The 144,179-nt window shown below is 37.8% G+C and overlaps 1 protein-coding gene and 2 long non-coding RNA genes across 3 annotated transcripts in view; all 3 read left to right on the top strand.

The window, feature by feature from the left end:
• Nucleotides 1-22,765: 22,765 nt before the first annotated feature.
• On the top strand, nucleotides 22,766-107,794 carry fz3 (frizzled 3). Its single transcript, XM_067781925.1, has 2 exons — nucleotides 22,766-23,837; nucleotides 104,422-107,794. Exons 1-2 carry the CDS (start codon nucleotides 23,568-23,570, stop codon nucleotides 105,928-105,930), a joined length of 1,779 nt encoding a protein of 592 aa, XP_067638026.1. The 5' UTR covers nucleotides 22,766-23,567; the 3' UTR covers nucleotides 105,931-107,794.
• A 16,995-nt stretch (nucleotides 107,795-124,789) lies between these two features.
• On the top strand, nucleotides 124,790-125,610 carry LOC137247959 (uncharacterized). Its single transcript, XR_010951961.1, has 3 exons — nucleotides 124,790-124,895; nucleotides 124,951-125,163; nucleotides 125,225-125,610. It is a non-coding gene; the product is annotated as an uncharacterized lncRNA (long non-coding RNA).
• Nucleotides 125,611-144,166: 18,556 nt separating this feature from the next.
• Nucleotides 144,167-144,179, top strand: part of LOC137247958 (uncharacterized) — a 781-nt gene continuing 768 nt past the window's right edge. The window contains exon 1 of the long non-coding RNA XR_010951960.1: nucleotides 144,167-144,179. This exon is cut by the window's right edge and continues 93 nt beyond it. This is a non-coding gene — a long non-coding RNA (uncharacterized lncRNA).

Raw genomic sequence — 144,179 nt, 5'->3', positions numbered from 1 at the left:
AACAAATGCTAGAATTCTATACCAAATATGAAAAAAGGGATGAAACAGGGTAATTGGTAAATGGTCTGCAAGGCGAAATCAAAAGCCCTTAGAATCTTGGCAGGTACAGTTTCTTAGTATTACATATATAAATAAATTAGCGGTACCCGACAGATGATGTTCTGGGTCACCCTGGTCCACATTTTGATCAATATCTCGAAAACGCCTTCACATATACAACTAAGAGCCACTCCCTTTTAAAACCCTCATTAGTAGCTTTAATTTGATACCCATATCGTACAAATACGTTACAGTCACCCCTTGTCCACCTTTATGGCGATATCTCGAAAAGGCGTCCACCTATAGAACTAAGGTCCACTCCCTTTTAAAATACTCATTAACACCTTTCATTTGATACCCGTATCGTACAACCATATTCTAGAGTCACACCTGGTCCACCTTTATGGCGATATCTCGAAAACGAGTCCACCTACAGAACGAAGGGCCACTCCCTTTTAAAATACTCATTAACACCTTTCATTTGATACCCGTATCGTACAAACACATTCTAGAGTCACCCCTGGTCTACCTTTATGACGATATCTCGAAATGGCGTTCACCTATAGAACTAAGGCCTACTCCCTTTTAAAATACTCCTTAACACCTTTCATTTGATACCCGTATCGTACAACCAAATTCTAGAGTCACCCCTGGTCCACCTTTATGACGATATCTCGAAAAGGCGTCCACCTATAGAACTAAAGCCCACTCCCTTTTAAAATACTCATTAACACCTTTCATTCGATACCCGTATCGTACAACCACATTCTAGAGTCACCCCTGGTCCACCTTTATGACGATATCTCGAAAAGGTGTCCACCTATACAACTAAGGCCCACTCCCTTTTAAAATACTCATTAACACCTTTCATTTGATACCCGTATCGTACAACCACATTCTAGAGTCACCCCTGGTCCACCTTTATGGCGATATCTCGAAAAGGCGTCCACCTATAGAACTAAAGCCCACTCCCTTTTAAAATATTCATTAACGCCTTTCATTTGATACCCGTATCGTACAACCACATTCTAGAGGCACCCCTGGTCCACGTTTATGACGATATCTCGAAAAGGCGTCCACCTATAGAACTAAGGTCCACTCCCTTTTAAAATACTCATTAACACCTTTCATTTCATACCCGTATCGTACAACCACATTCTAGTCACCCCTAGTCCACCTTTATGGCGATATCTCGAAAAGGCGTCCACCTATAGAACTAAGGCCCACTCCCTTTTAAAATACTCATTATAACACCTTTCATTTGATACCCATATCGTACAAACGCATTCTAGAGTCACCCCTGGTCCACCTTTATGGCGATAAGACGTCCATCTATAGAACTAAGGATCACTCCCTTTTAAAATACTCACCACCTTTCATTTGATACCCATGTCATACAAACACATTCCAGGGTTACCATAGGTTCATTTTCCTACATAGCGATTTTCCTTTATTTTGTCTCCAAAACTCTCAGCTGAGTATGTAATGTTCGGTTACATCCGAACTTAGCCTTCCTTACTTGTTTATTATAAGATGTTATTTAGTTTCACTTGGCTGTTGTCTGTAATCAAATCTTGCAAGTTAAATTTGATACACTTCCCGGTGTCCGATTGAGCTGAAATTTTGCATGCATGTGTAGGTTAGATTGAACTGGCCGGTCCATAAGGACCTCACATAGACTGATCTGTAGTGTTACCAGAAGTTTGTTTTAACGACCAAACTGAAAACCCTATCAAAAACCAGGACTTATGTTGTAAAATAACTCCGTCCTCTTGGCAAATACTAGAAGCTTCCTAGGACTAAAGCCACTTGCTGCTTCTATATCTGACAGCTGTATCACTCCTAATAGCTGGAGTCTTAGCCCGGCAAGTGCAGGGCACGAGCACAGAACGTCCTCGATCGTTTCCTCATCCAACTCGCACTTCCTACGTCTGCTTTCACTGCCCAAGCCCAATTTAAAGGCATGTGACGCCAGAAGGCAGTGTCCGTTCAGAATACCCGTCATGAGTCTATAGTCCTCTCTTTTTAATGATAGAAGCAACTTTGTTAGTCTAAGGTTGTAAGACCTACACATAATCTTCGACACTTTACAGCCCCGCGCTTGAACCCACGCCTTTCCCGCTTGGTCGATCATGTGCACCTCTCGCCTTCGCTTAATCTCGCCCACTCTAATTGGGACGTATACGGAGCAAACTTCAAGGGTTCCGCCCTATTTAGCTAGTTCGTCCGCTTTTTTATTCCCATCTATTCCCATATGCCCTGGGACCCAATATATATGTATGCCTCTCCCCGTCCCAATCCTCCCCAGAGACTGCTTACACTCTAACACTCATTGAGATGCTGTGCTATGTGAGATTATTGCCTTAATTGCTGCTTGACTGTCAATATAAAAGTTAACACGGTTGCAGCTTAAGCTATTCTCTTCCAGGGTTTCTACTGCTTTGGTTACGGCTAATATTTCCGCTTGGAAAACGCTACAGTAATCCGGCAGCCTGTAGGATCTGCTTATTTCCGGATCAGCACAGTATACCGCAGACCCTACTCCTTCCACTACTTTGGAACCATCTGTGTACACATGTATCGCCTCGTCCGCCATTTGCGCACCCTTGCGCCAACCGTCCACCTCTATTGTGGCCTTAAGATCTCCCTCGAAGCGCAGATAGGGAATCAGGTAGTCTGTTCGTCTTGTGATTGATGACGCTATACTACTATGGCCATATGGTCGGCGCTCAAGCTGCCCCGAGGCACCGAGCCTAGTTGCGGTTGTTAATGCTATGTTCTTTGCTACCAGGTCTACAGGTGCAGCCGTTGGGGTTGTTTTCAGGGCTCCCGTAATGCTAAGCATCGATGGTCTACACACCTCCTCAAATTTTTTGAGGTATGTTGTTTTTTGTGTGGCTTTCTACCAAACAAGAACTCCAAGAACTCCATGCACGCATGTATAACTCCGATGACATTGCAATATTACTTTGCGAGAATTCGTAAAATTAATCGATAACAGAGTTATCGGTAAAGATTTGTGCTCACAAGCAATAAAAGCCTAAGTCTCAGACAAACCCGGCCTAGCTACAGTGGTACCTATCCGTGGAGTCTGAGACTTAGGCGATTGTTGCTTGTAACCATTGATATTTATATTGCATAATTGCATATTAACGAACTGCGAGAATCACGGACACGAACCGCTGTAGCAATTCCATGCTATTACTACGCGGGTATGGGATTCACCATGCCATTTTATATGAGAAAATTTTCTTACCACGTGGTGAATCTCACGCTTACTTCCATGTTCTTTGTTTAGAGGATGGTGAATAACCTACAGCGGCTCAAGAACGCAGGTAACTTCGCTTTGTTTGTGCAACGAACGTAGAAGTTAAGCTGTTACCGCTAAATGTTGCATGCTTTTCTGCGGACTTGATTTTGCAGAGATCTGCAATCAGTAGTTGTAAACTGGACGCGACATAGGCAAAGTCACAATAAAATATGATTTTAAGTTACTTAACACAGTTTACACAATTTTATATGTGCTCTCTGTCAAAAATGCTTCAACTAACTTAGCCACATTTTATTTCGATTATGAATATGCCCCAATATATTCGGATCATGCTATAAAAAATGGTGTACTCATACTCAGTTAGGGTTATTTAAACGTAGCGATTCGTATCAGTAATTTGGTTGAGAAGCTTTTTCATCCCGACACCGCGTTAGCGTTGAACGCGAAAGATCTGACAACCGAAGATGCTGACATCCGTAGTGAAGCCACTTTTGGCAAAGACATACGATATTTTTTCTAGAAAATCTGTATCATATGTATGCATGTATGTATTTAACGTTTTATTGTTGCAAGAAGACGTGAACATATGTATGCACATTCATTCATTTGAATGAGTTGAACAAAGAATGGGGCGCATTCCAAAAGCACAACTGCTGGCAAAGTTGATTAGTGATAACTTCTTGGAACGTACAGTTGCAACTTTAAGACAAATTAGTGAGCATAAAAATTGTCCGCTCCATTCACTCAACGTTTTTATCGATTGGTTGTTGACAGTTGGCTCAACGTATTGTTTCAAAAGCACAGTTTCGTTCACTCAGCTGATAAGTGATTAGCTGAGCTAGCAGTTGCGCTTTGAAATTCACCCATCGAAGCAAACTTTTGCCTCGTATTTCAATTAAAATTTTATACGAAAGCAGACCAAACACGAGAATAGTTCGTGAGAGACCGTTGTCGCTTATATCCATATGCATCATAGCTTATACTTACACATCAATTTTTGTATGTAAACGAATAGATCAGGGTAGCTGCGCTTGGTTGCTTTATACGTACTCATTCTCAAATTGCTGCGGATATATCAGAGTATCAAAAAAGTTACCTGATACCGATCTCTGCCACAGAGAAAATTTATTGGTTATGAATGTGGATTTTTTCTGATTTATTATTAGTATTTATGACCCAATGCCAAGGTCAACACGTTCCGAGGGCTGAATGATATGAGGGTGTATAAACCTTTCATATCGCTAACGTTGCGCACCTCAGGGTACTAGGGCGAACCCTGTTGTACTGAAGCCCGTATCCACCTACAATGGACCTCTTGGGGGGATGGACCACTTTTGTCATATACTCATGGGAACAAAATGAACAAAATAAAATTATTGAAAAAAAAAATTTTTTTAAAATACGCTTTTATTATTGGTTAATAAAATTAACTGAAAATTAAAAAATAGAATAAAAAAAAACATTTTTAAAAATAAGCTTTTATTATTGGTTGATAAAATTAACTAAAAAGTAAAAAATAAATTGACTGTAAAGAATAATAACACTTTATAAGTTCACTGTAACCTTTAACGATAATTAGTCTTCTTCGTATGCGACAAAAAAAAAAATCCATATTGTACATAATTATATATTTTTATCATTAAAACTTTACACCTAAATTACTAAATCTTACAGTTTATATCACAGCCCTAATTGTTCTATTAAAAGCGTGTTACATTGTGATAACAAGAAAAGGAGCTACTAAATGTTCTTAATTATACCATCAAAATTTAACACGCTTTTATTAGAACAATTAGCACTGTGATATAAACTGTAAGAGTTAAAAATTTTGGTGTAAAGTTTTAATGTTAAAAATATATAATTATGTACAATATGGATTTTTTTTTGTCGCAGACGAAGAAGCCTAATTATCGTTAAAGGTTACTATGAACTTATAAAGTATTATATTGTTTTATAGTCAATTTATTTTTTACTTTTTAGTTCATTTTATCAACCAATAATAAAAGCTTATTTATAAAAAAGTTTTTATACTCAGTTGAGCAGAGCTCACAGAGTATATTAAGTTTGATTGGATAGCGGTTGGTTGTACATATATAAAGGAATCGAGATAGATATAGACTTCCATATATCAAAATAATCAGGATCGAAAAAAAATTTGATTGAGCCATGTCCGTCCGTCCGTCCGCCCGCCCGTTAACACGATAACTTGAGTAAATTTTGAGGTATCTTGATGAAATTTGGTATGTAGGTTCCTGAGCACTCATCTCAGATCGCTATTTAAAATGAACGATATCGGACTATAACCACGCCCACTTTTTCGATATCGAAAATTTCGAAAAACCGAAAAAGTGCGATAATTCATGACAAAAGACCGATAAAGCAACGAAACTTGGTAGATGAGTTGAACTTATGACGCAAAATAGAAAATTAGTAAAATTTTTGACAATGGGCGTGGCACCGCCCACTTTTAAAAGAAGGTAATTTAAAACTTTTGCAAGCTGTAATTTGGCAGTCGTTGAACATATCATGATGAAATTTGGCAGGAACGTTACTCTTATTACTATATGTACGCTTAATAAAAATTAGCAAAATCGGAGAAGGACCACGCCCACTTTTAAAAAAAATTTTTTTTTAAAGTAAAATTTTAACATAAAGTTTAATATCTTTTCAGTATATAAGTAAATTATGTCAAGATTCAACTCCAGTAATGATATGGTCCAACAAAATATAAAAATAAAAGAAAATTTAAAAATGGGCGTGGCTCCGCCCTTTTTCATTTAATTTGTCTAGGATACTTTTAACGCCATAAGTCGAACAAAAATTAACCAATCCTTTTGAAATTTGGTAGGGGCATAGATTTTATGGCGTTAACTGTTTTCTGTGAAAATGGACGATATCGGTTGATGCCACGCCCAGTTTTTATACACGGTCGTCCGTCTGTCCTTCCGCATGGCCGCTAACACTATAACTTGAGCAAAAATCGATATATCTTTACTAAACTCAGTTCACGTACTTATCTGAACCCACTTTATCTTGGTATGGAAAATGAATGAAATCCGACTATGACCACGCCCACTTTTTCGATATCGAAAATTGCGAAAAATGAAAAAAATGCCATAATTCTATACCAAATACGAAAAAAGGGATGAAACATGGTAAGGTAATTGGATTGTTTTATTGACGCGAAATATAACTTTAGAAAAAACTTTATAAAATGGTTGTGACACCTACCATATTAAGTAGAAGAAAATGAAAAAGTTCTGCAGGGCGAAATAAAAAACCCTTAAAATCTTGGCAGGTATTACATATATAAATAAATTAGCGGTATCCAACAGATGATGTTCTGGGTCACCCTGGTCCACATTACCACAACTACCACCACTCCCTTTTAAAACTCTCATTAATACCTTTAATTTGATACCCATATCGTACAAACTCATTCTAAAGTCACCCCTGGTCCCCCTTATTGCGATATTTCGAAAAGGCGAACACCTATAGACGAAGGCCCACTCCCTTTTAAAAATACTCATTAACACCTTTCATTTGATACCCATATCGTACAAACAAAGTCTAGAGTCACCCCTGGTCCAGAAAGGCCCACTCCCTCTTAAAATACTCATTAACTCCTTTCGTTTGATACCCATATTGCACAAACGAATTCTAGAGTCACCCCTGGCCCACCTTTATGGCGATATCTCGAAACGGCGTCCACCTATGGAACTAAGGATTACTCCCTTTTAAAATACTCATTAACACCTTTCATTTGATACCCATATCGTACAAACGCATTCTAGGGTCACACCTGGTCCATCTTTATGGCGATATCTCGAGAAGGCGTCCACCTATAGAACTAAGGCCCACTCCCTCTTAAAATACTCATTAACTCCTTTCGTTTGATACCCATATTGCACAAACGAATTCTAGAATCACCCCTGGTCCACCTTTATGGCGATATCTCGAAAAGGGGTCCACCTATTGAACTAAGCCCCACGCCCTTTTAAAATAATCATTAACACCTTTCATTTGATACCCATATCATACAAACAAATTCTAAAGTCACCCCTGGTCCACCTTTATGGCGATATCTCGAAAAGGCGAACACCTATAAAACGAAGGCCCACTCCCTTTTAAAAATACTCATTAACACCTTTCATTTGATACCCATATCGTACAAACAAAGTCTAGAGTCACCCCTGGTCCACCTTTATTGCGATACCTCGAAAATGCGTCCACCTATAGAACTAAGGCCCACTCCCTCTTAAAATACTCATTAACTCCTTTCGTTTGATACCCATATTGCACAAACGAATTCTAGAGTCACCCCTGGCCCACCTTTATGGCGATATCTCGAAACGGCGTCCACCTATAGAACTAAGGCCCACTCCCTTTTAAAATACTCATTAACACCTTTCGTTTGATGCCCATATTGTGCAAACAAATTCTAGGGTCACCCCTGGTCCCCCTGCGTCCACCTATGGAACTAAGGATTACTCCCTTTTAAAATGCACATTAACACCTTTCATTTGATACCCATATCGTACAAACGCATTCTAGAGTCACCCCTGGTCCATCTTTACGGCGATATCTCGAAAAGGCGTCCATCTATAGAACTTAGGTCCATGCCCTTTTAAAATACTCATTAATACCTTTCATTTGATACCCATATCGTACAAACGCATTCTAGAGTCAACCCTGATCCACCTTTATGGCTATATCCCTAAATGGCGTCCACCTATAGAACTATGGCCCACTCCCTCATAAAATACTCTTTAATGCCTTTCATTTGATACACATGTCATACAAGCACATTCCAGGGTTTCCCTCGGTTCATTTTCCTACATGGTTATTTTCCCTTATGTTGTCACCATAGCTCTCAACTGAGTATGCAATGTTCGATTACACCCGAACTTAACCTTCCTTACTTGTTTTTCTTTAATTTTATTTACTTTGTCGTTATCCACCAATCATACAAATTTATTCAGTTTATTCTTTCTTATGTCATAATATTTATTTTATTTTAGTTCAGGTAAATATTCTGCCAGCTTTTCCAACTTTGTCCAGGGAGTTTTCTGGTCGGCTGACTTCAAAGGCGATTATTAATCGCTGTACTAGAGTTTAAGACTTTTAAAAACCTTTGAGGACTTTAAGTATTGGTTATAACTTGTTCACGAAAGTCAAAGAACGTTGAATTATATTTCAATTAGAATAGAGATAGGCACATACAGTACTGTGCATAACATATGCAACAGCATGATTGCAAAACTAATGAAGTAGTTTACTCTAGTATTTTACTCTTTTCTTCTGCTACAAAAATAAATTAGGCACAGCAGGTTTTTAACCGAAGTTTTCCGCATTCCAACCGAGAGCTTTTCGGACACGGCCAACTCCATGTCTCCCGCTGCTGGCTTTCAGGACATAACAATATTGAATGAACGGAAATGGGTAAAAACGAAGCCGAAAGCTCCGTAAGACTACCACTGGGTTTTATGAAGGTCGACCGGGTTAATTGTGGGCTCTCAAAGTACATACGGCCAAGTTTGGTTAAGAAAAGAACAAGCTTCCTCCTTAAATCAAACATTGTACTATTGCAACGATGCTTCGAAATTGGCGTATTGTTGGTATACTTCCTTTGTAGAAGTTGTCAGAATGGGGAGGTGTCGAATCATCACTTCCTTTGCTGATAAGGAGTACTGAAAACAAGGCGATTCAGATTTCACGGTAGGAAATGGGGTTCTTTTGTGTCTTCTTAGGCTCATTAGCGAAATTAAATGGTTTGTCGAAGACTAACTAGGAAGAATTTGGTTGGCGAATGTTCGCGCACCAGCCACTCACCGAGAGTATTCACAATAGACAAAATGTCTCCAAGTAAAAGTGTGGAAAACTTCCGCCCAGCTGAAACCAGGTATAAAACTTGAATAAAATGACATTTAATAAACTCATTAGTAAACTTAGAGGTTAGTTCAAGGAAGAAGCGACTGTCGTGCCAATTAAGAAATAGTTTAAAAATTTCCTTAGACCTAGGATCCGATCTCTCAGGGAGAAAATTTCATCTAGTATCGTTATGAATATGAATGTATGCATATAAGGTTCTGGCAACCCCATATTTTTTACATAAGGAAGCAATCATGCGCAATATAGATCTCCTACTATTCCGCCCGTCAAATCAAGTTGTGCCCAAATTAGTCAGGCTAATACCTGGAAGTGCTAGTACTCGAACGTACGTTATGCATATTAAGCAAAGAAGGCTTCGAGATGTATTTTAGTGGCAACAATAACAGCTACAGTAATAATCTGAACTTAGACATTTCATAAGAAATCAAACGGATAATAACTCTTGCCAACAAGTGCTACTTTGGACTGAGTAGGTAACTGAAAAAGTAAAGGTCTCTCACGACGAACAAAATTCACGCTCTACAAGTCACTCATCATACTTGTCGTGATGTATGGCTTGGAATCATGGCCGTTGTCGAGCGAAGATGAGATGGCTCTTGGAGCGTTCGAGAGAAAAGTTCTCTGGAAGATTTATGATCCTGTCCGTGATGCCGGCGGCGAGTATCGAAAAAAGGTAAAATGATGAGCTGTATATGCTTTACGCAGATATGACGATAGTGAAGCGAATAAAAACCCATTAGGTTTCCCTGGCTAGGTAATGTTATGCGAATGGACGAAGACGCTCCGGCCAAGAAAGTATTTCAAACTACACTGCAGTTTGGAAGCCGAGGAATGGTGGAGAAAGACTTGAACTCCCTTGGTGCTCTCAATTGGCGTCAGCTATCGCGAAACAGGGATAGCTGACATGACTTGGCAAGAAACGGCTGAAATCGCTTAGGCGGTTAGGTGCAAATTAATGATGGTGATGATGAAATCTTTTATTACCGATCTAATTGCCATAAGTTGTAAAGGTCTATGCAGGTAAACATTTGGTTACAAAAATTCTCGCTATACTGTACATATGATAACATTTTTATACTCAGTTGAGCAGAGCTCACAGAGTATATTTACTTTGATTGGATAACGGTTGGTTGTACAGGTATAAAGGAATCGAGATAGATATAGACTTCCATATATCAAAATCATCAGTATCGAAAAAAAATTTGATTGAGCCATGTCCGTCCGTCCGTCCGTCCGTCTGCCCGTTAACACGATAACTTGAGTAAATTTTGAGATATCTTGATGAAATTTGGTATGTAGATTCCTGGGCACTCATCTCAGATCGCTATTTAAAATGAACGATATCGGACTATAACCACGCCCATTTTTTCGATATCGAAAATTTCGAAAAACCGAAAAAATGCGATAATTCATTGCCAAAGGCTGATAAAGCAATGAAACTTGGTAGATGGGTTGACGTTATGACGCAGAATAGAAAATTAGTAAGATTTTGGACAATGGGCGTGGCACCGCCCACTTTCATTTAGTTTGTCTAGAATACTTTTAATGCCATAAGTCGAACAAAAATTTACCAATTCTTCTTAAATTTGGTAGGGGCATAGATTCTATGACGGTAATTGTTTTCTGTGAAAATGGGCGAAATCGGTGGAAGCCACGCCCAGTTTTTATACACAGCCCACCGTCTGGCCTTCCGCTCGGCCGTTAACACAATAACTTGAGCACAAACCGATATATCTTTACTAAACTTAGTCCACGTACTTATCTGCACTCACTTTATCTTGGTATAAAAAATGGCCGAAATCCGACCATAACCACGCCAACTTTATCGATATCGAAAATTACGAAAAATGAAAAAAATGCCATAATTCTATACCAAATACGAAAAAAGGGATGAAACATGGTAATTGGATTGGTTTATTGACGCAAAATATAACTTTGGAAAAAACTTTGTAAAATGGGTGTGACACCTACCATATTAAGTAGAAGAAAATGAAAAAGTTCTACAAGGCGAAATCAACAGCGTTTGGAATCTTGGCAGGAATACTGTTAGTGGTATTGCATATACAAATAAATTAGCAGTACCCGACAGATCATTTTCTGGATCACCTGGTCCACATTTTGGTCGATATCGCGAAAACGCCTTCACATATACATCTAAGGGCCACTCGCTTTTAAAACCCTCATTAATACCCTTAATTTGATATCCATATCGTACAAACACATTCTAGAGTCACCCCTGGCCCACCCTAATGGCGATATCTCGAAAAGGCGTCCACCTATAGACCTAATGCCCACTCCCTCTTAAAATGCTCAGTAACACCTTTAGCGGTCACTGTGGTGTGATGGTAGCGTGCTCCGCCTATCACACCGTATGCCCTGGGTTCAACTCCCGGGCAAAGCAACATCAAAATTTTAGAAATAAGATTTTTCAATTAGAAGAAAATTTTTCTAAGCGGGGTCGCCCTCGGCAGTGTCTGGCAAGCGCTCCGATTGTATTTCTGCCATGAAAAGCTCTCAGTGAAAACTCATCTGCCTTGCAGATGCCGTTCGGAGTCGGCATAAAACATGTAAGTCCCGTCCGGCCAATTTGTAGGGAAAAATCAAGAGGAGCACGACGCAAATTGGAAGAGAAGCTCGGCCTTAGATCTCTTCGGAGGTTATCGCGCCTTACATTTATTTTTTTTATAACACCTTTCGTTATTTACCCATATCGTACAAACATTCTAGAGTCACCCTTGGTCCACCTTTATGGCGATATCTCGAAAAGGCGTCCACCTATAGGACTAAGGATTACTCCCTTTTAAAATACTCATTACCACCTTTCATTTGATACCCATATCGTACAAACACATTCTAGAGTCACCCCTGCCCACCCTAATGGCGATATCTCAAAAAGGCGTCCACCTATAGACCTAATGCCAACTCCCTCTTAAAATGCTCAGTAACACCTTTCGTTTGATACCCATATCGTACAAACATTCTAGAGTCACCCTTGGTCCACCTTTATGGCGATATCTCGAAAGGCGTCCACCTATAGAACTAAGGATTACTCCCTTTTAAAATACTCATTACCACCTTTCATTTGATACCCATATCGTACAAACACATTCTAGAGTCACCCCGGCCCACCCTAATGGCGATATCTCGAAAAGGCGTCCACCTATAGACCTAATGCCAACTCCCTCCTAAAATGCTCAGTAACACCTTTCGTTTGATACCCATATCGTACAAACATTCTAGAGTCACCCCTGGCCCACCCTAATGGCGATATCTCGAAAAGGCGTTCACCTATAGACCGAATGCCCACTCCCTCGTAAAATGCTCAGTAACACCTTTCGTTTGATACCAATATCGTACAAACATTCTAGAGTCACCCCCGGCCCACCTTAATGGCGATATCTCGAAAAGGTGTCCACCTATAGACCTAATGCCCACTCTCTCTTAAAATGCTCAGTAACACCTTTCGTTTGATACCCATATCGTACAAACATTCTAGAGTCACCCTTGGTCCACCTTTATGGCGATATCTCGAAAGGCGTCCACCTATAGAACTAAGGATTACTCCCTTTTAAAATACTCATTACCACCTTTCATTTGATACCCATATCGTACAAACACATTCTAGAGTCACCCTGGCCCACCCTAATGGCGATATCTCGAAAAGGCGTCCACCTATAGACCTAATGCCCACTCCCTCTTAAAATGCTCAGTAACACCTTTCGTTTGATACCCATATCGTACAAACATTCTAGAGTCACCCTTGGTCCACCTTTATGGCGATATCTCGAAAAGGCGTCCACCTATAGGACTAAGGATTACTCCCTTTTAAAATACTCATTACCACCTTTCATTTGATACCCATATCGTACAAACACATTCTAGAGTCACCCCTGCCCACCCTAATGGCGATATCTCGAAAAGGCGTCCACCTATAGACCTAATGCCCACTCCCTCTTAAAATGCTCAGTAATACCTTTCGTTTGATACCCATATCGTACAAACATTCTAGAGTCACCCCTGGCCCACCCTAATGGCGATATCTCGAAAAGGCGTCCACCTATAAACCTAATGCCCACTCCCTCTTAAAATGCTCAGTAACACCTTTCGTTTCATACCCATATCGTACAAACATTCTAGAGTCACCCCTGGCCCACCTTTATGGCGATATATCGAAAAGGCTTCCACCTATAGAACTAAGGATTACTGCCTTTTAAAATACTCATTACCACCTTTCATTTGATACCCATATCGTACAAACACATTCTAGAGTCACCCCTGGTCCACCCTAATGGCGATATTTCGAAAAGGCGTCCACCTATAGACCTAATGCCCACTTGCTCTTAAAATGCTCAGTAACACCTTTCATTTGATTCCCATATCGTACAAACACATTCTAGAGTCACCCCTGGTCCACCTTTATGGCGACATCTCGAAACGGCGACCACCTATGGAATTAAGGATCACTCCCTTTGAAAATACTCATTAACACCTTTCGTTTGATACCCATATCGTACAAACATTCTAGAGTCACCCCTGGCCCACCCTAATGGCGGCATCTCGAAAAGGCGTCCACCTATAGACCTAATGCCCACTTGCTCTTAAAATGCTCAGTAACACCTTTTATTTGATTCCCATATCGTACAAACACATTCTAGAGTCACCCCTGGTCCACCTTTATGGCGACATCTCGAAACGGCGTCCACCTATGGAACTAAGGATCACTCCCTTTGAAAATACTTATTAACACCTTTCATTTGATACCCATATCGTACAAACATATTCTAGAGTCACCCCTGGTCCACCTTTATGTCGATTTCTCGAAAAGGCGTTCACCTATAGAACTAAAGCCATTCCCTTTTAATATACTCATTACCACCTTTCATTTGATACCCATATCGTACAAACACATTCTAGAGTCACCCCTGGCCCACCTTAATGGCGATATCTCGAAAAGGCGTCCATCGATAGACCTAAGGCTCGCTCCCTCTTAAAATGCTCAGTAACACCTTTCATTTGATACCCATATCGTACAAACAAATTCTAGAGTCAGCCCTGGTCCACTTTTATGGCGATATCCCTAAATGGCGTCCATCCATAGAACTATGGCCTACTCTCTCTTAAAATACTCTTTAATACCTTCCATTTGATACACATGTCATACAACCACATTCCAGGGTTACCCTAGGTTCATTTTCCTACATGGTGATTTTCCTTATTTTGTCTCCATAGCTCTCAACTGAGTATGTAATGTTCGGTTACACCCGAACTTAGCCTTCCTTACTTGTTTTCCCTTTTTATTGATAGCATATAATGAGACGTTCATCGCCTGGATTGTGTCTTAGTTCCTGGCGTGGGCTTCGTTGTAGCCTTCCGATGTTTTTGGCTTGTAAAGAGTTAATAAAAAGACGGCTAAATTGTACTTAGTTCGTACGTATTAATAATAAAATGCACTGGGGCATGGATGGATCCATGTGAAATGCAGGCTTAAGCAAAATTTCATGCGATCCGTGTGTGGTCGGTCGCTTTTTTAAATTCGATCGTGCGTAGGTGCTCGTTACAGAATTATGCACAGATTTCAAAATAATGCAAGCAATCATTAAAAAAATTAAACGTGAAAAATAAACATCATTACATCACGTGCACACCTTGGTCATTGTATCTTCTCACCACATCAGCATATCTCATTGACGTTTTTTGTCCACATTCATCATCAGTCGGCGCTTCTGTCATCCGCCTTCCTTAACTCAACTCACGTATGTACGAGTATGCACCCCTTTCATACTCTGTTCACCTCTTCTCATATCCTCCTGCCCTTCTTGATCGCGTCGCCAGTGCCAGCTGGCCTAAGTTGTGGTAAATTACAAAATTCGTTGCACATTTGCAACGCGGGTCTACATCGCTATCAACGCCCCTTAAGCCAAGCTGATTGTGCGCCGATAAGAATCTACCCATTTCATTTGCAAAGCAAAACTTTTGAAATTCATATTCATAATGTATGTTTGATGTTTGTGCGCACTGTGTACCATGCTAACACACCTACAAAGCCATTGTGCTTATTTTCCCAGCCCCGTGCGTCAGTCTGACCGCTGCCAATGCATTTCTGTTGTGTTGGTGCGAACATTGTGCAAAAATTAAAAAATTAAGCTTTGAGCAATGCGGCAATTCATTTTCGATTTGCAATTTGTTGCCATTGCAACAAAAACGTCGGAGTAATAGTTGTACAACAAAGTGTTGTTGTTAATGCAATTGCGTTTATTTTTTGCTTTATTGCTGAGCGTAAAATCTTATCTCCCCGCCGGAAATCAAAGCGGACTTCAAAGTGTGCCGCAACCATTGCCAATGCGGCTAATTCGCTGACTGAATGACGACGTTGTTCGTTTTGATTTTATACCCAGTTGTAATAGTGAAGAGTGAGTACCGAAGAAGATTTAATGATGAGCTGTACGAGCTATACGCAGACATCAACATAGTCCAGCGAATTAAAACGCAGCGGCTGCGCTGGCTAGGCCATGTTATGCGAATTAAAGATGATGCTCCGGCCAAGAAAGTGTTTCTATCGGAACCCGCCTATGGAAGCAGAGGTAGAGGGCGACCCCCATTCCGTTGGAAGGACCAGGTGGAAAACGATTTAAACTCCCTTGGTGTGACCAATTGGCGCCGGTTGGCGGAGCGAAGGAGCGACCGGCGCGCCTTGTTGAACGGCCATAACCGTTTAGACGGTTAAGCGCCAATTAAGTAAGTAAGTAAGTAAGTAATAGTGATAACATTTTTTCCCCAACAGTACATTGCAATGGCGTGGAGCAATCAAAATTATCATCATCAAAAACTAAGTCAGTCATGTCAGTCATAGAATAAAACAGAATAAGGTTTCAGAATTACATTGCGACCTTTGGTTTATGACACCCTCTTTTCTTCACAACACTTCACCCAATCCTAGATCATTAAGAAACTCGAGAATTATCATATTATGTCATGACGGTGGTGCTGTATTAGGGTTTTATGAACAAAGTAAAAGGGTCGCCGTGGCCGTTTTTGAGACAGTCGAGCTTGTACGTGCCCTGCTTTGCTATGTGTAGTGTGGTCAGCCCTAGTAGCACCTCCGTCCATTGGTTAGTAACATTCTCACGGCAAAACGATTTGCCCTCGATGATCAGACCACACCTATTAAGCCTAGCTTGAGCCCCTACTATCACATGTTACATCCATCTCAGTGGAAGGAAGGACTCAGTTTCCACCATCGCAACTGCACCTCATTATCTTTTTTTTGGCTCTAGTTTTTTCGCTATCGATAGGTTTTCCCCGAACATTTTTCGAAATATTTTACGTCGTTTGCAACACCGAATATTATTGCATCTAAGGCTATAAGCTCCATACCGTCAATCCGGTTTAGTAATTCAAACTGCTTTGTTTATAGTGTACGGACTATAACCTTTCGATCATAGTAAAGGGTCATGTTTAAGCTTCATGTTGTTCCATATAGACTTATTAAGTTTTAGCGGTTTAAAAATGGCCAATAGGTCTGGTATCTGTAGACGCGGATAGGCTTCAAGCAAAAGATAGTATATCTTGAACAAATTTGTTGGTCCATTTACTAAAGTGGTGGGGCTGAATTTTTGCCACTTTGAAATTGTATAGAACCGCGACCTTCCCAATACAGCAACTATGTCTTCAGCATTCCAGTTGTTCGCTGATGAGCCTCCATCTGCGATGACGCCTCTGCTTCCTGTGCCTGCAGCTTCTTCCAGTTGTGCAGAGATCTGCGATCATACCTGTAATGAAATTTGTGCCGAAATTTCGAATATACATACCTCTTGTGCTTCAATCTTCGATGGTATACGTGACACCTGCGATTCCAGTGGGGATGTCATTGTCGACGCTTGTGCAGATATTGCAGCCAATATCATGTTCAAGTCTGCGTTCGTCACTATCTGCGGTGCTTCGTTTTTATTCTCAGTGTGCTTCGTTGTACAGGTATAATGGAATAGAGATAGATATAGACTTCGATATTTATCCGTATCGAAAAAAAATTTGATAAAAGCCATGCCCGTCCGTCTGTCCGCGCGATAACACGATAACTTGAGAAAATATTGAGATATCTTTACCAAATTCGGTAACACTATTACTTACTTAATTGGCGCTTAACCGTCTAAACGGTTATGGCCGTCCAACAAGGCGCACCAGTCGCTCCTTCGCTCCGCCAACCGGCGCCAATTGGTCACACCAAGGGAGTTTAATTCGTTTTCCACCTGGTCCTTCTAACGGCTGGGGCCGCCCTCTACCTCTGCTTCCATAGGCGGGTTCCGATAGAAACATTTTCTTGGCCGGAGCATCATCTTTCATTCGCATAACATGGTCTAGCCAGCGCAGCCGCTGCGTTTTAATTCGCTGGACTATGTTGAAATCTGCGTATAGCTCATACAGCTCATCATTAAATCTTCTTCGGTACTCGCCATCGCCAACGTATAGAGGTCCATAAATCTTTCGAAGAACTTTTCTCTCGAACACTCCCAAAGCCGCTTCATCTGCTGTTGTCATGGTCCATGCTTCTGCCCCATATAGAAGGACGGGTACGATAAGTGACTTTTAGAGTATGATTTTCGTTCGCCGAGAGAGGACTTTTCTTTTCAATTGCCTACCTAGTCCAAAGTAGCATATATTGGCAAGATTGATTCTTCGCCGGATTTCAGTGCTGATGTTGTTGCTAGTGTTGATGTTGGTTCCCAAATAAACGAAGTCTTTTACTATTCCGAAATTATGGCTGCCAACAGTACCGTGGTTGCCAAGGCGCGTATGCGCTAACTCTTTGCTCGATGACAGCAGGTACTTCGTTGTGTCCTCATTTACCATCAAACCCATCTTTACCGCTTCTTTTTCCAGTTTGGAGTAAGCCGAACTAACAGCGCGGGTGTTTAGGCCGATGATATCAATGTCATCAGCATATGCCAGTAATTGCACGCTTTTATAGAATATTGTTCCAGTGCGGTTGAGTTCTGCAGCTAGTATAATTTTTTTTAATTAATACACCAAATTTCAGGCAAATCGAATAGGAAGTACATATATATATATAGGTATGTGGGTATTATTAATTCATGTCTTTATTTCGGCTTCGCATGCTTATTTATCAGTTTTGCCAGGTTGATGCGACTAAATCGAATATGACATGGAAATTACTTTAAAGCTCTCTGCAACAGCTTTCATTTGATATCCATATTACACACACATTGTAGGGTGTCCGCGACCACGTTTTGGCCTATATCTCAAGACCCTAGTCACCCAGCCATATAAAAATTACTTTGTACTAAAGCACACATCAACAGCTTTCATTTGCTATCCATATTACACACACTTTCTAGGGGTATCCGGGTTTTGGCCTATATCTCGAGACCCTAGTCACCAATAGGGATGAAAACTACCTTGTACTAAAACACTCATCAACAGCTTTCATTTGATATCCATAATGTATAAACACATTCTAGGGGTGCCCGGGTCCACGTTTTGGCCTATATCTCGAGACCCTAGTTACCAATAGGTATGAAAACTACCCTGTACTAAAGCACTCATCAACAGCTTTCATTTGATATCCATATTGTATAAACACATTCTAGGGGTGCCCGGGTCCACGTTTTGGCCCCTATCTCGAGACCCTAGTTACCAATAGGTATGAAAACTACCCTGTACTAAAGCACTCATCAACAGCTTTCATTTGATATCCATATTGCATAAACACATTCTGGGGGTGCCCGGGTCCACGTTTTGGCCTATATCTCGAGAGCCTAGTTACCAATAGGTGTGAAAACTACCCTGCACTAAAGCACTCATAAACAGCATCCATTTGATACCCATATTGTACAAACACATCCCAGGAGTACCCAGGTCCACGTTTTGATCTCAAGCCCCTAGCCAGAACGGGATAAAAGGTATCCTATGTCCGTTCCCTGGTTCTAAGCTACCTCTCCACCAACTTTCAGCCAAATTGCTTCATCCGTTCTTGAGTTATGCGTAGTGTAACTAACACGACTTTATAGATTACTCTTCTGACACCTGATTCTGTAACGAATCTTAAGAAATTCTTGATTACACCGCACCTTCTGTTATCGTTCGATTCGCTGATTTGTCTTTTAAATAACTTAATCTGACACGATTGTTGACAAAATGTTCTTTATTTACAATAATATGTACATTTGAAAATTTTAAACGCCACGAATGGGACCAATGGGGTATACAAAATTCGATTTCAGCCGCACATATACTTCAATATGTGTAACTTCTCTGGTGATTTTGTTGTTGGTTGCTGGTTGTTGCTGTTGCTTTTATTGCTGGCAATATGGTGGGTTGATGTCTTTTAGTACCTATTGCCTTAGCTGTCGCTGCTACTGCTGGTGGTGGGAACAACAATGTTATGGCATATTCATAAATTGCGAGTTTTTTGATGCAATGTTTTATGGCCAGACGCACCGCACCGCTTGAATTTTTCCAAGCGTTTTTTTTAACTTTGCCTTTATGTGTCATGACTTGAAATTTGCAGGTGTGAATGAATGTTTTTTTTAGCTACTGTCTTTTAACAAGTTTGTGTTGCTATTGTTATGCGCCATACAAATGCACATATTTATGTAGGTATGTAAATTCACTTAGTTTTGTAGGCACGCAATTTTAAATAATAATTAATATTTATATTCAGACCAATTCTAAATATTCTCGCGGAATTTTGTTCTCGCGGATTTTTTTATTTCCGCGAAAAAATTCCTCCAATTCTTTTCTTCTAGGGAGAAGAATAATTGGGGAATAGGAATTTCGAATTTTCGAAGTCAGCTGTTTTGTGAATTGAAATTTCGTTGCGCATTTCTTATTTCGTTTAAAAAATTGAATTGAATTGAATTTGTTTGAAACTAAGAAATAAAATATAAACAATGCACAGTATTGCATTTCATGTGTTATTCACTGAAATGAGTAATGAATTTGTGCCACAGCAACATCAACAGAGGAGCATAAGAAGAAGAAGACAGCGGGATAACACAAATCCGCTGGGGATGCATGCTTTCATTCAGCAAATCAATTTTCTGGCGGCAAAGTCGAGTTGAGTTCACCTTTCGCCTTTTGCCGAAATCTATTTAAGCCTTCTTAAAAATGCTTGCGCAATTTCTGGATGGCTGCATCAAATATACCAAGAGCTCTTATGTTGCTTATGATATACTTTTCTACTTAAAATAAAGAATATTGTTGTTGTTGTTGTATTAACAGTGAGAATATTGTGGTAGAATATACATACATATTTTAGCACAATTTGTACAAATAAGTGTTCTTTCTTAAAAGAATCAATTTCCTTTAACTTTTTGATGCATTCCCTTTAATTTAACAAGTGAAAAAACTCCTATGAAATGGCAAAGAAATCTCCCTCTCCCTCACATTCATAATACCTACTTTTCTCCCATAACCGGTTTCCGCTTTTTCGCACATTGTTCAGAATAGGAGGAAAAGGAGATGTGAAAAAACTCACAAGGAATTTTTATTTAGAATACGAGGAATGGGAGAAGGGCAAAAACTCGTACGGAATTTTTGTTTAGAATTGGGCTGATTGTATATTAATGAGTTGGGTAATATATTCAAATGTGTTGAAGATAGATATACGTTTAGATATTTTTTTAAAATAAAATTAGAGAATGATTCTTTACGTCCTTGTAAATGCAAAGAAGCATTGGTAAAATATCGCTCACGCCGGAACATAGTTCCATACTGGGTTCCCCGTTATAGAGGGATGGCAGGTAACGAAAATCCAATGTGTTTGCCAAGGAGAGCTCAACACTCGTTGAAACGACGATAGTCATCCCAATCCGTTTGGGAGAAATCAAAAGGACACAGGAGTTCCATGATCCATGAAGCAGGAAAGACGTGGACAAAAGCGCGCGGCTGCAAAATTTCTAAGATCAAGTGCAAAGCCTACGATATTAGACTCGTAAAGTGGCTCTTATCTCTGAAGAGAGACGGCGTAAGGCTAACTATGGTCATACTAACTGGACACTGCCTTCTGGCGTCACATGCTTATAAGTCAGGCCTCGTCAGTAGCTGCAGGTGTAGGAAGTGCGAGCTGTAGGAAGAAACGGTTGCGCACGTTCTGTGTTCGTTTCTGGTGCTCGCCAGGTCAAGGCTCCAGCTATTAGTGGCGGTACAGTTGCCATATCTCGAGGTAGCAATTAAGTTAGGTTCTGGACAACTTCTAGTATTTGACAAGAGGACGAAGTTTTTCTATAACATAAGTCCTGGCAACCGCTTGGGTTTCTTCAGTTTGGTCGTCAAACAAATTCTGGTAACACTATAGACACATTCAGTCTATGTGAGGTCTTTATTGACCGGCCAATTCAATCTAACCGAACCTAGTAGTTATAGGTGGATATGTAGGTAAGTACCCAGCAGTCAAACTTCCTAGTTTTGAACTACTTCACAACTTTTATAAATCCTTAGATGGCCAACTGTTGTTATACTAAGCTGAGCACAGCTCTCAGAGTATATTAATTATGTTCGCATAACGGTACCCCGTAACGACATAAACTAATCGAGATAGATATAGACTTCTATATATCAAAACGATCTGGGCGAAAAAAGAAATACATTTAGCCATGTCCGTCCGTCCGTCTGTCCGTAAACACGATAACTGAAGTAAATTTCGAGGTATCTTAATGAAATTTTGTATGTAAGTTACTGGGCACTCATCTCAGGTCGCTATTTAAAATGAAAGAAATCGGACTAACCACGCCCACTTTTTCGATATCGAAAATTTCGAAAACCGAAAACTGCGATATTTCATTACCAAAGACGGATAAAGCGATGAAACTTGGTAGGTGGATTCACCTTATGATGCAGAATAGAAAATTAGTAAAATTTTGGGCAATGGGCGTGGCACCGCCGACTTTCAAAAGAAGGTAATTTAAAAGTTTTGCAAGATGTAATTTGGCAGCTGAGTATGTAATGTTCGGTTACACCCGAACTTAGCCTTCCTTACTTGTTTTATTTAATTGTTTTCAGTATTTTCCAAGTTATTTTTCGGGGAAAAAGAGCGATTTTCATAAAAAAACGTATAGCTTGTATGGTGCCTACCAAATATTTACTTTTGGCAAATGTATGTATTTTAATTTTTTGATACGGTTTAGTAAAAATATTTCCACATACATATGTATATATAAATACAAATATGTACATACATACATATGTAAATGTATACAAACAGTTGCCCTATCAATCCAAATTTTAGCCTTTGAAGTTTGCACTTAAAGACCATCGAACATATTAAACACAACAAATATAGAAAACCCGAATGATACGAACTCCACTGAGATCGACAAAAACAACTTTGTCGGGTAAATAAACAAAACCGGCATAGGAAAAAGATAAATTAAAGTATGGAAGATGAAAGAATATATGCCGCAAAACAACAATGCGCACAAGTTGTAACCAGTTAGATGTCTTATGCAACATGTTCGAATGCGAATTGGCTTGAAGCTAGCTAGCCCTGTGAACTGAGCTATATTAACAGCTGCCTTGTGAAAATTGAAAGAATTCTCCAAACGAATTTTGAACGAAAAGAACGGTTTTATGTAGAAGAGAGCTCACGGTAATAAAGTCATGCTAAGATAGTAAAATAAAATATTTTAAGTATGTGAAAAAATCGTAGCATAGATACGAAACGAAAAGTGGTGCATATGAATGTCAGTGTGTTTGTACATTACATTAAAGTGCGTGTGTGAGATTTCTTACACATTTTTCGGAAAAAAAACCAAAGAAAAATAACGCATAATTGGACTGCCAATGACTGTGTGCCTGTGTTCGTGTGTGTGGACTCACAAAAACTCGTTGGCTACCTGAAGAACGGCTTGTTGGCTTGGTTACTCCGGCGGCTGTCTTCTTTGTATGATTATTTTTTCTGAGTTTTTGTGTTGTGCTTCGCTTGAGGGAATTCCATGGTCTTTGATGTTGTTTTCATGTGGCCCGGCAACAAAAAAGGCAATATTGCCAGCCAGTGCCCCATAAAATCGTGTGTGGATATTTGTTGAGGCAGTGAATGTGTAGAAAGAAGCAATAAAAAAAGACATAAAAAGCCGAAAGCAGCCGCAAAAAAAAAAAAAACAATAAGTAGGTATGAAAGCAGAAAAAAAATTTATAAAAATAAAAAGTGTTTAGCTACACCAAATGCAATAAATTATTGTGAAAATACTAATTTAAATTGTTCATATTTGAAAAAAAAAATAAATAAATTTTTTTTAAGTAATACACGGTTTGAGAGCAAAATATAAAAACGCTCTTCAGTGCTACCTATGCAGAAAAAAAAAATTACAAAAAACAAAAAACACAGCTTATTATACAAAAGTGTCACAAAATGTACTTCGAACTCGATATCAGGCCGCTACTAATCGTCAGCATTATCTCGCAATTAGTTGCTGTAGTGCTCACTGCGAGTTCCGGAGCTGCAACAAATCAAATTGTATCCAGCAGCGTTGGCAGTGTCGGTAGCAGTAACGCACCGAACAACAACAATGGACTGCAATGTCAACGGATCACAGTGCCAGCATGCCAGGGATTAGGCTATAACATGACAGCTATGCCGAATTCGGCTGGTCATACTAATCAATTGGAAGCTGAACTGCGGGTAGGTAACAACAATAAGAACGCAAAACAATGAAAACCAAAAAAGAAATGTGTTAGAAATAGCTATCATGGTATTTCACTCGACTTTTAGGCATTTATACTTATGTGGGATTAGTACCAAATTAAATCTCGTCCTCTACTTCCACAAAGAGGTAGTGAAGACTTTCACGATTTCCGGAGTATTGTGGAGTTTTTTTTTTTTTTTGAATATTTTATGCTTTAATACTAAAGGAATACAACATACGTACTCATATATTACCTTTTTTAAACTTTCTAGTTTAGGAGACTTGACATTTACGTAAATATATATGAGCGATATTTTCAGCGACCAATTTCTTAAATCGATTACGACGTCATTGTCCTTTAAATTTTGCATAAAAGTACGTAGGTAAATCGAAACTATGTAGGTGATGTTACATAAATATATAAACAATTGTGAGATCAAGAGCGAGAAAGCCTGCTATAAAAGTTTGGCCTAGGACATAAAACAACACTGGATGTCGCCACCATCTGGAAGACGACGTCGATTCGGTGACAGGCGTGCCCTAAACTGCTAAAGAGAGTCTGCAGTGTCATTAGCTTGGACTATTTTGAATATTTGGGTACTGGTGTGGTTAACGCAGTGAACTGAGTTTAGAAACTGTGAATCGTTGTTGTTGTTGTAGCAGTGCTTTGCCCTCTAATAGGTGCTATCACTCACAAATTGTCATCAATATCGTTCCGGGGATTCCGAGGAAACATGCTGTTTTAGTAAGGTTGGACCAAAGAGATAAGATAGTTAGAGTTAGAGGCGTTGGAATTGAAAAGATGCTTGATGTCTTGTGGTGACACGTATAACATACTTACATTGGGTATGTCGGTGTTGACTATGGATCAGTAAAATTTCAACCTATTACAGTATCCAGATCGAAGATGAGCTAGAGTCAGACGCGTCCTGGAGGGGGTTGCTTTCCTCCACTTAGAGTGCGGTTTTTGGCTGGATAGTCCGAGAGACGGGTGTCTCTGAGGGCCTTTTCATGCTTCTTTTTTCATACGGCCGCCTACATGAGTGCTGAGTTTCTTCATAGTGCTTACGAAGGTGATTTCTAGAGTTCCTGGCAGACGGGCTTCTTCAATCCGATGTCTGTGGGATGCCCAGATTTCTGGATATTCAACAGCATTTCATTTGTCTCCTTTTTGTAGTGTATTCTCGCCTCAAAGTGTAGATTGTATTGTGGAGGAGACATAAAACATCTCGTGTCAGTTATGCGCATGGTGTTTTCATAGGTCTGCAGTTTCCTCCAGTGTGTTTATTTTAGGCTTCGCCACAATATTGGGGACGCGTAGCATACAACCGGCCGGCCAATTCCTTTATAAGTGGTTATGAACGTTTCTTTGTCATTGCCTCAACTGCTGCCGGCAAGTGACTTGACTGTTTCGTTACGGCTCTGAACTTTAGGTACGATTGCGGATGCATGCTCGCCAAAAGGTAGGTCCTGTTCGAACGTCACATCCAGTATTTTGAGTGTGGGACAGTCGGTAGCGTAAAGCCTGGGAAGATCACGGAGATAGTTGATTTTTACTCTACATCATCGTCGCACTCAATTAGACAAAGTTGACTATGAGCAAAGTATTTGGAAGACTATGAACCTTAGCTAGAATTATATACAACTCGGGAGTACTTTACTTCGAGTGCGATGGCGAACTACCTTCGTAGAACTGCAAAGACTGATGTCATAACCCACGTTCTGGTGCAGATTTTCTAGAAAGGCGAGTTCCCAGGAAGCGTTGTCTTGCGCCAATTAGTGCCGGGCAGTTGCATATGCGATGAGCCTCCGCTTCCTTCGGCCACAATGCAATTTCCCTAGCTGTACATATGCCCTGGACCGATGTGAACTGTACACGGTTCTGTTGGGCCATCTCTTGAAGAGATCGGGGACAGTTTACTGTTAGTTCAGGCGACTCTGTATAATATATCGCACACTAACTACAAAAGAGTCACAACTTAAAATTGTTCAAAATCGGTTTTTTCCATAAACCAATTCACAGTACACATCTAACTGCCCCTTAAATTTCGTTGTCATTATTTTCTTCTTCAACTGGAAAATTACCGTTATGCTAGTTTTGGTGTTGATTGCATCGCTTGCGCTCTATCAACTAAAGAGTACTATTTTTAGTTGTCAATGTGCTTAAGAACAAGTGAACAGTTTTTTTACTCATAAAGTGTATTATTTTAATTTCTGACTATCTTGTTGCAAAAAACTTTTAACTTTGTTGTGTATTAATTAAAACTAGTATCGCCTGTGGTCGAAATTCGACCAACGTGTATTTTTTTCAACTCAGTCTATGCATCAAGTGTTGGAAATATAGCAAACTGGTCTAACTTACTTAACTTTTTCCTTAAAATTTTGAATTTGATCTAATACCTTGTACTTTTTGATTGTATTTTTTTGAACTTTCTACAAACTTTTCGCGTGTAATTATAACGTTTTGGTATGGAGTTCCTTAAACAAAAATATAAAAATTATGTAAAATCAAATGAAATTGACATAGAATTATGGTGAAATTACTTGAAATTGAATTGAAAAATAGGTTTTTCCACACCACCCGGAAGTTACCCGTTGGCGCGCTACCGAAGTTAGTTTTGGGAGCTCGGTTCCCCAGTAGGCCTATATAACCCATATACATATATCGACCGCACTTCAATTGTGTCATAATTAAAAAAAAACGAACTTTTAGTTAAAAACGAAGAAATTTGCTAAAGGAGTTTAGCCTATTTCACGCCACCCGTTTAATTTTGTATAAATACATATATAATATGTAAGTGTGACACAAAACAAAAATTTCGAGTAGAATAGCGGATACCTTCATAAAAAATAAAATTAAAATAAAAAAAAATTATGTAATGGGAAAGAAAGCAGAGTTTACTAAAAAATGTTTAATTAAAGAAAAAATTAAAGTACTTAAATTGCGAAAAAATTAAGTGAAGTGAACAAACAGTTCCATATAAAAACACAATAAGTGCACTTAGACTTTTTCCGGGGTTTAATGTGATCATTGTGGAAATATGAAGATTCTAATGTTCGGATATTTAATGTTGGGATTCCCATTGAGATCTCTGTACGTAATTAATTTGTATTAAATTTGTAAACACTCCATTTCATGAATATATATGACCATATCTACGATAAAATATCGTCTGTGAACAATACAATACTAAGATATAACAAAGCAGAATAAATTAGAAAGAAAAGAAAAACAAACAAAAACATTAAAGTTATTCACGCAAATATATTTACTAAAATAAAATTGATTTCATAACTTTAAGCGACATAAAAAAATCAGGGTAATGGGATCTAAGCATCCGATTAATGGATATATAATCCAACAAAGTTAGCCTAATAATAAATATAGTGGGTAATATACTGACTATGCACGCTATGATGCCGGTTGCCGGTTTGACCTAAAATCAAAAACGTTTTTGGGACGTTTTTTTTTGTTTCGTTTAATATACAACGTGAAATTTTCCGATTCAGTCAAGTTGCATTTAAATAATAACAAACCAATTTGAAATAAGAGAATATATAATAAAATAAAATAAGAACTAAAATAAATTAGCATAAAAGGCAATATAAAAAATGTAATGTTATATTTTTGTAACTTTTTTTTTTGTTCAGTATACGACGTACTTTATCTCAAATAAGGATTAAATCTGCAAATGCAAAAACATTTTCGTGCAAATTTGCCATTAATTGTTATAAATAAATTAGTTACTTTCAACAAAAGTTAACTCATTAATTGCGATTTTATTTTTTTTTTTTTTTGAAAACAACTAAAATAAAAAACAAAGAATCTGTTAAATAAAGACTTATGTATTTACGTTTAAGTGAAATTTGCCACAAAAAATGGGCCGATCAAAAATTAATTATATTTAAGATTTTTTGGTACGCTAAAAATAATTTGGAACAATTTTTTAGGATTTTGGTAGAGACTATTATAGGTAAGCGGCAACAATGGGAAACCATATTTGAATGTAGGTGAAACATTTGTGCTTTCGAATTTAGAGAGTATACATAAAATTTGAAATTCACATTAGAAAACTTAGATAATTGTGCCCAAAGACGGCGCGCTTGTGTATAAAGGTTTAGGTCTTTGAAATTCGCATTAGAACACTTAGATACTTGTTCCCAAAGATGGCGCGCTTGTGCACGAAAATGACTTACGATATTTGTATGAATTGTTCGAATTTACAAAAAACTTTTTCTATTAATTATAAACAAATAGAGTAATATTTGTTACCAAAAATAGGTCTATGCACTGCGGCTGATCAAAACGAATCGATTCATATAACTTTTATATGATTTTACGTATGCTAAGTATGCGAAACAGCCTGTCAATTGATTGTATGGAAATTTTGTTAGCGTATTAATATGTAGATTGTGTCTTTTTATACGTAAAGAGTGAGTAAAGTTGATTGTATTATTGTGAAATGTGCCTTTTTTGATGAAATAATTCTGAATGTACGAGTAGTAAGTTTTCTTAGAAATAGTCATAATTCAAAATTGCTATATATTTTGTCCGTAAAGAAATAATTACAATAAAATTTCGTAAATTCATTTTATAATGAAGGTATCCTTCTTTGTAAAACTGGATTTCAGTATAACATTACAGACGTTTTCACATAAACCGTTTTTCTTCTCTCCTGAATATTTACATTTTTTCAAGTTGTGACTCTTTTGTAGTTAGTGTGCGATATATTACATGCGTCTATGACATTGCGGCTGGTATGTAGGAAGCTTTATATTTCTCCAATCGATCTAAGCATTTCGGCAGGACTTAAAGAATGTTGTCAGACCAATAAATAGAAAATAAAGAAGCAGATATTGCCCCTCATATAAACTTGATGTCCATTTAAAGTAACTCATTTAATGGTTTTGCTTCTTTTATGATGTAAATTTCATTTTCCACTTATCTATGCCGTAATGAGTTACTGTGTAAATGCGCTGGTTTGGTTGGCTTTCATTAGAATTTTCGTTCTCTGAAGCATTTAAAATATGTCTAATTTGCACTTTAATGCTTACAGCCAATTATTTTTTTTTTTTGTAAACTACATCCCCATTTAATTTCTCTTAGCATAAAATTGCTATTGTCTGCACAATTTTTATTCAACGCATAACTTACATAACTCAATCTTGATTGCAATTTAAAACCAGTTCATTTACACATTAATAACGACCACTATGAATATATAGCTTAGTTATATGGAGCTTGGCGCATATGATAACCGCGGAACGCTTTGATGGTTTGTGTTGAGATGCGTTACTTTGAGTTCAACACGAGTGTCTTGAAAAAAAAGTATAAAATACAACAACAAATACCAGCATAGTGATTACTCTTATATTGTGGAAAGATCAGACACTTTAGATAAGCGCGCACACAAGCGCTTGAATGACAGCTCAAGTAGTGAATGACAGATCGCCCGCCTGCTCGTCCAAGCGAGCGTTCGTTTTTTGTATATGTGAATGTGTGGAATGCAAACTAAACGTCAGGACTATATAAAAAAGAAAGATAAAACATGGCTTTAAATTTGATGTTATTTTAAACAAATAAAAATTCAATTTTGTCCGATTTACCTTTTTACACTTTTCTGCCTTTTTGTTATAGACGGCACTTTGAGTATTATATACAAAAATAATTTTTTGAGTACATATAGACAATTTTTGTCTTTGATCTCTGTAGGAAAAGCATAACCGTCTCCAACAGTAACCATGTGACATTTTAAACCTTGTTATTAGAGTGAGACTGAAACAATCGTTTATATATTTTATAAGGAACACCCTAATGTATATATGTATAGTTCTTCTCAATGAGCAATACAGGTAATTAAAAAATTACAAAAAAGTTAAATATTGTGCTAAATTATCCACTTAAAAAATGTTAAAAATGCAAATGCCAAACACGTATTTAAACGGGCATGCCGCATACAAATGTGCTGAGTATTACTCAGATTTGAGAGCTTGAGAAAATGATCTAAGAGAGCAAGAATCGTCATACATAAGCAAATGTGTAATTTTCTTTGCTGATATTTAAAGTGTTCACCAATATAAACGCAAATATTCAACTTAGAGTGTTTATTTGTTTTGTTGGTAACAACAATTTTGTATTGGTAGTTAATTAAAAAAAATAAATAAAATTAAAAAAAAAAAACAAAATAACGTGAAATAAAGTAAAATAAAATAAAATAAGATAAAACAAAATAAAATAAAAAATACAAATTAAAATAAAGTAAAAAAAAATAAAAGAAACTAAAATAGAATAAAAAAACAAATAAAACGAAATAAAATAAAATAAGATAAAAAATATAAAAGAAAATAAAATAAAAAATATAACGAATAAAATAATCTAAAATAAAATCAAATATCAATTAAAATGAAGTGAAATAAAATAAAACAAAATTAAATAAAATAAAATGAAAGGAAATAAATAAGTTGAAATAAAATAAACTAATATAAAATAAAATTAAGTAAAGGAAAAGAGAGAACATGAAACGATAGGAAAGGTAAGGAAAATAAAGGAAAATAAAGGACAAGAAACGAAAGGAAAGTAAAGTAAAGGAAGGTATAGGGACGCCGGTAGGAGTTGAACCAAACCGAACAGCCGAACTTTATAAATGAAATAAAATAAAACAAAATTAAATAAAATAAAATGAAATAAAATAAAATATAATAAGTTGAAATAAACTAAGCTAATATAAAATAAAATTAAGTAAAGGAAAGGAGAGAACATGAAATGATAGGAAAGGTAAGGAAATTAAAGGAAAATAAAGGACAAGAAACGAAAGGAAAGTAAAGTAAAGGAAGGTATAGGGACGCCGGTAGGAGTTGAACCAAACCGAACCAGCCGAACTTTAGTTCATATAAAAAAGCTGGTCCAACCAACCTTATGGAAATCAATAACCGATGCCAATAAACACCATTAAGTAAAAATATGGCTTGACTATAGCAACTTTGACAGGGCCTGGAAGCTAACATTTCATCGTGTGCTTTCAATTCGTAGTTTGTCGCTTGTGTTGCAGCAGATTCTTTCTTGTGTTTTATCATCGCTGACGGCATGGCTTCCAACACCGACTCTTTCAAATCGTCAAACCCTACAAAAACACCATTGAACTGCAGGCACAATTTGTATGGTTCTGAGTAAAGTTGTAAAAAGTGTACATGCCTATAAACTTTTTACAGTTATGTACATGCAATGAACAATTCTTTATTGTAATGTTATCTCGGTTTTACTTTTTCATTCAGTTTCTGTTGTAGCAATTACAACTGTTTGTTCAACTTGTTGCTGTCAAATTAAAAAACAATTTCATTAAGTGGCGTATACACCCACAGTTACTCAATTGTAGATAACATATTGTAACGAATTTTCTGCAAATCCTCTTATTTGCAATCCTCTGCTAAGTTGGAATCACTAAACTGTTGAATAAATAACTCCAATATTGAATAATAGAAAAATGGCCTTTATTAAAGTACTTCACAATAACACTTATACTTTGCTACTCGCTGGCTTAATAACCAAACTGATTGATAACTCAAATGAAACTCTACTATTGGCCGCCAAATCTCGTGCTTAATCAAACTGATTGATAGCTCAACTCAAACTGAATTGCAGCGCCTCTACATCTGCTGCCTTTTATACCTTTGGTTCCTCGTTCGCATTTTTCCAGAATCTACTAGCATTGTCCATGAGCTCTCAAACTTCTCAGCTATAACTAAAATTGCACAATTTTATACATCTTTTAGGCGCTTCCAGAATCTAATAGTCCAGTAGCTCTCAAACTTCTCAGATATATGCATGTGTTTGCGCATTGACTCTCCGCTGCTCGTATTCGTACATGGTACATATGTGTAGACGCAATTATTTATTCGTTTATGTAGATACATTTGAATTATTGATGTGAATGTTTGTAGTTTACAGTCTCTCGCGCGCACATAGGCGTATAAGTAAATGCATCTGTGTGTGACATCTCTTGGCTGCCTTATATATGTGTATACATGATTTGATTATTGACGTAAATATCGCTTAGCATGGCCTTAGTGATGCTATAGCTTAGTGATGCTAATATCCGTGACACTGCCCTCCACCTAAGTCTGATCGTCCCGATCAGACAAATCTCTCGATCTAAACGCTGCTAATCTCTCCAAATGAACCACTTTCATTTTGGTTCGTGGTTTACCGATGGTTTGTATGCGGTACACTACATCGTTGATCCGTTTTACAACTTTGTATGGGCCTTCCCAATTACACTGCAATTTCGGGGACAAACCTTTTTTACGTTGTGGGTTGTATAACAGCACCAAATCTCCTTCCTGAAAACCTTCTGAATTAATTGCTTTATCATATCTGGCTTTCATCTTGTCACTCATAATCTTTGTTCGTTGCCTTATCAGATCATGTATTTCTCTTAGCTCTTCTTCCAAATCACTAGTGGATTTCCTGACATTTCTCTCCGCATTGGCATCTATCCCAAACTTCAAATCAGCTGGCAGTCTAAGGTCATTGCCAAAAATTACTTTTGCAGGGGTTTGGCCCGTTGTCTCATGCACTGCTTATCGGTAAGCCATCAAGAATAATGGTATGCGGGTATCCCATTCTTTATGGTACTTGTCTACTACTTTCCTTAAGTGCTCCTCCAATGTTCTATTGAATCGTTCTACCATACCATCGGATTGAGGATGCAATGCAGTTGTCCGTGTTTTTCGAATGCCCAATGACTTACACATTTCCTGGAACAGCTGATTCGAAATTCCTGCCTTGGTCAGAATGTAACTCCATTGGTACACCATACCTTGCAACCCATTCGTTTTTAACCACTTCTGCTACTGTTTCTGCTTCTTGGTTTGGGATTGGGTATACCTCTGGCCATTTACTGAAATAATCCATAACCACCAGTACGTATTTGTTTCCGCGGTTGCTAGTAGGAAATGGACCTGCGACATCCATGGCGATCCTTTCAAATGGCGCACCTGAGTTATATTGCTTCATCTGGCCATGACTTCGTGTTCTGGGCCCTTTCGCTCTGCTGCAAACCTCGCAGTTCGCAATCCACTCAGTGACAGACTGACGGCAACCAACCCAATAGAATCTCTGTTTAATATTATCGAGCGTCTTCGTGATTCCAAGATGACCTCCGCTTGGACCATTATGCAGCTCGCTGAGCACGTCAGGAATCCTCTTTCTGGGAACAACTATCAGTTTATTCTTGTATTTACCATCCTCACTCTCCCATACTCGATGAAGGCAAACGGATATTAATTCTAAACTGTACCACTGTGCCCAATATGACTTCGCAATGGAACTCTCTGCTGACATCTCTTCTCTGTTTGGTCTTTCATTTCGTTCGAGCCCTTGCATAACACGTGACAGATCTGCATCTTCTAGCTGGCACTTTCTTAGCTGTTCCTTGTCCCATTCATCTGTACATGTTATATTCATTAGCCGGACATCTATAATGTCTTCTTTAGCCTCGGCTTTTGAACAGTGCTTGCATTCCAAACTACATGGTCTTCGTGACATTGCATCAGCATTTCCATGGGTACTACCTTTTCGATGCTCAATGGAAAAGTCGTAGCTTTGTAGTCGCTCGATACACCGTGCCAATTGTCCTTCCGGATTATGGAACTGCAGAAGCCATTTCAACGCTGCGTGATCTGTCCTGGCACGGAATCGTTGGCCGTAGAGGTATTTGTGAAAATGTTTAATGCACTCTACCAATGCCAACAGCTCTCTCCGTGTAACGCAATAGTTCATCTCTGGTTTTCCAATTGAACGGCTGTAATATGCAACTACCTTCTCTTGTCCATCGACCAGTTGTGATAAAACGCCTCCTATAGCATATCCGCTCGCATCTGTATCTAGAATAAACGTTGCTCCTGGAATCGGGTATGCCAACATTGGGGCAGTGCACAACCGCTCTTTCAATGTTTGGAAAGCTACTTCTTGCTCCTTCTTCCATTCAAAAGCTTTATTTTTCCTTGTTAGCTCGTGGAGACTATGGGCTAAGCTGGCAAAATTTGGTACAAATCGGCGGTAATATGTGCACAGCCCAAGGAAACTTCTCAATTCATGCAGATTCTGTGGTCTTGGCCAATCCTTTACTGCCTCTATCTTTTCATTTGCTGTACAGACACCTTCTGTCGTTACCTTGTGGCCCAAATAATTTACTTCCTTTTTAAACAGCGTACACTTTTTGGGACTTAACTTCAGACCAGCGCCAGCTATTCTCTGGAAAACTTCCTCCAAGTTTTTAAGATGTTCATCAAAACTCTTGCCCAATACGATGATGTCGTCCAGGTACACCAAGCATGTTTTCCAATGTAGTCCTTCCAGTACCTGGTCCATGAGTCTCTCAAAAGTAGCTGGTGCATTACAAAGTCCAAAAGGCATCACTGTAAGTTGCCAAAGACCATCACCGACACTGAAGGCTGTTTTATCTTTATCTTCCTCCTTCACCTCAACTTGCCAGTAGCCGCTTTTCAAGTCCAGTGTGGAAAACCATTTCGTACCAGATAGCGAGTCCAGAGTGTCGTGAATTCTTGGCAACGGGTAGCTATCCTTTTCCGTAACGTCATTAAACTTTCGGTAGTCCACGCAAAACCTCATTTTTCCATCCTTCTTCTTTACAAGTACTACCGGTGAGCTCCATTGACTAGCTGATGGTTCGATGACGCCGCTGTCACTCATTTCTTGTATGATTTGACTCACAACTTCCCGCTTCGCCAGTGGAACACTACGTGGAGCTTGACGGATCGGCCTCGCATCTCCAGTGTCAATTTGATGTTTCACAACGTTGGTGCGGCCTGGTTTAGAATCATCCTGGTCAAATATGTTCGCGTACTTTAGGAGCAGTTGTTTTGCCTTACTCTGAGATGCTTCCTCTAGCCCCTGCATCCATGCCGTGATGTCATTTGAAAGATCAATATTACTAGCTGAAACGTGTTCCTGGAGCTGTTCACAGTTAATAACTACTTCAGCCTCTTGGCATCTTCCCAAAATAGCTCCTTTAGTCAGTTTGAGTGGTGACTTGAACTCATTGAGTACTCTTACCGGAATACGTCCATCTTGTTTTGTCATAGCCAGGGTTTTTCCTACAAGTATGTTTAGTGCTGATTTGTTTACTGCTTCGACAACCCACAATTTGTTTGTCCCACAATCTCCATCAACCTTTGCCCAGATGACTGCTTCGGATTTTGGTGGTATTTGCTGACTCTCTTCCACCAGCACTCGTTTACTGCTGTAGCCTCTCTCGTAGCCGAAATTAAGTGGTACATCCATGTTTTTATATCGCATCGTCTTGCTTTGCATGTCGATCTTGATGCCCTGGTCGATTAAGAAGTCCACTCCAATTATGATTTCATCAACAATTTCTGCCACTATAAAATTGTGTACTACCGTGACGTTCCCAATTTCGACTTCACATTCTACTTCTCCAATTACCTGAGTGTCCTCTCCCGTGGCTGTACGTAATCTTGCTCCAAGCAATGATCTTTTTGTTGACTAAATCCGCCCGAATGATGGAATGAGATGCACCCGTATCTACAGTCAGTAACCGTTCCTTTCCGTCCACATGTCCTCCAACAGTAAGATTGCTCGATCTTCTTCCAATCTGCGAGATAGAGATTATGGGGCATTCAATTGCGGGAGCCAGCTGTCGCCCCTTGCGGCTGACTCGATTTAGTTTAACGATTGAGTGGTCTTGGATATTTGCTCATCACCTTCTGCTCTGCGTTTACGACCACCCACATTGTTGGAGCTATTGGGACCGCTGCTGCAATGTCGTGCAATATGACCTGGGTTGCCGCAGTTGAAACATTTAATAACTCCGGCATTTTTCTGTTGTGATCCCTTCAGTGCTTCCAAAATAGTGTCTACCTAATCTGGTCTTTCCACTTCTACACGATGAGCTTTGTATGCTGGTTTACTCAATAGTGAGGCCGTTTCCTGAGTCAATGCATGGGATACCGTTTCAGAAGATGTTTGCTTTGGGTTCGCGTATGTGGCTCGCTTCGTTTCGACGTCCCGTATGCCATTTATAAAGCTCTGAATCTTCACTCTTTCCGTGTATTCCACGGGTGCATCCGCATTTGCAAGATGAGCCAATCTTTCAATGTCCGAAGCAAACTCCTGCAAAGTCTCGTTAGCTTTTTGGTAGCGGTTTTGCAATTCTATTTGAAATATCTGTTTCCTGTGTTCGCTTTCGTATCGCCGTTCTACAGCAGCCATCAATGCGTCATAACTGTTCCGTTCGTACTCTCGAATAGTCTGTAAGATTTCGGCAGCTGGTCCTTTCAATGCTACGAAGAGTGCGGCAACTTTATCTTCCACATTCCAGTTGTTCACTCCTGCGGTCTTCTCAAACTGTAGCTTAAAGACCTGGAAAGGAACAGAACCGTCAAAGGATGGTGTTTTTACCTTTGGATTACTCGCTGAAACTGCTGGACCATTTAATTGTAACTGCTCCATACGACCCTTCAAATCATCGACTTCTGCCTGAAATTGAGCGATTTTTGCATCCTGCGCTTCCAGCTTTGATGTTACCCTTGTTCCTGTGCTTCTAACTGTGAAGACATTTGTGCCACCTGCAATGATAAGCGCTCCTCTTGTTCTTCCATCTTTGATGTTATGCGTGTCTCCTGCGATTCCAGTTGGGATGCTATATATGTCTTCTGTTCTTCCAATTGCGTTTCCATCTTGGATGTAATCTGTGTCGACATTTCTGACATTCGCGTTTCTTGTGCTTCAATCTTCGATGTTATTCGTGTCTCTTGGGATTCCATCTGTGATGACATATACGTTTTCTGTTCTTCTAGTTGAGATGCCAGTTGAGATGTTATATCTGTCTTTTGCGATTCCAGTTGAGAAGCCACTGTCGATGTTTGAGCAGATATTGCAGCCAAAATCATGTTCAAATCTGTGCTGGTAACCGTCTGCGATGTTTCGTTTTTCTCTTCAATTTTTGTTGTCTCCTCGCCATCAAGGTGAAAGACATACTCTTCCACATCAATTCCTTCTGCTTCCATTGCCTCTCGTAGCGGTGCCTGAAGTTCGAGTTTAACGCCGCTTGTATTCAATCCACGGCTCTCCAACTCCTTCTTCAGTTGCTGGATCTTTAATTCACTGAACTTTGCCATATCCTTGTTGTCTTCTGGAATTTATTCAACAATTCCTCTTCTGACACCAATTGTAACGAATTTTCTTCAAATCCTCTTATTTGCAATCCTCTGCTGAGTTCGTATCACTAAACTGTTGAATAAATAACTCCAATATTGAATAATGGAAAAATGGCCTTTATTAAAGTACTTCACAATAACAATTATACTTTGCTACTCGCTGGCTTAATAACCAAACTGATTGATAACTCAAATGAAACTCTACTATTGGCCGCCAAATCGCGTGTTTAATCAAACTGATTGATAGCTCAACTCAAACTGAATTACAGCGCCTCTACATCTGTTGCCTTTTATACCTTTGGTTCCTCGTTCGCATTTTTCCAGAATCTACTAGCATTGTCCATGAGCTCTCAAACTTCTCAGCTATAACTAAAATTGCACAATTTTATACATCTTTTAGGCGCTTCCAGAATCTACTAGTCCAGTAGCTCTCAAACTTCTCAGATATATGCATGTGTTTGCGCATTGACTCTCCGCTGCTCGTATTCGTACATGGTACATATGTGTAGACGCAATTATTTATTCGTTTATGTAGATACATTTGAATTATTGATGTGAATGTTTGTAGTTTACAGTCTCTCGCGCGCACACAGGCGTATAAGTAAATGCATCTGTGTGTGACATCTCTTGGATGCCTTATATATGTGTATACATGATTTGATTATTGACGTAAATATCGCTTAGCATGGCCTTAGTGATGGTATAGCTTAGTGATGCTAATATCCGTGACAATATATTACAAGTATACATATATGTATGTATGTATGAAAACCCTGCAGGAAAAGTAACATGCATGTTAATATTGAAGTTTAATTATAAATTTAATGTTATGTTTGTTTGTTATAAATGATAACATTTGATTTTCATGCATCTGTATTGGAATTCCACTGCTCGATACACACGACCATTGAAACTTATCAGACATTTTTCCTTTGAACCATGCAAGTAGATAGGTGATGATATTGTGGAACCTTCCTGTATATGAAAAGAAACCGAACTGAAAACCAATTTAGGTATTATCGAACAAGAAAACATTTATGTACATATGTTACTACTATGCCAGCTTGTTTGCTTTTAATTATTTCATTCCAGATTTAGACATCTAAAGCGCCACCTTTTTTGTCGCCTCGTCGGATTAGGTGTTTACACTTTTAAATGCATATGTTTGTCCATCTCAACTCAATGAGCATCAATCAATAAAATAAGTAAAATGTAGAAACTCGCGAGTTGAACAAATGTTTTCATCTACCTGTTATTTGACTGGACGATTAAGTTTATAATTAGATATGTACGTGTATATACGAAAGGTAAACACATTTGTAAATATTCAAAACCGTAGAATGACCAATGTTGAAGTACTCTTGCTTTTAAGATTGTTTACTTGCTTTTCTGATAGAAATTTTTTCGGTCACTGATATACGTAAGTACATTAGGGTTGCCCTTTACTCTCTTACCCTAGAAACGTTTACTTCTTTCCAAAGCAATTTTTATATCTTCACTTCTTGTTTTTTTTTTCAATTACTACAATCTTAGAAATCGGTCGATTAATAACAGAGCTAGAGACCAAAGTGTAATATAAATAAGATGAGATTTTCCTCATTCATTTTATGAATTACCTCCACCCGTCACAAAAAAAAAACTCTCAAAATTAAACGAAAGTCGATAGCGTTTTGAAACTTGTACGTCGTTAAAGTCGAATTGAATGAGCTACACAACTGCGTACTCTAAACTTTTTTTAAAAATCATACTGAAACGTTAAAAATTTGGAGCATGATTGAAATCTTGGCACCTCTTCTATTTTATAACTTTATTATTACATATTTGACCAATTTTTGTAATTTTAGCTATGTTTGATTAACGCCTGTAGGGCTTATTGACAACATGCGATAGGCGCTTCCGCCCACAGTAAATGAATTAGGATAGACCAATAAATATAAAAGTGCAACCTTTATACGATTTCAAGCTTCTTGCTCCACTTCTAAGTCTTTTTGGTTGGCCAAAAATGTTGCAATATTTCTGGGGGTGAGATCGGTAATCCGAACACTTTGGAACATAAAGGTCACCCTAATGTACATATAGTTAGGTATGTATATTGATGGAGCATGCATGGGTGTATGTTACTAAGCAAATAAAACGATTGTGCTCGCACAGGTGATTTCAACGTGTAAATGCGTTAAAGATGAAAAAATGCCGATTGTACATGGCAGGATTGAGTATCGGTACATAAGAGGTACCAATACTTTTCATTTCTGCTACTTCATTTGCAATAGTATGGGCACATTTAATATATGTGAGGTCTTTATTGACCGGCTTGTTCAAGACAGAAGCGTTGATATAAGCGAAACCAAACAGAAAGCCAAGGCAAAGCAGGGAAAGAATCGGAACTAAAAGGAAACGAAAAGTAAAAAAAAGAAGAGAAAAGAAAAGAAAAGAAAAGAAAAGAAAGGAAAAGAAAAGAAAAGGTAAGAAAAGCAAAAAAAAAAGAAGAAAAGAAAAGGAAAGATAAGAAATCAAAACCGAAAGCGGAATCAGAACCGGAAGACATTACCTCAATTTGTTATCGAAGTGTTAACGGTTTGCTATCGATAAGTTATCATTTCGTTATCGACGTGTAATGGGCGTGTTATCAATAAAATTGTCAAAATTAGCCGTGTGTTTTTTACACGTATATACGTTTACGATTGCGCGTAAAAAATGCTTATCCTCGCTTAGATAATGCTTGGGAGACCCATCTAGCGGCAACTACCTACACAACATGTTGTCCCGAAAATCGGAGACACAAACCTCTGTTGATGGCTGTGTATAACCTATAACTGAATAGGTTCCGATGAATAGTGGGCACACACCATTTTTAGAGGTGATACACAGAATTAGTGTAGAGATGAAACATAGACACATATTTCAATTGCGTTTGAGTATAATGCGTATTGAAATTTAATAGTAATAATTTTATGCGCAGTAATTTCAGAAGAGTAAGCGTAAACGTCTAAAGGTGTAAAAAAAACACATCTATTATCATATCGACGAGTTATCGGCGTTTTATAGGTGTTTCCGGCAAGGTATAAACAGTTATAGATTTGTTTTCGAAATATTATCAAAAAGTTATCGATTTGTTGTCGGAGTGTTGATTTACTACCGAAAAGGTTTTGATTATTTATGAAAAAGTAATCTATATGTTTTCGTCTTGTTATCGACTTTCTCTGTAATACGTCGATGACAGGCCGAAAGGAACCCATAAGAAGCCGATGACTCGACGATTACAAGTGTAACTAACCGACTACTTGATGATAGTAATTCGGTATTGATAAAAAGTCGGTAGTAAAACAATATGATGGTGTTGGTTGTTACCGATAAAAAGCCGACGAAGCTGTTTTCAAAAGGTCAGTAGTTATTGGTTTTTGGTGAAGTTACCTCCGTTGTGATTTAACTTTAAACCCTGGGCGAGCTCTAGTTAACTTAAAAACTTCAGTTTTCTAGATGTACACTGTATGTTTCGCAAGAAACTTAAAAAAAAATGTATGTGCATATTGTAACTTGGATACCGATTTCAAAACCATTTTCGAAAATTCGAGAAAATTTTATGAAAAATTTCGAACAACCTGAGTATGTAGTTTTGTGGCCCAATTAATTTTAGTCTAAAAAAGTAGAAGTCACCGGTCTCTCAAAGTTCGAACAAATATTTCCATTTCTTAATTTCGGTTGATCGCGATGGAACTGCTTGAGAATGATTTGATGTGTAATGCAAGGGGCGACAACTGCCGTCCTTAATGGCATCGCTGTGAAAAAATGTTTGTAATTGAGTTTAATCTACCGTGCAGCGAATCGCATTAGTTACGAACGAGTGCAGAGCTTTAGCATTAAGAAACGATATTAGTTCCAATTCTGTCCACCCGCAGTGCTTTCAATTAACCCTTTTAGCATGGCCCTTTTGCAGACCTTTAGAACGCATACTTATATGATTCAGTCGTAGGTTGTTATATAAAATGTTACTTAGATTAAATACATATAGCTCAGACTTAAGCGCTGTTGGCACAAGTGGGGCTACCAACTGTCCCGCTGTGCAAATGACTAGCACTAGTTGGGAGGTCGTCATTAAAAAGTAGTGCGAAACTGTCGGTTTGCGCGACCGTCTCAAATTTTTTCTGCAGGGAAGTGTAGTCGTAAAATGGGCTAGTTCTGTTTTAGTTCTGAGCTGCTTAAATTGTCAACATAAGTGTGGTATAGAAGATATAGGTTAATTACAAAAAAAAAAAAAAAAAACAACCATGAGAATAGTCCTTCTGAGTAACAGTAAAGATAAGCACGTTGCCAAATACAAATGGAAATTTTGGAATGACACAGTGATTTAGTGTATTAACACAGCGTCGCTATCTCCCACCAAAGCAACGACTTTCTAGAACTTTCGTTCGTGGAGTACGATAATTATTGTGGGGATGATATCAATGAAGCAGGTCCCTGTGAAATCTTAAAATGTGTGGCTTGTTCCTTTTGCCACCACAAAGGTAGCGTTGCATAAATGCTCAGCCCCTTGACAGATACGGATCTGGTATCTGACTTATCCGATACCTTGTCGCAGTAGGCCGACTGCTGGGAATCGATTTGTTTAACTTCTTGATAACTTCTCGATATACATAGCTAATGTCTTACTATAGCAGCATTGAAGGCAAAACACACATCGAACGCTTTTCCTCTCGAACTTCGCATCCCTATCATGTCCCCCTGTGTTTTCTCTGTGAGTACATTCATAACTGAGTACGCAAAGTATTAAAAAGTTCTTCCACTATTATTATTTGGCATAAACTATTTTAAACGCAATTACACGTAAAAATTATCAATCTTTAAGTAGCTTCATTTCCTCCTACCCATATGTGTGTATGTATGTGTGAATAACGAATAGCTACAAATGTTACTATTCAGTGTATGGTGTTAATTTTTCTTTGCAGTTACACAAAACCAAATCTGATAAAACTAAAATGCCCAAAAAACATTTATTTTTATTCAGTTCAACGTACCTAAATTCCTTTTATTTTACCGAAGACCTGGGTTTTTTATTAAAGCATTTACATACCTACAAACATATGTATCTGCATACGAACATATCTGAAATATGGAAAAATTATAGCCCCATATGCCAACTAATAAATGCCCAACCTTGGTACATTCCAAATGTAAAAGCGGGGAAATAAAGTGAAAGATAAACAGAAAAAAGAACGACCCTCAAAATTCCGCTCAAAATGCTCCGTTTGAATAGTTTCAGCTGTAGTCCTAAAAGTCCATTAACACCTTCCGTTGCGGCTGCCAGCCACTGATCTTCTGCTGCTGCTGTTGAGTAATATAGAATTGCATGCCCTAATTTTTCAGTGTTTTTTTTTCTTGTGCGGGCTCTTGTTTCTATGCAGTCGCCTTTCAAATTGTTCGAATGACGACGATACGTCTGTCTGTCCATCTGCCCGTCTCTCAAACGTCTGTTATCTTGCTGTTTTCTGTGCTACTCAGATCCTCCTTGAACATACATACAAAGTAAAAGTCAATTTACTTTTGCCTGCATGTGTTTGTGCGTGTGTCCATTTACTTGGCTGTTGTAATCAATTGTTTTAATCTATACAAGATTTTCCTCTTTCCTTTGTATGGATGGCTCGGTTTGAGCAGCGACTGCAATGCAACTCTTGCATTGACCAACAACGAACAACAATAAAACAACGCTCCATTTCTCTGAAATTACCATTCATTCTTACGTTTGCTTTGTGTTGTTGTAGACAGAAAACATCATTAATGTTGTTGCTGCTAAATTGTTGTTTCTATTTTCGTAGCTCTTGAAGTGCACCTTTGGGATGAGATGCCAGTGGTTGGTGTACGCCCCTTTTTTGATCATATTGGCCGTCTGCTGGTCTCTCCAGTTTTGCTTATTCATTTCTTCTCGGTTAATGTAATTGTTCCGCTTCATTGTTGTTGTTGTTTTTCCGATTGGTACCCATTTTTAGTGCTTTGTTTGAAGTGTTTAAATTTCCGTAAATTAGCGTTTTTCGCTGCATAATGATTATACTGTGGCGGTCCGTTCAACCCTTCATGGCGCATTAAGTCCATACAATTTTTTTTACCTCTTTTGTTCCAAACCTTCTCCTTTATTTCATATCAGACTTTTATTGCTTCGGTTGAAATTTCAGTTTTATTTTCTAAAAGTGGTTTTTAATTTTGAATTCCTTGGAAATCGTCAGGCAATGGGAAACTACAAAATAGCTACCTTAATGACCCATAATTAGTGCTCAGCCTGAGACATAAGAAAATGCACACAGGCACGTCCTGCAAGAGTATGATTACGTTGTATTTGTATCGTTGGCATGTCGCAGTTGTTGCTTTATTGAATTGAGTTGTTGCCAGATTGAGTCAGGAGAAAGTGAAAAATAAACATTCGGATTTTGTGGTCTTAAAATGACGTAAAGTTGAAGTCAGAAGATAACAAATAATAATAAATACTTGGCGTCTTTTGCCTCTGAAAAGATTAAGGCCGAGCTTCTCTTCCAATTTGCGTCGAGTAGTTTTTTTTTGAATTTTTTCTACAAATTGATGTGATGGGAGCTAAATCTTTTATGCCGAGGCCAAACGGCATCTTCAAGGCAGATGAATTTTCACTGAGAAGCTGTTCATGGCAGAAATGCAATCGGAGTGTTTGCCAAATCACTGCCGAGGGGCGATTGAGCTTAGAATGACTTTTTACTTTCTTTGGCCGGGAATCGAAGCCAGGATCCCGCTACCATCACACCACGGCAGAGTCACTTTCTAACTTATTCCCCATTGTCGCACTCATACTCTTCCATATAAACGAAGATGGAGCGAAAGCCAAATATGCCAAACATGGTCTCAGAAATATAAGCTTTTAGTTATTCAGTAGTCTTGCAAATCGTCAAACTTGTTTGTCAAGAGAAATAAAGATTTTCGTTTTTTTCTTTTTCATACAATCATGAACTTATTAGGAAAGGTTAGGTTGAACTAGCCGGTCGTACCATCTATCATGTGATGACAACACTAATGCGGAACCTCTCTTTGTGGATATTCTGTTGCAGAGCTCCGGGAACCATGCAACCTGTGACATACTCTTATGTTGGATTTCTGCCCTTTTTAGAATCTACCATCATCTTGTCTGATAGACAACTTCCAACTTAGTCATTTGGCTTCTTTTCTTTTAGTTTCAACTTGCTCTCTATTTGATTTAGACATGAGAATACCTAGCAAAACGCGCCCTGGTCATCTTCTGTCGGGCAATTGCACTTGGCTCAAAACCAACTTGGATATCATTTTTCTATCATCTGTATTAAGAAACTGGGAAAACTTCTATTGTTGGTGGGTGAGTGAGGGTTCTTATATTTGTTAAATTTGATCACGTCCTTATCGATGTTCGGTTCCTTATTGGAAGATCAATGAATCGTATATCAATTGTTTGAATAGGTATTTAAGTGTTCATTAATATTAATCGTAAAATCCCACTTACTTACTCGCTGAAAACTACACATCAAAGAAAATAAGATATTAATCTGAAACAAGTAAGGACGGGACTGTCTTCGGCTGTGCCGAAGACTTCATACCTTTCATGAATGGGGCTGAAAATAATCTTATCCCATTCGTAATCTCCAAATAATGCGCTGTATAAGATAAGAAATATATAGTGAACAGATGTACATACCTAAACGATTTTAAGATAAATATAAAAAAATTGCAAAAAACCCTCTTATCTGAACGATCGGTTGTATGGGATATATATTGTATATAGCTCCGATCGAAATGCTTTTTACAGGAAATCTTCTATGATATATCAAAACATATATCACCGAGTTTCACGTTTATACTTTCTAAATTAAGGGAGAAATGGCCAAAAATCTTTCTATCTGAACGATCGGTTGTATGGGAGATACATGTTATAGTGGTCCGATCCTACCGGATCCGACAAGTGTCTAATATAATACAAAAATACATCCTTGTGCCAAATTTCATTGAGATATCTCAAAATTTGAGGGACTAGTTTGCGTTCAAACACACAGACGGACAGACGGCGGGACGGAGAGACGGGCATGGCCATATCAACTCAGTTCGTCGCCCTGATCAATTCGGTATACTTAATGGTGAGTCTATCTTCTATATTTCTCAACTTTACAAACATCGGACCAAAGGTAATATACCATGAAAGGTATAAAAATATATCTGAAACAAGATCAACGTACTGCAGTAGGAAAAATGCCATTAAAATTCATTAATAACGTACCAACAAAAAAACAAAAACAATATTAAATCCATCGGCTGCATAAATTTGGTGCTCTACCTACGCACAATTTTTGTTTCCGATTTTGATCCGAAAACAAAAACAAAATCTAGCGGTACACAAGCGATCGACATACTTAATATGCCTTGGAGTATAAAAAAGATCATTTGAACCATAATATCAATGTTCAAACTAGATGGCATTTCCTACAATAATACTAATTACAACAAAATTTTCGTGCATATTCATATGGCTTGTAAATCGTCTTTCATCATAAAGTTCATGTATATCTTCCACGAAAAACCAGACAACAGCGATAAAGCGTGTAAATAGCAGATCAACTGCCAGTCGATAGTAAATGAAAGCAATAGCACTCACTCATAAGTAGGAAATAAAAGAAGAGCAAAAACCAAGATCATCCATTGCTCATCATGAATTCATTTATATTCATTTTATTTCTATTATTATTGTTCGTTTGATCTTTGAATTTTCAGTTTTTTTTGTTTGTTTTATAAATGATGTTGTGGTAAGCAGAAGAGGTTTTTGTTGTGAACATTTTATTGGTTCACGGTTGCATTTTATATTGAATCAGCGCTTTACCGTTGGCAATGGCATTATACTTCATGCTGAAAAAGGAAAGTGAGCTTGTATGTACCAGACACCCCCAGTAGTGTACTACATTTTCGGTTTCCGTTAATAGTGATAGTGTTAAAAGGCTTTCCATTACTTGAATTGCACTAAGGCTCGTTTTCACCATCTTCAGTTAGTCCACTAATCGAGAAGTTATCGAAACTTTCGTTTTTTCAATGCTTATTGAAGCTTCGCGTCTCAACTAAGTCCAAGGAAAAGTGTAATCAAAAGTCAGCTGTTTGGCTAGTTTTCGTGCAATGACAATAGATTTTTACGATTGGTTCTACAAAATATTCACAATTATCGCTTTAACCGGGTGCTCGTCAACCCTGTGCTGGTGAAAACAAAAATGTCAAATGAAGCTATCTGATAGATTGCTGTCCTACAGGTAAAATCTAACTTAATTGGAGACGGTGAAAACGGCCCTTAGCTCATATCTGGTATGTACCTATTAGGTATGTAACGGAAAGGAATTTACCGTTACTGAAATCGGAGTCGGAGCTTACAAATTTGCTTTAAAGGAATTGGAATCAGAACAAAAATCGGAAGTGTAAGCAGGGACAAGTTATATATAAAAAGTTCCCGTACACTGCAACGAATCCCACTACATAGTTCTGAACTAGCGCGGAACTATTGCATGAAAAGATGGTACTTGTTCTAATTCTGACACTTTACAGTGCTTTCAATCGGCACTTTTAAAATTTAAGGAGGATAGTACGGATCAGCAAGGTAACTATCTTCATCGACAGCCAGGCCGCCTCAAAGGCAATAGAACGTGATAAAGTCAGATATCGTGCCTCGCGGGCGTCCATAATGCACTTTGCTGGGTCTCACAGCGATATTGAAGGGAATATACTTATAGGTGAGATGGACATAAGAGGTTTCGAAATGGACATAAGCAAGGCTTAACAAAGTTTGCAATAACTCTATGGTATTTAACTGCATTCACTGATATTCTACCTCAGTAGTGGTGTGGTTGAGCTAAGAACAAAACTTAAACAAATTTTGAAAATGGGCGTGACCCCATAAGTCGAACAAAAATCTCCCATTCCGAAACAACTGTTTGCTCTGAAAATGAGCGAAATCGCCTGAAAGCCACTCCTACTTTTTTATAATATCTCTGAAAATACTTACTTACTTAATTGGCGCTTAACTGTTTAAACAGTAATGGCCGTGCAACAAACCGCGCCAGTCGCTCCTTCTCTTTACCAACGGGCGCCAATTGGTCACACCAAGGGAGTTTAAATCGTTTTCCACCTAGTCCTTCCAACCGAGTGGGGGTCGCCCTCTACTTCTGCTTCCATAAACAGCTTCCGATAGAATCACTTTCTTGGCCGGAGCGTCATCTTTCATTCGCATAAATGGCCTAGCCAGCGCAGCCGCTGCATTTTAATTCGCTGGATTATGTTGATGTCTGCGTATAGCTCGTACAGCTCATCGTTAAATCTTCTTTGGTACTCGCCATCGCCAACGCGTAGAGGTCGATAAATCTTTCGAAGAACTTGTCTCTCGCACACTCCCCGAGCCGCTTCATCTGCTGTTGTCATGGTATAGCAGGTAGGGGTACGATAAGTGACTTGTAGAGTATGATTTTCGTTTGCCGAGAGAAGACTTTACTTTTAAATTTCCTACCTAGTCCAAAGTAGCATTTATTGGCAAGAGTGATTCTTCGCTGTATTTCAGAGCTGATGTTGATGCTGGTTCCCAAATACCTCTGAAAATGTGTCTGTAAAATTCGAAAAGCTATATTTTGCTAACGAAAAAATCTATATAAATAAGATTTTTCACGAATATTGAGCTATAAAAACAAAATTCACTTACATAAAAAGACTAAATATTTGTTGTTAATAGGCCGCCCAATTCGGGGTACACACTTTATGTTGTCTCTAGAGGACGATTGTTCCCAAGTTTAAAGAGGAATTGTATTTAAGACTGGTAAACGTACTATTGTGACATTAGAGTATATTCGTGACAAAAATTAAGCGAATCGATTGAAAACCACCCTCACTTTCATATATATAGAAGCAAAATGAGGTATTAAAAGTAAAGCACCTTAAAATGAGTTCATATATGGTTAATGTATTATCGCGCAGCCCTATAACTCTATTAACGACCCAAAGCAAACAACAACAGCATTTCAAGTGCATAGCTGGGTATGTAATGTTCGGTTTCACCCGAACTTAGACTTTCTTACTTGTTGTTTATTTCTTTTGTTCCGCCTTTGCATTCGACTATGACTTCGTTAACTTAAACTCGCTTCCGTAACATCTCTATTATAAATGAATAACCCTAGTCAGTTAAGTGCGTATATATGGATTCGACATGATTCACTTGGCTAATATATTTTGTGGCTCCATTCATTGATCATCAAAACGTTGCGTTTTTCTTTACTTTTTTAGTTATTGTTCAATAGCATATTCCTACATGAACTACAAATAAAAGAGGAAGCAGGCTCGTTAAAATTGTACAACAAAGAAATGCACAAAAGGTTTCACGTGCCTATTAAGGCGTGCTTCCTTTCGAATTTTGATTAGATGATAGAAGGGTCGTCTGATATGGCAAAGTAACAAACAAAAGAAAAAATATTTAAGTTGGTGATCAGAAAACAAAACGAAAAAAAATATGTTATCCCCTCATAGAAGAGCACAACATTTATAAACTAACAATAAACGTTTAACAATAATTTTCAGTAGCAAGATTCAGAATGGAATTCTATCAATCTGAGCGATATTCTGATAGAGAAAGAGGCAACACTAGGCGCACTAAGACTTCAAAATATTTAGGAGTTGAAGGCAGGAAAAATGATAGGGCATATGAAAGTAATAAGAAAGTTCATAGGAAATCCCACATTACAACTGGGTGACGTATGTCCCCTTATCTCAGAATCTCACAGAACTTTGAAATGTCCATTGTGGACAGAACCCACTGAGAAATAGGGAATCCTTATAATGACCCTGACTCAGAGGTCTGGTTCACGGATGGATCGAAATTCGCTGACGGAAGAACGGGAGCTGCCATCTATGGGCCGAACTTCAAGACATCGAGGCCAATGGGATGCTACCCCACCATTATTCAGGCAGAAATCCATGCAATAGAAGTCTGTGGTAGAGAATGTCTGCGGAGAGGCTCAACATCGAAGATCATCGACATTATGTCAGACAGCCAGGCGGCCCTGCGTGCCTTGCAATCCCTCACAGATACATCTAAGCTAGTGGATGGCTGAATTGAAATCCTTAATGACCTGGGATCCAAAAAAAAAAGGTTTTGTAAGGTGGGTTCCCGGACATCAGGGGCATGAAGGTAAAGAACATGCAGATTACCTAGGAAAGCAGGGTGCTATAGCAGCTTTCTATGGTCCAGAGCCCTTTTGTTGACTTACAAAAGCGCACACCAGGGAAACTATAAGTTACTGGGAAACTAAACAATTCAGACGTCACTTGATTGACTGCCCAGGGCAAAGATAGGCCAAACTGTTTATACTTCCGGCAACGAAAGTATCAGCCAAACTCATTAATCTAAGCAGGGAGGACCTAAGAACTCTCACTGAGTACTATACGGGACACTGTATATGATATCACCTAAATCTATCCGATACTCAAATTTGTCGTTTCTGTGAGCTGGAGGATGAAATGCCTGTTCACATTTTCTGCGAATGTGTCGCTCTGGCAAGACAGAGACTCTCCCATCTAGGTGGTGTGACTCTTGATCCCTATGTGATATGGAGAAAAAGCCTGAATATGTACTTTGATAGATCAAAAGCCTTCACATACAATGAAAAGTTATGCACAATAGATCTGCACAAAGGTCGCAGTGCTTCCAGGCCTAATAATAATAATAATAATCTGAGGGATACAGATAATGAACGGAATGAAAACTGCTGGGGGAATATGTGTACTTAAGGACTTCTGAAAATAGTTATGCTTTGTAGCTTTTTACATCCAAAGGCAAATGAAAAAGGATACCCAGAAGTTTTCCGTTTTGAATTTACAAAGCTGTGAAACTTATCAAACAACTTTCAACAATCACTTAAGTAACCTTTATAAAAAAAGCGGATTAAGACAGTGAAAGCTAGAACGAGCAACTAAATACGTCTTGAATCCCTTACAAAGCCTAGATTTAATGTTGTTTAGTCTGACAAGTTGCCTTTGGGACTAAGGCAGCTTATTCGCACACAAAGTATAGCGAATAGGAACACGGTATGAAAGAAGCCACCAATTGCATTTTGAAATGTAGAATTTACTGAATATTGACATCAGTACAGGCGTAAAGATCCGATCAATCATGGGAAACCATCAGTTCGTTGATCTTAGTAAAGTTCGCTTTGTAGAGGCATCTAGAACGGGGTCGAGACTGTACTTGAGTAATGGGAGGTTGGGTGATAGCAAGTCTTTTGGAAGGGATAATGAGTAAGGGCAGTACCCATCAAGCCGTCCTAAAATACTAATCCAACATCTTATTTGTACTATTTGGTACCTTGGTAATCTGCAAAAGAGATGAGTTCAAGAGGCAATTTAGAAAATCGTGTTGCACAGTAGGTGTTAAAATGTTTGAGTCACTTATTTTAACCCAACTAACTTTTGACAGGTTAAACCCCCAATAACAACTAGACGATCGTTATCTCCCACTTGTGAATGCAAATCGCATATAGCTAAGCTATGACTAGCATAAACATGCAAATCCAAACGGGGCTTTTGTTTTTGTTGTAGCGATAAGGACATTCCCCGAAGGCCTTGGGGAGTGTTATCGATGTTGATGGTCCTTTGGTGGATGCAGATCCGGTACGTTGCGGTAAAAAGCACCATAAAGGTACTAGCCCGACCATCTCGGGAACAATTTGGTATGACCACGTGAAACCTTCTAGGCCAGCCCGCATACCCACCCTCTAGATCCACCAGGAGTTTAGGGTCGCCAGAGCCTCGGCTGTTAATGAAACAGGATTCGCCACGGGTTGGTGAGGCTGAAAATTGGGTTGGAGAAGCTATATATTGCGCTAGCAACCCTTTGAGAGGGTTGTGTTATACAACCCTTGAATCAATTTGGTATTTTAGTCGCCTCTCATGACAGGCATACCTACCGCGGGTATATTCTAAGCCCCCTAACCCGCTGGGGGGTCCAAACGAGGTGGTATGTACGAGCAGCAAACAATAACGCTTAGGCACCGAATGCTATGAACTCATTATGAGAGATGTTGACCAGCGAAATGAACTCGGATGAGATGAGAGGCTTAAGTCAACAGCAATTTTTGAGCACTAGGTTTCCAACCAACCTAAATTGAGGTGTATTGAGTATAAGGCAGTTGAATGGTGTGGAATGCAAAACAGCAGAAGAGTTGCATGCACAAAAATACCTTAAATTTTCGCACAAATGTTTTAGATAAATGTAAAAGAAATTACTATATACCTAAATATAAACTTAAACTTTCTCTTTATATCAGCGAAAATGGCCTAATAATTGCTTTATATTCAAAAGTATCATAGTTAATGCTCAATATTAAATTTGAATTATCTAAAAGATTTTCGTAATGTGTGTTTATGTGCGCTTACGATCAACTGTGACTTGCGCTGCTTGATAAGGTTTACAATGAGTAAGTCGCACTAGTTCCGAACTGGCGCAGGACCATCGCAGTGCATTCAACTGACACCTTCCTGCACCGAATCGTACTAGCTCCCAAGTTTCGCGGAGCTATTGCATTAGATGGTATTACTAGCTCTAATTCAGTCCTCTCGCATTGCTTCCAACCGACACTTTTAATATTGTGATGTCTTGCATTTGCAGACCTTTTGAACGCGTTTATAAGTAGTTCAGTCGTTGATGGTCCTAAAATAGTCGCAGCCTTCGAATAAAGAACTAGATTACATAAAGCTCAGTATATGTGGCTATCAATTGTCCCGCCCTGCATCTGATTAGCACCAGTTTGGAGGTAGTATGAAACTGTCGCTTTGCGTGACTGTGTTCTGTTTTTTCCTGCAAGGTGGCATTTAAGTACGTTGCTAAGTACTACATGCAAGTACAAAATTGTGATTAATTAAATGATATCAAATATGTATTGGGCTAATAAATTTCAATTTGATTTGATTTAATTTACAACCGTTAGTTGATGTGCCTTTTGTAGCTGTACTTAGCGATTCGCACATCCACCAATATCAAAAAGATTTGCCGCAAATTCAATTTGTAATAACTTAATTATAAGGTAATAAATGGCGCAAAGCTTCGAAGAACTAATAGAGGGAACAAAATAATCACGAGTAAAAATACTTACATATGTACATATTTGGATATATTTACATAACTATATATGTACATATTTGCACATATGCTATATATTACTTGTTTATACTTGCGGTCATAAAACAATTATTTTTGCCGCTTTTAATGTAGTTGTTTGACGCAGTATAAAGTGGATTTCAACAAATCCGCCAAAGCGACTTGGAAGGCATTACTTCTCTATTTGTCTACATATTGCCATTTCACATGAAAACTGTTAAATGCTTTTGCCACCTTTGCAAATATAGACCGACATACCCACAAATAAAAAGTAAACGTAAGTGCAAAATATCACATAACAATGAAGAAAAGAACTGCGAAAACAATAACAACAATAAACAAATAAGTTTAAACAAAAAACTTTTAAAGGATATATGTCTACAAACATTCGAATGGGCACCATTGAAATTGAATACCTTAATACCGCAGATACTTATCAACGTACATGTAGGTGAGTGCTTTAGCAGCACGTAGAAGTAAAAATTTAAAAATCCGTGGCTTGCATTCACAATATATATTCAATAGTTGTTGTTGTTGTAGCGATGAAGTCACTCCCCTAAAGTTTTAGGGAGTGCTATCTATGTTGATGGTTCTTTGCCAGATATAGATCTGGAGCGTTCCGATAACATGCCCGACCATCACGGCAACAATTTAATTTTACCACATTGAAACTTCGAGGCCATCCCGACCCCCAGCACCTACTTCCATGAGGAACTTGAGCTCGCGCCACAGGTAGGTGAGCCTGGTTATTAGGGTTGGTGAAGCTTTAAATTGCGCAGGCAACCCCTCGAAAGGGGTCAGTGGTCATAAATACTGGCAAAGATTTTAATAATTGTGTATAACGCTTTAGCGCAGATCAAAATTAGATAGTTAACGTGAAATTAAAGCGAAGTCGTTAACCTAATTTTGAAGTTGGAACAATTTCAATCACAGTAAAAAGAGCTAGATATTTTATCTTCAGTATATTAAGTTATTTTCAAAAAGGATAACTCCATGACGGGCGGCTTGGGCGTTTCAGAACTTCTTTTCTTCTGTTAAAAGGCATTTGGTGACCAGAAAATTTCTATAGATTTATGCTCTGTTGTCGGACCTTAGGTTATTTTTTCAGAAGTATGACGATACTTAAGCCGAACTATTTGCACTTTTTCGTTGCAAAAGCATAATTTGATAATGCATACGAATAAATCTCTCATAAATTGCCAATATATAAGAGCTTGCTTAACTGGGTCTGAAAACAGCCCAGTTGGCCTAAAAGTACTACTATTTTCTTAACGACAGAGACCTCTGCAGTGAAGACTATGTTCATACTAATGAACTTACCGCTTTATCTCTAAGAACTATGCTCATCAAGACTCTAGAAATGTTAAGTTTTTATAACTCTGCTATTCCAAAGAAACTCTCTTCCCACTTCTGCTTCAAGGATAAATATTTAAATAGTGTAGAGATCAGACGAATGTATAGATACTAATATGTGGTGTGCCAAAATTCGAAGCCCTATCATAGTAGATGTTGAACGAGGAGGTCCGCTTATTGCAAGCAAAAGCATCCGCTGAACGCTTAGTAGGCACATAATTACATTATACGACCAGTTTGGTACAAAATCGAAAAAGAAAAACAGGAATGAAACTAAAGAAGAAAGTTATATTGAATCGGTTATATTCTTCTCCTTATTTCCAAAAAAAACTACAGAATACTACAGTTTATATTTTTGCTGTCCCTATACGTCCGGGAAATTCAGAGGAATCAGCTGAGGCTTTTCAAAATTTTAAAGGCTGGCTTTTTTAAGGCTGTCAGTTAAACTGTTCCAAATTATTCCGCACGACAGTCCGTATTATTTGAAACGATAAGAAACTCTACGTCAATGAGTAGCTGCACCATAACATAACATATTAGCAGTAATGTTTCGACAATGGTGTTGACACCGGAAACTTCGCGTTTGTCAAAGCTGTCATAATGCCGACAAAATTATACAGAACAAAAAAAAAAAAAAAAAAACAACAGATAACAGACAAAGTATAGGCCGCCGTGGTGTGGCGGTAGCGTGCTCCGCCTACTATACCGTGGTTCCAGGCTTCAAGTCCAGGGCAAAGTAACATACAAATTTATAAACAAGGTCTTTTTTAATTAAAAAAAACGTTTTTATAAACGGGGTCGCGCGTCGAAAGTGATTAGACAAACACTGCGGGTGTATCTCGGGCATGAAAAGCTTCTCAGTGGAAACTCATTTGCCTTGCAGATGCTTTTCTGAATCGGCTTAAAATATGTAGGACGCTTACAATTTGTTGAAAAAATGAAAAGGAGCACGACGCAAATTGGAAAAGAAGCTCAGCCTAAAATCTCTTTGGAGGTTATCGCATCTTGTATTTATTTATTTTTTATAACCCTGTTGGGCAAAAATAGCTTTGTTGAACTCTGACCCCGCGTATTTTTTACTCATTTATTTTATTTCTTACTTATTCCATATGAGCGATTTTGTCGCGGACAAAGTGTCACATTCAGCAAGTACATTTGTCAATCGTATGACACTACGATTTATTTAAGTATGACAAATTGCATACATATTTTTTACTGAGCTAAGCATATATCAGGGATTAAATTTAATTTAATGGACGGAATTGACTAAGGACCACGCCCACTTTCAAATAAATTTTTTTAAAGGATCGTGGTTAAACATGATAGGCAATATCTTTGCGAAAGATAACTTTATATCAATGCTATTCTACTTTTAAAGTGCCAACGTTTCGGGAGCCCTCAGTCGTCGAAGATTTGATATATCGTAACAAAATTACAATGCAACTTTATAAACAAATCCATTTTGAATACTTAATGGTAAAAGAAATGAAGCTTAATGAACGTCCGATAAAAGCTCGCAGCTAAGTATATAATATTCGGTTAGGCACGAACTTACTTGTTAGTATATACAAACATACATTAGTGTGGCCCTTAATAATCATAGTGTTCCGATTTTCGATCTCACTCTTCAGAAATATTGGAATAGCCCTAAAATTTGTATGCCAATTAAGCGAGTTTTAGAGGTGGCGCAAGGAGCTTGAAATCGTAAAAAGTGCGAATTTTCAAATTTTTTTGGCCCGCCATAATTCATCTATTTGTGGGCGGAATTGCGTCTCACTGGTTATCAAAAACGTCTACAGATTTTGCTATCAAACAAGTTAAAAATTACAAAAATTGATCAAATAATAATATTATAAAAAAGAAGAGGTACCAAGATTTCAATCATGCGCAAAATTTTCAACTGTTTATTAGACCGAGTTCAGAAACGAAAATTTTTGTCGCTCACTATCGGCAATTTCTATTTTGGTGTTGCGCATTCCATTTACATACAGCAAATCTCGTTATGTAATTTTTTGACATTTCCTTTAAATTTTTCTTTAAAACTTTCTTTATTCATTAAAAAATTCAAAATGAAGCACCAAATATTAATTATTTTAAATCAAAATTAAAAATATTAATTGTTAAAATTGAAAAATAGTAGCGATTTTATACCAAAATTTTGAAGAGAAAAGAATTTGTGCAAGAAGAAAGATAACGCAAAGCGAGATGCCGAGCACGAGCGACTCGGTGCCCGTCCTCTTTCCTCGTTACCCTATCTTCATCAAGTAACGAGTTCCAGCAACAAAAGTGTTTGTATGAAAACAGCGACTTGTGAATCTTCAGAAATTTTTCGACTACGCAGTTTTGTAGCTCATTGAATTTGACGTGGAAGTTTTTTTAGTCATTCTGTTATTTATTTATATTATATCTTAGTCTCTAGCTCTGTTATTAACGCATCGATTTCTAAGATTGAAGTCAATTAAAACAAGTAAAGAAGTGTAAGTTCGGGTGAAACCGAACATTACATACCCAGCTGTTCACTTTAAATGCTGCTGTTGTTTGTTTTGTTTGCTTAATAGTATTACAAGGCTGTGCAATAATACATATATATATGGTTCCATTCTGAACTAAATTTCGTTTAGAAGAAGCAAAAAGGATACAGAGGCCACCAATGGCCTTGAGCGGGTAATAATGCAGTTTCCCTTCAGATATGGGGAATTCCCTACTGTTTATTTTAAAATAAAGAACAATAAAAATACGATTGGTACAAAATTATTTTTCGCTAAGATTTAACTTATTATTTTTGCCTACGACCCTTTTTAAAGTCATTTATATAAAAGTGGGCGTGGTCCTTAACCAATCTTATCTATTTTTACTAGAAATATTTCCTGCTATAAGGAAAATTTTTATACCCAATTTTATTACGACCCGTTAATTTATCTTCGAGTTATGGCTCCCGAAACATAGAAAATTAAAATTTTGAAATTTTTCCTCTCTACTGTTACAAATCCACTTGAGAAATGAAATACCTTTGATATAAAGCTGTTTTTTGCAAAGATAGAGCTTATTTTATTCGCCCACGGCCCTTTTAAAAATCTTTTATATAAAAGTGGGCGTGGTCCTTAACCGATTTCGTTAATTTTTCTTCAAAGCATTCCTTATAGTAAAGGCAACCCCTCTGCCGAATTTTGTTACGATAGGTTTAACGATTTTTGATTTATGTTTGTAAAATTGATTTTATCACAAGTAGGCGGTGCCACGCCCATTTAATTTTCTTTTTCAAATTTTTATCAAGAGTCTCAATATCAGTCCACACGTCAGATTTCAATATTCTAGGTGTATTATTTACTAAATAATCAGGTTTTTTGTGTTATATATATAAAAAGTGGGCGTGGTTATCATCCGATTTCAGTCATTTTCAATACCAATTTATTCTGGGTTATATGTAGAAGAAGATAAATAGAAATAGAATGTCATAGAGATTAATTTTGAATGTAAATCACTTCTTCACTCTGACAAAAACGCCTTTAAGTTGTAAAAGTTGTTGAAAACGCCCTTTAACTATTTACTATCGCTATTTGATAAAGCACTCAAAAGTTAAAAAGCAAATACAGGAAATACAAATACATTATGTACATGATGACATTATGTTGTAAAACATGAGTTAACTCTGATTGAAAAATTAGCCAGGGCCCCACGCAGAAAAGTACTTATACACACACACACATACACACATCAAAGCATTTATAGGGTAAGGTGGGGTATGTTTGGCAAATTTGGAAAAAATGCATGTTCAAGGAAGGTAAATTAAATAATATCAAAAATATTAACACTAATGCTCGGTTGTCCATTTCATACTAAACTTATGCTTAAGCCATGTTTCCAGGAGAACGATACTCATAAGCTGGTTATTAAAGTTGCCAATATCAATGTACCTGTGATTTGGTCCCTGCTACTGAAAGATCACCATAAATTTCAGTGAAACCTGGCGGGAATTACTGACTGACTGTGAAAGTATCTGCGCTCCCATCACGTTTACCCATAATAGCAATCACAGCCCTTTACATGGGACTTAGGCGATTATAGACAGATATAGTGCATGAAATGCAGATATCAATAGCGAAATTGAAAAAATTTATCACATGCATTTCTTTTGTTGCAATCATATATTTTATTACTTTTTTAAACCAAGTCGAAAGGCAAAAATCAAATTTGCTTCAAATGTATTCCAGTTTACCGTATCTAATAAAGAATAAAATGTGAATATGCGTCTACGTAAATCTAATTTTGTTACACCCATACATATATACATTACTTACTTACTTAATTGGCGCTTAACCGTCTAAACGGTTATGGCCGTCCAACAAGGCGCGCCAGTCGCTCCTTCGCTCCGCCAACCGGCGCCAATTGGTCACACCAAGGGAGTTTAAATCGTTTTCCACATGGTCCTTCCAACGGAGTGGGCGCCCTCTACCTCTGCTTCCATAGGCGGGTTCCGATAGAAACACTTTCTTGGCCGGAGCATCATCTTTCATTCGCATAACATGGCCTAGCCAGCGCAGCCGCTGCGTTTTAATTCGCTGGACTATGTTGATGTATGCGTATAGCTCGTACAGCTCATCATTAAATCTTCTTCGGTACTCGCCATCGCCAACGCGTAGAGGTCCATAAATCTTTCGAAGAACTTTTCTCTCGAACACTCCCAAAGCCGCTTCATCTGCTGTTGTCATGGTCCATGCTTCTGCCCCATATAGCAGGACGGGTACGATAAGTGACTTGTAGAGTATGATTTTCGTTCGCCGAGAGAGGACTTTACTTTTCAATTGCCTACCTAGTCCAAAGTAGCATTTATTGGCAAGATTGATTCTTCGCTGGATTTCAGTGCTGATGTTGTTGCTAGTGTTGATGCTGGTTCCCAAATACATTTATACATACAAACTAGAAATACACATACATTCATATGTACATATACACATAGAATGCAAAAACAAATATTTTTATATGACAATGGATTTGTCACAACAAAATGCCAAGTCCACTTGATAAGAATTTTGAAGTCAACTGAAATGAAGGGAAAAATATCAACAAAAACATTATCAGCGAACGATTTTATCCGCACTTAATCTAGCGAGCCGTGCTGGCGGCAAGAGCACAATGATGTTAAAAAAAACCTCAGAATAGACGCTAAAAGCTGAACTGATAGTGGAATCGCGTTCCATCCATATACAATTTGTATCGAAATAAGTCTTAAGTGGCGTGTAGCGGCATTCAAAGCAAAGCGCCGATCATTAAGCATATTAACAATATAAATATGTACAAATGTATGTATGTGTGACCCGCGCCAATGACAACAACAGAAATATAAAACATATGTTTATTCATGTGGCCTAACCAAGGCGTGCTTTTTATTAAACGGTTTTATTTAGGTTGAGTTGACTGGCACGAATTTTGTAATTGAAATTTAAGTAACTTACCGATAGCTACAGGCTTGAAACTTGGAGTATAGTTCAGAACCCGATGACAATGCAATAATAAGAAAAAATCGCCGCTAGGTGGCGCAAGGATCGAGATATTCACAAATAGTATTTATGCTCCGATTTGGCTCATATTTGGAACACATAGTGCATACAAGAATAGAAAACGACCTATGAAAAAAATCGCCGCTAGGTGGCGCAAGGATTGAGATATTCACAAAAATCGTATTTGTGGTCCGATTTGGCTCATATTTGGAACACATAATAGAATAGAAAGCGACCTATGACAACAAATCGCCGCTAGGTGACGCAAAGATCGAGATATTCACAAAAATCGTATTTGTGGTCCGATTTGGCTCATATTTGGAACACATAATACATACATGAATAGAAAGCGACCTATGATGTCCGATATGGCTCATATTTGGAACAAATATTACATTACAGTCCGGTAGAAGTGACATCAAAATATTTTGGAGTTGGAGGAGGGACAAGCATACGTGGCGCAGGGTCAAGTAAAGTCTTTGGAAGGATTATGTATTTAGGGCTTAGATTGTAACAAATTGTCAGGAAAGAGTCCTTGTAATAATGAGTCACTAAATGAACTAAATAGAATGAGAAATAACAGGCAATTAAATAAAGACTAAAAACTTGAAAATATAATAATTAAACAACATTTTTTAAGTTAAACGGTTTTATTGAAAACAATACTCACATGAAGTAATAATAATACTAAAACCTAGAAAATAATTAGGTGGTTCCTAGGTACTGGTCATCACACTCCTCATCAATATAGGGAGTTGATCAGGCAATTAAATAAAAGCGTTGGACGCGTCAAATTTCTATTGATAGTCATATATAAGACCAACTGATCCTTAATAAGGTTATGCCACGCCTCACATTTTTAGAAATTTCACGCGCCCAACGCTTTTATTTAATTGTCTGATCAACGCCCTATATTGATGAGGAGTGTGATGACTAGTACCTAGGACCTACCCAATTGTTTTCTAGCTTTAAGTATTATTATTACTTCATGTAAGTATTGTTTTCAATAAAACCGTTTAATTAAAAAAAATTTTTTAAATTGTTTTATTAATAGATTGAATTGTCTATAATTTTCATACTTAACTTGAATTACTTTACTTTCTTTCACAATATGAATATTTAACAAATTGTTATATCTCAGCTAACAAATCATCAAATGAAAAGAACGGTTTTTCATTATAATACGTAGATACACACACACAAATTTGTGCACTGTTAACATTTTTCAGAGTAATATCGAAACTAATTTTAGTGTACTTTCAAATTTATCACCAAAATAGTGCAATGTGAAAAAATTTGAAAATGAGAAATTCCATATTCTGAAATGCACCTTTGAAATGACTTCGAAAAGTTTTGTAGTCTCAAAAAATCTACTACAATGCAAATCAAAGTGAGAACAAACAAGGGCGAGGGATGGTGAGGAGAGGAGAGGAGAGGAGAGGAGAGGAGAGGAGAGGAGAGGAGAGGAGAGGAGAGGAGAGGAGAGGAGAGGAGAGGAGAGGAGAGGAGAGGAGAGGAGAGGAGAGGAGAGGAGAGGAGAGGAGAGGAGAGGAGAGGAGAGGAGAAGATCCGAAACCGAAACCAGAAGACGTGTTATCAATTTGTTATCGAAGTGTTAACGGCTTTTTTGGACGAGCTATCGGTTTGTTTTAGGTTATCGACGACATATGGACGAGTTATCGGTTTGTTATTGAAGTTTTATAAATTGGCTACCAAACACAAAGTTTATTAATGAGTTATAGAAAATGTATCGATTTAGTATCTAAAAGATATCGATTATAAATAAAAAAGTATAAAGATGTTTCACCAAAGTGTTATCGGTATGTTATCAAAATTTACAGATTTGTTTTAGAAAAATTATCGATTATTAACCGAAAGGTTGTGGGAATATTGCCAATATTTTATCGGCGTGTTACCGAGGACTCATTGGTTTGTTATGAAATAGATACCGATACAACTTCAACGCAAAATCGATGGCATATCTGTAACCCGTCGATAACAATCCGAAAGGAAAACAATAAGAAGCCCATGACTCCCCGATAAAAAACCGATAACTCGACGATATCTAATTTCGATTGCGATAATAAGCCGATGGTAAAACCATAAATAGTCGGCATCGGTTGTTCCGGATAAGAAGACGACGAAACATTTCTCAAATAGCCCGAAATTATTTGTTTCTGGTAAAGTTATCTCTATTGTAGTTTAACTTCAATTCCTGGGCGAGCTCTATTTAACTCAAAAACTCATCGAACTTCACGAGTACTTGGTACTAACGCCGTTTTTTAAATTTTCTCACATTAGGTACATTTAAATTATTTCCTCAAGATCTTCTATGCCATAAGCAGCATATACAACATGAGCGCATTCAAACAACCCGCGATTTCAGATGCCTAAAACAGACCAACACACTTTGTAATTTACATGTTAACACATTTAAAAGCATTCACGTAACTTACATACATATGGATACACACATTCACACGCGCTCTTTTGGCAGAATGTTAACCCAGCTATCAGCAATCGAGATTTGTCATCAATATTTAAGTAACAAAAAGCTGAGAGTTTTCACAGTGTTTATTTGTATTTCGTTGCCTTTTTTTGGCTAATGCTATTATTGTTGGCAAAAATGGTATCAAATGTGAACGCCGCGTACGTTTCCCAGTAAGCTTCTTGCTTAGTTACTTTTATTGCGCTTATGTTGCCTTAAGTTGCAAACTGAGAGTCGCATAGCATGGCTTGATGCGTTTTGTATTAAAATCACGTTCTACAATGAAACACTTGATCGGGAAACTTCTTTTGTTGGTGTATTTATTTTCAAGTTTCCGTGATGTGATAGGCTTTTAGTTTGGCAATAAAAAACAAGATATTATGGATTAGCGAATGGCAGTTGGCCGGTATACTTATTTAGCTATGCGCGAGAAAAGTTGCATTTAGAGATAACCTTGCCCATTGTAAATAGCATTTGTGAGGGTCAAAGCACGATACGCCCCTCTAATAGGGGTTTCATCTAAAAAGTTTTCGTTACAAGTGCGTGCCGAACTGTTGAGTATGTTTCGGGACTGTTGTTGTTGTTGCAGTGATAAGGACACTCCCCGAAGGCCTTGGGGAGTGTTATAGATGTTGATGGTCCTTTGCCGGATGCAGATCCGGTACGTTCCGGTACCAAGCCCGACCATCTCGGGAAACTATTTGTTATGACCACATGCGACCTTCTAGGCCATACCGCCCTCCCACCCCCTAGATCAATGAGGAGTTCGGGGTCGCCAGAGCCTCGGCTGTTAATGAAACAGGATTTGCCACGGATAGGTGAGGTTGACAATTGGGCTTGGAGAAGCGATATATTGCGCTGGAAACCTGAAAGGGTTGCGCTACACAACCCCTTGAATCTATTTGGTATTTTAGTCGCCTCTTATGACAGACATACCTACCGCGGGTATATTCTAAACCCGCTAGGGTATTTTTCGGGACTCGTTGCGTGTAGTGAATGATTACTTAGTCCTTTGCCAATTAGAATTTCTAATGACTAATTGCCCACTGTGAAAATCTGAGCTAATATAGGACACAGACAATTCGTAAAACACTTAAAAAAAACTTTCTAGGTACAACAAACAAGTTCTGAGAAAGCGCGTTCTTCAACCGAATTCCGATATGGGGCAATTTTTAAACAAATTCTGAAACAGGGCGTTTTTCAAAAGTAATTGAAATGGAAGCCGAGATGGGAAGATATTCCACTCTGTAGTAGATATAGTCAGCCGGTAGGTAAGTATAATGGCTGCGAACTAGGTCGCCCAAGTAGCTAATGTAAAGCCGTTTTGATATCATAAACTCGTTTGAACCTAAGTGCTACATCAGATATATACTACGCCGTAGACTCCTTATTCTATTTTCATTGTAGTCTAGTCATTGTAGTATATGAAATTGCACTCCCTGTTGATCTCTTTCACCTTTGCTCAGTTTTACTCACGTTAAAATTTGGAACGCTCCCGTTGGCTACCCCCATGTGTATGCCAACTTCAACGTTGCTAACGTGTGGGAAGTCCTTCAGCTGAGACCCTACGTGCCAGCTCATCGGACATCTCATTTCCATCAATTACCCTATTCCCGAACAGTTAAAGGTAATTTCCAGAGTGTCGGTTAACGCAGCTATAATTTGCTTTAATGCTCTTACTAGCTTTGGGTGCAGTCTGCAGCTAGAAACGTGTCAACAGCCGTACGTCAACACCAGTCGCACCACTGTCTCATACAGCCAAAGCACCATCTTTGGCCTGTGACCCCATATCTTACCGTACATTACCTTACAGGCGTAAAAAGTGATGCCAGCCTTCCGTTCCCGTTTCTCGATGCAACCTTTTAGCTGAGTTTAAAATTTATTGTTAGTCGCAGAAACTTGGTACTACTTAATAAGGTTGATTGCTGCTCGTTTAAGTTTGGTAAATTAAAGGTGGGTAGTTTGTACTTCGTCATGAAGAGTAGTAGATCCATCTTCTTCAGTATTGGCCTAAAGCCGCATCCAGAGCCCACCGATTAAGAGCCCATATTATTAGCACCCTTTTGATCTAGGTTTGCGATATAACGATGGTTAATGACATTGGAAAAGTCAATGAATTCCGCTATAAGCCGTTTTATAAAAGTTTGACTACCTTTTTGGAAATCATATACATATATTTAATATCTATACATTGGAAGGCGTTAGTTAGTGCTAGGATATATGCCAAGCAGGAGAAATATTATGTTCGGAAAAAATTCGATTCATGGAGTGCTCAGTCTCAGTCTTACGTACCATAAGCAAGCCCTCGGTTCGATGGGCAATGAACCTTCCACATTACTTTAATATCAATGCATGTTCGCTGATTTCTGTTTTTGGTACTGCTTTCAGTTTTTAGCTTCATTTCCAATTATACCCTAATTTACAGATTGTGATCTATAAACAACATCCGATTAACCGAAGTAAGCTTTTAACTTACCAGTTACCAACCTGATTGCACTCATTGCCGAAGATCAGCACAAGGGAAGTCGTCAGGCCCTCGTTAACAGAAATAGGGATGTGAATTCTCCTTAGGGGCTGCTTTTGACAATTTCACTTTATCTATTTGATATTTCGCCGAATTTAAAATTATTCCAGAGCATAGCTTTTGGATCAGGTTTAGTTTTGGTCTTTCGATGTGAAAAACTTCAATCTCTGCGCCGCCAAACGTAAAAAGCTTAACACTAAATATACTGAAAAATTACAAAGATCAGCCGAATCTCTTAGAATTTTCTTATTTGAGCAGTAACTGGACTCGAATTTCTTGCAACATCTATAAATCAATATAATAATATTTTACGCACAACTTGCATGGCAATAAAAAAATGAAACCAAAACTCTAAAGAAGCAAAAACAAAGACAAATAATGCATGATATTCGTCTGATCTGGCAAATCCCTAGTTGATGTTGATATTATAGCGAATACAGCTGCCATATCTTTAGCTAAGTCTTAAGTTTTGTTTGTAGCAATCAAAAGACAAAAACATAAAAATGAATCTGATGGCATGCCACTGACAATAAGGTTGGCAATGATGATGGCGACGGTTTTGACGATTACTTTGATGCGAAAAAATTTATTGAACAGTGTTCAGTTTTAGTAAAAGTTTCTTTGATAATTTACTTTTACTTAAACGTTATTTAAACGATTGATATAAAAACAAAACGGGCGCTCCCTGCTTCATAATACGAATAAAAATTCAATGGTTAAATATTTGTATCTCAAACTTCGATTCATAGCCAAGTATGTCCCGGTTGTAATGTGTCCCGACATGACACCAATCTTCTTTTCAATTACAATGTGCAACCAATGCCTTTTACACCCTTATCTCTCTGGTGCAACCCGTTAGTGGGCATTGATGACAATTTGTGAGTGGTCGCACCTATTGGATGTGGCGAAGTACTGCAACAACAACAACAACAAATGCTATAAAATAAATATGCACCTCACTTCGTCTGATCTAAATATTTATATTGGATAAGGTCTACCGTAAACTTTATTGCAATGCCTTACAACTTTGAAACAGTTAAAATAAATATTTAATGATTGTATACCACTGTGCAAAGTCCACATCAGGTTTGTGGCAGTACTTCACAATGATTACCGATCGTCATTTCAGTTGGAAGTTCAGCGTAACTCAAATTGACGAATGTTTCCAAGCGAATAGTTTAACTTCAAGCACAAAGTATTATTGAGGCAAAAAAATGTACAAAAACAGCATAAAAAGCGAAGCAGTGACGGCCAAGACAGAAACAGATGAAGTCAGTGCACAAAGTCAAGCCGCATTGAAGCAGCATTCAAACGTTTTCAAAGGCGAATTTAGAGGTAAAAAGAAAATAAGAGTAAACATAAATGCACGCTATCCTTTCAACTCACGTACAAAAAAGAATGCATTATGGAGCCGAACTAAACTGACTTTAGTAACTTTGAGCTCGTCAGATGAACGCGTGGCTTAGTGCGATGTCGCCAACTGTGAATGCTTCTAGTCTGATGGTAAGAGAGAATCGTCCGAAGTGAAGTATAACCAACAGAAAATGCGTATATATTTATACATAAGTGGTTATTTGAAGAGTCGTACCGTATAGCTTTCAGTAGGTATTTTGTAAAGGTCTAAGCCGCATAGGCAAGAAATAAAGGATTACACCGCTGGCATTTAAATGTTCATGATGTTTTTGGAATAAAATCATATGAACTCCTCTTTCCCCAATGAAGTTACGATAAGTTTGCAAAGAAATAAACCAGTTTTGAGTTCATGGCGAAGTGTCAAAGTACGCTTGATCTCAAAAGGAAGGATAGCTGTAGATTCCATAGAATCGGAAGCTTTTATTGACTCATAGCCTAATTTAGTCCTGTTGCGCAAAGTGGTGTGTTGTACCCCTCTTCCCTGGCATACCGTAATACATATGAACATATAATGAAGTATTTTTAAGTATCACGAGGTTATATACTAGTTTCCTGGCCACAAAGAGACAGAAGGTACCGAAAAGATAGACGTCCCAATCCGTATGGGAGAAATCAGAAGAGGGCAGGAGTTGCATATGTTCCAACAAGCAGGAAAGGCGTGGACAGAAGTGTGGGATTGCTAAATTTCTAAGATCTTGTGTAAATCCTACGACCTTAGACTGACAAAGTTACTTATATCTCTAGAGGAATTAATTAGACTTACGGCTGACGATGCGCACACTAACTGGACACTGCCGTTTGGCGTCACATGCTTATTAGTTATTCCTCATTAGTAACACTAAATATAGCAAGTGCGAGCAGCAGGCATAATTGGTTGAGCGTGTTCTGTGTTCGTTTACTGCGCTCGGCAGGTCAAGGATCCAGCTACGAGCGGCGGGCGGATCTCGAGGCAGCCAATAAGCTAGGTCCTAGAAAACTTTTAGTATTCGCCAATTGGATGGAGTTATTTCATAACTTAAGTTCTGGTACCTATTTAGGATTTTTTCGTTTGGTCGTTGAATAAATTACTAACTATGGACACATTCTGTCTATGTGGGATCTTTATTGACCAGCCTGTTTCCTAACCTAACCAAAACTTGCTATTCTTTGTAGTCTACACTAATATGGTAGAGAGGGCCCTGGGCTTGTATTTTGAAACCCAGTGTTCGGCTCTTGCGACCACGCAATATCACTTTATTCTTTACTATATTTTCTCAATAAAATCTTTGTCATTCTTTACAAGCCTACAAAGGCGGAAAATTTAGGCCTGTAAATATAATAAGGGTATTGCATGATTCCAGACCTCCCTGCTCCGCTGGGTATATCTTCTTTGACCATTTAATTGCTTAAGCTATAACAAACAATCAACAATAATTCAGCATGTCAACTAAAATCGACTACAATAAAAAGCAAATAAAACACAGAATAAAGTGCAAGAAAAAAAGAAAAAAAAATATTCGGTCATAAGGCATTCGCTAGAAGCTCCACAAGAAAACTGAAAGGTTTAAATGTATACGTATACTCACATACAAATAAACAAAAGCAGCTAAGAATTCGTAATGGCTAAATAAATTGTTAAGAAAACGCTTGTGAAAGTAAATATAAATATTTGGCAATTTAGAGATTTGGTAAACTGAAAAGTAGTAGTGGCAAGCAGTGTAAAAAAAGAGGCTCATACCAATTTGCAAAAAATGCTCAAGCATTTATTGTCAAACTATTTTAGTTAAAACAAAAAACTCTGCCAAAAAGCAAAAGTACAAAACCCCTCTACAAAGTTGGCTACAGTATCGCATGACACCACCAAGTTCGTTTCTTAAGTCTTTCGTTTTGTATTGCTCTTAGCTTTGTTGTGCCTGCCTCTGTGAAAAGCCAGTTTCATGCGATAATTTAGAACGAAAAAACCATAAAAAACAGCGAGGGTAGAAAATTGAAAAAAATTCGCTTGCAAAAAGATGCGAGGCATATAAATGTATTTGATAGTGCGCTTTGACGCCGTCAAGCAGCTGATGATACTGCATAAGAAACCATACATGCATACATACAAACAACGCAAACAAATGTACATACAATCGTAATTACATGGCAATTAAGTTAATTGAGCTTGCGCGCCTTCGCGTGAATTTCTGAGTACGTTGTTTGAATGATGAAGCACTTTTTTGTCTTAAAGTTATGTTGTAGGGAGGTATGCGAGTAGGGGCGATCTGCAAAAACACTACTACTGACGCACCTATGTATGCATGCAATGATGCCGTGCAGGTGTCTTCCATGTTTTGTGTGTTAAAAAACAGCAAATAAAAATTCCTTGTGTGAAAAATTTTACTCTTTATGGTTTAATTTTGGTTCTTCTCGCGCGTTTAATGATTTAAAAAGAATGCAATTTGTTAGAAGTCTTACAAAGGTAATTACGTTTTGTTTGAACATCTTTTGTGATGATAGCTAATATTTGTTTTCATAATCGTCAAGATTTTCTATAATGAGCGTTCCAATGAGGAGTATAAGAAGGAAAAAGAGAGAGAGGTAGTGAGAGAAAACGGTAACAGTAGATAGGCGAGTTAGGGTCTTCCTTTTCGTCTTGCAGCTATAAGTATATTCTCCGAAGATTTTAAAGAGTGTTCTGCTGTTAATGGTAATTTTTCGGACATAGATCGGTCAAGTTCCGGTAACAATTAAAGCTAATTCCTATTATACCTAATACCCGATACTCTCGCGAATGATTTAATATGACCACGTTGAACCTTCTAAGCCATTCCCATCACCCCCATGTGCCATGAGGAGCTTGAGATCACCAGAGCCTCGCCTGTAAAATATGTGTGTGATGAACTCATTCGTCTCGGGAAGATGAGGTTGATAATGTTGTTGAGGAAGCTGTGAAAGTAGAAAGTTTTGTTTTAGCAATCGCTTGAGGAGAACAATCCCTTGAATCCAGAATTGGGGGGTGAGCATGCGATTAAAACGCCTGGAAATTTCTTTAAAATTATTAAGCTAAAACCAAGTCTCCTACACTATTTAATTTCAGTGATAACAAAATATCAATATAGAGACTCATGCCATACTCTGCAATCATAAAAGCTGTAAAGATGATTGATAATGAAACCTTAGGAGATCTCTTTGCCTTTAGTGACAGACAAGCTGCAATAATATCTTTGTCTGCATTTTCTTTTGCTTCAAAACTGGTACTGAACTGTAGCCGATCGCTACAGAGCATGGACTAGCGTAAAGTGGTAAAGCAAACATTTTGCGATTACCTGGCCCTTCGCAGAATTTGATAAGGCTGCTTGAATGCACACTTTTTAGAATGTTTAAATCAACTCGAAAATTTGACATGGAGTATGTAATGTGCTGCAGTGGGACTTTTTGTAGGTAATGGGTCGATCGATTTTTACGCCACACAGTGGAAGTTTTTCAATTTTGTTTCACTACGACGACGTTCGTAGAATCTTGTATAAAGTTTCAAGGTTCCAAATAGTCACATTCCGAGGTAAATCCTAGTGCCTGACAAACTATAAGGCGACTTAATAAAAATAGTAAAAAATGCTTTCGGGGAAAACATCAAGATGGAAGCATAGGTACATCAATGCATATTTTCATTCTAGAAAGCTAAATATCAGGGGTTCCACTACATTATAAAGGCCAAGTGAACAACGATTTGAGGTTCCATGGTGTTGTCAAGTAGCAGCAGAAGGTACGACTAAGAAGCGCCTGGAGCGCTTCAATGGTCAAAATTGTTGTTGTGTTAGCAGTGGGTCAAACTTGTTCAAGCAGTCAAGCGCCAATTAAGTTAAAACTTTTCTGTTAAACAAATATTTTTTTTTAATTAAAATTTATAAACAATATTTCTCAGCTCAGGTTTCTTCATATTTTTAAGTTTTTGTCCATATATGTTCTTTGATGACAAAAAAGTTATTCTGATACAGCTTAGAAGAATCGCTTCCAAGATATTCGTAGCTGTACTATCGTTCAAAATTCATTTTATATGTCATTTGTCCCCTCCACCTGCTACATCTCTTCTATTACATCCACCTTTCAATATTTTTCACCTCTCCTATTCTCCTTTAAACGCTTGCATGCTGCTGAAAGATCTATTTTTTTGGATTAAGCATACCATAGAATGTCCCAGTAGAACTCGTTACTCACATATATCCACGTTTAATTGACATTTACTGTCAAAGTGCCAATGACAAGACCAGTCAACACGACAAACAGTAGGCCAACCAATACTAAAACTAAGCACTTACATACTTACAAAGGTAAAAAGGCATATAGATGCTGTAAATATTCAGCAACGAAGAAGACAAAGATAACCGCGTAACCAAAACCTATAAGTAACTCAGGTTGGTGGTTGTGTGTGTGCAGATAATTTTTTTTTTCTTCGCACTTATTCATGGCTGTTTGCTGTCATTTAAAGCCAAAATGTTGCAATACTGAAATGTTGCATAGTCAAAGTTGATGTTGTAGTTGAAGTTGAAAAGTGGAAATGAAAAGCAATGCGCCATTCGTAGCCGCAAATCAATAAATTGCTATTTAATTCATGTTAATACAACAACGAAATCAAGTAACTCTCGCATTAACACACATACACATAAATACCTATCTGTAGTTAGTACGAATATATTGGCTGTAATATTAAGCGCGCGCCCGCCTTTGACCAGCAATAAACTATAAATAATCGGCAATAAGATAATCTGCAATCTTTAAAGAAAAATCGAGCTAAAAGCAAATCAACTTGTGCCGATATAAATTCGATGTTGAATCCAAATGTAACTTAGACCGGATTGGAAGAACAAAGAAAAAAAAAATTAGTCAAGAACAAACATATTAAGCCGTGTTTCTTCAACGTTTGAGCTGATCTCATGCACAATTTGCGGTAAGCTTTCTTAGCTGTCTGCCTGTTTAACTGCCGCTGATGTGTCGGTTCAATTGAATGGCACCGAAATCCGCCAACCTGCGAATAGCAACCGCATTCAATGTAAGCGAAATTGGCGTTTGCAATGCTGCATTCAACTGGTTGCTACAACAACTAAACTTGGTTTACAGCCTGTATATTTGTACCTTCTTTTGAGGGATTTGCTGATAGGCACCCCCGAGTGAGCTGATGTTGTTGAAATCGACATTGTACGAGTATGTTTAATATACATACATATGTACTCTTGCATGGTCTGAGCTTTTTTTTAGTATTGGACTACATTTTTTTTTTGTTTTTCTCTATCATCTTTACATCTCTCTTAACTTTGCTGGTATAACATTAGGGTGGTAATATTATCAAAATTTTGTTTTAAAATTGAAAGCATGCCAATTAACAACTCCAACCAGAGTTGCCGTATTTTTTTCGCAATGTTGCCAGTTAGTCCCCCTCACGCAGCCAAAATCACCGCCAGATAAGTCGCCAATAAAATATCTATGGAATTTGAAACTCAAGAACTTAACAAAATAAATAAATACTTGGCGCCATATACCTCCGAGGGTATTAAGGAGGAACTTCTCTTTCAATTTGCGTCGTGGTACACTGAAATAAATGGTGCTAGTAAAATCAACAAATCGGTTCTGTTGTTCTTGACTTAACGGAGATTCGGTGAAATTGATCGAATTATGGTTAATTCGACCGAGTTCTTTGTCAAGCGAACAAATTAGTTTAGTCATTTCAACAGAAGAGAAATTATCGCTCTTAAGTTAACAAAATTTTGTAAAATTGAAAGATTCCTAATCAATCTAATTGATTTTTATGTTAACACAACTGATCTTACATGTCATTTCAACGGCGATCAACTATCAATACATGAGCAAATTTCAAAGAGAATTTTACGCTCACTGCGCTCTCTACTTTGTACTCATGACGATGATGCGACTTGTTAAAAAAAAAAACACCAAAATAAGAAAACTATCAAATCTAAAAAACACACAAAATGGGAAAACAATTATCAATACAAAACGAAAAAACCCTTTTTTGAATTTAATGTGCAAAAAATTATGAGATACGGGGACACCTATTTTTCGGGTACAATTTTGCAACTTTCCGTCCAAGCGAAATGCAAAATTGCGCCCTCTTGTTGCAAAAGTTTTGCTTGAACGAACAGGATTTTTCCAAAGTTAGTAACATTTTGTTCAAGTTTTTACGAATTTTCACTCTACCTATAGAATAACAAAAATTATAAATTTTTCAGAGCAATTTATATTACTAAGGCACGGTTTTTCAGTGCGAGTTCAAACTTTAGTTAAAGTTGACTAGAGTTTAACCTTGCCATTTTGTTCGATACCATAAATTCTAATGCGTATCTCAGTTTAAGCAGCTGAATCGGCACGGTTTAACTCTAATAGTAGTTTAAACCCGCCCTGAAAAACTGGGCATAAATGAGCAAGTGGGATTAACCTTCATGTACTCGGGATATAAAACTTACATAGGCTGCCGTAAATATACATTTGTAAATATTAGTATCGCTCCTTATCTAAATATATTAATAGAATGTTTACACCCCATCCCGGGTACCAGTTCTAAAAAGCCCTATATTCAAATGAGGAGTTACATATCAAGCAGTAATAATATTTTTTTATTTTAGATTTTGATGTACTCATAATTACCTCGTGAACGGTAAATTATATTTTCTTAACTTTTTAGAAACTCTTCCTTTGTAAATACTCCAGAAATTATCTCCAAACCATTCCAAAAAAAATCCCAAAGTGATACTGATATTGTCCCAAAACTGTCCCGAAATAGTCTTGAAATGGTTCTGAAGTTTTTCCGAAATGATTCTTAAATTATTCCCGAAGTGATCCTGAAATTATTCAAATTGTTTCTGAAAAAGTCTAGAAATAATCCAGAAGTGTTCCGAAATAATGCTTAGATTGTCCCAAAATTATCCCGAAACAGTCTCGAAATGATTCCGAAGTTTTTCCGAAATGATTTTTAAAATAATCCGTGATCCTGATATCGTTCCAAATTGTTTCTGAAACAATCTATAAATACTCCTGAAGTGATACCTATCTTGTAGCTGCTCTGAAATTGTTCCGAATGGGTACAGACATAGTATGGAAATGATTCCAAAAATGGACCCGAAGAGTACCCAAAATGATACTTAAACTGTTACAAAATTGTCCCAAAATGATTCTGAAGTTTTTCCGAAATGATTCATAAAATAATCCCGAAGTGATCCTGAAATTGTTCAAATTGTTTCTGAAAAAGTCTAGAAATAATTCCAAAGTTATCCTGAAAGGATGCTTAATCCGTCCAAAATTGTCCCGAAACAATCTAAAAATGGTTTCGAAATAGTCTTGAAATGATCCTGGAACTATCTCGAAATGTTACCTATAATAATCAGCAAGCGATCCTGAAATTGTTCCTAAAATGGTGCGAGAATAAATGATATAGTTCCATCCCCTTCGAAATCTATCGAAGTCGGCCAATTATTTACGCATGAACAGAGGTGGCACTTAGCTTCTTATTAATTGATATGCACGTACATCCTCCTCCCCCCTTAACTGAATAGCATGTTGTGTCCACTTATAGTTGAACGAATTGGTATGTCTCCTTCTTATGGAAGAAAACTATGAGCTCCTGTTTTATGATATAATTCGATGCATCCTTGCTTTAAATGGAAAAATTATAAGATTTTTACTGCCGTTTTTTTTATCACGGATATATGTTGATATTTATAAGTCTCGCTCTTATTCACTTTTAAAATAAATAGATTTTTCATCGCCGTCATTTCATTTGCTATCATGTATTCACTCTACCATTCATAATAATTAAGCCCTGCACATTTTAATCAATCTCTATATGAGTCATTCAACTCGACATAACTTACGTGATTACGGTTTATTGAATTTTAATTTATTGTTACGAATATTAGCAAAACTAAGGAGTGCTGCGGTCTCTAAGCCGATGCTAATCAGTGACGTGAATGCAAATCAATAATTCAATCATTATGTATCTACATAAACGAAACAATAACTGCGTCTCCATATATGTACCATGTACGTATATGAGCAGTGGAGTGTCAATGCACTAACACATGCATATATCTGAGATACTCCTATAAGTATGCAATGAGAGAAACTATAAAATTGTGCAATTGTAGTTACAGCTGAGAAGTTTGAGAGCTCATGGACAATGCTAGTAGATTCTAGAAGATGCGAACGAGGAAACCAGAGAGTATAAAAGGCCGCAGATGTAGAGGCGCTGGAATTCAGTTTGATTTGAGTTATCAAGCAGTTACGACTAAGACGATATCTAGCGAGCAATAGCAGTATTATTTTGAAAGTCAGTTTCATTTAAGCTATCAGTTTGGATATTAAGCTATTCGTTGCACAGTTTGAGTGTTATTGTGAAGTATTTTAATAAAGGCCATTTTTCCATTCTTCAATATTGGAGTTATTTATTCAACAGTTTAGCGATACGAACCTAGCAAAATGGCAAATAAGAGGATTTGCAGTAAATTCGTTACAATTGGTGTCAGAAGAGGAATTGTTGAATAAATTCCAGAGGACAAAAAGGACATGGCAAAGTTCAATGAACTGAAGATCCAGCAACTAAAGAAGGAGTTGGAGAGCCGTGGATTGAATACAAGCGGCATTAAACTCGAACTTCAGGCACGACTACGAGAGGCAATGGAATTAGAAGGAATTGACGTGGAAGAGTATGACTTTCATCTTGAAGGCGAGGAAACAACAAAAATGGAAGAGACAGTTATGCAGACAGTTACGAGCACAGACTTGAACATGATTTTGGCTGCAATATCTGCTCAAACATCGACAGTGGCTTCTCAACTGGAATCGCAAAAGACAGATATAACATCTCAACTGTCATCACAGATGAAATCGCAGGAGACAGGCATAACATCAAAGAGTGAAGCACAAGAAACGCGTATGTCAGAAATGTCGACACAGATTACATCAAAGATGGAGACACAACTAAAAGAACAAGAGGCACGCATAACAGTACAACTCGAAACGCAAGAGGCGCGTATATCATCAAAACTCGAAGCATGTATGGACGAGAAAATAACGCAGTTTGAGGAAAAAATCGAAGCCGAGGTGGATGCTTTGAGAGGTTGTTGTTGTTGTTGTAGCAATGCTCGCCCCACCTAATAGCCGCGACCGATCACATATTGTCATCAATATCCTCTAACGGGAGTCCAAGGAAACTTGCCGTTTCAACAGGGGGGACCATAAGGAAAGGGGTGTTAGAGGCGTTGGTTCCACATTACAATTAAAGAGATGGTTGGTATCATGTGGGGACACATTGCAAGCGGGGCATACATTTTGTATGTCGGGGTTGATTCTGGATAGGTAAGAGTTTAACCTGTTACAGTATCCAGAACGAAGTTGAGTAAGAGTGACACGCGTTGCCCTGGGGAGTATGCGTTCCTCTTCCGCGAGTTCTGGATATTTTTCTTCAAGTACTGGATTCACCGGGCAATTCCCGACATAAATGTACGACGCCTGTCTATGGAGTTCACCAAGGACCTGCTTGTGTTTTTTCGCTTCATACGGCTGGGTTCTCAGGTGCCGTATTTCCTCAAAATGCTTACGGAGATGACTCCTTAGGCCCCTAGGCGGTGCTGGTTCGTCAATCAGATGTTTGTTGGGATGCCCAGGTTTCTGGGTATTCAACAGAAACTGTTTGGTCAGCATCTCATTTCTCTCCCTGATGGGGAGTATTCTCGCCTCATTATGCAGATGGTGTTCTGAGGACATAAGAAGACAGCCCGTGGCGATTCTGAGAGCAGTATTTTGGCAGGCCTGTAGTTTCTTCCAGTAGGTAGTTTTTAGGCTTGGCGACCATATGGGTGACGCGTAGCAGGTAATCGGCTGGCTAATTGCTTTGTATGTGGTCATGAGCGTTTCTTTATCTTTTCCCCAGGTACTGCCAGCAAGGGATTTGAGGATTTTATTACGGCTCTGAATTCTCGGAACAATTGCGGTTGCGTGCTCACCAAAGTGTAGATCCTGATCAAACGTCACACCCGAGATTTTGGGGTGTAGGACAGTCGGTAGCGTAGTGCCATCGACGTGGATGTTCAATATGGTCGACATTTGGGGCGTCCATGTTGTAAATAAGGTCGCGGAAGATTTAGTCGGTGACAATGCCAGGTTTCGCGAGGCGAAAAAACTGGAGAGAACAGGGAGATAGCCGTTTATTTTATTGCATAGCTCATCGATCTCTGGGCCTGGGCCTTGGGCCATTATTGTGCAGTCATCGGCGTAGGAAACGATTGTGACTCCTTCCGGTGGTGAAGGTAGCTTAGATATGTAGAAATTAAACAAAAGTGGGGATAGGACACCACCCTGTGGCACCACTTGTTTAACTCTCCTTAGTTTTGATGTTTCGTTTCTGAATTGCACCGATGCCTGCCGACCACCCAGATAATTTGCGGTCCACCTTTTAAGACATGGGGGAAGGGTAGACCCTTCCAGGTCTTGCAGTAACGAGCCATGGTTGACCGTATCAAAGGCTTTTGATAGGTCTAGCGCTACGAGTACTGTTCTATGGTGGGGGTATTGATTCAAACCGCAATTTATCTGGGTGCTAATGACATTTAGCGCGGAGGTAGTGCTATGGAGTTTTCTGAAGCCATGCTGATGAGGGGCTAGCTGCAAATGTGCTTAGAAATAAGGGAGCAAAATGGCTTCAAGCGTCTTTGCCACTGGCGATAGGAGAGATATCGGACGATATGACTCACCTACGTTAGCTGGTTTCCCAGGCTTTAGTAGCGGGACCACCTTGGCCATTTTCCATTTCTCGGGTATGACAAAGGTGGAAAGAGACAGGTTGAAGACATGCGCTAAATATTTGAAACCCTCTTTCCCTAGGTTTTTAAGCATCGGCATGGCTATGCCGTCTGGGCCCACTGCTTTGGATGGTTTAGCGCGACCAATGGCGTCCTCAACCTCTCTAGCGGTGATGGTGATTGGTGACGCGCTGAATTTGTGTTTATGTGCGTGTTTATTGGCTCTCCGTCTATCTTTGTCGACCGTAGGATGCATTATATATTGTCGGCAGAAAGCGCTCGCGCATTTTTTCGCATCCGACAGCACCTTATCGCCAAAGGCGATGGAAAACTTTGTCTTTGTGCTTAGTCGGATTCGATAGGGACTTTACGGTGGACCAAAGTTTACCTACACCGGTAGAGAGGTTACAACCTCTTAGGTGCTCTTCCCATTTCGCCCGCTTGTGTTCGTCCACAAGCAATCTGATGCGTTGGTTTATATCCCTTATTTGGGGGTCGCCTGGATCAAGCTGTCTTATAAGGTCGCGTTCCCTCGCTAAGCTCGCGGCCTCCGCCGGGAAGTGGGGCCGGATTTCGGGAATTCTCCCAGCGGGAATGAAATGTGCCGAGGCGGATTCAATGACCTTACGGAAGGCACGCTCCCCTTGGCGGGCATCAGTCGGGATAGGGAGGGCAGCAAAGCTGCTGTCTGTTGCAGATTTATATTCTTCCCACTTTCCTTTTTTGAAGTTTATGAAAGTGCGTTTTTCGGTGACGATGAAGTCGGCGGTACGCTCGAACGAAAAAAGTATGGACAGGTGGTCGGATCCCAAAGTTACCATCGGCTGCCAGTTGACGCAATTTACGAGCTCTGCGCTCACGATTCAGATATCTGGCGAGCTATGACAGCTTCCTACCATACGTGTGGGGGCGTCTCCGTTTATTGTGCAGAACGTTGTTTCTCCTATTTGATCCGCCAACATCTCACCCCTACTGTCCGCCCGCAAGTTTGAATGCCATAAGTCGTGATGGGCATTGAAATCGCCTAAGATAATGAGATTGTTGCCAGTGAGTAAGGCCTCGATATTAGGGCGGTATCCACTGGGGCAACAGGTGACAGGAGGGATGGAGATGTTGATGATTTCTAGATATGCATCGCCTGACCGGACAGATAGGCCTTGACGTTCTAAGACATTGTCCCTCCGGTCGATGCCAGGATCAAATATATAATATTGCACAGAGTGGTGTATAATAAACGCGAGGCCGCCTCCATTTCCGCTCTCGCGGTCTTTCCTGTGGACATTATACCCAGAGCAGGTCTGCAATGCAGATCTTGCTGTGAGTTTAGTCTCTTGAAGCGCAGCAATGCGGATGTTGTGCCGCTTCATGATATCGACTATCTTCGTAATCTTCCCAGTTAGTCCATTACAGTTTAACTGCAGAATTCTGAAGTGCATGAGGGGTGACGCCGCCACTCTAGGGGTAAGTGACGGGTGACTACGCCTAGGTTGTGGAAGGCCAGGACGCATTGCTGTTGTGGCCTTGGGACTGGGCGCCCTTGGGCAAGCATTGGGGTACCCGGATGATTTGGGTTTGCGACCTGGCAACATGGCGCGATGAAACCCGTCGAGGGGTTGCCGTCGCGGAGACCAGAACATCTAGGAAAGTGGCACCACCCAAGGCAGGAGCTGCATTGAGCGGATGTCGCAAACCTATATATTCTGTGCTGGCAGACGGTGCAAACGGAGGTAGGGACTAAGAGTCTGTTTCCCTGACCTGCACGATTGCTGCCAGAAAAGCGGGGGGAGAAGAAGACGGGGGCAGGGGCTGATGCTCAGCATTGCTACCAGCTCTACTACGAAGGTAGTAGTTATGAGTGGTATCAGCTGTTTGAGTTGTTGGCGCCGTGGGGCGCGAGCAGCAGCGGATACTTGTTGTGGCTTGCTGAGCAGCGAGGCTGCTGGAAGGTAGTGGGGGGGGGGGGGGGGGGGGCGCTTAGGCGTAGACTACGGGACGCACTTGGGCGTGAGCAGCAAGGAGCCACAAAAGATTTATAAAAGTTACGTGGACGTCGGGTTTTGGGATCAAGCCCAGAACAACCTGTCCGTTGCAACCATCCATTGCACGAGACACACTGAACAGAGTATGACCGTCCTAAAAAGATTCTTTTCTGGCAAATGCAGCAAAACCATTTCTCAGGACCGGGGTCAGGAGACGGACCCGGATTGGGTTCGATGCCTTCCCGGAGTAAGAGAATATGTAGCAGTCCTGCTGCAAGGAGCTGCTGGGAGGATGACAATTTGTGGGAGGGACGAAACAAATTAAATGGAGTCACACTGAAATGACAGTCCTTGGTCGGGAAAAATCCCGAGTCGCTCCGGTACATAGAACCGACTGCCTTTGAGAGGTCGTATACAAGAGTTGCAATTAAACCGCCCAGCTGTTTCAGCAAGCAATCCAAAGGTAAAAACACCATCCTTTGACGGTTCTGTTCCTTTCCAGGTCTTTAAGCTACAGTTTGAGAAGACCGCAGCAGTGAACAACTGGAATGCGGAAGATAAAGTTGCTGCACTGTTCGTGGCATTGAAGGGGCCAGCAGCGGAAATCCTATAGACGATTCCCGAAGGAGAGCGGAACAATTATGAAGCATTGATGGCTGCTGTAGAACGACGTTATGGAAGCGAGCATAGAAAACAGATATTCCAAATGGAGTTGCAAAACCGCTACCAAAAAGCAAATGAGACATTGCAGTAGTTTGCTTCAGATATTGAAAGATTGGCTCATCTTGCAAATGCGGACGCACCCGTGGAATACACTGAAAGGGTAAAAATCCAGAGTTTCATAAATGGCATACGGAACGTGGAAACAAAGGGAGCTACATACGCAAACCCAAAGCTGACATTTGCTGAAACGGTATCACATGCATTGACTCAGAAAACGGCCTCACTATTGAGTAAACCAGCATACAAAGCTCATCGTGTGAAAGTGGAAAGACCAGATTGGGTAGACACAATTTTGGAAGCACTGAAGGGATCACAACAGAAAAATGCCGGAGTTATTAAATGTTTCAAGTGCGGCAACCCAGGTCATATTGCACGACATTGCAGCAGCGGTCCCAATAGCTCCAACAATGTGGGTGGTCGTAAACGCAGAGCAGAAGGTGATGAGCAAATCTCCAAGACCACTCAATCGTTAAACTAAATCGAGGCAGCCGCAAGGGGCGACAGCTGGCTCCCGCAATTGAATGCCCCATAATCTCTATCTCGCAGATTGGAAGAAGATCGAGCAATCTTACTGTTGGAGGACATGTGGGCGGAAAGGAACGTTTACTGACTGTAGATACGGGTGCATCTCATTCCATAATTCGAGCGGATTTAGTCAACAAAAAGATAAAGTCATTACCTGGAGCAAGGTTGCGACGGTCATAGGCGAGTATAATCGAGTCCAAGGCGAAGTGGTATGTGAGGTATTAATTGGAAAAGTCATAGTTCTACACAAATTCGTTGTGGCGGCGATCGTTGATGAAGTCATATTGGGAGTGGACTTCTTGGTTGACCATGACATCAGGATCGATATGCGGAGAAAAATTATGCGCTATAAGAACCAGGACATACCACTTAACTTTAGTTTGGAAAAAGGGTTCAGCAGTAATCGGGTACTGGTGGAAAAGACTCGACAAAGACCACGAAAGTTAAAGGCAAAGGTTGATAGATCGAATGGGCCAAATAAATCAAAATCAAAAGTACCTGCGAGAGAAACACTGGCATTGACAAAACCTAAAAGACGCAGGAAAACGAAGCAACGAATTTCCGAGAAAGAATGCGTCGGTAGTTTCAAGCCAGAGCGCTCTACTCTGGGGAAACGTGGGAACGATACTGATTATGCAAAGCAAATCCGTCCAGCGCAAGTTCTACGAAGTAGTTCATCGGCCAAACAACAGAGTGTGAAGGAACGAACCAGGGTATTGAGTAGTACGATGAAACACAGGCAACATGAGAGAATTAATTCAGAAGGGTTTCAGGAAGGAGATTTGGTGCTGCTATACAACCCACAACGAAAAAAAGGTTTGTCCCCGAAATTGCAGTGTAACTGGGAAGGCCCATACAAAGTTGTAAAACGCATCAACGATGTAGTGTACCGCATACAAACCATTGGCAAACCACGAACCAAAATGAAAGTGGTTCATTTGGAGAGGCTAGCAGCGGGTAAATCGAGAGATTTGTCTAATCGGGACGATCAGACTTAGGTGGAGGGCACTGTTACGAATATTAGCAAAACTAAGGAGTGCTGCCGTCTCTAAGCTGATGCTAAGCAGTGACGTGAATGCACATCAATAATTCAATCATTATGTATCTACATAAACGAAACAATAAATGCGTCTACATATATGTACCATGTACGTATACGAGCAGCGGAGAGTCAATGCACTAACAAATGCATATATCTGAGATACTCCTATAAATATGCAATGAGAAAAACTATAAAATTGTGCAATTGTAGTTACAGCTGAGAAGTTTGAGAGCTACTGGACTAGTAGATTCTGGAAGCGCCTAGAAGATGTAAAAAATTGTGCAATTGTAGTTACAGCTGAGAAGTTTGAGAGCTCATGGACAATGCTAGTAGATTCTAGAAGATGCAAACGAGGAAACCAGAGAGTATAAACGGCCGCAGATGTAGAGGCGCTGGAATTCAGTTTGATTTGAGTTGTCAAGCAGTTACGACTAAGACGATATCTAGCGAGCAATAGCAGTATTATTTTGAAAGTCAGTTTCATTTAAGCTATCAGTTTGGTTATTAAGCTATTCGTTGCACAGTTTGAGTGTTATTGTGAAGTATTTTAATAAAGGCCGTTTTTCCATTCTTCAATATTGGAGTTATTTATTCAACAGTTTAGCGATACGAACCTAGCAAAAGGGCAAATAAGAGGATTTGCAGTAAATTCGTTACATTATTATTAGTATTAAATTTATTATGAGCTGGTTTTGCTGCCGTTGGTGTAATTAAGGAGGATTCCATTATAAAAAATATCACTTCAAAAAAAAATCGATAATCGAGCGAAAGGTTTGTAAATATTATTCTAGCTTTACATACATTTTATGCATCTAGCAAATAATTTATTGATTAACGATGTATATTGGAACGATTTTCCATCATCCCTTGTCAAATTTGGTTACGAGATAAACCGGTTTCGGCATTCTGCCATCATCAGTGTCGATTTTCGTTCTGATCTGTTGTTGTCGTTTGTCTTGTATTTATAGTTCGTAGGTACACGAGCAGGTATTGTCAAAATTGATGCTTGTGTATATTTATGTGTATGTGTACGACTAAGACGATATCTAGCGAGCAATAGCAGTATTATTTTGAAAGTCAGTTTCATTTAAGCTATCAGTTTGGTTATTAAGCCAGCTAGTTGAAAAGTATAAGTGTTATTGTGAAGTACTTTAATAATATAGGCCATTTTTCCATTATTCAATAATGGAGTTATTTATTCAACAGTTTAGTGATACGAACTTAGCAAACGGGCAAATAAGAGGATTTGCAGTAAATTCGTTACATTATTATTAGTATTAAATTTACTGTGAGCTGGTTTTGCTGCCGTTGGTGTAATTAAGGAGGATTCCATTATAAAAAATATCACTTCGAAAAAAAATCGATAATCGAGCGAAAGGTTTGGAAATATTATTCTAGCTTTACATACATTTTATGCATCTAGCACATAATTTATTGATTAACGATGTATATTGGAACGATTTTCCATCATCCCTTGTCAAATTTGGTTACGAGATAAACCGGTTTCGGCATTCTGCCATCATCAGTGTCGATTTTCGTTCTGATCTGTTGTTGTCGTTTGTCTTGTATTTATAGTTCGTAGGTACACGAGCAGGTATTGTCAAAATTGATGCTTGTGTATATTTATGTGTATGTGTTGTGTGTTCATTCAGAACCGAGGGTGGTTTTTACTGATGATTTGTATGGCTGACTGAGACAGGTAAAAGTCAGTAATTATAGTCGTTTGACCCTCTTTGTGGGTTTGTTGCTTTGGTGCGTTTATTGTTTTGTGTTTACTTGTTGTGCGTTTGTCTGTTATAACTGTTTGATTACTTTGTTTTTTGTAACCAAGTTTTAAAGGTTCAAATATTGTGTCAGAAACTGTGTTTATCTGTTCCTTTATTATTCTACCGTCAAATGTTTTCTGTTTGTAGATTTCCATGTTTTCGAGTACGTTTCGACGCCGGCCTTGTGCTTGTATTCGAAGGACCCTAACTGTTTTATTAATGTTTGCTGGGGAACATTCATTTTCGACCATGTGATTCGCGAAGTTAGACTCTGGAATATGTTTTGATTCCGTGTTTTTTTGTTGCAGTTAATCTTTAATGTGTTTTCTGAACCTCGTTCTTATTTGCAGTCTTGTTTGTCCTATGTAACTGTAATATCAAAATTTTAGAAATAAGGTTTTTCAATTCGAAGAAATTTTTTCTAAGCGGGGTCACCCCTCGGCAGTGTTTGGCAAGTGCTCCGGGTGTATTTCTGTCATGAAAAGCTCTCTGTGAAAACTCATTGCCTTGCAGATGCCGTTCGGTTTCGGCACAAAACATGTAGGTCCCGTCTGGCCAATTTGTAGGGAAAATCAAGAGAAGCACGACGCAAATTGGAAGAGAAGCTCGGCCTTAGATCTCTTCGGAAGTTACCGCGCTTTACATTTATTTTTTTTTTACATTTTTTAATTCTTGTCACGCAAATCAAATATGTTCATTTTAATTTTTTAGAAAAATTCGGTCTATTTCTTTCAGGTATCTCTTTCAGTCATACTTCGCACTATTTCCATTGATAAACACACAAATTATTGTATTAAAATGTAAATAAAAAATTATTCATTTATTATTCTGATGAAGTTGTATTAATTATGCAAATTGAGGCGGCTTGCTTTTAAAATTTAATTTAGTACATAAACTTGATGTGCAATTTATTAAAGTCGTTTTTTTTTAATTAGAATTATATCATAATGGACTGTTTAAATTTGTTTCCATACTACCTGAACCGAATAAATTTGTAACACAGCGCCCTAACCATACTAGGTGATCCGGAATTTTCTTGAGCTTCAAAACTGCCATAGTAAATTTTCCAAGGTTTTAGCCTACGAGAGGATTATTGTAAAATATAAGACGATATTTGTTTGTTCACACCTTTCTGCTTTTTTTTTTTTTTTGGACTTTAAAATTTTCTTTTAAATTACGAAAAATCTTGCTCTTCCTTGATGCATCGCAGATCGGACATGTTTTTTTAATATCAAAGTTATATATAACAATTGCAGCTACCAAAGTTATATTTTGACAAAAACTTATTGACTAGTAGTTAATTGACAAGTATTACAGAATTAATCTCTTCTTAAAAAAAAAAACGATAATTGGCACATTGGTTTATTGGAAACCAGCTGATGTTGAAGGCACTTGATTTGAACGCAATACTTGGTCGGGTGCCTATTATTATTGGTAACTGATGAGCTACGACTGACCCCATAATGCCTTAGTTGCTAAGGGATGCGCCCTTAGTCGCACCCTAAGGATGCCCTTTGGAGTCACGAATATCTGACTGCGAGAGCGACTTTAGCAACCTACACATCTTTTTTATAAAGGTCTAATGAATGTAGCGGTCTGCACAAACTTTTTATATTTTCTTATCAGAACGATTTCTTTGCTCGTTTTCCCTCATTGACTCATGAGTATTCGCTCGTTATTGCACTGATATACTTATTCATGGAAATTTCATGGTTTAGGCTTCACCTAAATTCTTTTGTTTTATGGAGCATTCCTAATACCTTCGATACAAATTACGAAGTTACGTCTAAACGTGTACTATAGAAAGAGTTCGGCGTTAAAGGATCATCGTTTTAGTTTCCGCTCACCAAAAACTGACTATTCGTTTTGATCCTTGGTAAATCATTTGGATCCAAAAGTGTAATATTTTATTCATATAGACCATGGTCCCATACTCCTTTTCGAGGTTATACCGAATGCTGTACACTGTCAGCATATACTGGAGCTATACTGTCATTCGCGGAGTATAATATACCGCTTCGACGAATATCCAAGCAGGAAAAAAAAGTCAAAACTTACGTCAAAACGCGCTGGTTAAAAACTCACGTAATACATCATAGAAATTTTTGGCTGCCCACCACAGTTTTTGGGCGGCAACTTTATACAAAACTGTACGACACGTGGGTAAAGTGTCCCTCACAGATAAGTAGGCAACTAATTTAAGGAACCAGAAAAAGAAGCATCCTTGTCAAATCCTTTCAAAAAATAGTGAGTCGAAGGTCCAAGTATTGCTCAGAAGCTAGCAAAAAATAATGGACGGTGGAACGTATATTGAGCAAGAATTAATTATATTCAATCCTTTCAATTGACCTTTTAATGAAAACTCTAAACCTCATATCACTGGACACAACTTTAGTTAAGAAATCGCCCTGTCACAACGACAAAAGGATGAGTTTTGAATCCTCGGGATTACAGTTAAAGCTTTATGTATCCCATTAACGTATCAATATTCAATCCATAAATGCACCTACTTAATAAATAAAATGATCCACCGTTTGCGAAGATTTTTTTCATTTAAATTATTATGGCAGTGTTTGGCTCTTAATAGAACAACACTTTATATGACCAAACCATGTTCGGCTTAAAACTAAAAATTTTGAAAAAACTAAAAAACAGCATTGGGTTTAGTTTAAATTACAAATTTTAAGGTTTTAGATTTAAACTGCCAGATTTTTCTTATTTGAAGCCGAAAAGGATGAAAACCGAAGCCGGATTATATTCAAATGCGGTCCAATTGGAAGGAAATTACACATTACCAGTTTTTTAAATTCGTAATAAATGGCAATGTTCTGTTGTTTTAATCATATTTAATTTAAAAATTTTAGTTAATGAAGATTATGCATTATTTCATTTGTCTGGAAATTTATATTTCCTCTATATTGGAACGACTTTTCGTCATCTATTGTCAAACTTAGTTTCGAGACAAACCCGTTTCGGCGTTGTGCCTCAGTAACAATTTTCGTTCCGATCTGTTGTTGTGCTTTATCTTGTATTCAATTCGTAGGTATATGAGCAGTTATTATCAAAATGGGTATTTGTGTATGTGTTCATTCAGAACCAAGGGCGGTTTTTACTGATCGATTTGTGTGGCTGACTGAGGCAGGTAGAAATCAGTGATTCTAGATGACATATGACGGAAAATCGTTCCAAATATACATCAATTATCCACCCTGTCGGAGAATCAACTAAACAAACTGAGTCAATTTATATTTGCCTTTGATTTTTTTACTTCTTTATGTATATTTTAACAATCAACAATTTTCATGTAATGATTTTCTTTGCCAGTTTGAAAAAATTCCAAAAGTAAAGTGTTCATGCTCACTTTAGCATTTTGCACATTGTAAACCTTAACAAATAGCACAACTAACAGCTGATCTCTCAAAATTAGCACACACACATAAACATCACTAATGACTATATTACGAAAATCTTTTAGAAAATTTAAGTTACATTTTTAAACAGACATAAACTGCGATAATTAACATATAGCACTAAGGACACCTTATTTGCAGTAATATATAGAAAAAAAAATAAATATCGCATTTTGGGCTAAACCCGAAATGGGAAATGCTGCCAACATTCTAAATGAGGACTGAGTTTGAGCAGGTATTTATAAATATGTTGAAATTAACATTTTTCAATTTTGATCTTTTTGGTTTTGGTCAATTTAGTTCAAATTGTCAGCTGAATTTTATTCAACAATTTGGTAGTATATTTGAAAAGCTTTAAATAAAAAAAATTAAAAGTAGTGGAATCTGGTAAAAGGTTTCGAAATTTGGCTGGAATTTCTAATCTATTTATTTTGTAGTATTTTGAATTACATTTTTAAAGGCACTTTTTTGGCGGCCTATCAAAATATCACGTAACTAATTTAAAATGAAGTTCATTTTTCATTGGCAAGGTAGACGATTAAGCAAAACACGCTCCAAATTGGTTGCGACTTTTAACTGAATTAATATGTAAATACGATTTTTATGCGACATGCTTCTTAATATTTGAGATTTTTTATTGACTGCAAATTTTAATTATATGTAGATAATTTTTCATGATTTAAAATTAGCATAAGATACATTTTTTTCTATTTCGACTTTTATTACCCTCATCGTGACAAATATGGCTTTGAAATTTCATTCATTATATAACTTCAGCTTAATAAAATCATGCGCCAGGTTTAATCAATTGCCATGTTTACGCGATTTCTTTTGATCGTCGATTAACAAATCATAGTCATCGTTACTTCAAGCGCGGCTCTGTACATTGATAGAAATGGTGCAAGTAACATCAACAAATCGGTTCTGTTGTTCTTGACTTAACGGAGATTCGGTGAAATTGATCGAATTATGGTTAATTCGACCGAGTTCTTTGTCAAGCGAACAAATTAGTTTAGTCATTTCAACAGAAGACAAATTATCACTCTTAAGTTAACAAAATTTTGTAAAATTGACAGATTCCTAATCAATATAACTGATTTTTCTGTCAACACAACTGATCTTATAGGTCATTACAACGGCGATCAACTGTCAATACATGAGCAAATTTCAGAGAGAATTTTACGCTCACTGCGCTCTCTACTTTGTACTTATGACGATGGTGCCACTTGTTAAAAAAAAAAACAAACAAAATAAGAAAACCATCAAATCGAAATGGGAAAACAATAAAAAACTAGTTTTTCAGTTATCAATACAAAACGAAAAAACCCTTTTTTGAATTTACTGTGCAAAAAATTATGAGATACCGGGACACCTATTTATCGGGTACAATTTTGCAACCTCTCGTCGAAGCGAAATGCAAAATTGCGCCCTCTTGTTGCAAAAGTTTTGCTTGAACGAACAGGATTTTTCCAAAGTTAGTAACATGTTGTTCAAGTTTTTATGAATTTTCACTCACGCGAACGAATCTAATCTATCTATAAATCTTATAAAATAAAGTCGCTAAATGACATGTATGCACATAACTTCACACAGAATGCTCCGATTTTAAAACGGTTTTTTGCATTTGAAAGCTTAGCTACGTGAGATGGTACAGTTGATATAATTTGAAGATATATGTTATAGGGGCGTGGCAAATTACCAAAATGTAGTAAAAAATCATAAAATTTTTGTTTACACAGCTATAACTCATAAACGGAAAGATGGATTTGAAAAATTCTACGTTTCAGTAAAACTTTGAAATATTTACCTTCGTCCTGCATCAAAAAAAAGACTTGATTCCTTTCTTATATCAGCCAAATTGTTTAAAGAAAAGTAACATTTTTACCAAAAAATTCGTGTGTGTGATTGTTCGGTGTCAATTGTGCGAGCAAATTACTTTTGAGTGAGACATGATGCGACATATACGTATATACGCATAGCATTCGCTGCGTTATTTAACTTCGGCCGTAGGTTTATAGGTACATATGTATGTGTTTTCATATCAGCTTGACATACATATGTATGTACATACACAAATAATAATAAATGGTTAAGAATGCATACATCTCTCGAAAAATACTCTTTCGTTAAAAATATTGAACATTTCCTTAAAATTCTTAAACAAATGTTTTATTTTTTGGTATTTTTGCATGTATCACTTTCACTACGTAGTATAAAACAGAGTCGCTTTTTCTATCCCTATGTCCCTTTGAGTGCTCAAACCTTTAAAACTACGCAACGGATTTTGATGCGCTTTTTTTTAGTAGATAGATTGATTGAAGAGGAAGGTTTATATGTATAATAACATCTATTAAATAGTGGAGAAATGCTGTTATTTTTGAAGTTTCTAATGTGATGTATATATAAAAGAAAGTGGTGTTAGTTACACTATTTATAACTCAAGAACGGATGAACAGATTTGGCTCAAAATTAGTGGAGGGGTAGGATAGAACCAGGAGACAGACATAGGATACTTTTTATCCCGTTCTGGCTAGGGTTTTGAGATCAAAACGTGGACTTGGGTAATCCTGGGATATGTTGTATGGAAGCTGTTTATGAATACTTTGATACGGGGTATTTTTCGTACCCGTGGGTGGCTAGGGTCTCGAGATATAGGTCAAAACGTGGACCTGAGTACCCCTAGAAAGTGGTAATACAACATGGGTAACAAATGAAAGTTGTTGATGAGTGCTTTAGTACATGATAATTTTCAAACCTATGTATTTGTGACTAGGGTCTCGAGATATAGGCCAAAACGTGGATCAGGGTAACACTAGGATGTGTTTTTACATTATGGGTACCAAATTGAAGCTGTTGGTGTATGCTAGAGTAATCTTTATACCCCTGGGTGACTAGAATCTCGAGATATGTGCCAAAACGTGGACGCGGGTGCTCCTAGAATGTGTTTATAGAATATGGATAACAAATGAAAGCTGTTGATGAGAGCTTTAGTACAGGGAAGTTTTTATACTTATTGGTGACTATAGTCTCGAAATATTGGCCAAAACGTGGACCAGGGTAACACTAGGACGTGGTTTTACATTATGGGTATCAAATTGAAGCTGTTGATGTGTGCTTTAGTACAGAGTAATCTTTATACCCCTGGGTGACTAGGGTCTCGAGATATAGGCCAAAACCTGGACCCGGATACCCCTACAATGTGTTTGTAATATGGATATCAAATGAAAACTGTTGCTGAGTGCTTTAAAGTAATTTTCATTGTGATATTCGATTTAGTCGCATCAGTCTGGCAAAACTGATAAATATGCATGCGAAGCCGAAATAAAGATATGAATTAATAATACCCACATACCTATTTACATACGTCCTATTCGATTTGCCTGGAATTTGGTATATAAATTTGCCTATATTAGTATTTACGATCCTTTCTTTTTCCGGGAAGTAGACCAGAGACGGGCTGGGACTGGGATTAGGACTAGGACTAGGACTGAGACTCGGAGTGAGACTGGGACTCGGAATGGGACTGGAACAAAATACATACCACCCTCTGGGACTGGCAATAAGGGATGAAGAAGAATGGGAAAAACTTCAGAGAAGAGAAAAGAGGGAAGGAGACTGACAAAGAGATAGAGTGAGACGAAGATAGAGATAGATGAAGCGAAAAATACGGAGGGGGGAGAGAATAAAAGGATTAAGATAAAGTGAAGAGGGGGGAGGGCAGAGCTAGACGGAAAAAGATTATTAAAATGTATGCAGATAGACCAAATTTAGGGCAGAACAACGTCTGACGAGTCTGCTAGTAATATAATAAAACAACATCCTTTCTTAATGTTGATTTTTCCGACAAAATAAAAGTTTGAGTTGTTTTGGAATCGTTTCATCTTAAAGTGTTACGAAAATTAAACTTGCCGAATTACATGTAAAGTTACTCCAGTGGTGAATTACCTTCCTGCGATTCGATTCTTTACTTTTCTATAACTTACAAGTTCTCTTTTTAAAATGTTACGTCAAACATTTATACTACAAGTTTTGTTCGAAACAATCAAGTGTGGCAACTACATGCGAGAGAAGAAATTGAGAATGAGCTGAGCTACAACTGAAAGAATTGAGAATCAGTTTTGTGACTACTATTTTCATTTCTATATTCATACTAGCAGACCCGTCAGACGTTGCTCTGCCCTAAATTTGGTCTATCTGCATACATTTTAATAAGCTTTTTCCGTCTAGCCCTGCCCTCCCCCCTCTTCACTTTATCTTAATCCTTTTATTATCTCCCCCCCCCCCCCCCCTCCGTCTTTTTCGCTTCTTATATCTCTATCTTCGTCTCACTCTATCTCTTTGTCAGTCTCCTTCCCTCTTTTCTTTTCTCTGAAGTTTTTCCCATTCTTCTTCATCCCTTATTGTCACTCCCAGAGGGTGGTATGTATTTTGTTCCAGTACCATTCCGAGTCCCAGTCCCACTCCGAGTCTCAGTCCTAGTCCTAGTCCTAATCCCAGTCCCAGCCCGTCTCTGGTCTACTTCCCGGAAAAAGAAAGGATCGTAAATACTAATATAGGCAAATTTATATACCACATTTCAGGCAAATCGAATAGGACGTATGTAAATAGGTATGTGAGTATTATTAATTCATATCTTTATTTCGGCTTCGCGTGCATATTTATCAGTTTTTCCAGGCTGATGCGACTAAATCGAATATCACAATGAAAATTACTTTAAAGTTCTCAGCAACAGTTTTCATTTGATATCCATATTATAAACACATTCTAGGGGTATCCGGGTCCAGGTTTTGGCCTATATCCCGAGACCCTAGTCACCCAGGGGTATAAAGATTACTCTGTACTAAAGCACACATCAAAAGCTTCAATTTGATACCCATAATGTAAAACCACATCCTAGTGTTACCCTGGTCCACGTTTTGGTCGATATTTCGAGACCATAGTCACCAATAAGTATAAAAACTTCCCTGTACTAAAGCTCTCATCAACAGCTTTCATTTGTTATCCATATGCTATAAACACATTCTAGGAGCACCCGCGTCCACGTTTTGGCACATATCTCGAGATTGTAGTCACCCAGGGGTATAAAGATTACTCTATACTAAAGCATACATCAACAGTTTCAATTTGATACCCATAATGTAAAAACACATCCTAGTGTTACCCTGATCCACGTTTTGGCCTATATCTCGTGACCCTAGTCACAAATACATAGGTTTGAAAATTATCATGTAGTAAAGCACTCATCAACAACTTTCATTTGTTACCCATGTTGTATTACCACTTTCTAGGGGTACCCTGGTCCACGTTTTGGTCTCAATCTCGAGACCCTAGTCACCAATAGGTATGAACACTACCCTGTACTAAAGCACTCATCAACAGCTTTTATTTGTTATCCATATTCTATAAAAACATTCTAGGGGTACCCGCGTCCACGTTTTGGCCTATATCTCGAGACCCTAGCCACCCAGGGGTACGAAAAATACCCCGTATCAAAGTATTCACAAACAGCTTCCATTTGATACCCATATTGGACAAACATATCCCAGGATTACCCAAGTCCACGTTTTGATCTCAAAACCCTTGCCAGAACGGGATAAAAAGTATCCTATGTCTTTCTCCTGGTTCTGAGCTACCCCTCCACTAATTTTCAGCCAAATCTGTTCATCCGTTCTTGAGTTATAAATAGTGTAACTAACACCACTTTCTTTTATATATATACATCACATTACAAACTTCAAAAATAACAGCATTTCTCCACCATTTAATGGACGTTATTATACATATAAACCTTCCTCTTCAATCACTCTATCTACTAAAAAAAAGCGCATCAAAATCCGTTGCGTAGTTTTCAAATCCATCTTTCCGTTTATGAGTTATAGCTGTGTAAACAAAAAATTTATGATTTTTTACTACATTTTGGCAATTTGCCACGCCCCTATAATATATATCTTCAAATTATATTAACTGTACCATCTCACGTAGCTAAGCTTTCAAATGCAAAAAACCGTTTTAAAATCGGAGCATTCTGTGTGAAGTTATGTGCATACATGGCATTTAGCGACTTTATTTTATAAGATTTATAGATAGATGTATGTATATGTAGCAGGCATGCATATTTATGTATTTACGTATTTATATGGCGGCCGCCGTGGTGTGATGGTAACGTGCTCCGCCTATCACACCGAAGGCCCTGGGTTCACACGCCGGGAAAAGCAACATCAAAATTTTAGAAACAAGCTTTTTCATTAAAGAAGAAAAATTTTATAAGCGGAGTCGACCCTCGGCCGTGTTCGGCAAGCACTCCGAGTGTATTTCTGCCATGAAATCCTCTCAGTGAAACTCATATGCCTTGCAGATGCCGTTCGGAGTCGGCATAAAACAAGTAGGTCATGTCCCGCCAATTTTTGTAAGAAAAATTAGAAAGGAGCACAACGCAAATTGGAAGCGAAGTTCGGCCTAAAATCTCTTCGGAGGTTATCGCGCCTTACATTTAGCATTTGGCAACATAGGTACTTTCATACAAAGCTGTCGCAAAAACTTTTTTTGTTCATTTGACTACTAAAACGGTCAATTACGAATCAACGATTTGTGCGCAGTTGATTCAACATCTTGTTGCGATGGATAAAAATTGTCAGAAATTTCGGTTGAATTTACCCGTATTTCGGTTGATTTTACCAGTTTTTTTCTTTCAGTGTAGATCAAATGCCAAAGCACCGCCAAAAAAAAGAAAACAAATTCTTTAAGTCCAACGAAGTTGAAGCTGTTAATTGCAAATCACAAACTGCCACCTGACTTCGAATCGTATAAATTAATATTATATACAGCTATAAAGTGTCTTATGACTTGACTAGAATGCGCCTGCGCAGAAACCCCACACAGACTCACAGCTGCTATTTAGTTTTTACCATGTCAGCGTGAGATACAAAAGCAAATCACGTAGATATCTAACGTGCGCTGTAACAGCTATCACTCGAGCGTGTAGTTGAATGTTCCACATCAAAGCCGCGCAATCAATAAATTTTGCACGATGAAGTACGCAATTCACCAGCTGTCCGCTTTGATATGCGCCGACGCTGAGGCGCATTGCGAGCCAACAAACAAAAAAATTGTTGAATAACCAACTGGCAGATTAAATTAACGTTTTTCTGATTATTTGGTTTTATAATCAAATAAAATGACTGAAATTGTCATTACGCGTTGATTGTCATTTGGACAAACATGCAAGCGCACAAACAAATGCGATGCGATTGCGGACTGACTCTTTTGATGTGCTGTAAAGCTTAAGCAATTAATAAAAAAAAACGAATAAAAAGTCTGAGTATGGTCTAAAGCGGCGAGTATGGTGGAGCTACTAAAGCGGTCATTCGGTAAAGTCATAAAATGCAGCCGCGACAGTCGTGCCGCAAATGTGAAAATCGTGCGAAGTTTTTGGTTTTTTTTACAAAATTTCGCCGCGGCAATGTGTTTGATTTCATTATATAGCGGATTATAAGTATGCGGCCTTTTTCTATGCACTTAATACATATTTATCTACAATAATGTCGTTTTTTTATTTATCGCAACTATTCTTTTACTATTATTTCTTTGTTTTATTTTCACTTGTTGCTTTGACAAGCAGAAAATTGTAAGCCGCACTCTAATGGCAGTCAAGCAACGATCAATGTATGCCCATAGATCAAAGTGTTGTTGTAGAAAATGACTTATGTATGTTATAGCGCAGGAGTGACAGCTGCGAAAGCCAGATGCCGCATGGCGGTTTGATCGCCGCCAATAAAGATGCACTGTTGCAGCGTCGGCAAGAACAGTAAAATGACAGCGTTAAAGTCTCATATTACCAATATGGCAAGTAAATGTGAAAATAGGCAGTCGAGTAGGAAAAAGCCTCGTCAAAACTTACATATACATACTCGTATGTTCCAAGCAAGCAAAGCAAGAAAAAAATATATGTAAACGAAGAATAAATATACAACGTAAAAGCACCGCATTTATGTCTACAACAGAGCCGGCCACACAAATACTAAAACAATTGCATAAGTGTGTGTAAAAATTGAGTGACAACTCCCCACAGTGTGCTAAAAGAAAATGTGGACTGTGAAGTTCGAAATTAAAAAGGACTCTGTTTATTTGATTTCTAGCTAATCCTAGCAATATTTACTTCTATTCATAAGGAGGTCGAGCTAGCCAGATAAAACTTTTTTATAAAAGAAGGTATGGTGTTTCTTCAATGCAAAATTTACTTTAAAAAATCACTTTTTCATAAAGAAAGAACTATGAAACAAAGTAAATGTAAAGATAGAAATATATATTTTCAAAACATAAAGTTATTCAATAAAAAAAATGTATAAAAATTAATAAAACTAAGTAGAACGTATAAAAGTTACTTATATTAAATTGTTAATATTTATTAATAATTAATTAATTATTATTAATTATTAATATTTAAATCGTCAATATTAATATGTATGTTCAAAGGAACTTAATAATACTAAGTAAAACGTATTAAAAGTCACTTTAACCTTGCAGCATATTGTTTTTATTATGTGCCCAAAAAGTAGCATGGACTTTTCCTTTTGCATTCACTGTTGATTTTAGTGAGTGACAAGCGAAAGCAAACGATCGTGATCGCACATCGTTAGTGTCTGTGTGAAAACACGAACTCAAATTGCACAATGTGCAACTTTTGGCCGGCTCTGGTCTACAACAAAGTTTTAAGCGCTTAGTGTGGTCCACTGGCTCAAATACTTTAATATTTACTCACGCATAAATGCTTTAAATGTGTATTTGTGTGAGATTATTTGCTTTTATGTGCGAAAGATCATTAACACTTAGGACTGTGAACTGTAGCCACTTTATTTGTACACTTTATACGACTTGAAGTTCTATTTGCTATATTACAGACGACCGTTGAACAAAGTGGCTAGTGTAGTAGACTGAAGTGCCAGATGTCGTTTGTTCAAAACCAGTTGAATCCCATTTGCATAATATTTCATTATAGCTATCGGTAAACCCTTCTAGTAAACCCTTACGAGTTTTGCACTTTAATCTGTGGATATGGTGCCTTTCACCTCCCAATTACAATATCCCCTTTTTTATGTTATATGGGTCCAAATATATTTTGCAGTACATTTAAGCAAAGAAGATGAGTCTACCCGATGTTTGGAGCGATCATACAAATCGTTCACGCGGAAAGTGGACATCATCCATCATTAATTGGCGCTTAAACGCCTAAGCGATTTTGGTCGTTTCGTAACGAGTCAATTGACCACCAAGGGAGGTCCGGTCTTCCACCATCTGCCTCTCCTAACTCAGTGGTGGTCTCCCCTTAATCTGCTTTCAACTTCGGCGTCGATTGGTCGAAGCGTCTTCGTTCATTCGTAAAACATTATCTAGCCAGCGAAACCTTTGGGCTTGCAGCACTCTCTTGATATCTGCGTTAAGTTCATACAGCTCATCATTATACTTCCTTCGATAATCGCCGTTTGAATCATGAGAAATCCGGAGACATTTTATCTCCCACACATCAAGAGCCATCTCGTCTTTTCTCGACACCGACCATGATTCCGAGCTATACATCAGGACAGGTATGATGAGGGCCTTGTGGAGCGTGACTTTTTTTTTGTCCAGAGAGGACTTTAGTTTTCAATTGCCTACTCAGCCCAAAGTAGCATTTGGCTATATTTATTCTCCTTCTCAGTCTGGAATGTATGCCCGTCAACAGTGACTTAGCTGACAAGAAGCGAATGTGCCGATTTTGTTCATGGATAATGGAAAGTACTTCGTCATCAGGGACACTACCATTCACACATGTAAAGGTTCTAGAGGTTATGCTCAACATCCTTCCAGTAGACCTATGTGGTAAGCTCCGGACGAGTTGTAATGCGGTAAGACTGAATGCCGCACTGCCTTGGAGCGATATTAGATTTGTTCGTCGAGGGAGGACTTTACTTTAAAATAGCACAGAAGTTGCAGATAGATGGCCAAGTATCTTGGCATACAAATACGCAACCAACTTAACTGGGAATACAATATTGAACAAGAACAGACGAGCACGCAGAGTAAGAATAGGACATTTTACTGTCCCATTTTTCCCCTGCACTCGACTCTAGGGCAAAAGATGTGAGCTACCTCCCAAAATGATGCACTGGACATTTAAAGCTCGTGGGAAGGCAATATTCACCTATGCTTCCTTAGTTTGGTGGCTGAAGACCACGCAAAGAACAGCAATACAGAATTAAGCTAACTGCATCGACTAGCTTGTATTGGCATAACGGGTGCGATGAGAACGTCCTCTGCTGATGCACTTAGTGCCTTAGTGGGAATACCTCCCTTCCCTATTCTAATAGAGAAAGAGTCACCACTAGCTGCACTAAGACCTCGAAATATATCTTAGCTAAAGAGCGGAAACATGACAGGGCATATAAAAATAATAGGAAAAAATTCATGGGAAATCCTGTATTACAACTATGTTATGCAACGGCCCCAAGCTCAGAATCTCACGGAATTTCAGGTGTCCATTGTGGGCAGAACTATTTCGCAAAGCTTGAATCCAAATACTGACACCGAATCTGAAGTCTGACCCACGGATGGATCAAAATTTGATGACAGAAAAACGGGAGTTGGCATCATTGGGCCGAACTTCAAGATATCGATACCACTGGGATGCTATCCCACTTTTTTCAGGCCGAGTTCGATGCAATAGAAGTTTGCGGTAAAGAATGTATTCGAAGAGACTTATCCTCGAGAAGTATAATCATTATGTCAGGCAGCCAGCAGCCTTCCGTGCTTTCCAGTCTTATACAATTATTTCAAGGTGTGGTTAGAATAAATTCCCGGGTATCAGGGACAAGAAGGTAAACTGGGTGATTTAGTAGAGCATTATATGGTCCAGAGCCAGAAACTGGAAAACTAAGCAGTACAGCCTACACTGGATTGAAAAGGCAGGCCTCACTGGGTACTATATGGGACACTGTAGCCCCCAATATCACCTAAGTAAGTTAAATCTATTCGACACATAAATCTGTCGCTTTCGTGTGCTGGGTGATAAAAAGACGATTCACATTCTCTGCAAATGCGTCGGTATGGCAGGGCAGAGATTCTCCCATTTAGGTGGCGTGACCGTTGATCCCTTAGGCTGAAAAGTTAAACATAATATATCTCATTCAAGGTCGCAGTGCGTCGAGGCATAATAATAATAATAATAATAATCACATTCATTGCATGCAGATGTGACCTTTTAAAATTGGCAAAACTCCGTTATTGGTTTTAAAACTTGACAATTTTGCTGAAGATGTATTTTCATAAATCTTACAAATATCTGAGAAAGAACGTACTAAGAAATTGTTATCGACATAGACGTTTTTAGCAGCTCAGCTTAATGATTTCAAATAAAAGACTTAGGAAACAAACTCGCTATAAATGTTTCATCCAGCGATTAGGTAGTTCTGTTTCATGAAGTTTCTTCAAAGTATCACCTCTATTGCAAATGCCGATTTCATTTGACTAAAAACCCCTTACGTATTATTTTACGTACGTGAAATTAAAAATAACAGTGGAATAATTTATGCTAGCGTTTGTCTGTTTCACTTTGATAACCGCGAAAAATTTAAAATTAATAAATTTCTTACCCCAGGCCAACTCATTCTAAATATCGTGCTTCACTTATACAACAGTTCAACTATAACGAATTTTCTTCCAGCAGTCAAGCGAAAAAAGAAAACAGTTAAAGCATCTCGTAATACTGGAACGTCTACAAACAAACAAAAAATACATACAAAATGATTTTACAAATAAAATAAAAAAAGCAAAAGAAACAAATTTCATTATGCCATAACAAATCCCTTCCACATACATGCGCGGCTTATTCCAAGCTTACCGACCATCAAGCTAGGCTTAAATGCTCTGAGTATTGAGCTTGAAGCGTTGCAGATTGCATTCGTTACGTAGCTCAACTAAATTTGCCTTCAAGCTTGACGACAGGTTGGTTGCAAACAATATAAGATGAGGAATATGGTGTATGTGTGTATGCATGTGTGCAAGGTAGATGGTGGATCCATCACCTGAGAAAAGTAGCGGTGAGTACGCAATGAGTCTGTTATTAGTCGCATAGCTATATGAGACAAATACCACTTCAAATAGCTTCATTGAGTATAAATTCTTAGTTTGAATAAACATTAGAGTTAAAGTTGAATTTGCTTTTTATGAGCGATTATATGAATTTAAGGCTAATCCATTTTTAAGACTGTGTAGCCTTTGATCCCTTAACATTGAAGACCTAAGAATTTTCAAATTGCCATTATAACATGCCCTGCACATGCGATTTTTATCCGAAATTGAATTCAATTTTTGCATATGAATTATCAAATCAAGTACGCTGCAGCACTCTTTAAGTCTAGTCCCGCATTTTTCTGCTTGGTTTGCATCTTCAAACTGATGAGACTGCATTTTGATCAGTCATAAAAATTTTTGAATTTCCTCCTTACTGATGGTTGCATCAATACTCAATTGTGGAAACTCATCAACTCATTGCTGTTGCACGTATCGATGGAGTCTTATATAACTTAATCTGAATTGAGCGATAAGAATTATTAGTTGTTGTATGCCTGACCTCAGAACATGATGAAAGTAGGTTTGGTTAAATAATATGAAAATCTTATGACATTAGGCGGCCGCTGTGTTGTGATGGTAGCGTGCTCCGCCTACCACACCTAAGATCCTGGATTCACGCCCCGGGCAAAGCAATATCAAAATTTTAGAAACAAGTTTTTCCAATAAGAAGAAAATTTGTCTAAGCGGAGTCGTCCCTCGGCAGTGTTTGGCAAGCTCTCCGAGTGTATTTCTGCCATGAAAAGCTTCTCAGTGAAAATTCATCTGCATTGCAGATGCCGTTCGGATTCGGCACAAAATAAGTAGGTCCCTTCCCGCCAATTTGTAAGAAAAATTAAAAGGAGCATTCACTTAAGCTTATGTCTTAACTCGAGGGATGTCAAAAGACGGGGTTTGAACCTAATAACAATCGTCTATAGGCTGATATAAAAATATTTACTTCTGTTAGGAGCAGCTAAGGGCAAAAAACCATGTCATATATGGTTCTTGTGGTTCCTGTATTTTTCATATTTTATTGTAGATACGCAAGTGGAAAATGTATCGGGTTTTCTAGCATTACTTAAAATGTATATAATGTAAATGTATGGGGTATCGAGTGGAAAAATATTGGTAAATATCGTACACCCTAGTACATATGTATGTATGAAAGTGCTACCAAGTTAAAAGCGTTAGCTGGCAAAAATCTACTGTAGAAAACAAAATGAACGGATCCATCCTGTGGATCTGGAATTGATCCTGATAAATATCAGGATTACAACGTATCAAGATTCATTGTAACTCAGCTAATGGCATGCTTCACTGTTCACTCTAGGCTCCTTTTCCGTCCTTGATAGGCAAGATAATAATAATGGTAGCTTCACAATCAACTTTTCATAGAGATGCGTTCAACGCAATCATATGCATGATGAGTAGATTGCACGTATTTTTATGGACAATGGCAGATAGAGCAACACTAGCGCCATCTGACATATGAAAGTTGGCAATCTTCAACTTTTGCTACATGTAAGGAATATGGGTGTGTCGGAAACACTTTCAATTAATTTTACTTTGTTTTTAAAAAAAGAAATTTTTTATGATACTTACATACATGATACAAAAAATGGAGGTAGTTCCATTTAGTGTGACGTTAGCCACTTGACTTTTGCGGGGACAATGACAATTTCACCAAAAACAAGCTACCAGATTGAAAAGTGTTACGAATTTTTCTAATTTTGATGGATTTCATATTAAGGAATACGACTAAATTACTTTCATAGTTATTTTAATTAAAAAAGAAAAAACGAGCCCCATGCCTTAGATATATTTTAGTACGAAATATCAGCCTAGAAAAGGAGGTTTTTAATAAGTTTTTCCAGCTCCCGAAAATTGTTTTGGTGGAAGGAACATGGGTCGAAGTATGCAAAGCAAGCAATATAACATGTCCGTACGTTTGCTCAGAACATTTTGACAAAACATACACGTTTGTCAGTTGCTTGCTCAAAGGAGGTCCTTATAAACCGACACCGCAATTTCTTGATAAATGGGCTACAAGTCCACATGTTTTATTTTTCTATTTATTGTATAATTCAAGTGTTGCGCTTTAGAAGGGAATTTTTAAACCCCTTTTTAGGGAGAACATTACGCTGTAGCTCTGCAGGTTAGCCACTAGTTATGAGAGTGTTTTTGCCCTTTGTACCAGGGGTCACCTTGTGGCAGCCCCGCCTATGCCCATTCTGTATCCTTTTAGCATTGACATAGATGTGCAGCCTTTGGAGGTACACTTTTTCTCAACATGCCTTAAGAAATATCCATTGTAGGGGCATGATAATGGGGCCATGGTAGAACAACAGGATTTTTCGTGTATTTTTTTTCTGTCTAGGTGTCAAGCTGCCATAAAGATATGAGCCATTAACCAATGTATAAGTCATTATCGACTATTTTTCAATAAAATTGCATGTTTTACTATATTCTCAATCGATATGAATGCACATAAATCGTGCTAAAGCATATTATTATTGTCTCAGATAACCATGCGTTTTCATCCTAGCGGAAATTTCCAACCCAAAAACCACAATTTAACGGTATGGCAACGCTTCTGGCAAAACAACGAACATTATGAAACTTCAAAAATCTCCAAATACGTCAAAAAATTTTGAGTGGAACTACCTTCTTTTTTGTATCATGCTTACATATATCTTTGAAAAGCTTGTCAGTCTTTTGAAAAAATTAATTAATTAATTTTTTTTCTACGAGTTAGTTGTATTTTTAATTACCTTCTATAAATTTACTATGGGGTGCCTTCACACTTTCATAGTAAAATTATTTTTCCCACTCTTAGGTACTTTTTGAACATTTTTCACAATTAAAAACTGAATTTTAACAAAAGAATTGGGGACAAAAAATGTTGGCAAGTATTTTTCTTGTATAGTGAGAATATTTATTACGGTGATTCGCGAAATTTTGTGTGGGAATGCGTAAGGTGAAATAAGTTTAAATTTCTTAGTTTCAGGTTCCTTTATATTTTCAAATCCAACATCTTGCGTGATTGGGCGATGTTACTGTAATACATAAGATTGCATTGAACGCACTACATATATGAAAAATTTCATTCTGATGAGGCCGTAAGAGCGGGGAATGGCTATGCTTCACAGATTAACGTAATGTTGGGAAACTAGTCTTCCTGTGTGAACTGCTTATAGCAACCACACAATTTAAGTACGTTTACCACATATTTACATTAATATCTGTTTATGTATCTTTAACCGCGTTTCTATGATCTTCTATTTCTTATTCATTTCAATCGAATAGTCTTTTCCCATCAACTTAGTGAGCCGCATGTGAGTTCCTTTATTTGTATAGCTGAGTGCGTAGCAGGCGCTTGACTTTGATGTTGGTACTCTGACTGCATGCAAGCTGCGCATTTCGTGTTTGCTTTGATATGGCAACAACAATTTTACTTTTTGACTTTTCCGCTAGGCAAGTTTGAATACGCACACCTACACAAAAATAAAAACATTTGTACATATGCATGAGCAGATGTTCGCAGGTTTTTACATTTGTATATAACTTAGTGTGTGGCGCTAAAAATTTAACGTAGCCTTTTTCTCTTCAATTGAGTTTTTTTCCCTCCTTCAATTGCTTTCAAAAAAAAAAAAAATTAACACAAACACTTCACAGCTCTTTTATTGCCACTTTGTAGATTAGCTTTCATATTTTTATTCTCACGAATTCAATAAAGAAAAAAATTATTACATTCACAGCGTAATGCTGCTCATATGTATGTAGGGGAGGCAATTTTGGATGTAAGCCATTTGTGTTGGCCGCACTTCGTTTGCGTTTTTTGCGCTAATTGCATCAACACATTTATTTAACGTACGCGGCAAACTTCAAACGTTTTCTATATCGTGGACATCCGCTTGCTTTGTACGGGCAAAGTGCTTTCACACTTCTTTTTTCCTTCAAGATATACATACATAGCTATCGTATGTATCGTAAATAGTGTGAATTGGTGTTTTTATTTTTTTATTAGTTGGACTATTAGCCACCTTTGAAGTACGTACATGAAACAATATAGTGAGACTGGGTATACATTTACATACATAGTACCCTAGCTATTAATCAAGTTCTGTTGAGCGCACCTGATAATATTCCATACAATTTGGATTAAAAGCATATAATATACATATGTTCCTAATTGTGTATAAAATGAGTAGCCACAAAAAAGCCAATACTTAAAGACATATCAAAGCGTGCAGCGGGACATTGATATGACTGAGTGTATAGAGGCGCTTTCCTTAAAACCAGTATGAATTAAGGAGATTTCGAGTTCAAAACTCACCTTCCGAAAAGTTAACTGATGAAGAAGTGAAATTCAGAAACATTTTCTAGTAACCATCCCCGTGTGTAAGTTTTGAGATGTTTCTCTAATATCAATAACAAAAAACAAAACATATATAAAGCAATATAATCCTGTCTCACTGATTATATACATTAAAATTTTAAATAATTGCTATACGGGTGCATGCGCAATTTGGCCAAGCCTCATCTCTTCCACCAAATAATCGGAAACTGGTGGTATATCAAGAATACGAAATTTGTTATTATTTTGAAACACTCTCACGAATGTTTTATGTTTGTTTAGTCGATAATAAAAATAAATATAGAAATATTGTTTTGATCTTCATTTCGATGCATTGGTATCTCCCATAGTTATGTCTTGTTGGGATATTTTGGGGATCCATACAAAGTATTTCGGACAAAAACAACGAACATAAACTTTTTCATGCGCATTGACTTTGGCTGCATAGTACCCATCAAAGAAATTCAAAGGATGGACTTAAATTTGTTGGTAAAATTAGCTTCAGCAAAAGAAAGCAGAAATGAAATTGAGAAGATCAAACCCTAAAATAAGCGCCGCAGAGCACATACAAACGTACATATATACATACTTAGCTCAGGATAATACTGATACATTTGGACAGTTTTTTAAATTTCATTTTCATTTGAAGTTTTCCGTCAAAGTCAACATCAGTCAAATATCCATGTCAATCATGGAGCAATCTGAATCAATAAGTATATGTATGTATGTATTCACGAGGACAAAAACAATGTTTTACGCAAGTATTTCCTAAGAAATTTCTTAGTCGATATTTCATTGTTGTCTGCTACATTAATTTGATTCATAAAAAAGGTTTGCATTAATTCACTTTTTTAAAGGGCCAAACACTTTTTTCTCTTGCTCCGATAGCTTCAAATCGCAGAGATTAGAGGATCTACATAGACATATTTTACAGACATACAACCTACATACATTTATTAGCAATTAGCAAATCAAAAATTGCGAGACAGTCTCCGATGTACATATGTATGTACATCGAAAATGCTTATGGTATATTCTATGTTTTCCCCCAAGTTGAGTTTCATTTAACCTTTCCAAATTAAAAAGGGTTTTTAAATTGACTAGAGCATACCCAGGGGTTGAAGTTAAATAGGCTCTAGGCAACTTTACCAGAAACAAATAATTTCGGTAACATCCAATACCTACAAGTTATTTTTTTATTATCGGCCTATAAACGAATTATTATCTTCGAGTTTTCGGGTTTGTTGTCAGCTTATTGGCGCTAATCATCGGCTTTTTACTGATTTCTTTTCGGGTTGTTATTTAGAGAATTTCAATAGATTTTATATTTTATTCGGTATGTGTTTCATAGCAATCTGATGAGTCGTTGTTAAGAAATTGATGGCACGCCGATAACAAATAACACTCCGATAAGGAAATGAAAATTGTAACACACATTTAACAATCAAGAACGTTTCGATGTCAAGTCGATAAGTTTTTGATAGAGAATCGATAACTTTTCGATAGCAAATCGATAACAAATGGACAATATGCTGAGAACATAATTATAAAACAACAAATCTATAAATTTTCGATAACTAATCGATAAGTGTTCGATAGTAAAGCGATAACACGCCGATAGTAAAGTGGTAATACATCAATATTAAATCGATAGATTCTCGATAACAAATCGATTACTCATCGATAGCCTTTTTTATCGATTATAAAAATATAACACGTCGATGACAAATCGGTAACTTGTAGACATACCTATAACAAACCTTTCCTTTCCTTGCCTTACATTGTTTCTACATTACATTCTCTACTCCCCCACAGAGCGTATCAATCTCATACACTACGTCTACACTCCACAATACACTACGCTTATGCTTATGCTTACATTCTGGATTCCGACATACCGTGAGCCAAGATGTTAACACATCAAACGAAAAAGGCATTCATAACGAAAATAGTAAGGAAGTTCAGATTCAAATCGAATATGATATGCCCCCCTGCGATCTGTGGTCCATCCATAGAGCAAATAAATTACTCTGTAAATGACCTTACATAATTTTGAAACTTACGCTGCGAGGAAGTTTCTCGAAGTGCCTCCTGGCATAAGCTCAAAATTTAGAGCGCCCGCCTTTACAACTAAATAAGTACATATGTATTTGATTTTTCTTTTTATGCAGTCTTTCCACTATCGAATGCCGTCAAGTTGTTTAAAAATCCATGAAGTATTAAAATTTGTCTAACCTTTTATTTGAAAATTAATTTATTATTCCATTTTCCTCTCTCATACTAATTTACTCCACTTTTTTCTCACTTTCATTCTAGACGACCAAATTGCTACCACTAATCGAATCAACTTGCTCGAACCGCGTACGTTTCCTGCTTTGCTCTTCAGTCTTCCCATTGTGTACGCCCAATGTGCCACGTCCTGTTACCGCCTGCAAACAACTCTGTGAAACAGTAAAAAGTGAATGCGAATCATACGCCGAACTCATGCAATTGTGGCCAGATTTCTTAAATTGTGATACACTTCCTCAACCGGAGAAGCATGAGTTGTGTATGCAAATACCACAGGAGGCCATTAAACCACATTCCAGCATGCAAACGCATCCGCCATCTCCACAGCCACAATACCAACAACAATCACAATTTTATTGGCCTTGGTCTACATGGAAAATGCCAGCACATCTTAGCAAATCCATTGCACCTACCGCTGTATGCCCACTCAACTTCACCGCTGATCCATTGAATGCAGAGCTTTGTGTGCCGCGATGCAATCACGATGCTTTTCACTCCACACAACAAAAGAAAACTGCCGAAGGTCTTATATTGGGGTTATCTGCTGTATGCTTCGTGTTGACGCTTTTCTCGCTGGTTACATTTTGGGCTGAGCCAACACGTTTCGGTTATCCAGAACGTCCTGTACTATTTCTATGCCTCTGCTACAATTTATTTAGCGTTTGCTATTTGGAGCGCATTGTGTTTCATAACTCCACGCGTAATTTGGCTATGCTCGAAGATACATTGGCTAAAATCAGTTCACACTGCACAATCTCGCCGCCTTGCTTAGCCTCATACATAACAACGAGTTACCTGAGCTTATGCGCTGCTACGTGGTGGCTTATATTTGCGCTATGTTTCTTTCTTTCATCTCATCAAAAATGGTCAAGTGAAGCGCTTGAAAAGAAATCTGGACTTTTTCATGTTTTGGCTTGGGTGCCACCATTGGCGCCACCGATAGCGGCGCTGTTAATGGAGCGCGTGCGTCCCAACGAATTGACTGGTATGTGCACTGCATTTGGGTTTGTCGAGATTCCTGCTTTGGTGTTGTTACTGTTGGGCATCTTTTTTACCGTGCGTGCTTCCAGATCACTACACAGCCTACAACAACAAATCAAACCTGCTTTTGGACATCAGCGTTTCTCGCAAATACGTAAGCGTTTTCTCATCTTTTCGTTGCTCTTCTTTATGCCTACGATAGCTGGAGTGATAACGTTTTCTTTCGAGCGTTATATCGATTCAGTGCCTGCATGCTCTACGCACGAAGATTGTGCTCCTCCAGAGCAGCGCACAGCATGGCCTACACTTATACGAATATTTTTTCAGTTAGCTGGTGGCACTTTGACCGGTATGTGGGTGTGGTCGAGAAAAACCTGCGAGTCATATCGCAGTCGGCTGGTAGCGACACCCAATTCTTCTACAACTACAAAGTCGATAGCATCACTGCCGAAAAAGCATTTGCACACGAATGGCAAGTCGGCGAATGCTGCATTGTATAGCGGTATTAATTTTCACAATATACCAATATATAATCCAAATCAATTGAGAGTGTAGGGGTCAATGCATGAAATGGGCGTTAAAAATGGTGCTACAATAGAGCAGCGGCAAGAAAGAATTGGTGCAGCCCAATCAAAGGGAGGGATTATATCTTTAAGGGCGCCGCAAATTGATTTATTCGTAGCGTCAAAAATGTTAATCTTTAAATTAAATTTGGTTAAGTAAATATATTTAGGCTCGAATACAACTATGTCAATGTTATATTTAAGATACTTGTATGTATTTTAGTATTAAAATTAACAATAAGCAAATACTGAGTTACTCAAATTAGACTGGATATTTATTAGAAATGCGCCAAAAGTAGATGTTAACGGTCTAGTGGAAGATCACCACCATCTTGGCTGTCGGTTCGAAAAGTAGGCATGGCGTTACCCCATTTTCCTCAGAACTATATATAATTTCAAGAACTATAATTCTGCGAAATTGCAAAGTGGTACCAAGGCCTTCTGATGTACGGCAGGCACAACTTTAAATTTTTGTACTTATAAATTTGGCTGCTGGCAAGCCCATTTTACAAAATTTAACTTAATTTTTAATAAGCTTTTTGTTCAAAAACAATCTTTGTGCTAAATTTTGTTAGAATTAGTCGATTTTTGTTCGACTTATGGCATTAATTAGTAGTAATATAGGGAGATTACCTAAAAAAGCGGTGGGTCTACGCCCCCTTTTCCAAAATTTTTCAATTGTCTTACTTTGCTACACTATACCACTACTGAGGTGAAATATCAGTATAATTAAGCTTTTTTTAGCAATTGATAAATTTTACTGCACAGCATAGACATAGACGGCGGGTACAAAGTGACATCTGTCAAATTATTTTTACACATGTTCTTATGAGGATCGTTATTTTCGGCGCGACAGAGCAGCACGACAATCAATCACGAATAGGGCTGATTACATTGAAGCGGCATCTACAGATCAGAACCACAATAAAGCAAAGCTTGACGACAACCGTAGCCAAGCATTGGCTACTTGATTACTTCGAAGGCGGCAGCTGCAAATATAAATTATTGCAAATAGTAGCGAAACATTTAGAAAAAAAGGTAAATTATGTTTAAAAAACGGCCAAAAGAATAACTTTAGCTTTTATTATTTACTTCTATTTTATTTTTGTTATTTACTTCTATTTTAGTTTATATTGACAAAATAAGGAGGACGCCACTCATTTTCGCTACCCAAAAATAGAATTAGGTTTAATCTGGCTACAACGGCAGTCGTAATTGATTGTCGGGCTGCTCTGTCGCGCCGAAAATAACGACCCTCATAAGAACATGTGTAAAAATAATTTGGCAGATGTCGCTTTGTAGAAGTAGTCAGCCGTTGTGGATAGATGAAACATAATTCTAATTTTGTGTAGCGACAGTGAATGGCGTCCTCTTTATTTTGTCAACTAAAATAGAAGCAAATAACAGATAGTAAAAAAAATATTATTTTTGGCGCTTTTTAAACATAATGATTTTTTGTTTTTTTAGATTTTTCGCTACTAGTTGCTATAATTTATATTTGCGGCTGCGGCGTTTAAAGTAATAAATGCTTGACTGCGGTTGTCGCAGTGTTGAATGTAATCAGCCCTTAAGTTTTCGTAAACATTTTTTTAAATATTTGAACTGAGTTCAGCCATTTTCATGGAGTTTGTGAGTAAATGCTTAGAAATATAAAAATGAAATGTGTTAATAGCTTTAATTTTGTATATGAAATCGTATATTAATAAGTGAGTGTATTCATTAAATAGTTATATGTAAATAGATTTTTGTAATTGAAAAATGTGTGTAAATAAAATCGTTGCTAGTTTATAAGTATTTCCACAAACATTGACTTTTGAAAATAAAAATTTATCGATTAAAAAATTATTTTATGTAAATTAAGCGTTTTTATTTGCAAACTTTATTTGGTACCTGGTTCGCTCAATGATATTACCGGAAATGTGTCCATGCCTCGACTAATTACTACGCTATTTGTTCCATTGCATTGCACAAAAAAACTGGAAACATTCACCACACTGGAGGGACCGGGTGAAAAGCAATTAATGTACATATGCTGTCTTGGTGTTTACAATTGGCGCCAGTTAGCTCAACGAAGAAGCGAGTGTAGCGATTTGAATGAATGATTATGCCCGTCCGACTTGAAATAGTCACACTGAACAAATCTACGAGCCTGCCAAAACACCGCGCTCAGAATTATCACGGGATTGTCTCCTCATAACACCCGAGCGTCATTTACGCAATGAGGCGGAAATACCACCGCCCAGGAATATAAAGGAACATCTCCATCAGTACTACGAAAGATCCCGAACATAAGAAATCAGCCATTTCATGTAAAAGAGAAAAGGCCCTAATCATCATCCAAGAACGGTCGGTAGAGTCTTACCGAAGAAGATTTAATGATGAACTGTACGAGCTTTATGTAGGCATCAATATGGTCCAGCGAATTACAACGCAGCTGCTGCGCTGGCTCGGCCATGTTATGCGAATGAAAAATGATGCTCCGGCTTAGAAAGTATTTTTATCAGAATCCGCCTATGAAAACAGAGGAAGAGGGTGGGCCCCACTCCGTTGGAAGGACCAGGTGGAAAACGATTTAAACTACCTTTGTGTGACCAATTGGCGCCAGTTAACACAAAGAAGAAGCAACTGTCGCGCCTTGTAGGACAGCCATTACCATTTAAAACGATTAAGCCCCAGTTAAGTAAGTAAGCAAAATTCATTCTCACCATCCAAAACACGACGTAGATGAAATCAGACTGTCCTGCAAGGCGTGTGTTACCGCTGGCACACTTCGATCTGGATTTTGTTACAGATTAAACTCTTACTTATCCAAAATCAGCGCCGACAGTCACATTGACATATGTCTTGCAGGTTCCCACAATGACCCCAGCTATCCATTTGATTTCAACCTAGAAGCAACGCCTCTAAGACCTATGTTTTTCGGTCCACCCCAATTGAAACTGAGAATTTCTTTCGACTTCCGTAGCAGGATAATGATGACATATCGTGAGAGATCGTACCTATTAGATGGGGCGAAGCCATGCTACAAGATGAAGAAGAACAGCGATGAGTTGCAAGATTGATTTAACGAGCGCCTGGAACGCATACACGAACGCCGCCTCCGCTGCAAAATTCCAGCCAGTTGCAGAACTTAGCCGCCCTGGAACATTATTTTATAAGAGGATGGAATTACTAGCGTCTGATAACGAGATTGACATTATCGGCCTGAACGATATCGCCGTGAGTTCTGCTTACCACAAACTGGACAGTGAGGCGAAAAAGATGGTTTTGATGTTGTGTGAGGCCAAAAAGAAGTGCCATCATGCAAGGAGTTAGAGCATATGCGTCTTGACAGCCACGTTTATTTGGGAACCAGCATTATAACAAAAACGATATCAGCCTAGAAATGCTGCGAAGAGTCTTGCCAGCAAGAGCTACTTTCGACTGAGTAGGCAGTTTAAAGTAAAGAGGTACCTAGGCAAATCATGCTCTGCAAGTCAATTATTGTACCCCTGCTTTTATGTGGTGCAGAAGCATTGACGCTGATAACATCTGATGAGGCGCCTCTGGGACTATTCTTCGTCTTTAAGGAACACTATGGGATCAACATAGTCGAGCAAATTTAATAACAGCCGCTACGCTAGCAAAGCCATGCTATGAGAATGAAAGATTCTCTCTAGCTAAAGGTCTGCTTGTCGGCACTAGCGTCTGGAAGCGCAAGTAGAGTGTGATCCCCATTGAAAGCGATTTGAAGTCCCCTGGTGCCTTAAATTGGTACCAGGTTGCTCGCAAAGTCGCACCTGGGCCACTTTGTTGGCCGTCATAAACGCTGAAGTCGTTTTCACAAGGTTTTTATCGCTAAACCAACTCAACCTCCTTAAAGTATGATTCTGTTTTCATAAAGTTAGACTATTCGAAAACGACTGGTTAGCTGAAACGGATATTCGAAAGAATTATAGAGCTCCTCAAGACCTAGGTTAGGTTAGGTTGAACTGGCCGGCCCATGAGGACCTCACATAGATTGAGAGAGTCCGTAGTGTTACCAGAAGTTTGCTTTAAAGACAAAACTGAAAAACCCTATCAAAAACCAGGAACTATGTTATAAATTAACTCCGCCCTCTTGGCAAATACTAGAAGCTTCCTAGGACTTGCTGCTTCTAGATCTGACAGCTCTATCACTCTTAATAGCTGGAGTTTTAGCCTGGCACGAGCACAGAACGTAATCCATCGTTTCCTCCTCCAACCCGCACTTCCGACATCTGCTATCACTGACCAAGCCTAATTTAATGGCATGTGACGCCAGAAGGCAGTGTCCAGTCAGAATACCCGCTTAATCTCGCCCAGTCTAATTGAGCAAGCTTCAAGTGATGCGCCCTTTTTAGCTAGTTAATTTTCTTATTATATATTTTATTATTAAAAAAATTTTTTTAAATTTCCCCCCTCCCCCCTCCCCCCTCACAGAACGTAAAAAGGCAAGAAAAATAAAAAATTTGTAAAAATCCGTTGTGTGATAGGAAACTACTATGTAGATTAGTATTATATACTTCATTACAGTCAATACAAAAAAAGTCCCCCCCCCTGGAACCGCGCATGATATGGGGCCTATTCATAGTCTGGATTCAGTTGCAGCTTTTTTGACAGGTAGCCCATAGGAAATTTTGCCCAGAATCAATTGTCTTTGATCAATAAGTGCGTAATGAAAGTTTATTGGGTATAATATACGATAAAAGAAAACATAAAAGGAAACCAACAAATAAACAACAACAATACAGATATGCGCAATGCCAATGGCAATATTATAGTAAACGCGAGAAGCATTAAATGCAGCAGTCGTGCAATTAACTCTGAAAGCACATACATCAAAGCGATAAAACCGCAGCCGCAATCGCCACAATAGTAAAAAAAAACGGAAGGTTGAGAAGTGGCAATATAAAAGCGCATAAACGTGTGCCCAAATACAAATATGAGAGCTGCGCATGCGTCCGAATTCATCAGAAAAGCCCGCAGTGCGAAAAAAAACCTACTGTAAGGTGTGTGTGATTAACTAATTCATCAGCGGTGGTGTTGACTATGATGATGGCGCTGAATGCGAAATAGAACAGGAAAAGTGTCAAGCCATAATCCAAGGGTTTGTAGTACAATACTCCTTAGTAGCTTGCCGTTGTCTAAAGAAGAAGGCTTGCTTGTATTCGGAGTTTAATTGCAATCACTTCTTTAAAGGCTAGAATAGGACAACACTAATAATGCTTGCTTGTCAGTTTGCTCAATACAGAATCAGCGGAGTCAGCGTTTATTACGCAAAGACGGAAAGCAGGGTTAGAGCGAGTCATGGTAAGGAAACACCTATACCCGTTTATGCTGTCTTACTTCAGTACTTACGACCTAGCGGTGGTCGCAACAGAGCAGAAAAAATTACCGAAGCTTATCCTGGCATACTGCTAAATGGCCCATAACGCAAAAGCACTAGCTGAAGGCTGGGCGAAATGGTACTGAAGATGGCACAACGCCGATACCGGTTTGTTTCTAACCCAGCAAAAGAGTTCGAAAAGCTGATGGATGAAGAAGAGTGCAAAGGACGATTTGTCATACGCTCGGATGTGAATTTGCATCACAGCGTATAGAAAAAGGATGATATTCGTGGTAGAGATGAGTGCTTTTTTTGTTATATGCTTCAGAGTAGTGTACACATTGAGTTCGGGGCTGATCTATCGTGGTATGAATGGAGGATCCTTGACAAGCCATCCTTCTCAGACCATGCATAAATCAGCTCCAGCATCATCCTAAAGAGGGTGAAGAAGGGGGAAAATTTTAGAAACCTTAGGACAAGGGAGTGGTACGAATTCCAAAGATGTGTAGTAGGAAGGCTTGGGCAACCTAAAGAGGTTCCCACCGTTAGAATCGAAGCCTCCCTAGAGTAAGTGAATGAAGGATAGTCCCTCCGCAAGGAGCTACTCCGCCGATATGCAATGGATCCTACACTTCCGCCGCCGATAAAGGGATCTGCGTAAACCTCTAGTATACTAAAAATATAGAAATACCCTCTCTTGTCAATGATTAGCTTTACGGAAAAACTATACCGAAAGCAGCATTGCATGACTTTGTGCACATCCCGCCTGCAGGTCTAATGGCCAATAATAAAGATTTAACAACTGCAACAAAGCTCCTGACAGCTTGCGTGCAGGCTGTATAGCTATAGAAGTATAGCGTCATCCAATATAGGGCGAAGCTGAGCTTCAAGAGGTATCTTGGGACCACAATAGAGTTGGGTATAAATTCGATTTTGCTTGACAGCTTTTAGCTACTTCAACTATAGAGCTGGTCCTAACTAACTTAAAAAACAACCTTTAATTCTACTATGACTAAGATACATGTAGCATACTTTTCATTGAAGTATAATCTCGCTTATTTATGGCATTAGGTTAAGTTACGAACTGATCGGTTCATGAGGACCTAACATAGACTGAATGAATAGTATTACCAGAAGTTTATTTAACGACCAAACTGGAAAACCCTATCAAAAACCAGGACCTATGTTATAAAATACCTCCGTCCTCTTGGCAAATACTAGGACTTGTGCCACTTGCTGCTTCTAGATCTGATAGCTGTATCACTCCTAATAGCTGGAGTCTTAGCCTGCCATGCGCAGGGCACAAGCACAAAACGTGCTCGATCGTCTCCTCATCTAGCCTGCACTTCCTACATCTGCTATGACTAACCAAGCCTAATTTAAAGGCAGCTTACTGTCTACGATGATTCCTAGATATTTTGTGCAAGGTTTCTCCTGTAGGGTCACGCCTCCCAACTTAGGCCAGGTCCAATTTGGAACCTTAGGGCGTACATTGATTATACAATGATTATACCAGGGCTCGAATCTTAACATACGATCACGGATCGACAACCATATGAAAGAAAATTACGTGATACGTCAGACGTATAAACAAAATGGGATTATAATATACGATAGCGAACGGAACGTAATTTATTTTCAATTCACAATAATTTTTACGATCCATATTAGGTTGGATTGTATTTTTAGCTCACAATAGATTTTGAACTGTCAAATTGGTTGCAAAAAATATAAAAAAATAAATTATTTTTATTGGGCCAAGTAAGAATTTTAATACAATTTTTATTGGAGCTTTTCGGCCGGGGTTTTTTTCCTTCTTAATAAAACAACGTTTTATTTAAACATCCTACGCGTTTCGACGCAATTTTTGCGTCTTCATCAGGGATTTTTTTAATTATCTGTTTATTACAAAAACGAAAAACAACTACATTAATACTTGCTATTTTGAACATTTTTTTAGAATTTAACAAATTTGACTTACAATTTTTTGTACATTAACACTAACAATTTTTTTGTTAAATAACATTTAATGTATAGAACATACACATCTATAAATACATCATTGACACACTGTACACCCTTTGCTTTCACCAGTCAAAAATCTACTGTGATTGTGCTAGCATAGGCGCAGTTTATGCAGTCAACATCGTCTCTATAATTTACTGTTCTCGCAATGTTTTGTTGTATGCGCAATCCTTCTATCGTCATTCTTCTTCTAATTTTGTTCTCCACATCCAGTATCTTTACGTTGTCAAAATCAGCTGTGTGGTTTTGATCAGTTAAGTGTTGCGCCAACGCTGTGTTATACTTTTTGTTTTTGGCATCTAGTTTGTGTTCGTTTAACCTCGTTCTTAGCTCCCTTTTCGTTGTACCGATGTAAACTTTATCACAGTTTTCGCCTTCTTTGCCCATGCATGGGATTTCATAAATCACGTTGTGTAGTTGTTCCTTTTTGATGATTGTGTGATTTGGTTTGTATGCATAGCTTATGTTGTTGGTTTTGATAATTTTGTGCAAGGTGTTGTTGTCTGTTAGTCTTGGTATATATGTGACTACTGTGTATATTCTTCTGTTGCTATCATATGTTGTTGTTGTTGCGGTATTACTCTTTTTATGTTTTGTGTTATTTTCGGCAGCGGACATTAGAGCATCTATTATTTTATTAGGGTATCCATTTTTTGTAAGTATTGTTTTAGTGATTTTCTTATTTTCTTTTATGAACTCCTGGTCGCTCAAGGAGTTAACTTTATCTATAAAGATAATAACGGTGTTCTTTTTTTTTTGATTCCAAGGGTGGTTAGATTGGTAATTGATCATTCTTGAAGAAGCTACAGCTTTTTTATACCAATTCGTTTTTATTTTATTGTCTATGTTGTGGATTTCCATGTCTAGGAATGTAAGTTTATTACATTTTTCCGTTTCCAAAGTAAATTTTAATTTATTATGTTGTCCATTAAATATTCTTAAAATTTCACCTACGTCCTTAACCTTAACAATGGCTAAAATATCATCTACATACTTCGTTATGTATTTGATGCTTATGTCGTTGGATTTTAGCTATATGATGCTATCGTCAATAATCTTGTCTAGGACTATGTCGGCTATTGTTGGTGATAATGGATTGCCCATTGGCATCCCATAAATCTGCTGATAGTATTTGTTGTCGTATACAAAATAATTATTTTCCCTGAGGCAGAATTCAAGAATATTGAGGAATTGGGTTTTTGTGATTTTTGTGTGGTTTTTAAGGATAGGCCATTGTTGTAATATTGTGTTAATAGCCAGATGGATAGGTATATTAGTGAACAGGGATATCACGTCTAGTGATATGAGTATTTCATCGTCGGCAATGTGTATATCTTTTATGGCTTGTTTTAGTTGGACTGAATTTCTAATATTATATTTTTCCGAGACCACGTTTTTTAAAATCTGACCTACGAATTTTGATAATTTCGAACAGGGAACATTTACTGATGATGATATTCGGCGGAGTGGTGTGTGCTCCTTATGAACTTTTGGAAGGACATAAAGGCGTGGGGCTGTGGCTGCTGTGCATGTTAAATATCTTTTTTGTTTTTCGTCGATGCTGTGGGTTTTGTGGATTTCATTGACTATTTTGTTATTTTTCCTCAGTAGGAACTGGGTTGGATCATTTTTTATAGTTTTGTATGTAGCTTTATCTTTTAGAAGATCCTCCATTTTCATTTTATAATCTTTTTTGCACATCATTACAGTTTTATTCCCTTTTCTGCATTAGTGATCATAATGGCATCTTTATGCTGATATAAAAATCGCTTAGTTTCTTCGTAGAGTTGCAATATAAATTTCTCTTTCTCGCTGTTTCTTGATTAATTTTTGTATGCATTAACCCTTGTTGCGAATTTGCATCTGACCATATCTTTCTCTCTATCATCTGTTATGGTCCGAATACTCTGTTCGACATCAGCTATAATATGTAGTGGTGAAAAAGTCTTTCTAGTTATTGGAAGTGCGAATTTGTTCCCCAGGGATAGTACCCATCGACATTCAGGAGGTATGTTAATTTTGGTATTGTTTGTAAACCAGTCTGCATTGAATTTCAGGGCGAATCTCTCAAAATTTTTCTTGATTCTATCCTTCAGTTTTTTATCTAGGTTCTTTTCTATTAGTGTTTTAGTATGTATTGAAGATTGTTTTTGTGTTTCAACTACGGAGTTGTATACGTTTTTGTCTAGCGTTTCATTTAGTTTCTGATGTACCTTCACAATTGTACGATTAAAATTACTAATTATCATATTTGCCTCCTTAATTTCCAAATTTATTATTTTGTTCAAAAAAATATTCCCAATTTTTTGCATTTCAACTCTTGTTTTTTCAAGTGTAAATCCGTGTATTATTTTTGTGGTCTTACCCGTTAGGTGTGCTGGTATAATTCCGAAGTCTTTACATTTCAAAAGATATTTTAGTCTTTGTTGTTGCTTTACAAGATTTTTGTGTTCTTGCTATATTGTTTGATGTTGTTGCATATGTCCATACCGTATTTGCATCTTATATGTTGGTAAAAGTGTTTCATTTTGTTGATTTTTTTCGAATTTGTGGGTTTGTTTCGGTTATTTAGCTCTCCGAATCCGTTTAATAATTATTTTTATTGGGCCAAGTAAGAATTTCAATAATATTTTTATTGGAGCTTTTCGGCCGGGGTTTTTTTCCTTCTTAATAAAACAACGTTTTATTTAAACATCCTACGCGTTTCGACGCAATTTTTACGTCTTCATCAGGAATTTTTTTAATTATCTGTTTATTACAAAAACGAAAAACAACTACATTAATACTTGCTATTTTGAACATTTTTTTAGAATTTAACAAATTTGAGTTACAATTTTTTGTACATTAACACTAATAATTTTTTTGTTAAATAACATTTAATGTATAGAACATACACATCTATAAATACATCATTGACAGACTGTACACCCTTTGCTTTCACCAGTCAAAAAACTACTGTGATTGCGCTAGCATAGGCGCAGTTTATGCAGTCAACATCGTCTCTATAATTTACTGTACTCGCAATGTTTTGTTGTATGCGCAATCCTTCTATCGTCATTCTTCTTATAATTTTGTTCTCCACATCCAGTATCTTTACGTTGTCAAAATCAGCTGTGTGGTTTTGATCAGTTAAGTGTTGCGCCAACGCTGTGTTATACTGTCTTCACACATAAACTTAATGATCTCATTTCACCTGCTAATGAAATCGTAAATTTTTTGCTTTCACACAGAAGTAACTGCTCGATTAGTATGAAGGATGAGACAGACAATCATGGCGGAACGATACAAGGTGGGAGCATGGTGACATACCTACAAACAAAAAAAATTCCATGTACTTGTAAATTCGATGGACAAATGTCAAAATCGTACTGCGCCGGTAGTTGATGTATCAAATCAAATAAAAAAGGTTATAATCAGCTGTTCGATGCGGCCACCTTGTATCGTTCCGCCATGCAGACAATGACATTTGCTTTGAAAACTAAGAAACGGAAACGGAAGCGGAACGCTGCCAACAGAGTTGCATTGTGCTTTTGACTTCATTAGGCATTCGATTAGCTACTAATGAAATAATAATAGACTCGAATTTTGTAGGGAAGATTGAGCTCAATAAGCGTCTTAATGTAGAAAACTGCCGTTATTATTCAATAAGCCGTCTGTGTGAAAACAGTATTATTCTTTTTATACTCAGTTGAGCAGAGCTCACAGAGTATATTAACTTTGATTGGATAACGGTTGGTTGTACAGGTATAAAGGAATCGAGATAGATATAGACTTCCGTATATCAAAATCATCAGTATCGAAAAAAAATTTGATTGAGCCATGTCCGTCCGTCCGTCCGTCTGTCCGTTAACACGATAACTTGAGTAAATTTTGAGGTATCTTGATGAAATTTGGTATGTAGATTCCTGGGCACTCATCTCAGATCGCTATTTAAAATGAACGATATCGGGCTATAACCACGCCCACTTTTTCGATATCGAAAATTTCGAAAAACCGAAAAAATGCGATAATTCATTGCGAAAGGCGGTTAAAGCGATGAAACTTGGTAGATGGGTTGGCGTTATGACGCAGAATAGAAAATTAGTAAGATTTTGGACAATGGGAGTGGCACCGCCCACTTTTACAAGAAGGTAATTTAAAAGTTTGCAAGCTGTAATTTGACAGTTGTTAAAGATATCATGATGAAATTTGGCAGGAACGTTACTACTATTACTGTATATGTGCTAAATAAAAATTAGCAAAATTGGATGAAGAACACGCCCACTTTTTAAAAAAAAAATTTTTTTAATTCAAATTTTAACAAAAAAATTTAATATCTTTACTGTATATAAGTAAATTAAGTCAAAATTCAACTCCAGTAATGATATGATGCAACAAAATACAAAAATAAAAGAAAATTTCAAAATGGGCGTGGCTCCGGCCATTTTCATTTAGTTTGTCTAGAATACTTTTAATGCCATAAGTCGAACAAAAATTTACCAATCTTTCTCAAATTTCGTAGGGGCATAGATTCTATGACGGTAACTGTTCTCTGTGAAAATGGGCGAAATCGGTGGAAGCCACGCCCAGTTTTTATACACAGTCCACCGTCTGTCCTTCCGCTCGGCCGTTAACACAATAACTTGAGCATAAACCGTTATATCTTTACTAAACTTAGCCCACGTACTTATCTGGACTCACTTTATCTTGGTATAAAAAATGGCCGAAATCCGACCATAACCACGCCCACTTTATAGATATCGAAAATTACGAAAAATGAAAAAATGCCATAATTCTATACCAAATACGAAAAAAGGGATGAAACATGGTAACTGGATTGGTTTATTGACACAAAATATAACTTTGGAAAAAACTTTGTAAAATGGGTGTGACACCTACCATATTAAGTAGAAGAAAATGAAAAAGTTCTACAAGGCGAAATCAACAGCCCTTGGAATCTTGGCAGGAATACTGTTAGTGGTATTGCATATATAAATAAATTAGCAGTACCCGACAGATGATTTTCTGCATCACCTGGTCCACATTTTGGTCGACATCGCGAGAACGCCTTCACATATACATCTAAGCGCCAATCGCTTTTAAAACCCTCATTAATACCTTTAATTTGATATCCATATCGTACAAGCACATTCTAGAGTCACCCCTGGCCCACCCTAATGGCGATATCTCGAAAACGCGTCCACCTATAGACCTAATGCCCACTCCCTCTTAAAATGCTCAGTAACACCTTTCGTTTGATACCAATGTCGTACAAACATTCTAGAGTCACCCCTGGCCCACCCTAATGGCGATATCTGGAAAAGGCGTCCACCTATAGACCTAATGTCCACTCCCTCTTAAAATGCTCAGTAACACCTTTCGTTTGATACCCATATCGTACAAACATTCTAGAGTCACCCCTGGCCCACCCTAATGGCGATATCTCGAAAAGGCGTCCACCTATAGACCTAATGCCCACTCCCTCTTAAAATGCTCAGTAACACCTTTCGTTTGATACCCATATCGTACAAACATTCTAGAGTCACCCCTGGCCCACCCTAATGGCGATATCTCGAAAAGGCGTCCACCTATAGACCTAATGCCCACTCCCTCTTAAAATGCTCAGTAACACCTTTCGTTTGATACCCATATCGTACAAACATTCTAGAGTCACCCTTGGTCCACCTTTATGGCGATATCTCTAAAAGGCGTCCACCTATAGAACTAAGGATTACTCCCTTTTAAAATACTCATTACCACCTTTCATTTGATACCCATATCGTACAAACACATTCTAGAGTCACCCTGGCCCACCCTAATGGCGATATCTCGAAAAGGCGTCCACCTATAGACCTAATGCCCACTCCCTCTTAAAATGCTCAGTAACACCTTTCGTTTGATACCCATATCGTACAAACATTCTAGAGTCACCCTTGGTCCACCTTTATGGCGATATCTCGAAAAGGCGTCCACCTATTGAACTAAGGATTACTCCCTATTAAAATACTCATTACCACCTTTCATTTGATACCCATATCGTACAAACACATTCTAGAGTCACCCCTGGCCCACCCTAATGGCGATATCTCGAAAAGGCGTCCACCTATAGACCTAATGCCCACTCCCTCTTAAAATGCTCAGTAACACCTTTCGTTTGATACCCATATCGTACAAACATTCTAGAGTCACCCCTAGCCCACCCTAATGGCGATATCTCGAAAAGGCGTCCACCTATAGACCTAATGCCCACTCCCTCTTAAAATGCTCAGTAACACCTTTCGTTTGATACCCATATCGTACAAACACATTCTAGAGACACCCCTGGCCCACCCTAATGACGATATCTCGAAAAGGCGTCCACCTATAGACCTCATGCCCACTCCCTCTTAAAATGCTCAGTAACACCTTTCGTTTGATACCCATATCGTACAAACTTTCTAGAGTTACCCTTGGTCCACCTTTATGGCGATATCTCGAAAAGGCGTCCAACTATAGAACTAAGGATTACTCCCTTTTAAAATACTCATTACCATCTTTCATTTGATACCCATATCATACAAACATATTCTAGAGTCACCCCTGGCCCACCCTAATGGCGAAATTTCGAAAAGGCGTCCACCTATAGACCTAATGCCCACTCCCTCTTAAAATGCTCAGTAACACTTTTCGTTTAATACCCATATCGTACAAACATTCTAGAGTCACCCCTGGGCCACCCTAATGGCGATATCTCGAAAAGACGTCCACCTATAGACCTAATGCCCACTCCCTCTTAAAATGTTCAGTAACACCTTTTATTTGATTCCCATATCGTACAAACACATTCTAGAGACACACCTGGTCCACCTTTATGGCGATATCTCGAAACGGCGTCCATCTATGGAACTAAGGATCACCCCTTTTCAAAATACTCATTAACAGCTTTCATTTGATACCCATATCGTACAAACATATTCTAGAGTCACCCTGGTCCACCTTTATGGCGATTTCTCGAAAAGGCGTTCACCTATAGAACTAAAAGCCCATTCCCTTTTAAAATACTCATTACCACCTTTCATTTGATACCCATATCGTACAAACACATTCTAGAGTCACCCCTGGTCCACCTCAATGGCGATATCTCGAAAAGGCGTCCACCGATAGACCTAAGGCCCACTCCCTCTTAAAATGCTCACTAACACCTTTCATTTGATACCCATATCGTACAAACAAATTCTAGAGTCAGCCCTGGTCCACGTTTATGGCGATATCCCTAAATGGCGTCCATCCATAGATCTATGGCCTACTCTCTCTTAAAATACTCTTTAATACCTTCCATTTGATACACATGTCATACAACCACATTCCAGGGTTACCCTAGGTTCATTTTCCTACATGGTGATTTTCCTTATTTTGTCTCCATAGCTCTCAACTGAGTATATAATGTTCGGTTACACCCGAACTTAGCCTTCCTTACTGGTTGTTTTTGGCATCTAGTTTGTGTTCGTTTAACCTCGTTCTTAGCTCCCTTTTCGTTGTACCGATGTAAACTTTATCACAGTTTTCGCCTTCTTTGCCCAAGCATGGGATTTCATAAATCACGTTGTGTAGTTGTTCCTTTTTGATTTTGTCTTTGGTTTTTGTGTAAATGCTTTGAATTGTGTGATTTGGTTTGTATGCATAGCTTAAGTTGTTGGTTTTGATAATTTTGTGCAAGGTGTTGTTGTCTGTTAGTCTTGGTATATATGTGACTACTGTGTATATTCTTCTGTTGCTATCATATGTTGTTGTTGTTGCGGTATAACTCTTTTTATGTTTTGTGTTATTTTCGGCCGCGGACATTAGAGCATCTATTATTTTATTAGGGTATCCATTTTTTGTAAGTATTGTTTTAGTGATTTTCTCACAGTTCAGTATTGTTAACGTTGTTTTATTAAGAAGGAAAAAAAACCCGGCCGAAAAGCTCCAATAAAAATATTATTGAAATTCTTACTTGGCCCAATAAAAATAATTATTAAACGGATTCGGAGAGCTAAATAACCGAAACAAACCCACAAATTCGAAAAAAATCAACAAAATGAAACATTTTTACCAACATATAAGATGCAAATACGGTATGGACATATGCAACAACATCAAACAATATAGCAAGAACACAAAAATCTTGTAAAGCAACAACAAAGACTAAAATACCTTTTGAAATGTAAAGACTTCGGAATTATACCAGCACACCCAACGGGTAAGACCACAAAAATAATACACGGATTTACACTTGAAAAAACAAGAGTTGAAATGCAAAAAATTGGGAATATTTTTTGAACAAAATAATAAATTTGGGAATTAAGGAGGCAAATATGATAATTAGTAATTTAAATCGTACAATTGTGAAGGTACATCAGAAACTAAATGAAACGCTAGACAAAAACGTATACAACTCCGTAGCTGAAACACAAAAACAATCTTCAATACATACTAAAACTTTAATAGAAAAGAACCTAGATAAGAAACTGAAGGATAGAATGAAGAAAAATTTTGAGAGATTCGACCTGAAATTCAATGCAGACTGGTTTACAAACAATACCGAAATTGACATACCTCCTGAATGTCGATGGGTACTATCCCTGGGGAATAAATTCGCACTTCCAATAACTAGAAAGACTTTTTCACCACTACATATTATAGCTGATGTCGAACAGAGTATTCGGACCATAACAGATGATAGAGAGAAAGATATGGTCAGATGCAAATTCGCAACAAGGGTTAATACATACAAAAATAAATCAAGAAACAGCGAGAAAGAGAAATTTATATTGCAACTCTACGAAGAAACTAAGCGATTTTTGTAACAGCATAAAGATGCCATTATGATCACTAATGCAGATAAAGGGAATAAAACTGTAATGATGTACAAAAAAGATTATAAAATGAAAATGGAGGATCTTCTAAAAGATAAAGCTACATACAAAACTATAAAAAATGATCCAACCCAGTTCCTACTGAGGAAAAATAACAAAATAGTCAATGAAATCCACAAAACCCACAGCATCGACGAAAAACAAAAAAATATTTAACATGCACAGCAGCCACAGCCCCACGCCTTTATGGCCTTCCAAAAGTTCATAAGGAGCACACACCACTCCGCCCAATATCATCATCAGTAAATATTCCCTGTTCGAAATTATCAAAATTCGTAGTTCAGATTTTAAAAAACGTGGTCTCGGAAAAATATAATATTAGAAATTCAATCCAACTAAAACAAGCCATAAAAGATATACACATTGCCGACGATGAAATACTCATATCACTAGACGTGATATCCCTGTTCACTAATATACCTATCCATCTGGCTATTAACACAATATTACAACAATGGCCTATCCTTAAAAACCACACAAAAATCACAAAAACCCAATTCCTCAAGATTCTTGAATTCTGCCTCAGGGAAAATAATTATTTTGTATACGACAACAAATACTATCAGCAGATTTATGGGATGCCAATGGGCAATCCATTATCACCAACAATAGCCGACATAGTCCTAGACAAGATTATTGACGATAGCATCATAGAGCTAAAATCCAACGACATAAGCATCAAATACATAACGAAGTATGTAGATGATATTTTCGCCATTGTTAAGGTTAAGGACGTAGGTGAAATTTTAAGAATATTTAATGGACAACATAATAAATTAAAATTTACTTTGGAAACGGAAAAATGTAATAAACTTACATTCCTAGGCATGGTAATCCACAACATAGACAATAAAATAAAAACGAATTGGTATAAAAAAGCAGTAGCTTCATCAAGAATGATCAATTACCAATCTAACCACCCTTGGAATCAAAAAAAGAACACCGTTATTAACTTTATAGATAAAGTTAACTCCTTGAGCGACCAGGAGTTCATAAAAGAAAATAAGAAAATCACTAAAACAATACTTACAAAAAATGGATACCCTAATAAAATAATAGATGCTCTAATATCCGCGGCCGAAAATAACACAAAACATAAAAAGAGTAATACCGCAACAACAACAACATATGATAGCAACAGAAGAATATACACAGTAGTTACATATATACCAAGCCTAACAGACAACAACACCTTGCACAAAATTATCAAAACCAACAACATAAGCTATGCATACAAACCAAATCACACAATTCAAAGCATTTACACAAAAACCAAAGACAAAATCAAAAAGGAACAACTACACAACATGATTTATGAAATCCCATGCATGGGCAAAGAAGGCGAAAACTGTGATAAAGTTTACATCGGTACAACGAAAAGGGAGCTAAGAACGAGGTTAAACGAACACAAACTAGATGCCAAAATCAAAAAGAATAACACAGTGTTGGCGCAACACTTAACTGATCAAAACCACACAGCTGATTTTGACAACGTAAAGATACTGGATGTGGAGAACAAAATTAGAAGAAGAATGACGATAGAAGGATTGCGCATACAACAAAACATTGCGAGAACAGTAAATTATAGAGACGATGTTGACTGCATAAACTGCGCCTATGCTAGCGCAATCACAGTAGATTTTTGACTGGTGAAAGCAAAGGGTGTACAGTGTGTCATTGATGTATTTATAGATGTGTATGTTCTATACATTAAATGTTATTTAACAAAAAAATTATTAGTGTTAATGTACAAAAAATTGTAACTCAAATTTGTTAAATTCTAAAAAAATGTTCAAAATAGCAAGTATTAATGTAGTTGTTTTTCGTTTTTGTAATAAACAGATAATTAAAAAAATATCTGATGAAGATGCAAAAATTGCGTCAAAACGCGTAGGATGTTTAAATAAAACGTTGTTTTATTAAGAAGGAAAAAAACCCCGGCCGAAAGCTCCAATAAAAATATTATAAAAAATAAAGTAAATAATTGCGACGGATCCAATTTTATTGTTTTGTTTGAGCTCAAGTGATAGCAAAGGCGATGAAAAGATTGTCCGAAGGCGGCTAGGAGAGCGCAGTAACCCGTTGGACTTATCGAAAAAAGCGTAAGCATATCATTTATGTATTATTTCTTTGAGATTTCGCTTAACTAAAGAAGCTTTTAGTTACCTTCTGGAGAAGTTAAATTTGAAGCAAGCCGATGCCAATTTTGCAATTGGCAGTCATGCTTTCACTTCTTGCTAGCGGTGGCTACCAGCACAATGTCGGTACCCTGCTACACAGCTGTCAGTCATTTCAGGCATCATTCCCTGCTAGACAGCTGTCAGTCATTTGAGGCATCAATTGACAGATATGGCTGATGGAAATTTACATCAGGGCGTAAAGCAAAGTTTCTATCAGGTTGTTAGAAGCGACATGACAAACCTGATGTAAACATTCTGTATACGTGTATGCATACACATACATACCATGGTTTTCCATACGAATAAAAGGGAAAATTTATGCGAGTGTATTAGTGATGTCAACAATTCTGTTAATGTGTTGGAGTTTCCGTGAGCTCTGTCTAGCAGGGTAGTGACTATTTAGTAGGAATGTGTCAGAGCATTGTTTCGAAGTTGACATCACATGTTGTTGCCGATATGGAGAGGAAGCTGTGTGCGGAAATCATATGCTTTGAACCAGATGACTCCCAAATCTGTAAAGAATGGTTCGTGGAAAAATATAAAGTTCCTAGAGGTAAGTTTCAAAATAAATTGTTGGGAAATATTGAATATAGTTATTTATTTTTTAGTGATTGGCTGTGTGGACGGTACAAATATTGGTTTACAAAAACCTACAGCTAACGAACATATGTACTTCAACCGTAACACCTACAAAATATTGGCAATCGACTGTCAATACGGTGATGCGGCTCATGATTCCTTCGTTTGGAAACATTCCGATCAGAGAAGGGATTTGGAGGATGGATTTCAACAGAACAGGCATCGAAATTCCTGGCTTTTAGGTAAAGTTATTGGGAGCGGTGAACTTTTTTCTACCAATAATTAATTTATACATTTATATAGGAGATTCTGGCTACCCATTTGAGCCGTGGTTAATAACCACATACAGAAGCACATCAGACGGTTCAGATAAGCAGTATTTTAGTGTCATTCACTCCAAAGGAAGGTCTATTATTGAGAGAACAATTGGCATTCTCAAAGGGCCCTGGAGGAATATAATCCTGCGAAAATGGCAAGATATGCAAATGTTTCTGCAGCATTACATAACATTTGAATTAAATTCAAGATACATTATGAACCGTCAAATCATCTCTCCGAAAACCCTATTCTAGAAATTGAGACAGGTGAAATAAACCAACTTACCAATATAGGAAAATCGATAAGAGATCAAATAAAACGTTCACTTTTAAGAGTGTCATAAGCAATGATATATTCCTAAATAGTTTCAAATTTAAGCCTGGCAGTATTTATATAAAATAAAATATTAATTAAATTCAACATTTTTTAATTTTTATTTTAAAAATGTATATAGTATATGTACCAAGTAAATATTACACTACTTTAAGTCATTCTTCAGGTAATCTTTGTATTTCATAAAACATAATTGAATTCAGTTTCTAACTTAACAACTAAATAAAATAATTAAAAACAAATTTTAAGTTAAACGGTTTTATTGAAAACAATACTTACATGAAGTAATAATAATACTAAAAGCTAGAAAATAATTAGGTAGGTCCTAGGTACTAGTCATTACCTCATCAATCTAGGGCGTTGATCAGACAATTAAATAAAAGCATTGGGCGCTTGAAATTTCTAAAAATGTGATGCGTAGCATAACCTGATTAAAGTTCAGTTGGTCTTATGTATAACTATCCATAGAAATTTGACGCGTCCAACGCTTTTATTTAATTGTCTGATCAACGCCCTAGATTGATGAGGAGTGTGATGACTATTACCTAGGACCTAGCTAATTATTTTCTAGCTTTTAGTGTTATTATTACTTCATGTAAGTATTGTTTTCAGTAAAACCGTTTAAATTACAATTTTTTTTTATTATTTTATTTTCAAGTTTTTAGTCTTTATTTAATTGCCTATTATTTCTTATTCTATTTAGTTCATTTAGTGACTCATTATTACAAGGACTCTTTCCGGACAATTTGTTACAATATAAGTCCTCAATACATAATCCTCCCAAGACTTTACTCGCCTCTGCGCCACGTATGCTTGTCCCTCCTCCAACTCCAAAATATTTTGATGTCACTTCTACCGGACTGTATGTAGTATTTGTTCCAAATATGAGCCAAATCGGACATCATAGGTCGTTTTCTATTCATGTATGTATTATTTGTTCCACATATGGACCAAATCGGCCTACAAATGCGATTTTTTTTAATATCTCGACCTTTGCGCCACCTAGCGGCGATTTTTTTTCATATGTCGCTTTCTAATCATGTATGTGTTATGCGTTCCAAATGTGAGCCAAATCGGACCACAAATACCATTTTTGTGAATATCTCGCACCTTGCGCGACCTGGCGGCAATTTTTTTCATATGTCGCTTTCTATTCTTGTATGTATTACGTGCTCCAAATATGAGCCACATCAGACCACAAATACGATTTTTTTGAATTTCTCGATCCTTGCGCCACCTAGCGGCGATTTTTTTCATAGGTCGCTTTCTTATCTTGTATGTATTATGTGTTCCAAATATGAGCCAAATCGGACCACAAATACGATTTTTGTGAATATCTCGATCCTTGCGCTACCTAGCGGAGATGTTTTTCTTATTATTGCATTGTCATCGGGTTCTGAACTATATTCACAATTTCAACCTTGTAGCTTATCGGGAAGTTACTTACATTTCAATTAAAAAATTCGTGCCAGCCAGCCAACCAGCCATCCAACCAACCAGCCTGTCAAGTCAAGTTAAATAAAACCGTTTAAAAAAAAACAGAGAATTCACAGTCGGTTTCTTATATCTATATATGCACATAATAATAATATTGCAAAAAAATTAATGAGGTCTTCTCGCTTTAATTTGCAGGGTCTCCAATTCTAGGCTCTTTACTTGTAAGTCGATCTGACCTGCTTCTTTTTGCCTGCGATGCTTTTCTTCCTTAATTTCTAGGATGCGCTGCTGCACCAACAGGAACCGTTCCTGAACATCCAGCAATCTGTCCAGCTTTTCATCCAACCCCCTTTGAAAATCGGACACGGTTTTAAAATTTTCTTGCAATAAGGCCATCTTCTGTTCGCTTGATTTTTTTTTGCGCGGCGTTTTTGAGCGAAGCGTTCTTTCAACTATGGTGGCGGGTGGAGCAGTTGATGAACCTGGCAAACAACTTTGTAATTCGTCATCGCTGCTTGCACTATAGCTCTCGCTGTTATTTGACGAAGTCCGCTTTGCTCGAGCTCTGCCATACGCAATTATGTTTTCATCACCTGCTGCACAAACCTCTAGGCCAGCCTCCTCAATGATAGCCTCCTCGGTGGCAGTTATCGTTTTTCCTTATAGGGTCCCCACCAGTTTTTTTCTTTGACTGTTTCTTGAAAGAAAGCTTCTTTTTTGCTTGATACTTCTGATCAGCAAAAGCCTGCAATAAAATAAAAAGGAGTGTATTACTTTCAAGCATCAAAATATATAATAACGGTTGTATATACCTTCCTCCACATCTTTGCATCCTTAATTGGTATCCCTTCAGCATTTAATCTAGTTGAAGCAATTCTGCCGTTTCCAGAGTTTGGAAGATTATTCTTCGCTAGACCTGGGTGTCTCGCCATGAAATCCGCCATTATTTCCATTTGGATTGGATTTAGTTTATTTGAATTCGACCTTTGTTAATAATAAGAGTTTAAAATTTATTAATATATTTAATTATTCATATATTTTAACAATTTACTTACGTTTTTCATGAAATTTGTATGTATACGAATGCCGGTTTGTGATCGAATGAAATTGGAACGTAACGTGTACGTTCAGTCACTCGTCACGTATGTTACGATCCAAAATTACGATCGAAGTCATAATCCGAAAATCATGTTTTTACGTGACGAGTTATACATACGTGATACCTCAGACGTATAAACAAAATGGGATTATAACATACGATAGCGAACGGAACGTAATTTATTTTCAATTCACAATAATTTTTACGATCCACATTAGATTGGATTGTATTTTTAGCTCACAATAGATTTTGAACTGTCAAATTGGGTGCAAAAAATATAAAAAATAAAGTAAATAATTACGATGGATCCAATTTTATTGTTTTGTTTGAGCTCAAGTGATAGCGAAGGCGATGAAAAAATTGTCCGGAAGCGGCTAAGAGAACGCATTAACCCGTTGGACTTATCGAACAAAGCGTAAGCATATCATTGATGTATTATTTCTTTGTAACAAAAAATTATTTCAGACTCTTGAAGAGATTTTGCTTAACTAAAGAAGCTTTTAGCTACCTTCTGGAGAAATTAAATTTGAAGCAAGCCGATGTCAAAGTGGTTCCTCCAATTTTGCAATTGGCAGTCACGCTTTCACTTCTTGCTAGCGGTGGCTACCAGCACAATGTCGGTAGGCACTATTTAGTAGGAATTCCTGGCTTTTAGGTAAAGTTGTTGGATGCAGCGAACTTTTTTTAACCAATAATTAATTTATACATTTACATAGGAGATTATGGCTAACCACTTGAGCCGTGGTTAATAACTCCATACAGAAGCACATCAGACGGTTCAAATGAACAGTATTTTAATGACATTCACTCTAAAGGAAGGTGTATTATTGAGAGAACAATTGGCATTCTCAAAGGGCGCTGGAGGATTTTAGGATATGACGAAAGAGGAAGATATCATTCTGCGAAAATGATTGCAAATGTTTCTGCTGCATTACATAATATTTGCATTAAATTTAAGATACATTATGAACCGTCAAATCATCTCTCGGAAGATCATATTCTAGAAATTGGGACAGGCGAAACAAACCAACTTACCAATATAGGAAAATCGATAAGAGATCAAATAAAACGTTCACGTTTAAGGGTGTCCTAAGCAATGATATGTTCCTAAATAGCTTCAAAATTAAGCCTGGCAGTATTTAAATAAATGAAATTATTTATTAAATTCAATATTCTCTTTGATTTTTATTTTAAATATGTATATAGTGTATGTACCAAGTAAACATCACAGTACTTAAAGTCATCCTTCATGTAATCTTTGTTAAACAGAAATCAATTCATTTTCTAACTTAAAAACTAAAAAAAAAGAGAATTCACAGTCAGTTTCTTATACCTAATATGCATATAATAATAAATATTCTAAAAAAAATTAATGAGGTCTTCTCGCTTTAATTTGCAGCGTCTCCAATTCCAGTCTCTTTATTTGCAAGTCGATCTGACTTGCCTCTTTTCGCCTGCGATATTTATACTCAGTTGAGCAGAGCTCACAGAGTATATTAACATTGATTGGATAACGGTTGGTTGTACAGGTATAAAGGAATCGAGATAGATATAGACTTCCATATATCAAAATCATCAGTATCGAAAAAATATTCGATTGAGCCATGTCCGTCCGTCTGTCTTTTAACACGATAACTTGAGTAAATTTTGAGGTATCTTGATGAAATTTGGTATGTAGGTTCCTGGGCACTCATCTCAGATCTCTATTTAAAATGAACGATATCGGACAATAACCACGCCCACTTTTTCGATATCGAAAATTTCGAAAAATCGAAAAAGTGCGATAATTCCTTACCAAATACGGATAAAGCGATGAAACTTGGAAGGTGAGTTGAACTTATGACGCAGAATAGAAAACTAGTAAAATTTTGGACAATGGGCGTGGCACGGCCCACTTTTAAAAGAAGGTAATTTAGAAGTTTTGCAAGCTGTAATTTGGCAGTCGTTGAAGATATCATGATGTAATTTCGCAGGAACGGTACACTTATTACTATATGCCTGCTTAATAAAAATTAGCAAAATCGGAGAACGACCACGCCCACTTTTAAAAAAATTTTTTTTTTTAATTCAAATTTTAAAAGAAAAGTTAATATCTTTACAGTATATAAGTAAATTAAGTCAACATTCAGCCCCAGTAATGATATGGTGCAATAAAATATAAAAATAAAAGAAAATTTCAAAATGGGGGTGGCTCCGCCCTTTTTCATTTAATTTGTCTAGGATACTTTTAATGCCATAAGTCGAACAAAAATTTACCAATCCTTGTGAAATTTGGTAGAGGCGTAGATTCTAGGACTATAACTGTTTTCTGTGAAAAAGGGCGAAATCGGTTGAAGCCACGCGATATATCTTTACTAAACTCAGTTGACGTACTTATCTGAACTCGCTTTGTATTGGTGTAAAAAATGGCCGAAATCCGACTATGACCGCGCCCACTTTTTCGATATATACCAAATACGAAAAAAGGGATGAAACATGGTAATTTATTGGTCTATTGACGCAAAATATAACTTTAGAAAAAAACTTGGTAAAATGGGTGTGACACCTACCATATTAAGTAGAAGAAAATGAAAAAGTTTTGCAGGGCGAAATCAAAAGCCCTTGGACTCTTGTAAGGAATACTGTTCGTGGTATTACATATATAAATAAATTACCGGTACCCGACAGATGATGTTCTGGATCACCCTGGTCAACATTTTGGTCGATATCTCGAAAACGCCTTCACATATACAACTAAGGGCCACTCCCTTTTAAAACCCTCATTAATACCTTTAATTTGATACCCATATCGTACAAACACATTCTAGAGTCACCCCTGGTCCACGTTTATGGCGATATCTCGAAAAGGCGTCCACATATAGAACTAAGGCCCACTCCTTTTTAAAATACTCATTAACATCTTTCATTTGATACCCATATCGTACAAACAAATTCTAGAGTCGCCCCTGGTCACCTTTATGGCGATATTTCGAAAAGGCGTCCACTTTAAGAACTAAGCCCACGCCCTTTTAAAATACTCATTAACACCTTTCATTTGATACCCATATCGTACAAACAAATTCTAGAGTCACCCCTGGTCCACGTTTATGGCGATATCTCGAAAAGGCATCCACCTATAGAACTAAGGCCCACGCCCTTTTAAAATACTCATTAACACCTTTCATTTGATACCCATATAGTACAAACAAATTCTAGAGTCATCCCTGGTCCACGTTTATGGCGATATCTCGAAAAGGCGTCCACATATAGAACTAAGGCCCACTCCTTTTTAAAATACTCATTAACACCTTTCATTTGATACCCATATCGTACAAACAAATTCTAGAGTCACCCCTGGTCCACCTTTATGGCGATATCTCCAAAAGGCGTCCACCTATAGAACTAAGGCCCACGCCCTTTTAAAATACTCATTAACACCTTTCATTTGATACCCATATTATACAAACGCATTCTAGAGTCACACCTGGTCCACTTTTATAACGATATTCCGAAAAGGCGTCCACCTATAGAACTACGGCCCACTCCGTTTTAAAACACTTATTAACACCTTTCGTTTGATACCCATATTGTTCAAACGCATTCTAAAGTCAACCCTGGTCCACTTTTATAACGATATTCCGAAAAGGCGTCCACCTATAGAACTAAGGCCCACTCCCTTTTAAAACACTTATTAACACCTTTCGTTTGATACCCATATTGTACAAACGCATTCTAGAGTCAACCCTGGTCCACTTTTATAACGATATTCCGAAAAGGCGTCCACCTATAGAACTACGGCCCACTCCGTTTTAAAACACTTATTAACACCTTTCGTTTGATACCCATATTGTAAAAACGCATTCTAAAGTCACCCCTGGTCCACCTTTATGGCGATATTTCGAAAGGGCGTCCACCTATAGAACTAAGGACCACGCCTTTTTAAAATACTCATTAACACCTTTCATTTGATACCCATATCGTACAAACAAATTCTAGAGTCAACCCTGGTCCAGTTTTATAACGATATTCCGAAAAGGCGTCCACCTATAGAACTAAGGCCCACTCCGTTTTAAAACACTTATTAACACCTTTCGTTTGATACCCATATTGTACAAACGCATTCTAGAGTCAACCCTGGTCCAATTTTATAACGATATTCCGAAAAGGCGTCCACCTATAGAACTAAGGCCCACTCCCTTTCAAAATACTCATTAACACCTTTCATTTGATACCCGTATAGTACAAACAAACTCTAGAGTCACCCCTGGTCCACCTTTATGGCGATATTTCGAAAAGGCGTCCACCTATAGAACTAAGGACCACGCCTTTTTAAAATACTCATTAACACCTTTCATTTGATACCCATATCGTACAAACAAATTCTAGAGTCACCCCTGGTCCACCTTTATGGCGATATTTCGAAAAGGCGTCCACCTATAGAACTAAGGCCCACGCCCTTTTAAAATACACATTAACGCCTTTCATTTGATACCCATATTGTACAAACGCATTGTAGAGTCACCCCTGGTCCACTTTTATAAGGATATTCCGAAAAGGCGTCCACCTATAGAACTAAGGCCTACTCCGTTTTAAAACACTTATTAACACCTTTCGTTTGATACCCATATTGTACAAACGCATTCTAATGTCAACCCTGGTCCACTTTTATAATTATATCCCGAAAAGGCGTCCACCTATAGAACTAAGGCCCACTCCCTTTCATTTGATACCCATATAGTACAAACAAATTCTAGAGTCACCCCTGGTCCACCTTTATGGCGATATCTCGAAAAGGCGTCCACATATAGAACTAAGGCCCACGCCCTCTTAAAATACTCATTAACACCTTTCATTTGATACTCATATCGTACAAACAAATTCTAGAGTCACCCCTGATCCATCTTTATGACGATATCTCGAAACGGCGTCCATCTATATAACTTAGGCCCACGCCCTTTTAAAATACTCATTAATACCTTTCATTTGATACCCATATCGTACAAAATAAATTCTAGAGTCACCCCTGGTCCACCTTTATGGCGATATCTCGAAACGGCGTCCATCTATAGAACTTAGGCCCACGCCCTTTTAAAATACCCATTAATACCTTTCATTTGATACCCATATCGTACAAAATAAATTCTAGAGTCACCCCTGGTCCACCTTTATACCGATATCTCGAAAAGGCGTCCACCTATAGAACTTAGGCCCACTCCCTTTTAAAATTATCATTAAAACATTTCATTTAATACCCATATCGTACAAACAAATTCTAGAGTCAGGCCTGGTCCACCTTTATGGCGATATCCCTAAATGGCGTCCATCTATAGAACTATGGTCCACTTCCTCTTAAAATACTCTTTAATACCTTCTATTTGATACACATGTCATACAAACACATTCCAGGGTTACCCTAGGTTCTTTTTACAACATGGTGATTTTCCCTTACTTTGTCTCCACAGCTCTCAACTGAGTATGTAATGTTCGGTTACACCCGAACTTAGCTTTAATTTGCAAGATGCGCTGCTGCACCAACAGGAACCGTTCCTGAACGTCCAGCAATCTGTCCAGCTTTTCGCCCAACCCCCTTTGAAAATCGGACACGGTTTTTAATTTTTCTTGTAGTAAGGCCATTTTTTGTTCGCTTGAACTTTTTTTGTGGGGCGTTTTTGATCGCGGCGTTCTATCAACAATGGCGGCGGGTGGAGCAGTTGATGAACCTGGAAAACTACTTGGTGATTCGTCATCGCTGCTTGCACTATAGCTCTCGCTGTTTTTTGATGAAGTCAGCGTTGCTCGAGCTCTGCCATACGCAATTATATTTTCATCACCTGCTACACAAACCTCAAGGCCAGCCGCCTCAATGATAGCCTCCTCGGTGGCAGTTATTGTTTATTCCTGATAGGGTCCCCCACCAGTCTTTTTCTTTGACTGTTTGTTGAAGGAAAGCTTCTTTTTTGCTTGATACTTCTAATCAGCAAAAGCCTGAAATGAAATAAAAACAAGTTTATTACTTTCAAGCATCAAAAGATATAATAACGGCTGTATATACCTTCCTCCACATCTTTGCATCCTTAACTGGTGGCCCTTCAGCATTTAATCTATTAGAAAGTTCCTCCCAAAGGAGGTAATTCTGCCGTTTCCAGAGTTTCGAAGATTATTCTTCGCCAGCCCTGGGTATCTCGCCATGAAATCCGCCATTATTTCCTTTTGGATTGGATTTAGTTTGTTCGAATTCGACCTTTGTTAATAATAAGAGTTTGCAATGTGTTATTATATTTTATTTATTCATATATTTCAACAATTTACTTACATTTTTCATGAAATTTGTATGTATACGAATGCCGGTTTGTGATCGAATGAAATTGGAACGTTACGTGTACGTTCAGTCACTCGTCACGTATGTTGCGATCCAAAATTACGATCGAAGTCGTACGTTCACGTATGTCATAATCCGAAAATCATGTTTTTACGTGACGAGTTATACGATCACGTATGTTACGATTCGACCCCAGATTTACTTTACTTTTAATTAAACAGTGAACCTACGTATCTCTGTTCATGGAAAACTCTTTAAAATGAAGTTTTAGCACCGACAGTTTGGTGAAGTAAAATTTTAAATATACTTATATGTTTTATCATCACCCTGTTACTTAACAAATTAACGAAGTCAACAACCTTTTGTATTTTGTAACAGAATAGAGAATTGGACACCAATGTGAACTGTTTGTCTTTGATATTTCGGAGTAGCCAAAGCGTATTTTATTACAACAGCAAACGTACACGTGCACTTTTCTTTTAACAATATACTTTGCTTTTACAGTAGTGCCTTTCATATAATAACCTTGCACAAATCAAGTGGCAGAACAGCTAAATTTGAATTAATATACAACAGGGCGACTCATTAAATCATATATAAATTTATAAGCAAGAAGCTTTTTTATCCTCTTTGATAAGGTGTAAAATTATGTCCGTTTACACACACACACTGTTATATGAACGGACCTAGTAATATTATTGATAAACTTAATTGTCTATCAGTTGTCTTATTGTCAAAAAAATGTGATTATTATACAAATTAAAAATGCCAAACTGAAGTGAAAAATCAAAACTGATACCTCAAAGATAGTCTTGTAAATGACTTGCTGATGGTGAGGATTTCTGATGAAAATAGCGGCCGTTACGTCTGCAAGGTTGCATTCCTCTGACTATACCTATACTGCGTTTACACGTTAAATGTACGAGTAAATTTATACATGTTTCGTAAATGACTTTCCATACAAAATCTTAAAGTTCATTTAGGTACACACTAGAAAAATTTATACGTTTACACGCTTTATAAGGCATTTATAAGGTTTAATAAGTCTCCCTATTTTTTAATAATTTACCTATTCAGAAAGATGTCCCAGTAACCATCGCACTGTCAAGTATTGTAATTTTTTTTAACCCTGTAAGCCTAGTGATAGAACCCTTAGACAACTTATCGATACCGGTACTCATTTTTAATACTTGGATCAAACTAGCAATGTAAGTATTAATACTCGGTAAAAGGTATCGAATTTACTCCAAAGATGGCTCGAAACGAAACATTTGTTTACGCTCTCACGAGGGATTTATCTTAAATTTGTGCTGGCAACAATCACAGATAAATCCTTCGTATCAACCATGGTTCAATTATGTACAGGTTGGCTCATCTCATCAGCTGATTTTATTTATGTCATTGCATGGTCGAAGGGATTGTCAAAAGGAGATGGCAAACTCAAAATAAAACCAACACATTGGCAACATTTTACTTACACATACAAAAACTGCTAAAATTTATGTTTCCATTCCATACCATTCGCACCAACACCAATACACAGATTTTGACAATTTGAACATACATATTTTGTTGCTTTACAGATGAGCCAACCTGTATATAGTTGAACCATGGTATCAACTGAAGCGGGTGCCAGATTTCGTGCCAAAAATTTCGGTTAACTTTAGTTTGACCCACAACTGCAAAAATGCGGTGAAACATAATTGGAAAAATATAAAAATGTGTGTTTTAGTGTAGGTACCTATGTTTAGGTCGAAGGCGGAGGGAAAATATTATTTCCTATTCAAAAGTTATCACTAAAAACTGTTTAAAAAATGAAAATGGCAGCACTGGTAACAACATTACTATGGACGACAATATAGGTATTTAACCAACTTTCAAGTAATTTGCCTTGGTTTATGATATTTAAATTGAATAAGATTTGAAGCTATATAAGTTGTGACTTAAAATTGTCCTAATCGTCGCCAGGTCAAGGCTGCAGCTATTAGGGGCGGCAGAGTTGCCAGATTTTGAGGCAGCAATTAAGATGGGTCCTAGAAAACTTCTAGTATTTGTCAAGAGGACGGAGTTATTCTATAACATATGTCCTGGCACCTGATTGTGGTTCTTCCGTTTGGTCGTCAAACACATTCTGGTAACACTATGGACACATTCAGTCTATGTGACCAGCCAGTTCAACCTAACTTAACCTAAATTGTCCCAACTTCCCGCTCTTAAAATATTTTTTGTAATGGTCAACAAGTATGGGAGATTTTTTATTTTGGGTTTGGTGTTTCTCCGTTTTACTAGCTAAAGTCTTCTTTAAAGTTTTGGGGAGTTTTATAAAAGTATCATCTTCATTATAGCAAAAATATATATATATCGTTAGCTTAATGTGAAAATGTGCTAAATCACTTTTTTTGAAAAAATTTATTTTAATGCAGTTTTAAAACTGAATTCAAAATACATCGATAACAAAAAAAAATATTTTTATTTTTCATTTTTACGTGCTGTGGGCAATGATGTGTAAATGTGCTAAGTCGTCAGCTGTTAAAACGAATTTGCTAAGTCAACCTGTCAATAATATCAATTTGAATTACTAGTAATTTCTTTGTGCGCGCATTTTATTTATTTAATTCATTCAGTCTAAAAGTGCATGCTTTGTTGTTATTGTTGTTGTATATTGACGATAAAGACGCTCCCCGAAGGTTTTGGGGAGTGTTACCGATGTTGATGGTCCTTTGCCGGATTTAGATCCAATACGTTCCGGTAACAAAGCACTATTAAGGTACTAGCCCGATCATCTCAGGAACGATTTATAATATGACCACATTAAACCTTCTAGGCCATCCCGCCCTCCCCAGTTCCATGAGGAATTTGGGGTCGCCAGAGCCTCGGCTGTCAATGAAACATGATTCGCCACGGTCAGGTGAGGTTGACAATTTGGTTGGATAAGCTATATATAGCGCTGGCGACCCCTTGAGAGGGTTGCGAACACAACCCCTTGAAATTGGATTCCCCAATTGAGACATGCCTTTGGCGTTTGATAAATGCTTTGCGCTGACCATAATCTACTTCAATTCTTACATGTCGATAATTACATGCTTTCTTAAAGACTAGTTAAAAATAGAAAACAATACAAGCTTAAACTTATATAAGTTGTTATTAAAACTAATAACACTACTGAATCGATTTGCTAGATGTATAGTCCTACTTATAGGTTCATAGCATAATTGGTTTTATGAGTTATTTCGATAAATAATCTATTATGCCGAAGATCACGCACTGGAATATATGGAATGAACAAATTAGAGCAATTCGCGCTAAAGTTTATTACATTATAGGCAAGCATGAGTGAGATAAATTTTCGTCTGTCATGCATAGCCTGAAGACCAATCAATTTATGCCCGCTGGAATATGATGGGAGGCCGTCTGACCAGTGAAGCATACGTAAAGCAATTTTTGTAAAAATTGTTTCAACTTTCTCAATTTTATAGGAGTTAGATTCATAGAAAGGATTCCATATTATTGAGCAATATTCAAAACCACTTCGAGGATATATAAAGTGCCTTCAACGTCATAGGGTCCTTAATGTCACTGGTATTACGTCTACTGAGCCCAACCATTCCAACAAATTTTGAAACAATGAAGTCAATGTGACTAGAAAAAGAGAGTTTGGAGTCAAAAATTACACCCAGGTCTTTACTCTCTTGACAATGATTAAGTTTGTAGATAAAGTATGTGGCAGTTGTCTTTATGGAATAAGACACAACACAGCATTTGTTTGAATTTAAAAATAAATTATTATCTACGCACCATCCGGCAAGCGAGTCCAGGTCAGAACCGTTAGAAATAGTTTGACAAATAAATAGTATTTTTTGTGAAATATATAGTTTTAGTGTTATATTACAATCATTAAAGGGGAGGAGTGATGGGGAAACATATTGAGTAAAAAGTGTAAGTCAGGAGAAAAAATTTGTTTTGAGTGCGGAAATTGTGCTAAGTCATAAAATAGCTACTGGGTTAGCATACATGATTTTTATTTATCTTTTTCAAAGCTTATACACTCAAAATTATTGCAATTAAGGTATCCTCATTCACAGTTTTGAAAAAAAAGGTTATTTTAAAAATTATTCATTTTTTTTTCGTCATTAAGCTAACGATATTTAGTTATAGAAAAAATATAGGTTAGGTTAGGTTGAACTGGCTGGTCCATGAGGACCTCACATAGACTGATTGAGTCCGTAGTATTATACCAGAATATTGTTTAACGACCAAACTGAAAAACCAGGACCTATGTTATAAAATAACTCCGTACTCGTGGCAAATACTAGAAGCTTCCTAGGACTTAAGCCACTTGCTGATTCTAGATCTGAAAGCTGTATCACTCCTAATAGCTGGATTCTTAGCCTGGCAAGTGCAGGGCACGAGCACAGAACGTGCTCGATCGTTTCCTCCTCCAACCCGCACTTCGTACATCTGATATGACTGACCAAGCCTAATTTAAAGGCATGTGATGCCAGAAGGCAGTGTCCAGTCAGAATACCCGTCATGAGTCTACAGTCCTTTCTTTTTAATAATAGAAGCAAATTTTTTAGTCTAAGGTTGTAAGACGTACACATAATCTTCGACACCCCGCGCTTGAACCCACGCCTTTCCAGCTTGGTCGATCATGTGCACCTCTCGCCTTCGCTTAATCTCGCCCAGTCTAATTGGGACGTCTACAGAGCAAGCTTCAAGGGATGCGCCCTTTTTAGCTAGTTCGTCCGCTTTTTCATTCCTATCTATTCCCATATGCCCTGGGACCCAATATAGATGTATGCTTCTCCCTGTCCCGATTCTCCCCAGAGACTGCTTACACTAACACGCATTTAGATGATTTGTTATGCGAGATTATTGCCTTAATTGCTGCTTGACTGTCAATATAAAAGTTAACACGGTTGCAGCTTAAGCTATTCTCTTCCAGGGTTTCTACTGCTTTGGTTACGGCTAATATTTCCGCTTGGAAAACGCTACAGTAATCCGGCAGCCTGTAGGATCTGCTTATTTCCGGATCCGCACAGTATACCGCAGACCCTACTCCTTCCACTACTTTGGAACCATCTGTGTACACATGTATCGCCTCGTCCGCCATTTGCGCACCCTTGCGCCAACCGTCCACCTCTATTGTGGCCTCAAGATCTCCCTCGAAGCGCAGATAGGGAATCAGGTAGTCTGTTCGTCTTGTGATTTATGACGCTATACTACTATGGCCATATGGCCGGCGCTCAAGCTGCCCCGAGGCACTGAGCCTGGTTGCGGTTGTTAATGCTATGTTCTTTGCTACCAGGCCTACAGATGGAATGTGCAGAATGGCATACAGTGCAGCCGTCGGGGTTGTGTTCAGGGCTCCCGTAATGCTAAGCATCGATAGTCTGCATAGCCCCTCTAATTTTTTGAGGTATGTTGTTTTTTGTGTGGCTTTCCACCAAACAAGAACTCCATAGTATAGAATAGGGCTAACAATCGCTGTAAAAACCCAATGAGAAAGAGAGGGCGATAAGCCCTACTTATACCCCAACATTCTTTTACATGCGTAGAGTGCCGTTGAGGCCTTCTTGGCCCTCTCCGCCACGTTGAGCTTCCATGACAGCTTACTGCCTAGGATGATTCCTAAATATTTTGTGCAAGGTTTCTCCTATAAGGTCATCCCTCCTAACTTAGGCCTGGTCCAATTTGGGACCTTGTACCTCTTTGTAAACAAGGCCATACCCGCTTCTCCGCATTGACTTTCAACCCGATTAGATGCCCAGGCATGAATATCACGAAGCGCCCGATCCATCAAAGAACTAATCGTTGGAAGGCACTTTCCACCTGTGACAATTGCAACGTCATCTGCGTAAGCCGTAAGTTTTACGGGTCCCTCGTCGAATCGCCTGAGCAGTTGGAGGATGACCAGCGTCCACAGCAGAGGTGATAGCACCGCTCCTTGCGGCGTGCCCCTATCCATTTTCGTGACCTCGTACAATCCCCATTGTGATGTAATCTTTCTGCAGTTTAACATGCAGCCGATCCATCTGATTAAGGCAGGATGTACTTTAATGTAATTAAGACCATCCATAATTGCCCATTTTGCAACATTATTGAAAGCCCCGGCAATGTCCAAGAAGACTCCTAGAGCATAATCCTTATATTCCAGGGATTTCTCTATGCTTATTACCACCCTATGCAATGCGGTGTCTACCGACTTGCCTTTGGTGTACGTATGCTGTGTTGTGGAGAGTATCTTTTCATCCACGTTGGACTTTATGTACACATCTATCAGCCTCGCAAAGGTTTTGAGCAGAAATGATGTTAAGCTAATGGGTCTATAGTCTTTGGGATACACGTGACCGATCTTCCTCGCCCTTGGTAGGAAAGCTACACGAGCAGTTCTCCAAGAGTGCGGTACATGATTCAGCCTTATGCACCCATCGAATATTATTTTAAGCCATTCCACGACCGCCATACTTGAAACTTGTAGCATGGCCGGGAATATACCGTCCGGGCCCGGCGATTTAAACTTAGAAAACGTTTTCACTGCCCATTCTATCTTGGTATCGGTCACCAAGCCCGGCACTACTAGCTCTGTGATCGAAGTGTGAGTGATGTCTCCTGGCTCTTCTAAACAGACAAAAACGTATACAACTCCGTAGCTGAAACACAAAAACAATCTTCAATACATACTAAAACACTAATAGAAAAGAACCTAGATAAGAAACTGAAGGATAGAATCAAGAAAAATTTTGAGAGATTCGACCTGAAATTCAATGCAGACTGGTTTACAAACAATACCGAAATTGACATACCTCCTGAATGTCGATGGGTACTATCCCTGGGGAATAAATTCACACTTCCAATAACTAGAAAGACTTTTTCACCACTACATATTATAGCTGATGTCGAACAGAGTATTCGGACCATAACAGATGATAGAGAGAAAGATATGGTCAGATGCAAATTCGCAACAAGGGTTAATACATACAAAAATAAATCAAGAAACTGCGAGAAAGAGAAATTTATATTGCAACTCTACGAAGAAACTAAGCGATTTTTGTAACAGCATAAAGATGCCATTATGATCACTAATGCAGATAAAGGGAATAAAACTGTAATGATGTACAAAAAAGATTATAAAATTAAAATGGAGGATCTTCTAAAAGATAAAGCTACATACAAAACTATAAAAAATGATCCAACCCAGTTCCTACTGAGGAAAAATAACAAAATAGTCAATGAAATCCACAAAACCCACAGCATCGACGAAAAACAAAAAAGATATTTACCATGCACAGCAGCCACAGCCCCACGCCTTTATGGCCTTCCAAAAGTTCATAAGGAGCACACACCACTCCGCCCAATATCATCATCAGTAAATATTCCCTGTTCGAAATTATCAAAATTCGTAGGTCAGATTTTAAAAAACGTGGTCTCGGAAAAATATAATATTAGAAATTCAATCCAACTAAAACAAGCCATAAAAGATATGCACATTGCCGACGATGAAATACTCATATCACTAGACGTGATATCCCTGTTCACTAATATACCTATCCATCTGGCGATTAACACAATATTACAACAATGGCCTATCCTTAAAAACCACACAAAAATCACAAAAACCCAATTCCTCAAGATTCTTGAATTCTGCCTCAGGGAAAATAATTATTTTGTATACGACAACAAATACTATCAGCAGATTTATGGGATGCCAATGGGCAATCCATTATCACCAACAATAGCCGACATAGTCCTAGACAAGATTATTGACGATAGCATCATAGAGCTAAAATCCAACGACATAAGCATCAAATGCATAACGAAGTATGTAGATGATATTTTCGCCATTGTTAAGGTTAAGGACGTAGGTGAAATTTTAAGAATATTTAATGGACAACATAATAAATTAAAATTTACTTTGGAAACGGAAAAATGTAATAAACTTACATTCCTAGGCATGGAAATGCACAACATAGACAATAAAATAAAAACGAATTGGTATAAAAAAGCAGTAGCTTCATCAAGAATGATCAATTACCAATCTAACCACCCTTGGAATCAAAAAAAGAACACCGTTATTAACTTTATAGATAAAGTTAACTCCTTGAGCGACCAGGAGTTCATAAAAGAATTCTTATTTTCTTGTATCACTAAAACAATACTTACAAAAAATGGATACCCTAATAAAATAATAGATGCTCTAATGTCCGCGGCCGAAAATAACAAAAAACATAAAAAGAGTAATACCGCAACAGCAACAACATATGATAGCAACAGAAGAATATACACAGTAGTCACATATATACCAAGACTAACAGACAACAACACCTTGCACAAAATTATCAAAACCAACAACATAAGCTATGCATACAAACCAAATCACACAATTCAAAGCATTTACACAAAAACCAAAGACAAAATCAAAAAGGAACAACTACACAACGTGATTTATGAAATCCCATGCATGGGCAAAGAAGGCGAAAACTGTGATAAAGTTTACATCGGTACAACGAAAAGGGAGCTAAGAACGAGGTTAAACGAACACAAACTATATGCCAAAATCAAAAAGAATAACACAGCGTTGGCGCAACACTTAACTGATGAAAACCACACAGCTGATTTTGACAACGTAAAGATACTGGATGTGGAGAACAAAATTAGAAGAAGAATGACGATAGAAGGATTGCGCATACAACAAAACATTGCGAGAACAGTAAATTATAGAGACGATGTTGACTGCATAAACTGCGCCTATGCTAGCGCAATCACAGTAGATTTTTGACTGGTGAAAGCAAAGGGTGTACAGTGTGTCAATGATGTATTTATAGATGTGTATGTTCTATACATTAAATGTTATTTAACAAAAAAATTGTTAGTGTTAATGTACAAAAAATTGTAAGTCAAATTTGTTAAATTCTAAAAAAATGTTCAAAATAGCAAGTATTAATGTAGTTGTTTTTCGTTTTTGTAATAAAGAGATAATTAAAAAAATATCTGATGAAGATGCAAAAATTGCGTCAAAACGCGTAGGATGTTTAAATAAAACGTTGTTTTATTAAGAAGGAAAAAAACCCCGGCCGAAAGCTCCAATAAAAATATTATAAAAAATAAAGTAAATAATTGCGACGGATCCAATTTTATTGTTTTGTTTGAGCTCAAGTGATAGCGAAGGCGATGAAAAGATTGTCCGAAGGCGGCTAGGAGAGCGCAGTAACCCGTTGGACTTATCGAAAAAAGCGTAAGCATATCATTTATGTATTATTTCTTTGAGATTTCGCTTAACTAAAGAAGCTTTTAGTTACCTTCTGGAGAAGTTAAATTTGAAGCAAGCCGATGCCAATTTTGCAATTGGCAGTCATGCTTTCACTTCTTGCTAGCGGTGGCTACCAGCACAATGTCGGTACCCTGCTACACAGCTGTCAGTCATTTCAGGCATCATTCCCTGCTAGACAGCTGTCAGTCATTTGAGGCATCAATTGACAGATATGGCTGATGGAAATTTACATCAGGGCGTAAAGCAAAGTTTCTATCAGGTTGTTAGAAGCGACATGACAAACCTGATGTAAACATTCTGTATACGTGTATGCATACACATACATACCATGGTTTTCCATACGAATAAAAGGGAAAATTTATGCGAGTGTAATAGTGATGTCAACAATTCTGTTAATGTGTTGGAGTTTCCGTCAGCTCTGTCTAGCAGGGTAGTGACTATTTAGTAGGAATGTGTCAGAGCATTGTTTCGAAGTTGACATCACATGTTGTTGCCGATATGG

This window comes from Eurosta solidaginis, chromosome 4 (assembly GCF_040869045.1).
Source record: "Eurosta solidaginis isolate ZX-2024a chromosome 4, ASM4086904v1, whole genome shotgun sequence".
NCBI lineage: Eukaryota > Metazoa > Arthropoda > Insecta > Diptera > Tephritidae > Eurosta > Eurosta solidaginis.
The sequence above is the reverse complement of the archived record's forward strand: the minus strand, read 5'-3'. Positions and strand labels throughout refer to the sequence as shown.

Bases quoted from the DNA above. Each gene is read 5' to 3' on its own strand.
- fz3 (XM_067781925.1), top strand. From the start codon at position 23,568: ATGTACTTCGAACTCGATATCAGGCCGCTACTAATCGTCAGCATTATC. The intron at 23,838-104,421 runs GTAGGTAACAAC...CTTTCATTCTAG, and splicing joins AATTGGAAGCTGAACTGCGG to ACGACCAAATTGCTACCACT.